Source organism: Arvicola amphibius, chromosome 15, assembly GCF_903992535.2.
Source record: "Arvicola amphibius chromosome 15, mArvAmp1.2, whole genome shotgun sequence".
NCBI lineage: Eukaryota > Metazoa > Chordata > Mammalia > Rodentia > Cricetidae > Arvicola > Arvicola amphibius.
Genome location: NC_052061.1, coordinates 24802208 through 24924103, shown reverse-complemented (window position 1 = coordinate 24924103; position 121896 = coordinate 24802208). Strand labels below are relative to the sequence as shown.

The 121896-nt window shown below is 46.9% G+C and overlaps 2 protein-coding genes across 2 annotated transcripts; both read left to right on the top strand.

Moving 5' to 3' along the window:
• The first annotated feature begins 11862 nt into the window (after window positions 1-11862).
• On the top strand, window positions 11863-19557 carry Hmox1 (heme oxygenase 1). Its single transcript, XM_038313333.1, has 5 exons — window positions 11863-12049; window positions 13921-14041; window positions 15131-15622; window positions 17068-17167; window positions 18761-19557. The coding sequence occupies exons 1-5, from the start codon at window positions 12027-12029 to the stop codon at window positions 18892-18894; spliced, it is 870 nt and encodes a 289-aa protein (XP_038169261.1). The 5' UTR covers window positions 11863-12026; the 3' UTR covers window positions 18895-19557.
• A 5247-nt stretch (window positions 19558-24804) lies between these two features.
• Window positions 24805-46830, top strand: Mcm5 (minichromosome maintenance complex component 5). The gene is made up of 16 exons (XM_038312853.2): window positions 24805-25074; window positions 25233-25359; window positions 25440-25568; window positions 29023-29195; window positions 30601-30756; window positions 32635-32801; window positions 34026-34197; window positions 37272-37383; window positions 38769-38912; window positions 39206-39271; window positions 39543-39719; window positions 41219-41331; window positions 42363-42491; window positions 43764-43906; window positions 45105-45232; window positions 46322-46830. The coding sequence occupies exons 1-16, from the start codon at window positions 24908-24910 to the stop codon at window positions 46421-46423; spliced, it is 2205 nt and encodes a 734-aa protein (XP_038168781.1). The 5' UTR covers window positions 24805-24907; the 3' UTR covers window positions 46424-46830.
• Window positions 46831-121896: the final 75066 nt, after the last annotated feature.

The window sequence follows — 121896 nt, the reverse complement described above, 5'->3', positions numbered from 1 at the left end:
AATTATATTTATTATTTGTGTGTGTGTGTGTGTGTGTGTGAGAGAGAGAGAGAGAGAGAGAGAGAGGAGAGATTGATAGGAGGGGGCACTCAGTGAAGGTCAGAGGATGATTTTATAAAGTCAGTTACCTCCTTCTAGCTTTTCAAGAGTTCCAGAAATTGAACTTGGGTGGTCAGGATTGCACTTATGCCCACTGAGCCATCTTCCCAGCCTTTTGGAAATTATTTTGTGGTAAAGGCTTAAAAAAAATTACTGACTCTTACTATATAGCCTTTGCTGGCCTGGAACTCAATTACCCCTGCCTCCTGAGCACTGGGATTAAAGATGTTCACCACTATTAGTAAATAAATGAAAAGCTTAGTTGAAAAAAGATCAAAGTGCCAGGAGGTGGTGGTGCAGGTCTTTAATTCCAGCACTTGGGAGGCAGAGGCAGGTGGATCTCTGTGAGTCTAAGGCCAGTGTGGTCTACAGAGGGAGTTCCAGGACAACCAGAAGGAAGGAAGGAAGGAAGGAAGGAAGGAAGGAAGGAAGGAAAGAAATAAAGAAAGAAAAGACTAATACAGGGCATGTTGACTCATACCTCTCTAATCCTAGTGATTGGCAGTATATGGCAGAAGACAAGTTAGCAAATTCAAGGGTAGCCTGAAAACTAGGCCAGGCAGGACTACAAAACAAGACCCCTTTTCTACAAACACACACACACACACACACACACACACACACACACACACACACAATCTCCCACAAAACAACAACAAAGACAGGAAATCCAGTCTCCGAGTAGAGGAAACCAACCAGCCACAGGCCAGGAGGAAAGCAGTGATCTCCTGGACGTCACTGGAAGTCAGGGAGCAGGGCCAAGCAGATTCTATTATCTGTCTTTTCTGGTACGTGGACACTTTCTTACTGGTTCTTCCTCACTCAGCTTGCCCCGTAGCCTCTCTGCCTTTTATGGATTCCCTTACTCCTTAGCATAAGTGCCTCACATAAAAGTGCCTGGCTCCAAATCCTCCTCCTTCTCCTTCTTCTTCATCTTTTTCTCAAGACAAGGTTTCTCTCTGTAGCTCTGGCTGCCCTATAACTCAATTTGTTGACCAGGCTGGCCTCAAGCACAGAGATCAGCCTGCCACTGCCTCCCCGAGTGCTGAGATTAAAGGTGTGCACTACCGCTGCCTGTCTCTGCTTCCTTGAGTGCTCCTGTATCACACACATTCATGTTACATACATGTGTGCACTTTCTCCCTGTTAATCTTTTCAGTTAACTCCCAGATCCGGACAAGACCTCTCTCTGTACCTAAAGCACTTTGTCTCTGCTTAACAATATAATGAACCCTATCAGTTGATTTGTCTGATATTTGCAATTGTTTAGCAGTGCAAAGAAACTGTCACCTAGGCATAACTTGGTGAAGAATTTAAGGTAAAGGAAAGTAGTCTGCAGTTTACTCTTTGGTGAGTGGCAAGGGCAGGTGGATCCGGACACAAATACATGTGGCAAAACTCTAAACTATAGTAAATTGTATAGGATCCCCAGGCAGTGGTGTTACACACCTTTAATCCCAGCACTCCGGAGGCAGAGGTATGTAGATCTTTGTGAGTTCAAGGCCAGCCTAGTCTACAGAGCTTTTTACTAATTGTTCTTGTTAACTGAAGTATGTCAATCCAGGATATTTTTTTGTGCTTAAAAGCTCCCCCTGAGAAAGGCTCAGGTTCTCAGGCCTACATAGGGATCCTGAGAACCTAGTGTCTTAACTGGCTGATTAATAAATCCATGTTCTGTTTGAGGAGTTTTCTCTGGTGGATACCTCAGAACAGGGAGGTACACAGTTGGAGGTCAGAGGACAACTTTGTGGAGTTGGTTCTCTCCTTCCATCTTTTTTTAAATGTTTATTTATTATGTATACAATATTCTGTCCACATGTATGCCTGCAGGCCAGAAGAGGGCACCAGACCTCATTATAGATGGTTGAGAGCCACCATGTGGTTGCCGGGATTTGGACTCAGGACCTTTGGAAGAGCAGGCAATGTTTTTAACCGCTGAGCCATCTCTCCAGTCCTTCTCTATCCTTCCATCTTTACATGGTTTGCAGGGATCAGATTTAGGTTGTTGGAGATGCTTGCCATGCTCTTCATTCACTGAGCCAAATAAACAAATGAAAAGAGACAGAAGGAAGCTGGTGCTCACAACTTGTGGTGGAGAACAAGGTTGGTCAGACACTAGTGATTTTCCCACCCGAGTGCAGAACCCTTTGGAAATTTCTAGAGAAAAGCTGGGTCTGAATGGTAAAAGGGGAACTGACTCTCCCTAACACTTCCTCTGTTTGTTCCCTGAAGCACGCCCAATTCTGAGCTTCTTCTTCTTCTTTTTTAAAATTTATTTGTATTTTGCCTGTATATATGTCTGTGGTGGATCCTGGATTTACAGACAGTTGTGAGCTGCCATATGGGTGCTGGGAATTGACTCAGGACCTCTAGAAGAGCAGCCAGTGCTGTTCTTAGCCTCTGAGCTGTCTCTCCAGCCTCCCCTGAGCTTCTTATAGATACTAACTGACCCTACCCTCCCCCACACTGAGTAGATGCAATTTTTAATTCCCATTTTGTCAAATGAGGAAATAGAGGCTTAGGGAATTCAAGTGCACACAGTTATCTGTCAGGATCTTGCTTTGAGCTGCAAACCTTTGCTTGAAGTCTATTTTATTAGCGTTTACACTGTCCTAGGCGTCCCTCCTTCATGCACAGTCAAGTGTAGCCAGGACTTGGAACTAGAGCCAGGTTGCACATGACAATATGGTCCTTGTGGTCTAGGTGTCCAAACAGAAGACCTCCAGCCTGTGTGAGGCTGAGGGTTGCTGGATGATGTTTTGAAAGAGTGTGGCTCTATCTACACCCTCGGTGTTTAGGCCTGGTGGGTTACTCTGAAGAGGAACATGCAGGATGCCAGGTACACCTGGCTCCACATTTTAGGTGAGTATGAGGCCTCCAGGTAGGAGTTGAGCCTCCAACATTAAGTAGGCAGACACTGCCTTTGTGATGCTACCAAGCTCTAGCTTAGGAAGGTGATGCCTGAGTCATCTGGCTTCCCAATACTGGGCTGCTTACAAGTAGGTGGAGTGGAGTGTCTTAGGGCACTGGATCTGGAGGGCAGGCCCTTTAAAGCATCTGGAAATAGGAAAAAGCAGGAAAGCCTTGGCTGAGTCTATAGCTTCATGGAGCTAAAACTGAACTGCAACAAACTTTACATGTGTACAAAGTATGGTGAGTTCAGGCCCCATAATCTATGAAATCATCCCCACTGCCAAGTTCTGAGCATGTTCATCACTCCTAAGGCTTTTCTCACCTTGGTGAGACCAGCCTTCCACCAGGTAACACGATACCTGATTAATTTGCTTGACATTTTCTAGATTTTTAAGTTAGTTTAATATATGATATATATATATATAATCTTCTGTTAGTTATATATTTTATACATGTTCTTATTGTAAATGGAATTACACAGCAAGTGTCTTTTTGCTTTTTGAATTCTTAACACAGAGTCCCTCTGTGTAGCCCTACCTGTCTTGAAACTTGCTGTGTAGACCATGCTGGTCTTGAACACACTGAGATCTGCCTGCCTTTTTGTTCCGAGTGCTAGGATTTACGGTATGCGCCAACACACCTTTTTGTCTTTAGTCAGTATAGCTATTTTGAAGACTTGTATGTTGAAGCATGAATCAATCCCTTCCTGTTTATTGTGTTCATGTTTATATGACAAATTGTTTATCTAGTCACCTGCTGGGGGGTTATCGCAGTTTGAAACTATGGCAAATAAAGTACCATGCATGTCCCTGAACAGCCTCTAAAATTTAAGTCCTTGCTTGGAGAGTAGGTGGACATTTAGAGCTTGAGGAAACTCTAACAGAGTAGCTTGGTCTAGGAACCTTTTCCTTTTACCTCCTAGGCTCTCTGACTGTAAGTAAAACAACAACAAAAAGACAAGCCAAACTGTGCCCAGTGAAGCCTGGCTTTAATCCCTCCCAACACTCAGGAGGCAAAGGATCTAGGTGCAGTCCCAGCACCCACATGGCAGTTTACAATCCCTTGTAACTCACTTCTAGGGCATCTACAATACCCTCTTCTGGCCTCCTTGGACACCAGGTATTCATGTGGTACACAGACATACCTGCAAGCAAAACACCCAAAAATCTAAAATAAAATAATTACTATAAAAGACACCTTAAGTGGCTTTCTCTGAGTTTGGAAAGATCCAATATTTTTATCCACTATCATGATGCTAAGCCTGCTTTGGGGCAGGTGATGGAGGGGAGAGCATCAAACTTTTGGGGGTCTTATTATGTTCAGTTCAAAATGATTGTGTGCTAACACAGCGTGTTATTAGGGTAAGATTCTAATCACTCACCATAAAAAAGTTTTCAGTAACAATAAGAACCACCCATTTTCTTAAGCCCTTTCAGTAAGTGTAGAACGCTCTCAAGGTGTTGAATTGGCATTTTGTTGTCCTTTCTCATACCTAGTGGATATTTTGGTGGTAACTTGGATATTTGTACACTGTGTGAAGATGTATCCCTGTGATTAGTGTAATAAAAAGCTGAACAGCCAATAGCTAGGCAGAAGAGTATAGGCGGGACTTCTGGGTAGAGAGAGAACTCCAGGAAGAAGAAAGGATGATTTGCCAGCCAGACACAGAGAGGAAACAGGAAATACAAGATGGAAGACAGGAAATGCCACATGGCAGAACACAGATTCATATAAGTGGGTTAATTTAAATTATAAGAGCTAGTGAAGCAAGTGTAAGCTAAGGTTGAGTTTCTATAATTAATAAGTCTTTGTGTTGTTATTTGTGAGCTGGAAGTCCCAACAAAAACACTTCTTACATACGGTGCCAATGTGGGGGCATGTATATCCACATAAGGCCTGAGAAAGCTAAAAGCCAAGAGTTCCGAACCTGGAAGACATGGCTTCCTGGAGACCGCAGTCTCTCTGGTAGGCTTGGTGGCATACAGAGACATGGCGCTTTTAAGAGGCTCTGCTGAGCAGCTAAGGATGTGAGCAGCTGGTACTGAGTACAAACACCTGCCCGAGGCAGACACAACAAATTCCAGGAAGTGGGGTGGGTAAATACGGCTCCAGGGCCAATATCCACCAGCATGAGGCTAGGCTCTCATGGAACCAAGGGGGACAGAACCAGACACCAAACAGCATGGTGGTAGCCTAGCAGGTTTACGTTTTTCCTCACATAAGCAGAGAACACTACAGAGGAGTAGAAAGCCAGGTATACACACACACACACACACACACACACACACACCTCTAAAAAGGTATAACTGCTTCAAAAGGAGCTTAGATGCTGAAGAAAGAAGAGAAAATGGATATAGACAGTCATAAAAATAGTTTAATAGAGTATAGTCTTTAAAGAGAGAGTAAAGTAATATAAAGACTAAGCCACGTACAGATGGGAAGTACACAGGGTGTCTGGACCTTGTATGGTGCTTTGTTGACTTTGAATTTTTTTAAAAAAATTTTTATTTATTATATATACAATATTCTGTCTGTGTGTATGCCTGCAGGCCAGAAGAGGGCACCAGACCCCATTACAGATGGTTGTGAGCCACCATGTGGTTGCTGGGAACTGAACTCAGGACCTTTGGAAGAGCAGGCAATGCTCTTAACCTCTGAGCCATCTCTCCAGCCCCGACTTTGAATTTTTTTGTTTTGTTTTGTTTTTCAAGACAGGGTTTCTCTACAGCTTAGGAGCCTGTCCTGGAACTTACTGTAGACCAGTCTGGCCTCAGACTCATAGAGATCCTCCTGTCTCTGCCTCCCAAGTGCTAGGATTAAAGGCATGCACTGCCATAACCACCCAGCCTGACTTTGAAACTTTTAAATGCAGATGAACAAAAAATGACTGCTGCTGAGAAATACTGGATTGTGAAAAAACTGCTAATTTAAAACAGCTATACATTTTAAAGAACGGAAGTCAGGAAAGATTATGCCTTTGTTTTCACAGGAAACAAAAAGCTTTGGATTTACTCAAAATTAGTAAAGATCAGATTTGACTGGGGAGACCTCATGAGGATCTTGACTGCATCTGTGATTGAAGAAGACAGGAAAGACTACAGGACAGGTGACACATGCCGATCTCTGTGCATGGGAGCAGCTCTGAGACTGGATGGATAAACCTTGTTGGCTACAGAGACCTCATGACTTATTACACGCCATCTGTTCATAAGGATGGAGGTCTATATTACATTTGTTTATGCAGTTCAAATGTGCTTATAAAGTGACAGATGCCTTTTACCAGCTAAAACATAAAACGAAACACCATCTTTTTTAGCTGACTTGTATATATTGCACATTCCATGCTTGTGTTAAGACAGATGCATATGTTTCCTTCAAAAGTTTGTGTGTTTTTGCCAAGTGGTGGTGATGCACACCTTTAATCCAGTACTTGGAAGACTAGATATACAGTTTTCCTTGTTACCACATTCAGAAAAAAAGAACTTACGCAAAAGTTATAAAGTTTATAAGGTTGAAAACATAAAAGCTAAGTTGTTTATCTAAAAAGATAGTTTTAGGATGGAAATACAAGTTATAAAATGGTAGCTATAAAACTTTGGACTCATCAAGGTAAGATAGATAATAGAGTGATTTTTTCCAAATTTACCAAATACAAATGAATTGGACATTGTAAATGGAATCCTTACTTGATAATTGTTCTTATTATATATAGTTTTCCTGTGTTAGAGTTAAAACCTTTCCTTTTAATTTAGACAAAAAGGTGGAAAGACTGTGGGATATTGTACACCATATGGAGATGTATTACTGTGACTGGTGTAATAAAAGTTGAACAGCCAAGGCAGGAGAAGATAGGCAGGACTTTTTGGCAGAGAGAGAACTCAGGGAAGAAGAAAGGTGGATTCTCTAGTAAGATATGGAGAGGAAACAGGAGGCATAAGATGGAAGAGAGGTAACACCTTATGAAAGAACATAAATTAATATAAATGGATTAATTTAAGTTATAAGTGTTAGGAATATTTCCTAACATGAGCTCCCTGCCTACACAAAATTCCCAATCAAGCTGAATCAAAACAAGCCAAATTAAGAAATATCCAGGTTTAATGGGAGTTCTACACTCTCGGGTGGCCCCAGGGGGAAACCAGGAAGCCTCAGAAACGCGACCCCCAGGAGGAAGAAAGGGAGACCATGTGTTCCTCTTTTGGGGGATCACTTAAATACCCTGAGGAGTGGTCCTGGACTTGGGGGCTGGGATAGATGTGAGGGGCAGGGGCCTACGCTCCCAACTTGACAATAAGAACCAACAGGACAAAGCGTAAAAGCTAAGGTAGAGCTTTCATAATTAGTAATAAGTCTTTGGGTTGTTATTTGTGAGCTGATGGTCTCAATAAAAAAAATCTTACATAAATAACTCTTACGTCTTTAGTGAATTGGTTGTTCTTCCCACTTCCACCTCCACAGTGCTAGGTGACAGGCATGTACCTCACTAGTCTCTTGGCAAAAGTGGTATTCTAGGGGAGGCTAGCAACCCTGAGGATAACAGTCTTGGTGATTCCAGACTGGAAGTGCTCCTCTGAGTCTGACATGCTTGGTGTGTGTGTGGGGGACTCTACTGCCAGAGAGGTGGGCTCAGCCAGATCTGCAAGGCCAGCTGTGCCCGGATAAAGGCCTTGCACTTTACCCCAGAGACAGCAGGGAGCCCTTGACAGGTGTTGACCACGGATGTGCAATGAGGTCATGGTGGAGGAGGAAAGGGTCCAGCGTCTGATCCAGCTGTCCACCTGCTGTCCATGTGAGGGTTTGTCATGGAGCTCTCTACCAGAGGTCAGTTGTCATTTGTCCTGTCTTTCTGCTTTGGGCAACTGTTTCATTAGGAATGTTCTTCTTCTGTCCTACATGTGTGGCAGCATGTATTTGTCTGCCTGTCAGAGGATTTCCTTTTTACTTATGATCCTCCTGTTGTCCATGTTGTGGATAAGGGAGTACACCGTGTATAGGTAGGCTGAAGATCCTTATTGGAGTCCTCTGCCCTCCGTCCCCTCCTGGACTGTCTCAGGCATGGTGTAGTCAATATGCCCTCTGAGAATTCTTGCTCGAAGATACCCACACAAATCCCCTTTCTGCCATCTAACTGGGGCAGAAGGCACAAGAGCTCCACCCCTGGCCCAGGACTCCAACTCTCCTTCCCACTCCCCCTCACCCCGCCCACCCCCGCCCTGTCCCGGAGCCTGGACCTTGTTTTCCACAGCAGCTGGAAACAGAACCCAAACCCAAATCTGACCCCCGCCCTCCTCCCATGCTGAGTAGTGGTTTCCTCTGCTTTGCAGCTGCTTTTATGCTGTGTCATGGTTGAGAGGGAGATTGCAGACAAAGGGAAGGCAGATTTTGCTGAGTCACCCTCTGTTTCTTCAGCTTCCCTCTGAATAAGTTAGTTGGTAAAAGGGTAGCTTTAGCCCCAGGCAGGAGGAAATGAAAGTTCCAGCAAGGTACAGAAGCCGCTTGTTTGGTTCTAAATTGTAAAGCCCTGTCTGAAACATTTCAAGCTGGTGTGAATGTGAGGTACACACACACAAAGTTTGGAAAGCTTTGGAGTTATGACTGACCGCTCTCTTACATTTGTTCTATCCTGAAATTCACTGCAGGAGCCTGTGAGATGGGCTGAGAAGCGGGTGGCATGGGTAACCCCTGTAGCAGGACTTCCCTGTGTTTCTAGCTTCCAGACGCTGCTTGTGCATGTCAGTCAGTTTGCTGCTGTGTCCCTCATCTTTGCAGGAGGCAGGACAGCATCTTCCTGTCTCCTATCCTGCTCCATCTTTCCTCACCCATCAACTGTCTCTGTGCCCATCATGTACCTGTAATGATTGTTAGTATCCAGGCAAGGGTTCCCAAGAAACAGGGCCAAGGTGTGCTGGATACTAACAATGACCCTGGATCTTGAGGGACGGTCTAGGGCAGTCTCACATCTGCCTTCAGAATTTTTCTCTGGTCTTGATGTCAAGGTATAGACATCTTTGAGGGGTGGGTATTCAGCTAGTCACTGCAGCAAGAGAAAGGGCATGGATTGGGGTCTTTTGGGTGCATGAGGCAAAGAAAGCAAGGAAGCTGAATTAGTGTGGGCATGGGAGTGGGGTGTGGGGTGGAGGGATGCTGGAAAGGGACCAGAACAGCCAGGTCTGGCTGCCTGAGTCAGTGTGGGCACAGTGTGCGTGGTGTGTGTGTGTGTGTGTGTGTGTTGGGGGGCGGAGATCTGGGAAGGAACCAGAACAGCCTGGTGTGCCTACCTAAGTTAATATGGGCAGTGTGTGTGTGTGTGTGTGTGTGTGTGTATGTGTGTGCACATTGGGGTGGGGAGTCTGGGAAGCGACAAGAACAGCCTGGTCTGGTTGCTTCTGTCTCCAAATTTTGTGTAGTCTATCTTCTATTTAAGTCTGGGGCTCCTAGAGAACAAGCCAGGGCCCAGAAGTCAGAAACACAGGGTAAGCAAATGTGTCTCTAGTGGGGCCACAGCCTGAGTCAGTGCTTCTCTCTCTGGGTGCCCCAGCTCCCCATGTTAAAATGGAGATTCATGTTGTGAGTTTTATTTTTTGCGGTCCTTAGAATAACAAGCTGTAGATCTACAGATTTCCCATTATTGCCCCCTAAACTCCTGGACCATCCATGACAGGACTTGGGGTAAGGTGGTCAGGAGGGAGGCCTAGCTTCCTGATACCAGGGCTAGAATTTTGATTCCGACATCTATATAGCTGAGTGACAAGAAAGTTCCTTGACTTCACTGCTCCTCATTAGACGCCAGTAGACAAAAGACAGATGCAGATGCACAGATCTCACGCTGCTGCCGGAATTAGCTGAGCTTCTGCACACAGCAAGAACAAAGGTTGGCTAGGATTGCACTTTGTGCCCTTCCCGGCAGCTTTGAGCCACGACAGCCAAACAACAGCATCACCTCATCCCCATTCCCATCAGGAGTCTTTGGGCAACCCCGTCCCTGCAGTTATTATTATTAACTGTCTGTCATGTGCCAGGCACAGGTCCAGCCCTGGGGATTTATGGCACCAAGTGGATAGAATCGGAGCCCACTTGCTTTCCATCCATCCTGGGGAAGATGGCTCTTTCCAGAACACCCAGAGAAGCACCTGCTGGTTGGCAGTGGTCATAGCCACTTGTCCTGTCTACACCATTCGCAGGCAGAAGATATGCCGCCTGCTTCCCAGGGAACGTGGAGTCCTCCTGTTACAGTGAATTCTCGTACTATCGGATGCCTCTGTCCTGTTCTCTAAAGCCAGCCCCTGGGCTTTTCTGGTGGAGTTCTTGAGAGATGAGTTGTCCACGTGCCGTGGGTCTTCAGTTACTGGAGCTGCTACTCTATTGTCACTGTGCTGAGTGGGACAGTGATGACCCAAGGGACTTGACCAAGTGCGACAGACTCTTGGGCACATGGGGGTGAGACTTAGCCATCCCGCTCTCCTTGATTGGGAATCCACCCTTGACAGGCAGTTGGCCATCCTGCTCCCCTCGAAGGGGGTCCACCCTTGATAGGCAGTTGGCAACCTCCATTTGTCTTTCTTCAGAGTTGAGGACTTGCAACCACCATTTCTAAACAATATCCTTAAAAATAAAAGAAGAAACAAACAAGCAAACAAATGAAAATGAAATCTTGTTGACATTAGAAGTCACTTTTAGGCTAGAGGGGTGGCTCAGAGGCTGACAGTACTTGCTGCTCTTCTGGAGAACCCGAGTTGGTTCCCAGTACCCACATGGGCAGCTCACAACCACCTGTAACTCTAGGTCCAGGGGATCCAATGCTTTCTTCTGGCCTCCTCAGACAACTGAATGCATGTGGCATGAATACATATATACATGTACTTGGGTCCACACACACACAAAATAAATATAAATTTTGTTTTGTTTCTTTTTTGTTTTCGTTCTTGTTCTTTTCTTTTAAATAGGGCTGCCCAGTGTAGTCTTGGAACTCACTCTCTAGACCAGGCAGACCTTGAACTCACAGAGATCTGCCTGCTACTGCCTTCTGAGTGATGGGACTAAGGGCTTGCACCGCCACCACCCAGCAATAAATTTTTTTTTAAAAAAGTCACTTTTAACCCAAAAAAGGACAACTAAGTACTATGGGTGCTTTGTGTAATCATCCAGTATGTTTGTGCATTTTCTCTCCGGTCCTGAGGGGTCCACATCACCAGGAATTTGGGTGATTGTCCAAGCCCTACCCTGATAAGTCTCAGTGGGTACCTGTGATGGTGGATGTGTCCTGTGTTAGGAAGCATTAGGAAGCCATGGTGTGGACCAAGTTCTAGGATCGTGGAGAAGGCAACCAGACACTCAGGTGCTGTTCTCCGTGACCCCCTGCTGGGCAGCACACTCATCCTCCTGCTCAGTTTCCCCACCTGTGAAGCCTGAGCCATCCACCCAGCACTATGTATAGGGACGAACTATGGAAAAGTTAGTCTCAGCGGGTGCTGGCAAACCAAGCAGGACTGAGTGTCTATAAAGGAGTTGAGAAAACCAGCTGTCCTCACAGAGTTCTGGGAAGGCAGATTCAGGTGAACCCAGGACCCCGGTGGGTCAGTCCCTGGGGTTGCCCCTCAGCAATGTCTCTTAGTTCTGGAATCTTCAAGATTCTTGAGGGGCTACTCCTGTCCTCCTGTCACTGTATAGAGAGGGTTCTGGAAAGAATCCAAATCCTGCCCACAGGCAACTCACTCAGATTTCCTTTTTTCACCCCCCCCCCTCCTGTAGCAGTGCTTGCCAGGGTCATATGACTTGCAGACCAGGCCAGCCCCGGGGCGTGGTGTTGCAACTGGAGCCAGAACTCAGCTCAGCTAGGCGGCCGCCACGTGACCTGCTTACTTAAAGGGCTGGCTTAGGCAGCTTTTCACAGTCGCCTGTCGCCTTCAGAGTTTCAGCAGACAACTACTGAGTGGAGCCTGCCCGAGCAGAATCATCTCCAGCATAGCCCGGAGCCTAAAGCAGACAGAACTACCCTGAGCCAGCCCAGCCCGGTGATGGAGCGCCCACAGCCCGACAGGCGAGTAGCTGCGTGGGGACGGGAAGTGTGGCGACCCGTGTTCCTTGTTCAGCCTGGGAATGCTGTGGGGCTGGCGGACGAGTTGCCGCCCAGGCTACCTGTAGCCATGGGCAGCTGGTGGGAGAAAATGTGATTCACTCCTCCGACACTCTGTGTCCTTATGAGAGTGTCCTATGGCATCCAGGTTTGAGGGCTGGTGAACGTACTGCTGAGTCCTGGATCCTGGACTCACCACCATTCTAGGGGGATGCTTTGGCTCTCCTGGTGGCGTGGAGTGGTCACTTGTCAGGCTGTACATAACCGTGGCTGTGCAGTTTTCAACCTCATGGGAGAATGCAAGGCTTAAGGAGGCAGCAACAGCAGAACTAGTGGATGTTTATAGCCTGGGATTTTGGGGGGGGGGTATTTGTTTTATTTTATTTATTTATTTATTTATTTTTTGAGACAGGGTCTCTCTATGTAGTCTTAGCTGTCTTGGAACTCAATATATAGACCAGGTTGTCTTTGAACCTTTGAACTCAGATCCTCTTCCCTTTGCCTTCGGTGTGCTGGAATAAAGATACAACATCACCATACTTAGCTTTTCCTCCTCCTCTTTTTTTTGTTTTGTTTTTGTTTTTGTTTTGTTTGTTTCTTTGAGACAGGGTTTCTCACTGTAACAGTCCAGGCTATCGTGGAACTTGCTTTGTAGACCAGGCTGGTCTTGAACTCACAGAGACCTGCCTGCCTCAGCCTCCCAAGTGCTGGGTTTAAAGATATGAACCACCACGGCCACTATGTTTTATTTACTGTGCATATAGAGTGGCTACATATGTACCACACTAAACATGTAGGGGTCAGAGGGCAACTTGAGGGTCGCTCTTCTCCTTCCACCGTGTGGATTCCAAGGAAAGTGAGGTTATGTGACATGGTGGCAAGAGCCTTTACCAACAGCCATCTCATATTGTCTACCCCTGATCCCTGTCCTTTCAGCATTAAGGACTGAACTTAGGACTTCAAACATTCCAGGAAAGCACTCTACCACTAATGTACAACAACCGCCCTTTTTTTTCTTTAGAGGCAGTGTCTTAAATGAGTCCTTCAGGCTGGCCTGGAACTCTCAAATCTTCCTGCTGCAGAACTCCTTTGAGTACAGTTGGGTTACAAGACTGTTTAATGCAGACACTTTGCGTGTAATGTGGGTGTGTGTGCAAGTTTCTTTCTGTCTTTTAATTTTTTTTAAACTGCCTTCCTACATAATCCCGAAATTCACCATGTAAAAAGACCAGGCTTCAAACTCTCAGAGATCCGCCTGCCTCTGCTCCTGAGTGCTGGGATTAAAGGCTGCACCACCACACCCAGCTAGCTGGTTGTGAAGTTCTTAATTGAAACTTTTTGAAAGAAATGCCTTCACATTGGGCAAAGCTTATCAAGTTATCTATCCTTAGCTAGGCAGTGGTGGCGAATGCCTTTAGTCCCAGCACTCAGGAGGCAGAAGGCAGATCTCTGAGTTTGAGGCCAGCCTGGTCTACAAAGTGAGTTTTAGGACAGGCAGAGCTACACACAGAAACCCTGTCTCAAAAACCAAATAAAATAAAATTAAAAAATCTATTCTTGAACATGGACCTTGGAGTGGTGTGACTCCTCTCTGTGGTCAGCCCATACCTTTCCACCCCTTCACTGGGAGTAACTGGAATAGGAATTCTCCCTGTGGTTTGGGGAACTACATCCCATAGTATTTAATGACTGATGATTATTTGCATGGCTAAGCCCATCTAGATTGGAGGCTGGACCTATCTGTAGGTCCAATCTGTGATGGTGAGGTCCTGTGTTTAGCTTGGGAAGAATCATTCACAGCCAACCCCTGCTGATTCTCCTCCCTTCCTCCACAGCATGCCCAAGGATCTGTCTGAGATCTTGAAGGAGGCCACCAAGGAGGTGCACACCCAGGCAGAGAACGCTGAGTTCATGAGGAACTTTCAGAAGGGCCAGGTGACCAGAGAAGGCTTTAAGGTATGTGGCTGTAGGTTAGCCAGAACATTTGGGGGAAGGGGTGTAGGAGGTACGCCCAGAGCTCTCAGGCCAATAATTGAATGGAGAGGTTAGAGTCAGGGAAGATGAGGGCTTTCTAAGGAACTCATCCTACTAATTTTGACACTAGCTCAGAGAAGAGAGGAGAGGGTCACACAGCAAGTTCTTGGCCTGCTATGTGATGCTGACAGGAGTCTGGACAGCAGGATGGCTAATTGAACACTTACTCTATGTTGGTCGCTTTACACTCCTGTCTCAGCCTTGAGGAGTCGATAAGGGGAAAGCCCTGAGAGGTTAAGAGGCCACACAGTGAGCATTATGTGGAAAAGACCGAAACCAAACAGAGATGGCCAAATTTCAGAGTATGCACTCTTGACCTGATTTACCCTGTGCCTTGCATGGGCTGGATAGCTTCTCAACCAACCGCTGACCTAGAATCCTAGTTCTTGGATTATTAGATAGGATCTCACTACATAGTTCAGGAACTCTCGATGCTCCTGAGTCAGTCTCCTGAGTATTTGGACCACAGGCTTGTACCACCATAACCAGATCTTAACCCAATTCCAATTTGCTTCTGAAGGCAAGGAAGGGAAGTTGCCTTAGTCCTGCAGTGTCCTGTCCTCACAGTGAGATTGTCTAGCTCATTCAGCCTCCCGAGTGCGTCTGAGAAATCTAGTTTCGACAGCAGGGCTTTCTTAAGTACCCAGCATACACAATAGACTCTGATTTTGTTATTTCCTGGCACAGTTGTGAAATTGATGTCAGTAAAAAACATTAGATACAGCTGGGCAGTGGTGGTGCACACCTTTAATCCCAGCACTCAGAAGGCAGAGGCAGGGAGATCTCTATTAGTTCAAGGCCATTCTGGTCTATAGACAAAGACTGTGTAGCCAGGGCTACATAGAGAAACCTGTCTCAAAAAGCCAAAAAGAGAAGAAAAAGAAAACACTAGATACACAGTAGAGAACACTGTGAGCTTGGTGGAGATGGAGCGACTGCGGAGTGGTGGGGACAGAAAGTCTCCCAGTAGGCAGCCATAGAGGGTTTCTGAGAAACTGGCTCTGGTTTCAGCTGGTGATGGCCTCCTTGTACCACATCTATGCGGCCCTGGAGGAGGAGATAGAACGCAACAAGCAGAACCCTGTCTATGCCCCACTCTACTTCCCTGAGGAGCTGCACCGAAAGGCTGCTCTGGAGCAGGACATGGCCTTCTGGTATGGGCCCCACTGGCAAGAGACCATCCCTTACACGCCAGCCACACAGCACTATGTGAAACGCCTCCACGAGGTGGGGCATTCTCATCCCGAGCTGCTGGTGGCCCATGCGTATACCCGTTACCTGGGTGACCTCTCGGGGGGCCAGGTCCTGAAGAAGATCGCACAGAAGTCCCTGGCCCTGCCTGGCTCTGGTGAGGGCTTGGCTTTTTTCACCTTCCCCAACATCGACAACGCCACCAAGTTCAAACAGCTCTATCGTGCTCGCATGAACACCCTGGAGATGACACCTGAAGTGAAGCACAGGGTGACAGAGGAGGCCAAGACCGCGTTCCTGCTCAACATCGAGGTGAGCCCCACTGCTCTTCCAAGTCACACTCCTGTTATTGGAGGGGGAGGGTCCTGGAATCACAGTTAAGTACAAGGACTTGGGACCAGGGGCCTGATTAGTAGCTGGGTGATCACGGACAAATCTCATCTCCCAGTTCGTCAGTTTCTCTATTTGCAAAATAGGGATAATGATAGTGTCCATTTTCAAGGTGTGAGGGGCAAGCAAGGTGATACAGTTCAGACCTTGTGGAAGGGCTGGTATAGGGTAAGCTCTGTGATGTCATTGCTCTCTGGTGTTATGGGACATGACCATCATGGAGATGGCATCCTACGACAGTGGTGTGACTGTCAGGGTACTTATGTACTTATGCATAGCCAGGTTGGCACTGTAAGGTTTTCAGAGGCTGGAATGCTTCTGGTGGCATTTGCTTTAGGAGATTTTCTACATAGTCACAGAGATGTCTCACTTTCTGCAATTGTGGGTCTTGTAATTTTTTTTTATGTGCTTTGTTGTTTTGCCTACATGTGTGTCTGTGTGAGGATGTCCTTGGAGCTAGAGTTCAGACAGTTGTGAACTGCCATGTAGGTGCTGGGAATTGAACTGGGTTCCCTGGAAGAACAGCTGGTCCTCTTTACCTCTGAACCATCTTCTCAGTCTCTAAGAAAGTGGATTTTGAGCAAGGGCTTGAAAGATAGAGCTGGAAGGGTATAGTGTCCTGTTGATGGGGTTGTTTAGGTGATCAGGGTTTCAATTCATAGCCTCCTGACTTCCTGCTTTCGGTCTGGGATCCCTTAAGGTTCATCAGGCAAGCACCTATTAGAAACTATCCTTTCAAATTTCTAAATCCAACCACATCTAGACCATTTGTGTCCTTCTGAGGATATGAAGCTGGGAGGTGGTGGCACACGCCTTTAATCCCAGTACTCTGGGAAGCAGAAACAGATGAATCTCTGAATTATCTCTGAGGTTAGCCCGGTCTACAGAATGAATTTCAGGACAGACAGCCAGGGCTTCACGGAGAAACCCTGTCTGGAAAAAAAAAAAAAAAAAAACAAAAAAACCTCAGCCCAGCTGAGAGCTAGATCTCCATCCTGACCCCCTAGTCAATCTCGAGCAAGCCCTACTCCAGGGGCTGTGTTTCCCTCACCTGTACAAGCAGCCCCTTAGCAAGGATGAGCCAAGCAGCGCACATTTCAGAAAAGACAGCAGTTTGAATGGTTGTGTGCTGCACAGGCACCGCACATCCATGTGTTATTTCAGAGGAGGCAAAGTGGCTCTCCTTGTGGGCATTCACATAAAATCTTGAATTCCAGATTCAGGACGGCTGTTACTGGTGGGGACCAGGTGGGGGCACAGACAGCATTGGGGAAGCATAGGCAGGGGAGGTGATAAACCTGTCATATCTGTCCTAGGGTAGGTGAGAGACACATGGGTGTTTGATGACGGTCTGTCTTGTCTTCTAGCTGTTTGAGGAGCTGCAGGGGCTGCTGACACAGGACCACGGGGATCAGATCCCGTCACAGACGGAGCGGCTTCGCCAGCGGTCTGTGGTAAAGATGCAAGGTAAAGATGCCTTCTTACCTCTGGCTCTTCTTGGCAGGAACATGGCTCAGCTGTCTGTCTCTGGGATTTCTTTATTCTCTTTTCTGAGTGTTTTAAATTAGAAATAGGGTACAGATAAAAGGACCCAGGGTCAGCCTGTAATTTGTGACTGGATGAGCTGTTTCCCCACATTGGGCATTGGCTAAGGTATACAGAAGAAATCCCTTAGAAGTTACTGGCACAGAAATCCTTTCATTTAGGAACATCCCTCCAAAGTGTTTTCGAGGCAGTTATACTGTGTTACCCAGGCTGGCCTCAAACCCCTGGTAACAAACAATCCTCCTGCCTCAGTCTTTCACTAATAGCTGTGATTGTAAGTGTTTTCTTTTTCAGACCCACTAAAGGCTCCTGGAAGGGCTGGAGAGATGGCTCAGAGGTTAAGAGCATTGCCTGCTCTTCCAAAGGTCCTGAGTTCAATTCCCAGCAACCACATGGTGGCTCACAGTCATCTGTAATGGGGTCTGGTGCCCTCTTCTGGCCTATAGGCATACACACAGACAGAATATTGTATACATAATAAATAAATAAATAAAATTTTTTTTAAAGAAAAAGGCTCCTAGAAGACCCCCATATAAGGCAGGGCTTTGGGAACCTATTTTAAGTGCTGACCTTTCAGGGGACACTAGGAAGACATGTGATTACTGGACCTTGGGTGCCAGCCCCTTTCTCCTGTACCTTGCTGCATGATAGCTGGACCTATATTAAGACTTCAAAAAAGACCGAAGTGACACAAAATGTTCCTTCCCTGAGCCTGCCACCCCTGGGACAGAGTGTGGCACAGTGAAGTTGTAGAGAGAGTTTCTGTCTTGCCTGGTCCTGCAGCCATTTAGTCCCAAAGAAACACACAGAGGCTTATATTAACTGTAAACTGTTTGGCCTGTTAGCTTAAGTTTATTATTAACTAGCTCTTACAACTTAAATTAACTCATAATTCTTTTCTATGTTTAGCCACGTGGCTTGGTATGTTTTCTCAGTAAGGCATTCTCATCTTGCCTCCTCTGTCTCCACCTTTCGTCTTCCCAGAATTCTCTGTCTGGTTGCCCCTCCTATACTTCCTGCCTGGCTACTGGTCAATCAGCATTTTATTAAACCAATACAAGTGACAAGTCTTTACCGTGTACAAGAGCACTATCCCACAGCAGGGAGTGGGTGACAAGAGGATGGGCAGGGCAGGTTATGTGAAACTGTTTTGCTCGATGCCATCCTAACCCACATTTTGTCTAAGGTTCTCCCATTCTCCCAACTGGGACAGGATCCCATGGCCCTGTTACTAAGAGTATTGCTTCTGGTGCCTGAAATGTGACCAGTCCTGATGGTACTAGCTACCTGATTGGGACTTTCCCTTGAGATAACATGGCTGAACATGGGAGAATGAACAGCTTGGGAGGGAGGGAGTTCCTAGCTTTGAAGGTATTCACGCAGTTGCTAGTGGACACTCTGTGCTGTAGCAGGAACTGTACCAGAGACAGACACTACATCTCCTTTACACTGTGTACTTTAATGTCATATACCCCAGGCTACATGTGTTTGACCTTTTCTATCTTTCTCTTTCAGACACTACCCCTGAAGAGATACCCAGAGGGAAGCCCCGAATCAGCACTAGCTCATCCCAGGCGCCACTCCTCCGATGGGTCCTTACTCTTAGCTTTCTGATGGCAACAGTGGCAGTGGGAATTTATGCCATGTAAATGCAAATGTGCTGGCCCCCAGGGCCTGTGAACTCTGTCCATGAAGGGCCTCTCTCTATAAGGGAGATCTTGCCTGGCTCTCTTCTTTTGGGCCTCTAAGACGCTTTGGGGGCTTCTAGCCCCCTCTCTGCAATGGAAAAAGATGATCGATGCATTTTTCCTTCACATCCAGCCAGTGGCCTTAAGTGGCAGCTGATCTGAGCCAAGGCTTTGGTTGGCATCTGTGTGAACTGGCCATGACCACTTTCCTAAGGTTTCATGGCCACTTTGATAACATTGTGCAGAGGTGTTCAGTCTTGTGTTTCTGTCTTTTTTGTTTGTTTGTTGTTTTGTTTTGTTTTTGGGGCAAGATTTCTTTTCTATAGCTTTTGGAGCCTGTCCTGGAACTCGCTCTGTAGACCAGGTTGGCCTCAAATTCAAAGAAATCCACCTGTCTCTGCCTCCCGAGTGCTGGGATTAAAGACACACCACCACCGTCCAGAGTGTTTATGTCTTTTTATTATTTCCCCAATTCCACCAGAATAATGGTATTTTGTTGTGTTGTTTTTTTTCCTAACAAAGTTGGGCTGTCTTTTGAGGGGTGGGTGGGAAAGAAGTATTTAATAATTGTAACCTTGGTCTTGAATTTCTTATGAAATAATAAATGACATTATCTGACAGTCACTGAAGTGTCTTCATCTCTCTACCCCTCTTGTCTCTTCAGTACCTGGCAGGAGGGCAGGTGATGTTGGTAGCTGCAATGTTGAACTGTGCTTGACATTTGAAGTGATCTTATTTTAACAGGATCTCACTATGTAATCCTGGTTGATTTGGAACTTGCTGTATAGACCAACTGGCCTTGAACTCACTAAGATCCTCTTACCTCTGACTCTCAAAAACTGGGATTAAGGCATGGGCCACCGTGCCTGGCCAGTCCAACCTGATTTGTAGATACAGTAACTCACTGGCCTCTAGCTCCCAGAAATATATAGCTCCAGGGACCCTCCTGTTGCTGCCTCTACAGTCCTAAGATTACAAGCACATGGTAATAAGCCTGACTGACATATCTCTTCAGTCTGAAGACTCACATTGCCTGAGGCTGAAATGGCCAGATTTTGGGGTAAAGTTGCTAATACTCTGAATGCTACTTAGGGTGAATATCTGGGTTCAAGTTTTTTCTTTCTAAGTTTTCACTTATTTTGTGTGTGTGTGTGTGTGTGTGTGTGTGTGTGTGTGTGTGATGCATGTTGGGATGCACAGCCCTGTAGTCAGTGTGAGGACACAGTTCTACTTTATGTGGGTTCCAGAAGTTGAGTTTAGGCTTGGGCAGCAAGTACTTTTCCTACTGAACCATCTACTTCTGCACTTGGGAGTTGGTCACTTAACCCCTTTGGGACTCAAATTCACCACCTGTGACATTAATACAATGATGTTGACCTCACCTGCTTGTCATGAGAAGCACATTCAATCCCAAGGCCTTCCATCACCCAGCTCTCTTATGCAATGTCTTCTGACTCTTGTACTGGAGGAGTCATCTGTCACACGTGTGGATATATATCCTTGTGGCAAATGTGCCAGTGTCAGGAAGGATTTCAGCCCATGTAGTGAGGAGCTGCTTTTCGTCCCGCCCGGCTCCCAGCTGCCTGGCTAGCTTATGCCCCGAAATAACAACACACAAACTATTCATTTAAACACTGCCTGGCCCATTAGTTTCAGCCTCTCACTCACATCTTGATTAACCCATATCTAATAATCTGTGTAGCACCACAAAGTGGTGCCTTACAGGGAAGATTCTAGCGTACGTCCATCTTGAGCCGGAGCTTCATCGCGTCTGGCTCAGAGAGGAGAGGTATGGCATCTGACTGAGCCATCTACCTCACTTCCTTCTTCCTGTTCTGTCTACTCCACCCACCTAAGGGCTGGCCAAGGCAGTTTCTTTATTAACGAATGAAATCAACACAAACAGAAGACTCTCCCACATCAAGCCCAAGTGATGAAAGCCATCCAAACACTGAACGGGAAGTTCCCACTGTATGGTTAGTGGAGGTAGAGCAGGGAACAAAGTAGCTACTTTGGACCAATGGTACCAGAGGTATGGGAATTGGCAGATTTTTGACCCTCATACTGGCTTTATTACCAAGTCTGGAACCATGAGCACATTGCTTCAGATCTCATTTGCTCACGGAAAAAATGAGCAATATATCTGCCTCTCACTGCTGATGAAGGAATACAGTAATGTCAAAATGATGTCAAAATACTATTCTGTGCACAGAAACTCCAGAACTCCATGGAGGTACTCAGTCACAGAGCTTAGAACTTTGCCAAGAGGTGGGATCCCAGAGTCACCATACAAGAAAGACATCTTGGATGGTTCAGATATACATACAACCAGGTCCGGAACTCAGTCTTTATGAAATTCAGGATAGAGGTATAGATATATGCAAAGCATAAACATCAGATAACAATGATTTCTCTTCTATTCTGGGCCCAGTTTCCCCACCTGTGAACATTTTCATTGTGATAAAGTAAGAAAGGTTGAGGGGGAGGTCCTGAAGAGATGGCTCAGTGCATAAAAGCACTGCCTTCTCTTACAAAGGACCCTAGTGCAATTCCCAGCACTCACATGGTGGCTCACAACAGTTTGTAACTAGTTTCAAGGGATCCAAAACACTCTCCCTGTCCTTCTTGGGTACTTGACACACATGTAATGCACGGACATACATGCACACAAAACATCCATACATATAAAATTAAACAAAAAGCCTGGGGATATAGCTCAGTAGTAAAGTGCTTACCTACATGTGGGATGCCTTGGGTTCAAACATAATACCTGAAGGGTGAGGAAGTAAAGGGAAGAAAAAGGGGACAAAGCAAAACTAGTTTTGAATTCCAAAAAGAATAGTTAAGTGCCAGCCTACCCTGGGTCTTTAGTGGTATGTTTGTGGACTAGAAGGAGGCTAAGGGTTGACCAGAGTTAAGGGAGCGAGAATTACAAAGGGTGAGTAAATGTAGATGTTTTGAGGCCAGCTGTGCCTGCCAGCAGACATTTATCAAAGTCGAAATTCTATCTTCTTACAGAGACTGGGCAACAGGCCCTATCCTCAGGGCTGGATGGAGCAACCAGAGTCTATGATTTTGTCACCTTCCATTTTCTCTGGCTAGAGATATGGCCTTGAACCATTCCAAATATTAATGGTTATTCAAGTTTTTTTAGATAGAGGTGAAGCAGGGATAGGCAGGAAAACAGCCCAGCCACCCTCACCTGTCTGGACCTGGCTCATGTCTCTTGCCTTGCCAACTGGTCAAGAGTTTCAGCATAGGGGTCAGTTTCCAGCACCACACGATGACTCACAAACCATCCATTTCAGGGCTCTCACACTTTCTGAGGCACAAACCATCATGCAGGTAAAACACTATCATATAGATAAAATAAAACAGATATCTTAAAATTAAAACAAATAGTTGAGCGGTGGTGGCACACTCCTTTAATCCCAGCACTTAGGAGGCAGAGACAGGTGGATCTCTGAGTTGGTGGTCAGTTTGGTCTACAGAGGGAGTTCCAAGATAGCCAAAGCTACACAGAGGAACTTTGTCTCAAAAACCAAAAAGAAGCAAAACAAACAAAAGAGAAAACCTTTTGATAATGAAATAGACCAACACACTCCTTACTCCTCCCACTTTAGTGACTGTAGGTTCACTCCTATAAGCAGTCGAATTCCAAAGCCCCCAAGCTGTCTGTTTAATGGATCTGAAGTACTTATGCCTTCATTTGGCTCTTTGTAGGTGCATCTGTCCATTTATTTTTTCTTTTCTTTTAAGATTTACTATTATTATTATTATTATTATCTGAGACAGTATTCCTCTGTGTAATGCTGGCTGTACTGGGACTCACTCTTTAGACCAGGCTGGCCTCAAACTCAGAGATCAGCCTGCCTCTGCCTCCTGAGTGCTGGGATTAAAGGCGTGTACTGCTATCATTTGGCAATTTATTTATTTTTAAGGTTATATTTATGTGTGTGAATGTTTTGGCTGCATCTACATATGTTCACTACATGTATGTCTGGTACCTGTAGAAGCCAGAAGAGAGCATCCGATGCTCTGGTACTCGAGTTACAGATGGTTGTGAGCCACTATATATGTGCTGGGAGCTGAACTGGGATTCTCTGCAAGAGCAGCCAGTGCTCTTAATTGCTGAGCCATCTCTCTAGTACTGCCTGTTTCTTGACCAGTGAGCTTGCTGACTCTGCCTCACTCTGACTCTTCCTAAAATTCTTTTCTGTACAGTAAGTCAAGTATCCCATCTGTACCCGAGGGAGGCTCCGGTCAACCATATGGAATTACATCTCTGCTGTTGGTGACAACTGTTGAGAACAGACTCAGAGCCTAGATTTTGGTCAAGAAGAGAATACAGCAACTTTAAATAGAATGTGCTAGATCTCTTGGCACACAGGGATGACCATGAAATGTTGAGAAAACCAAGTCTTAGATTCACTTGATACTTTTTAAAAACTTTATTCTCTGTAAGTACATGTTTGCGTGGCTGTGGCATAGAACAGGTTTCCACTTGTTCATGTGCATGGTAGGAACTCAACCAAGGAGAATTACACAACTAGAGTTGCTGTACCAAATCTGTCATTTTTTTTTCAAGATTTCAATTTGGAAATGTTTATGAATTTCGCCTGTCTTAAGCATTGCCAAAGAATTAAAAAAAATTCTACCATCGTCATCATCGCTCACCTGGATCTGGATGAAAGAAAACAGTTCCTTTTAGTTCCTTTTAGTTTTGGTACTATCTGGCTCTAGGGGTAGGTGAGCTGTCAGAAACCGGAAACCAACCTGTCACAAGAGCTAGCAGCCAGGGACAGCACTCTGGCGTCTCCTGCTGGGCTGGGGCGAAAGGACACCTCTCAGGCATACTACTTTCTCCCAGGAGTTCAGAGAGGGGTGATTTTTCTTACAGTATCTGCATATTCTTTAAAGATTTATTTCGTCTGTGTAAGGGTGTCGGATCCCTTGGAATTGTAAATACAGACCGTGTGAGCCGCCATGTCCCTGGGAATTGAACCAGGGTACCCTTAACTGCTGAGCCATCTCTCTAGTCCCCTCCCACTTTTAAGGCCGAGTTTCATTCATTTTCCTCAGGGCTAGAACAAATCACCGTACTCAGTGATACTCAGGGAGTCTACCCTTTATGCGTGTCTGTGTATACCCGTGGGAGATTTATGTGTACCCTAGTAGTAAGTGCTCGTGCCTGCAGAGGCCACAGAACATCTGATCCCCCGGAGCTGGAGTTACAAGCCTGTGAGATGCCCGATATGGGCGTGTGTGGGGGAACTGTCTTCTGCAAGAGCAATATGCTCTTTACACTGCTGAGCCATTGCTACAGTTCATTTTTTTTTAAGTTAAAAAATACATGCATCTCTATATCACGTATATGTGCCCATTGAGGCCAGAGAGGACGCTGGATCACCTGAAGCTGGAGTTACAAGCAGTTGTGAGCCCTGACTTGGGTGCTGGGAACCGAGGAGTAAGAACAGCAAACGCCGCTGTTCGTCATGGAGTCATCTCTCAGGTCCATCTTTTTACCGCAATCCTCCTGTAGCGGGACTGACAGACCTGCGCCACCAGGCTCGGCTTCCTCGCCAGACCTAAAAGACTTTAAGAAATGAGCACAAAGCTCCTGTGATGCTCCGCCATCTTTGCGTGGCTTGGGTCGCGCCACAGTCACAGCTTCCTCCTTTTTCCACAAGTTTCGCGCCAAAACGTCCCTCTCACAAAATGGAGACCGGAAGGAAGTGGTGCATGACCCCCCCCCACCAAGAATCACAGCCAATCATTTTGGGAAGCCGGCAAGGGGGCGGGACTCGACGGACCCAGAGCGGCCCAATAGCTGGCCGCGGGGCCGAGCGAACCAATGGGAGCGCAGACGCCGCGGCGGACGAACGCCAAGGCTGGTTTTCCCGCGAAAGTCGGCTTCTAGGGGACCGAGGTTCGTGTGGCGCGGCGCTGTGAGGTGAGGGACCGAGGTGCAGTCATGTCGGGCTTCGACGACCCCGGCATCTTCTACAGCGACAGCTTCGGTGGCGACCCGGGCGCCGACGAGGGCCAGGCCCGCAAGTCGCAGCTGCAGAGGCGCTTCAAGGAGTTTTTGCGACAGTACCGAGTGGGCACCGACCGCACGGGCTTCACCTTCAAGTACAGGTGGGACCGCTTGCGTGAGGCGGAAGGAGGTCTAGGGAGGACCCCCTGGGTAAAGGCTGGACCGCTCTCGGGTCAGGTGTCGAGGGAGGTGGGGGCAGGGGTGCTGCGTGGGCAGCGCGGCTGACGGCTCCTCCTCGCCCTCTTGTTGACCACCACAGAGATGAACTCAAGCGGCATTACAACCTGGGGGAATACTGGGTCGAGGTGGAGATGGAGGACCTGGCCAGCTTTGACGAGGAGCTGGCCGACTACTTGTACAAACAGCCAGCCGAACACCTGCAACTGGTGAGTAGCGCCCGTTTCAGAGTCTTGTATAGCCTGGCCCTGTCCCGTCACCAGGAGCTTATGCCTTTCCTCTTCTTCAGCTTGAGGAAGCTGCCAAGGAGGTAGCAGACGAGGTGACCCGACCCCGGCCTGCAGGTGATGAGCAGCTCCAGGACATACAGGTCATGCTCAAGTCAGATGCCAGTCCATCTAGCATTCGGATTCTGAAGGTGGGTCTATTGAGTGGGCCAGTCATGGTGGCGTGGTTGATGTATGGTGCACAAGGCTCTGATACCGGTAGCCTGTGGCACCAGATGTGTGACCCTGGGCAGGACACTTGACTTAAGTAAGCCTGTGTCCTTATGTGTAAAATTACTTCTTTAGATTGATGTCCTAAGGGAAGGCAGAGTCGAGTCTTGTAGAAACAGCAATGACTTCCTGTCTATTGGGGAGACTGAAAAACCAGTAAACACCATCCATAACTCAGAGGCAGAGGCAGGCAGATCTATGAGGCCAGCCTGGTCTACATAGTGAGACCCAGTCTCAGAAAAAAACAAAGAATAAAAAAATATAAAGACCAAAAGAAAAGGGGGACACTGTGACCATTGGCTGAGAGGGGTGGAGAGTTGACAGAGAATCCGTCTGACAAAGTAATGTTGGAGCTGAAACTGAAGGGTGTGTAGCCAGCCAGGTCAGAACCTGGAAGGGCTTTCCACCAGCTCAAGGAAGAGCAGCAGGTGCAGAGGCCCTGGGGCGATAGTGGTCGCCTGTTTGGAGGAGTGGAGAGAAAGCAGTGTAGCTGTAGTCCCCTGAGCCTGAATGTTGGATGTTTGCAAGTGTGGAGAGCAGAGGATGACATGTGGGAGTCCAAGTCTCTTCCACATGTGCAGTTCCTGGAGGCAAGCTGGTGTTTTTACGCACTGGCCCTGATTCCATTTTCTTTCTATGAGGCTGGCAAAGTACTCTTTAACTCCAGCCCAAGACCAATGCCGAGTTCAAAAGATTCCTCTAGCTGCTATGTAGAAGAGGATTTATAACGTAGGCAGAAAGGGAAGGAAGGAGGATGCGGCAGACACTGACTATTGTTCTGTCTTAGGGCTGTTGAGAATCAAAAGTATAGTACATGTGGCGGTACTCTGTAGTAGTGTTCAGGTGTCACCATTCACGTGGTGTCACTACACCGAAGGCTATTCTTCATTTTGCTTGAACTGTGTAGAGCTCTGCAGTTTTGGAGTCCCTGTCAAGTAGTTCTCGGTTAGCAGGACAGCCTCGTTTCCACAGACAGCTCTGAGTCCTTTGAGCAGTCTCTGTTGTTGGTTTCTTCTTGAGTCTCGTGGTCTAGAACTGAACTGCATCGTAGGTTCTGCCTCTGATGGTGTCATTGGATCTGTCTGGGTGGGGGCTGCTATTTCATTGGAAAGAGAAGCTTGTCCCTCTTCTGGCGGGGTGGGATGTACAAAGCCATGCCTCTTCCACTCTGGGAAACGTACTGCAAATGTACTGGTTGCAGTGAGTACTTAGCCCTATAGAGCAGTACTTCTTAACCTGTGGGTCGCATCCCTTTGGAGGTCACATGTCAGATATTCTGTATGCCAGATATTTCCATTACAATTCCTAACAGTAGCAAATTTACAGTTATGAAGTAGCAACAGAGATATTTTTAATGGTTGGAGGGGCCACCAAAACATGAGAACCGTATTAAAGGGTTGTAGCATTACAAAGATTGAGAACCAGTGTTCTAGAGGGATTCCCCTGCTAGGGATGGGATACCTGCACCCTTGTAGGTAATTTTCAGAAAAGTTGTTATATGGATTGTTCAAGGGTTCTAATGCCTGGGCAGGTCTTTGTGACACCATCTTTTCCCAGAGGTGGCCACTTTTTCCTGTGTTTCTCTTCGAACAATTTTGGAGCCCCTTTGTTCCAGAAAAACTTGGAATGGAAAGATGGAAAAAGGAACTTTGCTTGTTAATTGTTTTAGATTTATTTATTTTACGTATATGAGTGTTTTGCCTGTGTGTACTGTGTGTACAATGTATGTGTTGCCCATGGAGGTCAGAAGAGAACATTGGATCCCTGGAACTGGAATTATGGGTAGTGGGTGCTGGAAACCAAACTTGGGATTTATGGAGGGCAGCTATTGCTCTTTACTGCTGAGCTATCTCTCTAGCCCACTGTGAAAAACTTACTATCACATACAGAAGTGTAAAGTGTAATGAGCTCCATATGCTATTAACTGAGATTGAATGCTAATATTTTATCTAGTTTTCTGCTTTTCCTGTTTATTTCTGGAGAATTTTAAGCTGACTATTTTACATGCCTTTAATTACATCATTTGACAGGCTAAAGGCAGGATTACAATTATTTTTGCCATCCAGGGCTGTATAGTAAGATCATGTCTTGTAAAACAAAGAATCTAAAATAAACTTAAAAAATCAAAAATGCATTAAATTACGTTTCTTTTTTTTTTTTTTTAAATATTTATTTATTTATTTATCTATTTATTTATTATGTATACAATATTCTGTCTGTGTGTATGCCTGCAGGCCAGAAGGGGGCGCCAGACCTCTTTACAGATGGTTGTGAGCCACCATGTGGTTGCTGGGAATTGAACTCAGGACCTTTGGAAGAGCAGGCGGTGCTCTTAACCCCTGAGCCATCTCTCCAGCCCCCTAAATTACGTTTCAGTACATTTCAAAAGACTAGTATGTCACAGAATTTGTTGATAATCACAGGAAGATTAAGCAAAATGTTAGCAAAGAAAAGGTTATTTAAATATCCTCTGGAATATCCTAATATGGTTAAAAACTAAGCGACATACATTTTTTATTTTTATTTTCTGTGCATTGGTGTTTGGCCTGCATGGTATGTCTGTGGGAGAAGGCAGGAAATGGTGATACTTACCTTAATCCCAGCACTCAGTAGACAGAGGCAGATGAATCTTTTTTTTTTTTTTTCAAATATTTATTTATTATGTATACAACATTCCTTCCATATATGTTTGCATGCCAGAAGAGGACACCAGATCTCATAGATGGCTGTGAGCCACCATGTGGTTGCTGGGAATTGAACTCAGGACCTCTGGAAGAGCAGTCAGTGCTCTTAACCTCTGAGCCATCTCTCCAGCCCAGGCAGATGAATCTTTATGAGTTCGAGGCCAACCTGGTCTACAAAGTGATTTCCAGGCAGTCTCCAGAGACACCCTGTCCACCCTGTCTTGAACCCCGCCTCCCCCCCCCGCCCCGAAAGAAAATTAGTGTTAGTGTCCAGTAGTCATTAAGATGGGGAACCTAAGGCTGGCAGAAGGTCCATAGTGGCTGGAGATGGAACTTGAACTAGAGCCTGGGCTTCTGTCCCATGTCTGTTCTCTGTGGTACAACACAGGAAGTTACTGTTAGAGCTGGGGTTTGGGTCTTCTGGTTTTGTAATAAAATGTGTTTCATGTTTCTTTTGTCTCTCCAGTCCTTTCCCATTGTTCTGCAAGGCCCCTGAAAGTACTGGCCTGTGTCTGAGGCTTCTGAACCTGGTGTCCAGGTAGCCTGGCATTGGATGCTCTGGAAAGTCTGAGCTAAACTATGAGCCATGGCTTTGTCACCTCTTCCAGATCTTATCCATGTCTTTCCTCAGCACCTTCTCATGTCTCCTGGTTCTCCCAAACCATCAAGTCTCTTTGTGTCTCTGTTACAGTCAGACATGATGTCACACCTGGTGAAGATCCCCGGCATCATCATCTCAGCCTCTGCGGTTCGTGCCAAAGCTACTCGTATTTCCATTCAGTGTCGCAGCTGCCACAACACCCTCACCAATATTGCCATGCGTCCAGGACTAGAGGGCTATGCCCTCCCCAGGAAGTGCAATATGTGAGTGTATAGCTGGGAGGGACTCTGGGGAAGTGACCTGAATGAATCACTTCAGATCAAAAAAGCCAACAACCCTGGCAAGTACTGCCTGTAGCTACTTGTTCTAGGCCTGTGAAGGGCTGGGTAGCGCGATATCCTTGGGTCAGACCCGGCATGGTGTTCCTTCACATGGGTGCCCCACCTGAATGTCACACAACCTATGTGGGAGACCCAAGGTTGAAGAGGAAACAGTCCATAGAGATTGATTCTATATGGAATCTTAAGGGGGGAGGTTCTCTGTGTAGCTTTGGTTATTCTGCAGCTCACTCTGTACATCAGGCTAGACTTGAACTCTGAAATCGGCCTGCATGTGCTACCACTACCCTGCTTATATAGAATCTTCTAAAGCAAATTGACTTGCTGGGCTAGAACTAGAGCGCCACTGTACTGCCTGAGAACATGGCTAGCCTACTTGATATTTTGCATGTTGTTCTACTACAGTGGTAGAACAAATGGTCTTTCAGTTAGCAGTACTTAAAATATTTACTGTATGGTTCTTATTAGGAAATGTTTGTTGACGCTGACCTAATGAACCCTACTTGTATCCTGACTGCTTTTGGCTTTCTCTTCTGGTTTCTTCTCAGCTTCCACATTGCTTGAGGCATACTGGCATTGTCCTGGGCTGTTGCCTGCCCTCACCTGCAGCCACAGAGGAGTTCTTCCCTCTCCCCGCGTCCCAGCTTTACTGCTCCTCAGTCTATTCCCTATCTAGGAGCAGGGTGGCTTGGCACTTCCATAGGCTGATGTGGGTCTAGTTCTCTCTGCCTAAATGTTTTTCCCTCAGGCTGCCACATTTTTCCTGTCTCTTTAGGCTCCTTACCTGTCCTCTTACCTTATCCTCTTCCTTATCCTGTGCTTGCATTTGGTACATACATATCTGCTCACCCTCTCACCTGCCTGTTTTTACTGAATGTCATTATACTATACAGATAGTTTTCAATCCTAATGGGAACTTAGCTTCATAGACCAGGGACTTTTGGTTCACTGCCGTGTCTCCTCACCTATATTAGTTGAGTAGACTTATATAGGCCTTAGAGTTTGGATCCTTAGAATGCTCTAGAGGTGGTAAAATCTTACTGGAAAAGATCCTGGCTGTGGATGCGGTTTAGGAAGGAATTTGATATATAGCCTCTCTTTCTCATGTGGGGATTAGGAGTATGACTGCCACCTCAGTGTGCCAAGGCTCCTGAAGTTCTGACTTTGGATATAGCATCCTGCCATCATGGAAACTGTCCTTCCAGGCTTTTCCCCAAACTTATCCCAGCTTTTCCTTATATTGCTGCTGCATCTCAAGGCTGACCTTGAATGGATGAGCGCTGCCTTTGGGTTCTCAGGGTAACTGGTTACTGCTTTCTCCCCTGTCCAGGGATCAGGCAGGGCGCCCAAAGTGCCCATTGGACCCTTACTTCATCATGCCTGATAAGTGCAAGTGTGTAGACTTCCAGACCCTGAAACTTCAGGAGCTTCCTGATGCAGTGCCTCACGGTGAGATGCCCAGGCACATGCAGCTCTACTGTGACAGGTAAGCTGGCAGGGGCTGTGGGTTGTTGCACATGTCACTCAGGTATACCATAGAGATCATCTGGAGCAGAGTGCATGTGCAGGGTAGAGCTTTTGTGTCTGGTGCTTCTTATTGACTGTCATCTCTCATAGTCCACAAGGCCCTGTCTACCCATATTTTACATGGGGACTGTAGCTGGGGGAGGTCAGATGACTTAGACAGTGGTATCAAGGGCTATGCCCTTTCAGCACAGCAGGATCCTGTTCAGTCTGCTGTCCTAGTCAGGCTTCCTGTTAAGAATTTGCCTGTGGTTTTGTTGAGTAGTTATAAACTGACCTGAGGTGAAGGTTTACAGGTCCCTGAGTGCTTACCCTGGGCTCGTACACCTGAGGTCAAGTGCAGATGCAAAGCTTTCTGGGAAGTGATGGACCATGGTTGTCAGCTTTATCACTGGCAAGAATGTGCAGACTCACTCAGACCCTTGGGAAAGCTACACTCTAAGCCTCATTTTTTTTTCCCCATTAGTAAAATGGGGGTCTGGACTATCTGAGACTGCTTAACAATGAATGTCAAGGGTTTAACACAGTTCCTTAACTGAGTATAGGGTATTAGAGTATTCTCTAAGTATCCAGAGGGCTTGAGGATTAAGGTGTGAAATGTGTAGGAGGTTCATAAACAGTATGGGTGCCTGAAACAGTCCTGTGAAGCTGTGATCTGGTATTGTTAGTGTATAGAACAGAACACCTTTGTGGGGCTGGAGAGATGGACCAGCGGTTAAGAGGTCCTGAGTTCAGTTCCCAGCAACCATCTATAGTGAGGTCTGATACCCTTTTCTGGCTTGCAGGCATACATGTAGGCAGAACACTGTACACATAATATATAAATAAATCTCTTAAAAAAAAAGAACACGTGTGTGTGTGTGTGTGTGTGTGTTCTCTTTTGTTCTTCGAGAGAGGCTATCTCTATGTGTAGCCCTGGCTGTCCTGCTGTCCTGGAACCTGTCAGTAGACCAGGCTGGCCTCAAACCCTCAGAGATCTACCTGCCTCTGTCTCCTGAGTGCTTAGATTATAGGTGTGAGCTACCACTGCCCACATCTTTGTGTTTCTTACCTTTCTTGATTCCCAACAATTGAGACAAGTCAGATTAAGTATCATGTCTCTAGGCTCAGAGAGGCACAATGACTTCTTTGAGATCACACAGCTGCTCTGATCTTTTTTTTTTTTAAAGATTTATTTATTATGTACACAGTGTTCAGTCTCCATGTATGCCCTCATGCCAGAAGAGGGTGCCAGATCTCATTATAGATGGTTGTGAGCCACCATGTGGGTTGCTGGAAATTGAACTCAGGAAGAGCAGTCAGTGCTCTTAACCTCTGAGCCATCTCTCCAGCCCCCTGCTCTGGTCTTTTAAGGCACTCTGGTTCTGGGGAAACTTGGAGACTTTTAACCACATACAGTTCTTATTAAAAGAACTGACTGAAAACCTAGAGGCAGGCTGACTTGGTTGAGTTCAGGGAGTGTCAGAGGCAGAAATGGAGAGTGGTCCTTGCAAGGAGTCTGGAAGGGTATGAGGAGAAAGGTCCCCGAAGGAGGCAAAATGAGACACCCATTGAGCCTGGCCACAGATAAAATGGAGCTAGGGCATTTGAAGGCTGGGCTCCACCAGCACAACCTGTGATGTCCTGAGTTTAGTGAGAGCCAGCTCAGCATCATAAACACTGTCTTCGCCATCCAGACAGACATGGTGTGTAGCAGGAGTAGGGAAAGGTTCCTTCCTCTAGGCCTTGTGAGGATCCAGCCAGCCTGGTAGTGGTGCTAGGGGTAGACATGCTAAGCTGACCACACCGTCACCCCTGGATTTCACTTGTTTTTCTTTATTCTTTACTGCACTTTTCTCAGATACCTGTGCGACAAGGTTGTTCCTGGGAACAGAGTCACCATCATGGGCATCTATTCCATCAAGAAGTTTGGAATGAACTCCGGCAAGGGCCGGGACAGAGTGGGTGTGGGCATCCGGAGTTCCTATATCCGGGTCCTGGGCATCCAGGTGGATACAGATGGCTCTGGTGAGTTGCTCAAACCATCAGGACATGCTTTTCTTTTCTTTTTCATAGTAGGGCTCAAACCCAGAACCTTGTGCATACCAGGCAAATATTCTATCACTGAGTTATATTCCCAATCCCAGGCTGTTTATTTTTCAGAAAGCAAAAATTTGTTTTTCCAAAATGTTCACTTATTGTATAGTTGTGGCTCCTGCTCTGAGGTTGTTGCCTAAATGCATGCTTGAGTTGCATGACTCAGTGCAGTAGATAGATGCAATGTGGTGACTTGCCATCCTAGACTTAATGCGGCTACAGTTAAGCACTTTTATTTCCCACCTTCTGAAACTGGCTCCTCCTTAGCCTTCCCCCCATTCAGTTGCTCAGCAAATCCAGGTCCTCTTCAGTTCTTTTTTTTTTTTTTTTTTTTTTTTTGGTTTTTCAAGACAGGGTTTCCCTGTAGTTTCTAGAGCCTGTCCTGGAACTAGCTCTTGTAGACCAGGCTGGCCTCGAACTCAAGAGATCCGCCTGCCTCTGCCTCCCGAGTGCTGGGATTAAAGGCGTGCGCCACCACCGCCCGGCCCTCTTCAGTTCTTTTAAATCCTTCCACCTCATCTGCAAGCATGCTGTTTGGCTGTTCTACATTCACACTTAAGACTGTCCACTTCTTAGTGCCCTGGTCTGAGTCCCACTCTTTCTCCTAGATTGTTTTTGGAAGAACACTTGAAAGTCTACTTTCTCCATTCCTCAGCAGCTAAAGTGAGCCATGCTATTGCTACCAAACAATTGCATTGGTTCTCTGCTTTATCTGCCTTATAAGAGATTTGCCAATGGTCCCCAGGGGGCCATATGATCTGGCCTGTTTTGTTTGTTTGATTTTGGTCTTTTGAGACAGTTTCTCTGTATCCTTGGCTGTCCTGGAACTCACACTGTAGACTAGGCTAACCTCAAACTCAGAAACTTTCCTGTCTCTGCCTCCTGTCTCTTGAGCTGGGATTAAAGGCGGCATACCCCACTTAACCCTACCCATGATCTGTCCTTCTGATTCTTTGGAACCTTCTTTTCATCACTGGACCCTTGAGATTTGGAAGACTGGGATAGTCCTGTGCCCTAACTTTCTTGAATGAGATTGTGCTCTCCTGGTGCTGAAGGGGTGTGAGGGGGTGAGGAGGTTCCTGATTTAGGGCTAGGCCCAGCAGTAGGCTGGAGGAGATGCTTTTTGCTCACTTATGCACCTGTCTGTCCTCCTAGGCCGCAGCTTTGCTGGGTCTGTCAGCCCACAGGAAGAAGAGGAATTTCGTCGCCTGGCTGCCCTCCCCAACATCTATGAGCTCATCTCTAAGAGCATTTCCCCTTCCATCTTTGGGGGCATGGATATGAAAAAGGCTATAGCCTGCCTACTCTTTGGGGGTTCACGGAAGAGGTGAGGAGCCTGGGAGGAGGGTATTAATGACAAGGTTGCTGCAGGAGGACAGCTGTGTTGAGAACCTAGTTTTCTTCATATCTCTCAGGTCCCTCAGCCTGCTGACATGGGGAGCACAGTGGGAAAACATTGGGCTAGGACCAAGGATTTGATCTCTGCCCTAGACTGTATGGGAGTGAGAAATGCTGCCTTGAACAAAGTTTCTGTGCTTGAATGAGACATGTGAAACATCTAGCACTTAGAAAGTGTCTCATATACACACACACACACAAACACACACACACACACATATATGTTTGTGTATATATGTGTGTGTGTGTGTATATATATATATATATATATATATTCTTTGTTTTGGTTTTTCTGTTTTGAAACTCTTTGTTTTTTTCTCATTATATAGTCAGACTGCCCTTGCAACTTACGATTCTTCTGACTCAGTCTTCCAGATTCTAAGATTGCAGGTGTGGGTCACTTATGGCTTCCTATGTCCTTTTGAAACTAAAATACAGCTACAGACAGTAGCAGCAATGACATTGTACTAGTGGCTACTGTTCAATACATTTTTTATATGTTCAGAGCATTCTTGTGCTTAATGTGTCCTGAGCCAATTGTAGTAATACCAAAGAGTTCCACAATAGCTAGGAATGGAACGTAACAAAGATTTATTTATCTGGGGATACACTCACAGTAAGGGTAGGCATCACAGTCCTCTGTGCGCTGGGAACTGAAACCAAATCCAGCAGAAAAGGGGCTGCACAGGCTCTGCTTTTCATCTGTACTTATAGTCCATGAGACCACGCCCAATGTAGGCCGGTATCTTAAAGGCTATTGGCTGAAGGAATTCCCACAACACCTCCTCCTTTCTGTCTAAATAAGAGAGTTCTAAGCCTAATACAAAACTATATACAATAAGAACAAATATCAAGTATTGTCCAGGGAAAAGAGGCAAAAACATACATAAAAATTAGATTTACAGCCCACATGCACAACATCAAACAAGAAACACATGCTAAGTGTTTCAATAATTATTCTATCCTAAGGAGTCTAAGTCTTATATTGAAAATGGCTTGGCTAAGTCATGATAGGAAAGTAACTGATTGTTTTGTCTTCAACTTCATCAAAGACCTGAGAAGGAAATGTACCTATTATCTCATCCCATCCATCACCCCTTTTTTTGTTTTTCTTTTATTTTTTTTGGTAGATTTTTCGAGACAGGGTTTCTCTGTAGCTTTGGAGCCTATCCTGAAACTAACTCTTGTAGATCAGACTGGCCTCAAACTCACAGAGATCTGCCTGCTTCTGCCTTCTGAGTGCTGGGATTAAAGGTGTGCACCACCACCACTGCCTGGCTCCCCCCTTTTTTTCATGAGAGATCCCTTAGCCTACTTCATTTCCATCCCCAACCCTATATCACTTAAAACTAACCCCTAATAGATGGCCCTAACCCTGAGGACAAACTTTGTTGGGAGAGTGGACGTCGTTTTCTAGAATTACTTCCAGCTGTCATAGGCACAATGCTATTTCTATGGGATCCTGTATAAACTAAAATGTTGGTTAAATTTCAAGATTATTGTCTGGTACAATTGCAGATAGTCTCTGAGTATAGTTGGTAGGGTTTTTCTGAAATTCTTGTTTGAAGTTCTGGCTAGAACGTTGTAAGAAGGTGCACCATCTCAGCTAGCCAAGTTGAAATCATCTTGAGCAGTTTGTAACCAAACTGATCTTAAAGTGGTGCTATCAGCATAATGACATCGTATCAACCAGGTGGAATTGTTGTGGTGCTCTGTCTTCTTCCTGGAGACTACAAAGATTACTGCAGGAAAATTTATTGTTGATTGTGGAAAACTTTATCCATATCAAAACAGAAAGTTTGAATTTCTATGGACATACTTCAACGAAAGGGTACCATAGAGGCAAAAGTAGGTATGGGGAGAAGTAAAATTTTTGAAAGCAGAGTTTTGATATACTACAGTCCCTAGATTTTATCTTCCTTCTGTCCCATACCAGATGGCTCCTGATATGAGGCAGAAACTTTGAGTTTTTTTTTTTTAAACAATATGCTTGGATTTAGAGAAGAGCCAACATCAAATTCCAAAACCAGCTTTGATTTTTAATAAGTGGCAACTACCATTATATGTATGTATATAAGCCATTTTTAATATATGACTTAGACACCTTAGGATAGGATAACTAGTGAAACATTTGACATATTTTTCTTGTTTGACGTTGTTCATGCTGGTTGTAATTCTAATTTTTATGTATGTTTTTGCCTCTTTTCCCTGGACAATACTTGATATTTGTTCTTATTGTATATAGTTTTGTATTAGGCTTAGAACTCTCTTATTTAGACAGAAAGGAGGAGGTGTTGTGGGAATTCCTTCAGCCAATAGCCTTTAAGATACCGGCCTACATTGGGCGTGGTCTCATGGACTATAAGTACAGATGAAAAGCAGAGCCTGTGCAGCCCCTTTTCTGCTGGATTTGGTTTCAATTCCCAGCGCACAGAGGACTGTGATGCCTACCCTTACTGTGAGTGTATCCCCAGATAAATAAATCTTTGTTATATTCCATTCCTGGCTATTGTGGAACTCTTCGGTACTACTACAACCCAGCCCTGTCCTCTTAGCCTATAGGGATGTCACTGTAGTGTCCATTTCATAGATGAAACTGAGGCACAGAGAATGAAGGGGCTTATTCCAGGTACCAGGTTGGACTGGATCCTGCTCTGTGGCTATTCTACAGTGTGCATAGCTCTCAGGTGTGCCTACCCCACCCTAAGGGAGGAATGAATGCAGTATAAATAGCTCTCATTTCCTTTACATCTCTACCCGGGAAATAAGCCTTGCCCCCCAGTGTTAGGCTAGAAAGCACAGAACTGGGTGTGAACATGTTTCTGGGCCAAACTGTCATTTGCACTTGTTCTGAGACTCTGAAGGGAGGGTGACCAACCTACACAAAGCCAGGAGTGGTTATGCCTAACTATAATCCTAAAATTTGGAGGATTGAGGTAGGAAGATGGTGAGTTCAAGGACAGCCCACAGATTCACTGTCTTCTATCAACCTGTTGTGTCTAGGCTCCCTGATGGACTCACTCGCCGAGGTGACATCAACCTGCTGATGTTGGGGGACCCTGGCACAGCCAAGTCGCAGCTTTTGAAGTTTGTGGAGAAGTGCTCTCCCATTGGGGTGAGTGGCTGGGGACTACTTTTCTCCTGGCTTGGATGTCCCAGCAGGGAATAAAGCTACGATTCCTGGGCAACCGTGGGCTCTTGCTCATCCAGGACCTACTTTTTCCTCATTCTTCTTGTCTGTTGTCGGGATGGCAGAGAGGTGTGAGAAGGAAGGGACAACAGGTAGGTTAGGTGTGGGTGGTAAGAACGTTGGACTGAGTCAGGCCTGGTTTGCTTCTCAGACTGGCAGTTGTCACGTGGACTTTGAAAAGATAGCCTAGACTCCCTGAGCATCAACCTATCTAGTTGCAAAATAATGGCACTGCTAGTGATAATAGCTGGTATCAAGATGGGCCAGATGCTTCCTGATGTGCCTGTGAAGTTTTTACTCATTTAACTGTCTCCTCATGAGTATTACCATCTGTGTTATGCATTGGAGGTAGGAACAGAGCAATGAAGTGTCTTGCTCAAATCCCACTACTGGGGACTTTTGAACAAGCTTTGAGCCAGTGTGTCTAATGATCCAGGTCTCCTAGGTCTGGGAAGATCAGGGTAAGTGGACTGTGCAGTAGGAAGTGATGGTTTTAGATGAAGAGGGTGTGTGCTAAGTTTACCACATTAGCACATCCCGTGGCCTGAAACTGTGAGCTCTGTCGTGTTAAATCTTATAGTAGCCACATTTAGAAAGTAAGACTAGGTGAAAATAATTTTAACCTGTAGTTCAATATAAATAATTATTTTTTGGTCAGTATAGATGGAACCTAAAAATCTTAAAAATCTAGGAAAGCACTTTAACACACTAAGCACATCCCAGGCCTACTATAGACAAGTACTTGGCATTCCCAGTAGTGCAGTCTGATCTGAGTGTCTCATTTACAAGCATCTCAGGTAGGTATGTGTTTCAAGGCGTCTGGCAGCATGTAGCATGCAGGTCTTCACAGATGAAGAACTAAGGGTAGAGACAACCTAAGAACCAGGAGTTCCCAGCCCTGAGGCCAGCTTGAAATACATCCTTCCTTCTCTGGTCCTCATTGCTTATGTCATAGGGCTGTGCTGTAGCTCAGGTGAGACTTTTTTTTTGTTTTTGTTTTTTCGAGACAGGGTTTCTCTGTAACAACCCTAACTATCCTGGAACTAGGTCTGTAGACCAGGCTGGCCTTGAACTCACAAAGATCCACCTGCCTCTGCCTCCTGAGTGCTGGGATTAAAGGTGTGTGCCAACACTGCCCAGCTTCAAAGAAACTCTTAAACTAGGCTGCAGAAGAAAGAATTCTCAGTTGGGCCTTGAGTTCTGGACTGTACAGTCAGCTTTGCAGTGTGATGTAGAGTAGTCACAACCTTCTGGGTTTTTGGCATTTGGGGCTAGCATTTGGTGCTGACACCTCTCCTCACTTTCCCAAGGTGTACACATCTGGAAAAGGCAGCAGTGCTGCTGGCTTGACCGCCTCAGTGATGCGGGACCCCTCTTCCCGAAACTTTATTATGGAAGGTGGAGCCATGGTTCTGGCCGATGGTGGAGTTGTCTGTATTGATGAGTTTGACAAGGTAAGTCTTCTAGTTGCAGAACTGGGGTGTGTGGACTCAGGTGTGGTAGCACACAGCACTTCTGAGAGAGTTGTATGTAGTTCTTGTGCCTATCACTCTGGGGTAACTTGGATAAGTTGCTTGCTTTACCTCTTTGAGATGCTCTGGAAATTGGGGAGAGTGAAAGCTAAGCTCATGTGGTTATCTGCCATTGGCTGACCTGAAGTCTGTATTACGGTAGTAATTCCTAGTTATTCTCCTGCCACTTTCCCTTCCCGGGTGAGGATTCTGATAGATGTGTCTTTGCAACGTAGATGCGGGAAGATGACCGAGTGGCAATCCACGAAGCCATGGAACAGCAGACTATCTCCATTGCCAAGGTGAGTGGCTCTTTCATCCTTCATCATTTCAGCCTGGTGGTCTTCTTCAAGCTGCTCTGATGGATGTACCAAGTTATGTTTACCTAGGACTGTGCTGGCAGCAGCTGGCCTGGAACACACAGACATGCACACACGCACGCATCCTTACATGCGCGCACGTGCACACACACATAATGTATGTATATGGGTGTATTTGTATGAGTTCATATGCGAGGAAGGAGAGGCCTGTCCCAGGATTTTTTGACTGTCTCCTCCCCACTTTCAACCTCAGGCTGGGATCACTACCACCTTGAACTCTCGCTGCTCTGTTCTGGCTGCAGCCAACTCAGTGTTTGGCCGATGGGATGAGACAAAAGGGGAGGACAATATTGACTTCATGCCTACCATCTTGTCCCGATTTGACATGATCTTCATCGTCAAAGATGAGCACAATGAGGAGAGGGACATGGTATGTCTCAGTGGCTGGGCTGGTGGCTCCAGGTGGTTTCGTGGTCATGAGGGTGAACAAGAGATTTTGCCAGGGAAATGCTGGTGCTCAGATAAGCTGTGAGTGAGAAGCACATGAAATGACTGCATTAGTGACTTGCAGGGTGTTGGAGAGGGACCTGGAGTCCTGTGGCCTAGTCCTATTTATGCCTTGAGGGAGATGCTGGGTGATTTTAGCAAGAAGCTTCCACTGAGCTTCACTCCTTGCCCTGCTAGTAAATTTCTGAAAGAAAATAGTTACGGAATTTGGTAAGGCAATAAGTTTAGTGCACAGGTGGTTGTTAGCCCAACTGTCTCTCTGCTTCATTCTCAGGCAGTTGCTCCTGATGTCGGTTAGGGTTTCTGTTGCTGTGAAGAGACACTGTTACCACGGCAATTCTTATAAAGGAAAACATTTAGTTGTGGTGGCTTTACAGTTCAGAAGTTTAGTCCATTGTCATGACGGGAAGCAAGGCAGCATGCAGACAGACGTGCTAGAGAAGGAGCTGAGAGTTCTACATCTTTACTTATAGGCAACAGGAAGTGGTCTGAGACATGGTGTGGCTTGAGCATATATGAGAACTCAGAGCCTTCCTCCACAATGAGATACTTCCTCCAAAAGGCCATACCTGTTCCAATAAAGTTGTACCTCCTAATAGTGCCACTTCCTTTGGGGGACTATTTTCTTTCAAACCACCACAGATGGTAAAGATTGACCAGGTTGGGCTGGAGAGATGGCTCAGAGGTGTGTATGCCTGCTCTTCCAAAGGTCCCAAGTTCAATTCCCAGCAACCACATGGTGGCTCACAACCATCTGTAATAAGGTCTGGTGCTCTCTTCTGGCCTGCAGGCATACACATAGACAGAATATTGCATACATAACAAACAAACAAACAAATAAATAAATATTTTTAAGAGAAGATTGACCAGGTTTAGGGGATTAGATTAGGCCTGTACTTTCAGTGGAGGCTAAACCAGGAGAATTGCAACTTTAAGGTCAGCTTGGCAACTTAGACCCTTATCTCAAAATAAGTAAAAAAGGACTGGGGATTTTGTTCAGTGGCAGAGTACTTTCTTAGCATGTAAGAGATCCTGGCTCAATTCTGAGTATCAATAGAATCAATAATGTGTATTCAGTTTGATAGCTGGTGATTTAACTGTCCCTAAAGAAAAAAGGAAGAAGGCTTTTCCAGTAGTTCTAGTAGAGGTCCCAGGATGGACTCTCGTGGCTTGGGTAAGTCCAATATCCACCACCAAGACAGGTTTTTGTATGTAGCCCTGGCTGTCCTGGAACTCACTCTGGACAGGCTAGCATTGAACTCATAAAGATCCACCACTCAGCTCCATGTCCATCCTCAGGTAGAAACTTGCCAGCAGTAGATAGGCCACAGGAACCGGAGCAGAAGCACCTACCAACCACATCATGATTTCTTCCTGTCTGTTCAATCTTTGTGCTTACCCAGTTTTTCCTCTTTTGCCAAGATGCTGGCCAAACATGTGATCACTCTGCATGTGAGTGCACTGACACAGACACAGGCTGTGGAGGGTGAGATTGACCTGGCCAAGATGAAGAAGTTCATTGCCTACTGCCGAGCGTGAGTGTTGGGAGAAAACCCTGTTCGGTGACATGGGCTTCATGGGTGGGGACGTGCAGACCTGTTTTCCTTCCTTACCCAGGATTACCTGGTAACCATGTTTTGAACTGCGTTCTGCTCTCATCTAGCACTGTGACTCACTCCGTGGGTGTAAGGTTATTTCAAAGTTAACATTGTGGTGCCCACAATAATGGGCAGGTTGCTCAAGCTTTCAGAGCCTCAGTAGCCCAAGGTTGATGTTTTATAAGGACTGCTCAAGTTGGTTAAATTCTTGGCATCTCTCTGCACTGGGTCAGTACTCAGTGGATTGCAGCTTTACTTGTCATTGGAACCCTACACATGTTTCTTCTGTCCTAGGCATGGTTCTGTTTTTTTGTATATAAATGACCTGTAGCTCTGTTGTAGAAAGGTGAAGTGCAAAGTTAGATAACTTGTCTGAGGACATATGTGGGAAGTAGTGGGAACAGACGGGTACCTGCCCCAAAGGCTGTGCCCTTAATTAACCTCATTCAGATTCTCAGTGTTAGTTATCTTTGAAAGGGGTTGGTCCCAGAGATGGGGCACTGGTTGATCATAGCAGTTGAGTGGTCCCCCAGGTCATGCACCTGCCAGAGTGAGTGGACATCAGAGTCTGGTCTGATAGTTCCTATGTCTTTGAGCTTTGGGAAGCTTTGGAGGAGGTCCTCAGTTTTCTCAAATCAGCAAGGTGGAGAGTAGGAGACTGCTCAGAAACCTGCTGTGGAACCTCAGTGCTGGAAGAATGTACACCCGTTGGCCAGATAGCACCCTGCAGCCAGTAGCAGTCAGAGTAGTTTTCTTCACATCTGCTCAGATCTCAACCAGCTTTCTCAGAGAGATGCCATGTAGATCTCTGACTCCTGCTCATAGCCAGCCCAAGTCCCTCTTTCTTTCAAATGATTTGCCAGTAATGTGGGAACATACATGTCTGCAAGCCAAGTAGAGGCCTGGGGATGGGGTGGGCAACTGAGATTTCTTGCTGGCCTCATTCTAGTTCACTCTGCTATCTGCAGGAGGTGTGGCCCTCGGCTGTCGGCAGAGGCAGCAGAGAAGCTGAAGAATCGTTATATCATTATGCGGAGTGGGGCCCGTCAGCATGAGAGGGACAGTGATCGCCGTTCCAGCATCCCCATCACTGTGAGGTGAGCAAGTGGGTCTCATCTCACAGAGTAGGGCCAGTTGGCCATTGCCATCCTCATAATACATGCCCAGAGTGGGTTGGGAAAGGGAGCCTCTGGGACCATGTGCTCTGGCCTCCTAATGGTCTGTCTTTGTGTGTTTGTTTAAGTCTGGGGGTGGTTGGGTGGGCCTCACTTCTATAGTTTGCCTGGCTTCCCTCTCTGAGAGGCAGACTGAGGTAAGAGGGAACACTCTGTCCTGGGAGATTAGCAAGGCCTCTGTTCTAGCCTTTGGCCAACTATGTAACTATAACGAACTTGTCTTCACTGGATCTCAACTTTTATTTATACTTACAGCTGGGGCCTACTATCTAAGCTGAATCCTGCCTCTGGCATTGATTACAAGTTACAAGTAGATTTGATTGTGTATAATGAAACCTAAAGAGTAGCTTACATTGGAAGTTTATTTTCATTATGAAGCTGGGGAGTTTGTAGTTTATGGTGGTTTTTCAGAGCTGTCAGCCTGGATTCCATTATGTCTGTCATTGTCAGCCTTTCAGCCCCGTAAGGTTCTAGAAGTTCCAGCCATCACTTTGGTCATCAAGAGAGGCAGCCCGGGGACATGCTTTTTGTTGTTCATTTTACATACCAGTTCCCCTCCCTTCCCTCCTCCCATTCCACCTGTCTCCCTCCCCTCCCTCAACTCATTCCCCATCCACTCCTGAAAGGGTAAGGCCTCCCATGGGGAGTCAACAAAGCCTGGCACATTAAGTTGAGCTTGGACCAAGCCCCTCCCCTTCATCAAGGCTGAAGGATACTTCTGACATTTTCATATGATGCATGGATTTAGAGTTCATTGGTCACATCTTGTTTACACAGCCACCTTGACCAAAGAGGCAGGCAGTATCCTTTACCAGGCAGCATGTACTGGAATGAAAATTGGGTTCCAGTACTAAGAATATAGGGTAATAGATAATGGGGATAGCACTCTATCCAGCAATCTCCCCTATAGTTTTTTTTCCCCTATTTATTATGTATACAGTATTCTTGGTATTCTGTCTGTTTGCCTGCAGGCCAGAAGAGGGCACCAGATCTCATTACAGATGGTTGTGAGCCACCATGTGGTTGCTGGGAACTGAACTCAGGACCTTCGGAAGGGCAGGAGCTATCTCTCCAGTCCCCCCCCCCCCCCCCCATAGTTCTAACTACCTTGGCCCTGCTCCTACCTGAAGGATGGGGGTGGGGGTGGGGAGAGTAAGTGGGCTGAGGCCTTTGAGTACTCTATTGTTCCAACAGGCAGCTGGAGGCTATTGTGCGCATTGCTGAGGCCCTTAGTAAGATGAAACTCCAGCCCTTTGCCACTGAGGCTGATGTGGAGGAGGCACTGAGATTATTCCAGGTGTCCACACTGGATGCTGCATTATCTGGCAATCTGTCAGGTAAGTAAGTGCTAGGCTGTAGTCCTGACCTTAGACTTAGAGATTTAGTTAGCTGTTGGCCTGCAGGGTGCTGCCTGGATGTGCTTTTGATAATAACCTTGCCCCCCACTTCTCCATTGCCTGTTTTCACATTTTGGAAGCTTTCTCTAGGCTTCTTGAGCCAGCTCATTAAATTTAATTGTTGTGGCCTGTCGCTGGTGAAGAATGGCTGGCAGCCTTCTTTCCCCCCTGTGTTGAGCTCAGAATTATAGTTTCCCAGCCTGTGGCCTCATCTTTTTTGACAGCCACATCTGGGATGCCTGGTTGTCAGTCCTTCCTGTCTTGGAAATGAGACTGACACAGAGCTTCCGTGGTGTCTTGGTCACAAGTCTTAGTGGAACACGGGCCTGTTGATGCCTGAGCCCTAGTGTCTCTTACCTGCTTTCAGCCAGTGTTCTGAGACTGAGAATTAGGTTTACTCTGATCTGGCCAGGATTCTGGCTGAGAATTTGCCAGTCACTGTCTTGGTGTCAGAGCTGTAAGCAAGCAGTTCCCAACCTCCCTGTTCTACCTATCCCATAGACTTTCTTACTTTTCTTGGTGGGATACAGTGAGGAGGTAGGTATAGGTAGTGAAAGGAGTGGTGGGGAGTGGTGACAGCTGGGCCAGCTGTGTTGGAGAAGGAATGATGTTCTCCCATCTGGTGGAGATCGTAAGCTTCTCTTACCCAGGACTTCTCATGAGTGTCACCTCCCATATTTGGATCCTGTCAGGTCCTGCCTTCCCTCTCTTCTTGCTCTGTAACTCCAAACTTGTACTTCCACTGCACATGGTGGTGCAGAGGCTCTGAGTTTGAGATTTGAGGCCACCCAGGGCTATACAATGAAACATTTTCCCCAAAATAAATAAACCCCTTCTGTGGCTATTCCTGTTGCCTCAGTGTGTGTGACCCACATGGCCTCATGTTACCTGGCTCTGAGATACCATGATGGCTATGTCTCTACCACCTGGCGCTGGGCCTGTTGGATGGCCTCTGTTGCGCCCTATATTTCTTGGTTCTCACTTCCATGGTAAGATTTCCACTGTCACCTGACACTGTTCTGTCTTTAATTTTCTCTCTGGTTTAGGCCACTCTACTGAGAGGCTATCATTTCTCTGACCCTCCCAGTATAGATGAACTGGGTTTTCTAGTACCCAGTTCCTTATTGCACTTTCACAGGAGTGGAGGGCTTCACTACCCAGGAGGACCAAGAGATGCTGAGCCGCATCGAGAAGCAACTCAAGCGCCGCTTTGCCATTGGCTCCCAGGTGTCTGAACACAGTATTATTCAGGACTTTACCAAGCAGGTGAGCCTTCCTAAACACTGGGAACCTGCAAGCCATGCCCAGGATACAGAGGGTTTCCTGCTGGTTCCCTTACCCTGTGCTCTATGCTCAACAGTGGGTTGCTGGGGTGGGGAGTGTTTGAGCCACTATTTCTTCCCTAAGAACCGCTACATTTGGAGTTGGCTACTTATGTCTCCCTTGAAGTGGGAAAGGTACAAGCTGGGTAGTAGAAACCACCTTCTAATTTCCCCATCTCTTAATCTTTTCCCTTGTTGCTTGGCTCCTTAAAGGGTAGAGAGCCAAGAACCAGATGAGTGAGCTTTGTAGCCCATTGGGCAGAGGGTTACTAATCCCATGCACAAGAGATAGTGCTTTTGGGTGCTAGGAGGAACCTGTGCCCTTTAAAATGATGAAGATAGTCCTGGCTTCTGTTCTTGGCTTTCTTTTCTGTGTATACTCATTTTGCTCCTGGAAGTAATTTACACAGTAGCTCATACTGGTAAAAAGATTCAACATTTTGCTCTGTAGGTGAAAAGATTATCATTTACTGAGTCTGGGGCTAGAGAAAGTTTGGTTTCTAGGGTCACAAGGACCTAAGAGCTAGCTCATTTAATTGCTATATGATCTCAGACACCCTCTGAACCTGTTTCTTTCTTTTTATTTTTTAAATATTTATTTATTTATTTATTTATTTATTTATTTATTTATTATGTATACAATGTTCTATCTGTGTGTATGCCTGAAGGCCAGAAGAGGGCACCAGACCTTATTACAGATGGTTGTGAGCCACCATGTGGTTGCTGGGAATTGAACTCAGGACCTTTGGAAGAGCAGGCAATGTTCCTAACCACTGAGCCATCTCTCCAGCCCTTAGCCTGTTTCTTCTTCTGTAAAATGAGGTAATTCCTAATACTGGATGCTTAAAGTTGATATAGGACTATAGTTGCCTGGTACACAAGAAGCATTACAAAGTATAAGCCCTTCTGAAGTCAAGGTAGAATGAAGGTGGAAGCCTTTTGTCTGTTTGTTGTAAAGTTGTTTATGAGCAACCATGGGCTCCCTTGGGTCCTGTGATACACCCCTGTATCTATCTTCTGTTCCCTCCTACAGAAGTATCCAGAACATGCCATTCGAAAGGTGCTGCAGCTCATGCTGCGCAGGGGTGAGGTCCAACACCGCATGCAGCGCAAGGTGCTCTACCGCCTCAAGTGAGCTCACTGCCCATCAGTCCTCAAACCTGAATGCCAGCACCGCTCCACCTCTCCTCAAACCTGAATGCCAGCACCGTTCCACCTCCCAGTTGGTGTTTGCCATTCTAAGGAAGAGGTTCTGCCTCACCGCCTCTGACTGCTGTCTGCAGATGCACTGGTCCTGGAAGTGTGCTTTGGTCTCTTGGTCTCATCACTGTTCAGGTGTATGAGTTTCGCTCTAGGTGCCTATCTCCTGTCCTGCCTCCTCAGCAAGACAGGTCTGGAGCAAGAACAGGCTCTGTAGGTAGACAGGTCTGTACATTGGCTCCTGGGCTGCCTGACTGCCAAGCTTCTTCATGTGCTTAGAGGAAATAAAGTCAGTTCCTGGCTGCTAATAGTAGAGCCAGTGCGACAATGGTTTTGTATGAAGTGTGGGGTTGTCTTAGCTTTCTCCAGCAGCGCCTGGTGTGAGAACTGAATCCATCACTAAGCCCATCTGTGCCTCAGTTTCCTAGTCTGCAAATAAGTTTGACATTGCCTCACAGGGTTGTATTTGAGCTCAGTGAGTGAGAATGAAAACCCAAATAGGCTGCAGTGTAGAAAGCCTCCAGTGAACTTTGGGTTTTATTTACAGCATAGTGGGCTGGATGAGTTTCTGGGACCTTCATGTTGTGTATCCCTGGGAAAGAAACTAGACTTCAGGGTTTATCAATAACAGATAGGAGGACCTGACCTGAGTTCAGCATAGTAGAAAATACTAGGGGAAACATTGTTAAAGGAAGATGCCCCAGCATTTTTATTATCAAAATGCCACAGAGTTTTGTTGTGCTTTTAGAAATATAGAATCCACAAAATTAAGGAAAAGTGAATGAAATAAAGTATCTGTTATTTAAAGAATTTGTAAATGGGAAGCTTAAAATGAACTGAGCTTAACTGGCTGAAATGGTCTAGTCAGTCACTAACAGTAAAGCCACTGTAGTGAAGCTGCAGAGAACAGGACGTGCAAACAAACTTCCTAGTTGTGTCCTGTGCTGAAATTGCTGCTGCTTGAGGTTGTCTCTGTATGCCTCTTGGATATGCACTTACTCCTGACTCATGTTCTGAGCTATTTCTTTTTGATTGGTTTGCAAACTTGGAACAGAGTGTGCTTGTTGTTTGGAAGGCAAACTTGGTGAGAGCATTTCCTCGTGGGCACTTGACGCCTTGAGTAGGATGCATGGACAAGTTGGCCTGCAGAAGTGGTTGGTTGAGTGGAAAACACCAGCACCTGCCTCTTGGTAGACCATTGCTAACAGGCACAGTGCTAAGGGATATAAGATTGGCTTGCGGGGAATCGGGGAGTACAGCAGTATGAGGAAAAATGGCCAGGAAAATTCCTAGGAATTGGGGATTGGTCGGTTTTTGAATTCGAACTGGAATCTAACCCTTAATTCTCCAAGACATTGATCTGAACTTGTGTGGCCAAGCTACTGTAGCCCTGCAAGTATGGCCAAGATAGTTTGAACCTCCCTTCACTTTCCCCTCTTCTCTTTCCTCCCCTTCTCATGTTTCCATGATTGTGATAACAGTAGGGTTTGAAGCTGTGCTCTGAGAACCTTGCCAAGGAGAGCATCAGCCCTGCTCCCTGCTGTGCTAAAAAGGGGCTGCTGTCATTGATTCTGCCAGCAGCTTGATTTTTCACTTTTTTTTACCTTAGCATGCTTGGGTCTCCCGGTGATCCCTGGTCCTTACCCAAGATTCAGACATTTTGCATCCCTGGTTTGTCTTTCCGCTTAAATATTATTTGTCCTTTAGCCATATGTGGTGATTCTCCTGTAGATTTTACAGCAGGCAGGGAAAAACAATCCATGAAGAGACAAGTCTGATTTCTCTCTCTCTCTCTCTCTCTCTCTCTCTCTCTCTCTCTCTCTCTCTCTCTCTCTCTCTTTCTTTCTTAAATAACGGGTTGAACCAAGAATGAAACTCAGCTCACCTTGATTTTATTGTAGCCAGCACTGGACCAAGATTTCTAGAGTCTGGCCCAGATATTTTACTTTAGTCTTGTTTAAGCATAGCACAAGTTTGGAAAGAGAATTCAGAAAACAATTCAGTCCCAAGTGCACAACAATTTAAGACATGTTTACATTGAGATTCTTTACAAAATATCTATGACTTTCATAATAATGGATACTGTTGACTCAATATAGTGCCTAAGATTTAGGGTCTAGGGAGCTTAAACAATCCCTGTGGGTGTTAGGATAACAGAAGGCTTGCAGAGTACAAGTGACATCACTCAATGGACAATGGTGGCACACACCTTTAATCCCAGCACTCAGGCAGAGACAGGTGGATCTTTGAGGCCAGTCTAGTTGACAGAGCTAGTTCCAGGACAGACTCCAGAGCTACAGAGAAACCCTGTCTTGAAAAACAAAAAGAAAAGAATGGGTTTTGTGCTGAATAATGGCTCATGCCTTTGAACTCAGCACTTGGGAGACAGGGGCAGGTGGATCTGTGAGTCTGAGGCCAACTTGTCTACAAAGTGAGGACAGCCAGTACTAGTACTGTTAATGCAGAGAAACCCTGTCTTGAAAATTTTTTTTTTTTTAAATGGGTTTTATGGTCAAAAGCAATGCTCAGATTTAGGGGGAAAGATCTAGGATAAGTAAAATTCTGGGAGGTGTAGCAGAACCTGTCTCATCAGACAGCTAAGTATCACCAGATCATAAAACTACCTCATTTCTGGCATTTAGGAAGAGCAGTTGTGAATCTTACTCCATTGAAGAGGTAAACTTTAACCTTTCTGCCTTCTTCAGTGCCTGTCTGTGTGCACAAGGCCTTTTTACCCTTTACAATCATTCGTGTCATGCAGTGATAGGATGGTATGAACACAAAGGAGATCGCCTGTTGTACTCCTGGGCTGTACTGCATCTGCCATCACACACCTGTCTGACCCAAATTCATGTGTAATTACTGTAGTTTACACCTTGGGAGATGTGGATTTCTTGGCTGAATTCTGTTAAGGACAGAAGCTGTTGGGAATCACACTGGTCACTGTAGCCACTATAAAAGTCGTACCTGTGCCTAAAATGCTGTTACTGTGGTGATTATCAGGCTAGGCATGAAAACTAGCATCTCTGTAAGAGTGAGTTCAGGGTTGTCAGCTTCAAAGTGTTGACAGCTACAAGTTGGGGTACAGAAGATTATTTCTGTCTCAGAAATAACCTGCATAATATATTACCTTTTTTTCCCCCTTTGGTTTTTCAAGATAGGGGCTCTGTGTAGCAGCCCTAGTAGTCCTGGAACTAGCTCTGTAGACCAGGCTGGGCTGGAACTCAGAGATCTCCCTATCTCGGCCTCCCAAGTGCTGGAATTAAAGGCGTGCACCACCACTGCTTGGCTGTTCCATTGCTTAATCCATTTATCTAAGCCCTTAGCTCCATTCTACTTCCTGGTGATCTTTTTCTCAAAATTTACATTTTGTAATTTACCCTGCTTAGCTTGCTCCTTTTCATTATAAATTTTCATTAGAGTTACCACTAAACACCACATGGCACAGTCTATAAGAGGCTATTTTGAGATTTCCTCTGCCAATGGAATTAATCCAAAATTATTCACTTTAGCCCCAGGCAAACTTGGGACAAAAGGAGTAATTTTCTTCAGAATACTACAAGAATGATTGCTAGGCAACATACTAAAATTATTCTCTGCATAAAATTAACCTATTGCATGAGCCCTCAAACAGTTCAAAAACTTGTAGCCCGTCTTCCATGCTCCTACTAGTATGCCCCATTAATCAGTGCTTAAAGCATTCCATTGCTTTCATAACTCGAAGTACAAAAGTCCAAATTCCTTCAAACAAACATGGTCTAGCCTGTCACAGCAATACTACAGTTCCTGGTAGCAACTTCTGCTTTAGGATTCTGTTGTTCTGAAGAGACACCATGACCATGGCAACTTTTTTTTTTTTAAATATTTATTTATTTATGTATACAATATTCTATCAGTATGTATGTCTGCAGGCCAGAAGAGGGCACCAGATCTCATTACAGATGGTTGTGAGCCACCATGTGGTTGCTGGGAATTGAACTCAGGACCTTTGGAAGAGCAGGCAATGCTCTTAACCGCTGAGCCATCTCTCCAGCCCCATGGCAACTTTTTTTAATTTTAATTTTAATTTAAGGAATTGAACTCAGGACCTTTGGAAGAGCAGGCAGTGCTCTTAACCACTGAGCCATCTGTCCAGCCCAACCATGGCAACTCTTATAAGGAAAACGTTTAATTGGGGGTGGGTGGCTTGCTTATAGTTTAGTCCTTATGGTGGGAAGCTTGGGAGCATGCAGATAGACATAGTGCTGGAGCTGAGAGCCCTAGATCTTGCAGGCAACAGGAAGTTGACCAAAACATGGGGCAGTATCCTGAGCATAGGAAACCTCAAAGACTGCCCCCACAGTGACACACTTCCTCCCATAAGGCCATGCCCACGCCAACAGAGTTACACTTAATAGTGCCACTTTATGAGATTATGGGGGCCAGTTGCATTCTCCACAAGCACCTGCTGTGGACAAGGTAGAATAGACTAAGTCAGAAAGGGTGGACAGGTACGGTGCATTTAAGGTTTGCCAGATCAGATGTACATTCTCACAGAAGCTGGAAGTCCAAGACATTGTTGCCTGGGTTGGTGTCTGACATTTCTGACCTGCAGGGTCTGTCTTCATGTCATCAATTTCGTGTGTGTGTGTGTGTGTGCAGGGGCATGCATATGTACATGCTCACATGCATCCAAATAATGTAAGGATACCAATTAGGGTGGATTAGGGCCCACATTATTTATTTATGTTTTTGTTTTTGGAGACAGGGTTTCTCTATGTAACAGCCCTGAACAGTCCTGGTTGTCCTGAAACTATAGACCAGGCTGGCCTTGAACTCACTGAGATCTGCCTGCCTCTGCCTCCCAAGTTCTGGGATTAAACGCGTGTGTCACCCCCACCTGGTAACTTTTTTAAAGTAGGGTTTCACTGTGTATCCTGGCTGGTCTGGAACCTGCTATGTAGACTAGGCTGCCCTCAAACTCACAAATCTGCCTGCCTCTGCTGCAAGTAAGAGCCAAGTTCTACCACACCTGTCCCATAGCTACTTTCTGAAAGCCTAATATTCAGGTCTGAGGTGCTAGTTCCAGTTGCCAACAGTGTTTTTGGCCTCATGGAAGGCTCCTTTTATCTTTTGCCAAACACCATTAAGAGGAAAGGTCATTAGATGGGGAGCAAAGTAACTCAGGAGTCAGGAACCTTGGGCAACGTGAACCAAGTTCCTCACCCTGTGGTGTGAGGACATTAGATTTGGATTGAGGCTCTGGGCATGTATTTCATGAAGAGTCCAGGGCTTTCTGGTACTTCCTCTGCCAGCATGTTCTGGAATTCATGTGCAGGTGATGGGCTTTCTGTGAATGAGTGGTGTCAGTAGTTCTGCCGCTGGTATGTGCCAGGCACTACACTAGACACCTGCACACTCTACAGCATCCTCTGATCCACAACTCTGAGTTACATACAGCCCCCGAGTGGCAGGTGAGTCTCACCTGTGAATAAGTATGCCAGGGCAATAAGCTGATAGCAAGACACGAGTCTGTGCAGTCTGTAGTGTCTCAGGCTTCTGTGGTGGCTTCTGCCGAGATGGGTGCAGACTTTCCTTGGTGGTCAGCTGTGTCCTGGGACATGAATGGTTGGGACCCTCTAGGGAAGAGCAGCAGCTTACTTGATGCTTAACCACTGGTCTTCTCTGGAAGATCCAGAGCCTGTGTGAGGTTGTTTGTCACTGAAAGGTAGGTGTGTGTGTGTGTGTGACACAGACCTGGGGACAGCAGGAGTGGGAAACGGGCAGGCTCTACTGAGTGCCTCGTACTCCAAGTGGAAGATTAGTTCTCGTGGCACAGGGCTTGGAAGCTTTGTGTCCCAGGGAGACCCTTGGTCTGAAGACACATCCAGAGCTTCGGGTGGGTGCTCTGTAGCAGCCTGTGAAGTCTTTTATCTGTCTCTAGCCTTGCCCCCTTTGTTCTTTTTTAGCTTACTTTTTTTCCTTTTTTTTTTGAGGCAGTCTAACTAGACCTGGCTGTACTGGAACTCTCTATGTAGTCCCAACTCTACACAGACCTATCTGCCTCTGCCTTCTGAGTGCTGGGATTAAAGGTATGCACTATGCCTGATGGCCCCATTTTCGGACACCTCTAACAGGACATTTTCTTGAAAGTGGGTTCTCTTAACTCTGTCAGGGGTGTTAGGTGGATGGTGTCCACGAGGCGGCGACAGAGTACCAGGCACGGCCCAGTTTAGCCTGCCCCAGTGCTCTGCTGCAGCTTCCCTGGGGTCACATGTTTGGCCTCAAGACCTTGGTTCCCTCTCTTGATTCTCCTTCCTCCAGGAATCCCACATCTTAGAGAGGCCCAGCTGATTCTGCAAGATCCTCCTCTGTTTTGCCTCAAGAGAGGATAAGGAAGGATCCAGGGAGCTATGGGGATGCTGTAGGTAGACTTCCCCATGAGATTTCCCTGGGGAAGGAGGGTTTAGAACTGATGGGATCCCCTGGGAAGGCCCTAAGGTCTGGGTGTGGCTTCTGTCTGGGCAGCTCCTTCTGAGGCCATCATGTTGCCTTCTGTCAGGCCCCGGTTGCGGTTTGCCCTTATTGTTCCCATCTAAAAGGACTCTGCTAAGTATCCTGCACTACCTTTGGGCTCAGCACAGAACAAACCCTAAATGTCTAGCCATTCATCTTTCTCTAAAATCCACAGTCCCTTTATTTGGGCCCCCTGAAGACTGCATATCTAGTGATCCAGTGACTTAAGTCTGGCCAATAACAGGTGGCAGCCTATAAAAAAGGAATCATTCCTCTAGCTTCTTTTCCTGCTCAGCAACCAGAGACATTCCAGGTAGGTTCCTAGAAAAGACAACGTGAGCAGAACTCTGTCTTTACCCTTGCGATAAGCCTTAGTTTTACTTTGTTGAGATAGCAGATTCTTTGTTATTCAGCTTAATCTTATCTATCCTGACTGATACTGATCAGAAATGGGGATTTTGACAATATTTCTGGACTTTTGCCTCCCTAACCTGCTGCAGTAATCAAAAGCCATGTTTATATGCGATAGTTTACTCTTTGTTGTCTGTACTTGCACTCCCTGGTATTCTGTCCAAGGATGGGATTGTTCCAGGGAGAGAATGTGGTATCTGTCTGACCACCTGCATGACCATCCGTGTATGCATAATCTGTCTGCCCCTCAGTCTACTGCTCATACTGCTACCCTGGGAGTTTAGGGTTAAATGTGTCAATGCTGGGCCCAGGCATTTTCTCTGAGGTGTCTTCGTATTACTGATACTTTTATTTCATCCATCTTTATTTGCCTGAATGTTTATTTGCCTTTATTTGTGTATGTTCTGGATACTGATGATACAGAGAACAAAGCAGGGGAAAAAGATCTAGAGAGAATGTCAGCATTGCCACCAAGAGCCTTATGAACCCAAGGCAGTGAAACTCCATGAATGCTCTGGCTGTGGATTCTTGGTGGCCCTGTGCTTTGAGATGCAGCCAAGGGACTGGCAGAGAGTGGGGGTGGCAGGCTTCATTATATAAGTCTGCAGCCTGGGAGCCAGGGTACTGTTTTGACAGTTCCGTTCACAGCCCCCACATGGACATGCTCCCTAGCTGCAAAGCCGGCGGGGAAGGGAACATCATGGGAGTCTGGAAACATCTTCTCCCAGGCTCCAGTGCTAAACCTGGCAGCTCTATAGCCTGGGCCAAGGCCATCTGCTCAGTCCCTTGCTCAAGTCCAGCCTGTCTGGCCTCCTCTGGCTGAGTCAGGGAGGGTCTAGAGGAGAGCAGAGAAGGAGCTGGCAGGGCTTCCTGAGGAGAAAGATGGCAAGGTGGGAGTAGGCATAGGGAGTCATAAACAGGAAGGGAGAGGAGGACAGGACTGCTGGGGGCAGTGCCTCTAGGGATGGTTCTCATTCCAGCACCCTGATGTTCACCTCTATGAGGAAGGGCCCTCCCTATGAAGGTGCAGTTCTATGGGTACTGGGAGCATGCTCTTGGCATCATTAGAAAAGCTTGATCTTGGAGCTGAGCAGGCCAAGGAAGAATCAGATTGCTATCCTAGGTTGTAAAAAGAAATACTGGTAGCTTGAAATGGCAGATACTGCCCTTGGTTCCTGCGAGTTGGCATTGCACAGCCTAGCTGGGACCTCTGTTTTTACTATTATCAGGCTAGGGTCTCCCAGGAAAGCTGGATTGAAAGAGGACCATTTCTCATCTCCCTCACATGGCTTTTGATTCCTAGAGAGAACATGCCGTTTGGTCAGACATATAATCCTCAGGACCAGAAAAATAAATGAAAGCTTTTGGGCTTCTTGAGTGACACCACACTTCCTTTTGGGGTCCCCATTTTAATGTGGAGGCCCCTGCATCATTTATTCTACCTTCATCCTGACTTTCTGTGGGGTGGGCCTCCAAGGGATGGAGTGGTGGCCAAATGAGGCTTCCTGTGAGCTTTTTCCACCAGCAGTGGCAGACCTGGGCACATTTGGTGCAAAGGAGCTGAGGGTATTTTTTTCTTTGACCCACCTCATCCCTTTTGTCTGCCCCTTTCTCTGAGGCACTAGAAGAGCAACTGTAGCCTGTGGTGACTCCTTTTGTCACTGGTCTAGACCATGGCTAAGTTGGTCATAGAAGTTCCTCCTGGTAACTATACTTCCTTCTAAGTTGCTATTTAGTGACTAGAATCTGGCAGTGGAAGGACACCGAAGAGGGATTGGGGAAGAGATAAGACATTTTGAGAGTTGGCATCAGGCCTTTCTCCTTCTTTGATTTCACATTTTTTGGGGTGAGCATCCTCTGCCCACATGAGTTAGATTCAAGGCTTAGCAGCCATTTGAGGGAGATGGGAAATAGCACTCTTCCAATCCAGCTTTCCTAGGAGACTGACCTGATAACAGCAGAGACAGAGGTCCCAGCTAGGCTGGCCAAGCCAACTCCCAGGGACCAAGGGCAGTGAGTATCTGCCGTTTCAAGCTACTAGGACATTTGCCATGCAGCCACAGAGGTCCCTATATATCATCACTGCCTCCTAAGGGCCAGCTGTCCTCTCATTCCCCTTCTGCTTTCCATTGCTCTAAGGCCTGTTCACAACTCACAAACTCAAGTTCTAGGCGACTTATTGGCTGAGGAGCTGACCTTGGATGTGTCATCTTGCTGTCTCTAGGTTCATTTTTCTTTTGGGTAGAACAGTCTACTGAATCGTGAGCCCTCCCCAATGTCCAGCTTTTTAGAGTGTGCAAAGTCTTTCTCTCCTGCTGTTCTGCCTTGGTTTTCCTGACTACTCTGAGAGGCTCTGAGGACAGGTCTGTACATCTCAAATGGTAGATGAATAGTCTGAGGCTCCAAGATAAGAGATGGTGTGGAAGGGGACCTGTAGTGTGGTCCCCATGATAGCTATAGAGCAGCATGGGGGATTGAGACCACATTGAGGATAAGTAAGGTTAACCTCTATCCATATGCAGGCCATATAGCCACATCCTTCACTCCAGGTGCCTGCCTGGAAAACTTATTGACTACTTTCCCAGTGTTCCTGTGCAGCTAACATCCTGAATAGCATGTAGATCATGCAATCAGATGCTCTTACACAGGCAGGACTCTAAAACTACTGAGATTTGTGGAGGATCAGGGAATCAGAGCATTGTGTGGTCAGTGGTGAGGACAAGAATAACCCTGGAGGTAGCAAGGGATTCCCAGTGCCACAACTTTCCTGTGGAAGTTGGAGCCACTCAGCTTTGGCAGTCCAGGTCTGTTGTGGGTTTGGGGCCACTGATACCAAAAGCATAGCCACTTAACATCTTGTTCAAGTAGCCAGAAATGGGTTTGGTTGCCTCACTGAATGCTGATTGAAGTACCCTCTTGATAGGGTATGGGACAGAATCATTGGAAATTACAAGGAGCAACCAGAAGAGCCCCTTCCTTTCTCCCCAGTCAAGAAAAAGAGGCATTGTGTTCTGCATCACCAATCAATATCTGATTGGCTCTGCTTGGGTCACTCGTTTCTTTTCTGCTGGACTGGTCACAGCTTTAAGTAGAGAGATGAGCCACAACAATGGACTGGTCAAGTCTAGATCACTTATAATTACTGTGGGCCAATGGGGCAGGGCTTGTCCCCAGAAGTGTAATGAGAAATCTTGGGGTACGTGTAAGGAATTAACTGACATCCTCTTTGACATCATCACCCTACAGGAAGGAATGACTAATAGACACTACAGGGTTCATTTGCTATCTCTGAGCCTGAGGGCCAGGGATTGTTAAAGGAACTTCTCATCTCCACCTCAGTCATGCTTTGGGTGGTGAGGGACACAGGCTCAGAAGGAATGAGGAACCTGAGATGTAAGGAGAAAGACAGGAGCTTGGCCTAGCTCTCCCAGGGTTGTTGGGACCTGAATCCAGGCAGTACTGGACTATGTGACCCAGCCATGACCTCTGTCTCGAACCTCAGTGCATACACTTGCAGGCTGAGGATGATGAGGGTGACCTCTGAAAACCCCAATGGGGCCTCAGGACAGTGAGTGTAACGTGCCTACGCTTGTGCTTGGCCTAGGCAGGCTCTTCTTGGAGACAGCAGGTTAATTCTTAGGGAAGGGAAGAAGTCTGCAGGTGGTGAGTCTTTCAAATTATGCAAAACAACTTTACTGTTGCCATGGTGACCAAACACTGTGAGTAGCGCTTATTTTGGAGCTTGATCTACACAGCCATGACTTTGTCCCTGGCCTTGTCTCTGGCACCCCTCCTGCAGCTTTTATCCTGTGAGGCAGTCCCCTGATGGCTAGGCACAGCAGTATGAGCCCCGGCTGACAACAGTCCTCTTGACCCCTCCCACTAGCCTCCCAAACTTGGCAGCTCTCTTGGGCTAGAGGTGCGATGTGATGCCTGCAGTCTTTTCCTCTCCCTATCACAAGCCTGCTGGGCCACCTTTGGGGCTTTTCTTCTTGAGAGTAGGCAAAGGGTTTGGCTGCCCCCTGCCACCTATGCATCCATCAGAAAGCAGTATGTGAATAAGATGAAAAGGAGGGGTGTGCTGGCTAGTTTTATGCCAACTTGACACAAGCTAAGAGTTATTGGGAACAGAAGGAGCCTCAGTTGAGAAAATGCCTTCATAAGATCCTGCTGTAAGACATTTTCTTAATTATAGATGGCAGAGGACCCAGCCTGTTGTGGATGGGGTCATCTGTGGGCTGGTGGTTCTGAATTCTATAAGATAGTAGGTTGAACAAGCCATGAAGAGCAAGCCAGTAAGCAGCACCCCTCCATGGCCTCTGCACCAGCTACTGCCTCCAGGCTCCACTGCTTTTGATGATGAACTGTTATATGGACCTGTGAGTTGGTGATGGTGTTTCATCATAACAATAGTATTCCTAACTAAGACAGGAAAAGAAAGTTGTCTTGGGTACCTTTCTCGTGCTGTGACAAACTCTTGACAAAAGCAGCTTGATGAAGGAGGTCTCTGTTCTGGCTCACAGTTCCATGACAGCAGAAGCTTGAGGCAGCTGGTCATATTACACCTGCTGTCAGAAGTAGAGAGTTGAATGTCACTCAAGGTCTCCATGTTATTCGACTCTGGACTCCAGTCCATGCAATGGTACAATCTATATTATGTCTTTCTACCTCAACTGTCCCAATCTGGAAACTCCCTCACAAACCTGACCAGAGTTTTGTCTCTTGATTGGAATCTAGTGATGCCAGCCCTTGTTATGTGGACAATATTAACCCTACAAAAAGGGAGGCCCACCTGGAATTGCCATTGGCAGTTTTCCCCATCTATCTCCAGTCCTAATTCCCATAGTCAGCATTTCTGAAATGTTGATAATACAGTGTGGAATGGGGTCCTGGCATGGCCCTGACCACATGTTATGTCAGAAGGACTTAAATTGGTGGTAATAGTGTTTGCAGAAAATCTCAGGGTCACTTACTTACCTTGGAGACAGAGGCCTGAACCAGAACAGTGGCCTCAGGGACTGGGAGGCTTGTCAAGGCCTTTTGGGGAAGCATGTAGAAGGGAGCTGAATACCAGCAAGATGATCTCCCAGATTCTGGCTCCAACATGAGATGTGGGAGGCCAAGATACTTTTTCCCCACTGAGCTTCAGTGGCTGTGACCCAGGGCTGACTAGGATATTTCATACATGCTATGGCCACAGAGGCAGAGGAAGATGGAACTGTGTAACCATAGCACTGGACATGGCCAGACATGCTGTGTGACACAGAACCTTACAGTCTACTCAGGGCCATGTGGGAGTGGCCTACTTCAAGCACAAAGTACTCTTAGAGTATAGAATCCCATGCCTCTTTGGAGACAGCCACACTGGGCTCACCTTGTTTGTGGATATCTCTTCATTGTCTAGGTGTCCCCAGAGTCTGGCATTGAGCAAGAGCAAGACGCAGTGGCACAGGAGCCTGTGTCTAAAGGGCTCTGTCCAGGAAGGGAAGGGAAAGGGTTTGTGCTGAAGATGGCAGTGTCTGAAAAGGTGAGAAAAGAGATCAAACTGCTCAGCTTGCAGGTATGATAGCTCAGGCGACAAAGCCACTGCTTTGAAACATCCATGGGGCATCCTTTGGAAATTCTGTGGCTCAGGGGAAGGTTGGAACAAGTGACAGGAGCAGTCAGAGCTGGCTCAGGTCAGAAAGGCCAGTCCCCGACAGCAGACCATGATGCCTCCCTGGATGGCCACAGAATCTATGGCTCTGAGCTGAGGCTGTTGTGGAAGGAGGGAATCAGGTCACCTGCTTACCCTACTCTACCACCATGGAAGCTGCAACCTTGGCAAGTTACTAAGCCTCTTGGTGTCTCAAGAGCTGCATTTGTGAAATGGGGACAGTGTTGGTGCTCTGGTGCTTAAATGAGATGATGCTGTAGAAGAAACTCAGAGTGCCTGACAAGAAGTAGTGGGTACTATCCCATACGTGCTAGCATTAGTGCTGTGGGCTCAGAAGAGAGGGAAGGGAGGGATGGAGAGAAGGGGGAAGAGGCTAGGGAAGGCTGACAAATGGAAAGCTGACAGAGAAGGGGTATAAGGCCTTGGATCCAGGCTTACAGGCATGCCACTGGAAGGCATAGAGACAGGAGAGGACACAAGGTGCCATGTTTCATGTATCTGGGCTCAACTGATGAAGAGATAGGCCTGGGACCCCAAAGGACAAAACACTACTGGCTGTGGTCCAGAGCCTGCTGTTAGGGTGACATAGTTCTTGTCCAGTGAATGTTTGGGATAAGGCACGGCTCATCCCACTGAAGAGCTCCAGGCCCGTAGTTGAGGTGGACTGTGTGAGCTCCTCCTGAGGACATGAATGTTTGTAAGTGGGGAGGTGTGGGGAATTGCTAGGCTCGCATGGGGCAGATAGTGTGCTAGAGACAGGTAGGTAGCCTTCATAGTGATAGCTGTCACCACCAGTACAAAGTGTAAGAAGAGACAGAGCTGTCATTAGCCATTGCAATCTTTCCTGCTTCCTTTCAGATGGAACATGTCTTGGACAATTCAGGGAACTTATTCTCTCCCTGACTTCTTTACAGTGGGAGTGTCCATGTGATCACCTTCTGCCAATGAGATGGAGGCTCAGTAGGTAGACTGCTTTAATATGAGGGGCTGAACTGTCTGGGTGAAAACCTCAACCCAGGGTCACACTGGCCAGGCCTTGCCCTCCACTTTTTGGTACTGTGATCTTCCTGAGCCTCCGTTAGCTTATCGGTGAGGCAGGAATGCATGTGACCTCATGGTGGGCACATCTGATAGCAGCTGTTTCTGCTGTGGACCATGGTGTGTTCTATAGCCCTTTTGGGCTTTTGGGGGCATTAGGGAGGGTTGCAAGGCTGTGTCAGATGTGTATGGCTGTGCTTGGAAGATATGCTGTGCATTCCTGTATTAAGATGGGACACTCAGAAACCTGGAGTGACCACTCAGATTGCCACTTAACAACACTGCATCTCAACACCTGATATGAGTCTGTCACCAGCTCTGATCCTGAATTATTTCTCAACAAGGGTGTTTCTGTTTTTTGCCATGTTTCTACTGCCAGGCACCTTGCAAGCACCCACTTACACATTGACCTAGTGAGTGAATTCTGAGGATCCACTCAGCATACACCTCTTCATGCCTGGCTCTTCAAACCACAATAAAAACCCAATCAAGTGACTGAAGAAATGTCTCAGCAGTTAAGAGCCCTTGTTGTTCTTGCAGAGGACACAGGTTAGGTCCCCAGCACCCACATGATGGTTCATAACCATCCATAATTCCAGTTCCAGAAGAAAGTCTTCTGACATCTGTGGGTATCAGACATGCATTTAGTGCCTATACACACATGTAGGCAGAACACTCATACATATAAAATAAATATATCTGAAAAATTGAAAAGTAAAAACTAGGTAAAACCAAGGCCAGCAAGATGGCTTGCCAGAGAAGGGCATTTGCCCCCAAGCCTAATGACCTGAGAACCCACGTGGTAGAAGAAAAGAACTGACTCCTGCAAGCTGTCTTCTGATTTGGCTTGTGGACCACAGCAGGCATGTAATCCTACCCCCCCCCCATGCCATTAATAAAATTGTAACAACAACAAAGAGATTAAAAACAACAACACAATCTAGGCAGAATGACCAAAGGAGGCACCCCAAATTCTGCTTTGGGGGCTTATCTGAACAGAATAGGGAGTGATTCCTTGAGCAATGGGAAACAGCAGCCTGGTGGGAGAGGCAGGGTAATGGGGCAAGGAAAGAATACCTGCTGTCTTCCCACAGAAGGGTGTCTTTATGAGGACCTGGATAGAACAGTTTATCATCTACATTCGTCATCAACAAACCCAAGTGTCTTGATGTGGGACCAAAGGAAAGCCTCTACTTTGACTCTACAGCTCAGTCTTACACCAGCAGCATATAAGATCTTATTTATGGCCCAGTCAATGTGTGTTGAGAACTTAGGGTGCTCAGATCTGTGTATATGAATGACTGATGGGGAATAGATAACTCCACAGCCTGGAGAGCAGGACAGATACAGGACCATCCAAGCAGAATACCACCTGTGGGCACTACAGGGAATATCCAGGGTACCTGAGGAGAGAGACTTGCTCTGAGGAGCTTGAAGCTCCAGGAACTGGGAATTTGCCCGGACTCTGCCCCAGAACATTCTGGATTGTTTTGTTCTTAAGTCACTAGCCCACAACAATTCCTGTTCAGTTGAAACAGGAGACTGGAAGCAAGAGTGTATTGGAGAATTAACATGAGACCTCCAGGACGATTCCAGGCTGGGTAGCAGTCTGCTCCTTGTTGGCTGTTGACTTGTGTCAAGCTCCAGTCTTCTGCAAGGCCATACACACTATTTACCACAGAACCATCTTTCTAGATCTTTGACTGTTTTTGGAAACAGGGTTTTACTTGTAGTTCAGGTTGGCCTTGAATTCACTATGCAGTCCAGCCTGGTTTAGAAATTGTGGCTGTCTTTTTTCCTGAGTGTTCTTTGTGCTGGAATTACAGATATGTGCCATCAAGCCTGACACTAAAAATATTATGGGAGATTTCAAACACAAGGAAAGGTAGAAAGAAAGAGGAAGGAACTCTGTGGTGTAATCATTAAGTTTGATTATCTGTCTGTGTTCATCCTTCCTTTCTTCCCAGACTTCTAGGCTTCTCATGTACAATGAATGGCCTTGAGAGCTCTCTGAGCAGGCTCTGAGTGTGGAAAGAGATCTGGATAAAGATCTGGATATTGCTCAGGGCAATAGTGGATGGAAGGATCAGAAGCAGGGTTATGTGAGGGACAGAGGAGAGGAACATAGCAATCAGTGTGGCCTCTCTGCAGCCTGAGATGCAAACATCTGCTGAGAACAAAGATTGGGCTTAGGTCCCAGGTCATGTGAAGCTTTGGGTGAATAACTTAGTGGGGAGGACTATATGCTAATCATAGCTGCATGCTCCTGTAGCTGCATGCTTCCAGGACCCACGTGCTCTCAGGTAAGCTGTGTACTCCCAGGATCTGTGTTTTCCACAGCTGTGGACTGTCCACAGCTGCATGCTACCACGTGAGCTGCATGCTTCCTGTGGCTCATGCTCTCAGGAGCTGAGTGCTCCCAGGTGAGCTGTGCATTCCCTGTGGCTGCTGTGTGCTGCCTGTAGGTGTGTGTTCCCCCTATCTGTGTGCTCCCAGGTGAGCTGCATGTTCCCAGTAGCTTCATACTCCCAGGAGCTAAGCTCAGATTTGTTTCCCTCATCAGCAGGATAAGGATAATGCAGTCCGCCTCCTGGGACGCTGGTAGAATTAAATGAGGAAATTTAAAGAGAACCAGCCCACGGGTGAATTCCCATCAGCAGAGTACTTTTGGGTGACCTCATTCAACCTCTATGAACCCCAGTTTTCTAATCCATAAAACAGGAGAAACAACTTCTGGTGAAGCTGTTAGGGGAGTGAAAAGTATATCTGTATCCCCCTTTTTTCTTTTCAAAACAAGAACTTTTTTTTTTTTTTTTTTTTTGTTTTTCGAGACAGGGTTTCCCTGTAGTTTCTAGAGCCTGTCCTGGAACTAGCTCTTGTAGACCAGGCTGGCCTCGAACTCAGAGATCCGCCTGCCTCTGCCTCCCAAGTGCTGGGATTAAAGGCGTGCGCCACCACCGCCCGGCCTCAAAACAAGAACTTTGAATTCAATCTCCTTTGTTCAACTTTCCTCCTGGCCATAGTCAATAACAGCTTGTAACAAACTACACTAAACAATGACAAATATCCATAACCTACTGAATGATCAAAACCCACCCATCCCACCTCTTGAGAATATGGGTGTCGTATTCTTAAATTTACTTTCTGCTTTCTGGAGGCGACGGTATCTTTAGGGAATCCTGAAAAGAAAATTTGGGTTAATTGTCAAGCCCTGGGAGAGGAAGCTGTATCATTTGTTTTCCAGTCTCTGTATAATGGGAAAGTGCAAGGCTTGTCTCAAGTCCTGGCTATAGTAGTCTGTTAGGCTGGATCATCTCAGCTAGCCACCTCGAAATTGTTCTGAGCAGTTTGTAGTTCCAAAGCTGATCTTTAGGTTCTGTCTTTTAGCTTAGTAGTGCTATCATAGTCCTGGTAGAATCATCCTTGTGGGGCTCTCTCCTCCTTTTGGAGACTTCAGAGGTCACTGTTAGGCGTGCTCATGGTTCGCCGTTCTTCAGATCATGCCCTCTTCTTTGGCTGAGAAGGAAGCCTGTCTTCCTTTGGATTACAGGATCATCCTTGGACTGAAGCACTTTAGGGAAACATTTGTTCAGTGACAGATTATACCATATGGAATTCTTCCTCTGCCAGACTCTCTGTAATATAGGAAGTTATCACAAATCCACTGGTAAATCTCAAAGTTATTTTCTTTTTGGGTGAGCTATTAATTGCGAATGTGATGAGGCTGGCATAACTGTGCAGAGGCTTTCCATCTTTGTGCTGTGGACTTCTTCCTGGTCCAGCACTGTGTTTAGGTCAAGGAGTGCATTCTTCTTAGAAATTCCTGTTCCGTGTACATTTTGCATAGCATCACATTTTTTGATTGCTGCTCTCATGGTAAACCAGTCTCTGTATTAGGCTGCTCTCCAGTTCAGATGTCATCCTCAGGCTGCTGCGCAGGCCGAATGGCCCGGCCGAGCCTCCCCCAACCACCCTCACCCTCCAATTGCAGGCATTCGTGCATCCATTCCCTGCAAAAGGTTCCAACCCACTCCTCTCTTCTTGCTGCCTACCAGTCCGAATTTAGAACCCTCCGCTACCTCACCAGAACGATGTCTGCCTGTGTGTCAGCATGCTTCTCACCATGTCAATGAACTAAACCTCAGAACCTGTAAATAAACCCCAGTTAAATGCCTTCATTTATATGAGTTTCCATGATCACAGAAGTTGGTACCAGGGACTGGGGACTGCTGTGATGAGCCTGACCATGCTTTTGTCTGGAGGAATATGGACTTTGGGACTGTGGACTGGAAAAGTAGAAGAAAAGCATCAACAGCAGAAAGTTGGTGAAGATGTTTTTGAATGAGGGGGCCATGTTCCAGCCCAAAGATGCAGCAGAACTTGGCAGCTTCAGCTACGTGGCTCTGGCTTTAGATCAAAGATAGAAGAAAGGGGTTATTGGAATCTTCCTCTGAGACCAAGGAAAGCCACTGAGGCCAGCCATGTGTCAGGGGTGTGTCCCTGCATGGAGGCCTAGAGAGGCCATGTGTGAAGGCAAATCCTGGCTTGCTTTGGAGAATCCAAGATGTTAGAGATGCCAGAGCCATGGGATACCTACTGAGGAGAGCTTCTCTGTGTGGAACCAGCCCAGAAGAGAAAAGTGTGTTGCAGCCAACAAAGCTAAAAGGAGTTGGAGATCTGAATAGCACTTTGACATCAGACATGGAGATACGGAGTTTGGAGTTTGCTGGTTTTTTTTTTTTGTTTTTTTGTTTTTTTTTTTGTCTTGATTTATTTCCTCACTATGCCCCTTCCCCCCTTTTGTAATGGTAATGTATATCCTGTGCCATTCATTGTATGTTGGGAATATGTGGTCTGCTTTTTGATTTTTACTTTCACAGGGGGTTTCAGTTAGAGATTGCCACAAGTCTCAGAAGAGACTTTTAAACAGGGTTGAGACTGTTAGACTATAGGGATTTTTAAAGTTGGGCTGAATACATTTCTGAATTATGATTTGACTACCATCCTATGGGGTCAGAGGTGGAATTTGATGCTCTGAATGAAAATGGTCCCCATAGGCCCATAGTGAGTGGCACTTTTAGGAGGTGTGGCCTTGTTGGAGGAAGCATGTCACTGGGGGTGGCCTTTGAGGTTTCTAGTGCTCAGACCAGGCCCAGTGTCACTCTCTCTTTTTACTGCCTGCCAATCTGGATGTGGAACTCTCAGCTACCTCTCTAGCACCATGTCTGTCTGCATGCTACCGTGATTCCTGCCATGATGTCAAAGGACTAAACCTCTGAACCTGGAAGACAGCCCTAATTGAATGTTTTCTCTTCTAAGGGCTGCTGTGGTCATGGTGTCTCTTTACAGCAATAGAATACTAAGGTAGTATCCTGGCATGGAAGTGCCCCGGGACCCCTTGCTGAAGAGCTCTACTGCAGTCTCTTAGAGGCTGGAGTGACGATGAATGATCTCATTCCTCAGCTCTCTGAGTCCCAACACAAGCCTAGCTAGGCTGGATTGGCTGGGAAAGTGGCCTCTGTTCCACAAGTTATACCATATTGGGGGTCACAGAATGGAGAGTGGGCTCTGCTGCCCCTTGGTATCACTGTACCCCAGTCTTGCATTAGCAGACCGTGATACAGTGATTTCCTGAGGTTCAGATTTGTTGACAGTGACTGCTGAGAAGGTGAAAATAGAGCTGCCCTCCAGCAGGGAGAAGGGGCAGTGAGAGTGGGATCCAGGGTAAGGAGAAGTGGGCCAGCCCATCATGCAGGGAACTATCAAAGAGCCCCCACCAGGTGGGGCAGCACTCCCTTTCTGGGAGTCTGGTTCTGTACCACTGCTGCTGAAGCACAGGCTTTGATCCTTTCTCCTTTTATTCCTTACCCTTCCCTTTTACCTTGTGTGACAACTAGACACTAGAGAGCGGGACTGAAATTTATCATGACACCCACTGTCATTTGCAGGCAGACTTGCACTGCGTGTCCCGGCCCCACTCCAGCGTGCGCCTCTGACTGTAGCATGCCAGCAGCTGTCCTTTTGCTCTGGCAATGTCCTCGGCTCAGGTTTACTTCCTGGCCTTTGTACCAGCTAAACTGCAGACTGCCTTGCTGCTGGCCTTGGCTACCTACCCGTGTTCACCAGATTTATTGCTGGTGTCCCTCTCTGAGATGGTGTTGCTGTTGTGCTCTGATTGTCTGCCTGATACAGAGTAGGTACCAAGTGACACCACCTTGAGTGACTGCCTAAGGCTTGGCTGTGCTCAAGGTGCCTAGGTTAAATAAAACGTCTCAAGGGCATTTGAGGAAAGACTGTATCCCCATGGGGTGCAGGGCTAAGAGGAAGCCTCAGGATAGGACTTGCCTCTGAAGATATTCCAGCTTCCCTGAGCTTCCCGTACCTGTTAGGAACAGACCTCCGTCCCACCCAACCTGTCCCAGATGGCTAATTCTTGTGCAAACAGAAGAAAGGTGAAATAAGTTTGCCTCATGCAGGACTTGTTCCTGCTCAGCAAGTATTTATGTGCAGAGAGGGAGGGTGGGCTCACGTGGCTTGGCTGCTTTGCTCATGTGTCACCACCCTCTGCACCTTCCCTATCTCCGACAGGGAGTCACAGCTCTTATCCCTTTGCAGATGAGGAAAACTGAGGCAGAGAGACACTATGAGGGCTACTCCAAGTAAATTGAGGGTGGAGGTGAAGCTACTGTTGTCGGAGGCAGTTCTTTTGTTTCCCGGCTGCCCGGACTAGAAATAACCACATAGAAACTGTATTGATTACATCACTGCTTGGCCTATTAACTTACGCACATTTTTAGCTAGCTCTTATATCATAAATTAACCAATCTCCATTAATCTGTGTATCGCTGTGTGACTGTGACTTACTGGGTAAAGTTCCGTCAGATGTCTGGGGTCTGTCTCTGGTAGGGCTATATGGCTTCTCTTTGACTCTGCCTTCTTTCTCCCAGCATTCAGCTTAGTTTTCATGCATAGCTCTATTCTGCTAAGCCACTGGCTATAACAGCTTTATTTATTAACCAATAAAAGCAACACATATACAGAAGGACTTCCTCCACCAAGTTTCTGGTTGGATACAAGGTAGAAACATGCATGGTAGCTCCCTACACTTGGCAAGGGCTTTCCCTGCACTACTTCAGCCTCACAGCTCCCTGCCCAGTCTTTTCCTCCCTGGACCCTCTGCTTATTGTCCACATCCTGAGCAAATCCCAGCTGGGCAACCTCCCTGCAGATTTCAGATAGTCCAGTTATGGAGAATAGGGCCCATGGGCCCACCATCAGAGCTCTCTTCCCTTGCTGTTTCAGTGCTGTCCCTTCAGACAGAGCAGTGAAGATGCAGATGACAGACAGACAAAGGGCACCAGAGACAGAGGTAGAGCTGAACACGGAGAATTAGAACGAGAGATGGAAAAGGTGTGATTTAAAGATTAGACGAGAAAGAGGCACAGGGTGGGAGAGATATGGTGATGGAAGGGCGGACTCAGAGATGGATGCAGACAGACACAGAAAGCAAGGAAAGCTGGCTCCCACAATGGGCTGCCCCCACCTCTTCCTTATTGTCTGTCACCCATTACATCCCAGAACCAGAAACACCTGCCTGAGGCTGGGAGGCTGCACAGGGTTGGAAAGGAAGGGCCCTGAGCTCTTGATCGTGAGACATCCCTTGGGCTCAATGCCCTCTTCTCTAAAGTGGGACACTGTGGGCCTAAGTGCTTCAGGTTGTGGGGGGTAGACTCCAGAGAAGGCTTCTATGTTGTCTCTGTGCCTCCCACCCTGTCACACCCTCCAACTGTGGGACAATCTGAGTTCCTCTCAGTCCTCTGCTGTTGATGAGTAAATATTTACCCCACCAGGGTGTCCTGGGGAATGTTTCCCTCTCCATCAAACAAAAGATGTCACAGATGAGAAAGGGCCCTCAGTGCCTCCTGCGCTGTCTCTCCTCCACCGCCCTGGCCAGGGGCAGGACACAGGGAACAGTAGTGTGTAGTGTGTGAGGACGGCTCGGAGGAGTTCTCATCCAATGGGTGAGGCTGCTTGCATCAGCAAGAAGCTCCCTTAGACACTGAGCCTGGCTAGAACACATCATAATGTGGTGTGTGTATGTGTGGTGTTTGTGTGTTGTGTGTGCTTTTGTGTTCTCTGTATGGTGTGTGTACATGTCTGTATGTGTGTGTGGTGTGTGTACAGTTTGGAGGACCCTCCTGGCTCTGAGGGCACACAGTGGAGTCACAGTGGAGTCCCTCTTTAGAACAGTGTGAATTTGGACAAGTTCCTTGGCCTCTCTGAGACTAAGTTATTTTCTGCATTATGCCAAGTTGGGTGGTTTTCAGGTCGTGGATATAGTGTCTAAGACTGACTTCCAGTAACCACTGTGTTTTCAGCCTCTGCACCAGGAAATGTCAGTAGCATCCTCCAGTTGTGAAAGTCAAAAGTGACACTGGTTATTGGCAAATTAACACTAGCTGTGAAGTATATGACTGTAACTATCATCAATAACTAGATTTTGAAAAATTTGGGGTATATTACATGTTTATTTATGTGCACATCTGTGTGCATGTGTGTGGAGTCAGAGGTTAATGTCAGGTCTCCATCTTATATTTTGAGACAGGGTCTCTCACTGAGTTTGCAGCTCACTGATTTGGCAAGGTTAGATACTCTAGGTATCTAGGTATCTAGGTATTTCCCCTTCTCGGTGCTGGAATTACAGGCAGGTGCCACAATACCCAGCTATTTAAGTGAGTGCTGAGCATTTGAACTCAGGTCCTGTGTTTGCAAGGCAAGCACTTTAATGACTGAGCCATCTCCTCAGGTCTAAGGCCTCTGAGAAGACGGTCATAGTGTTGGGAAGCTGACCACCTATGTTCAAAGAGCATGTCCTTCCTACAAAATAGCTGGCAACACAGGATAGATAACACCAGGGACTTGGGTTGAAGACATCTGGAAGACACTGTGTGTTTGGATGGGTGAGCAAGCATTTCCAGGTTGGGCTTGAAGGCTCCCAGTTTCTACTCTCTACCCAGCAGTGGCCAGTGACACACATTTACTGCTTTACACTGTGATCAGAATCTCCCGCAAACTGGGCGGTGGCAGCCACACCTTTTATCCCAGCCCTTGGGGGAGTCAGAGGCAGGTGGATCTCTGTGAGTTTGAGCCCAGCCTAGTCTACAGGTCTACATAGAGGAACCCTGTCTTGAGAAATCAAAAAATAAAGAAAAGAAAAAGGAAAAAAAAAAAGAAATATCTCACAAATGGGTTGTGGTGGGCATCAGTTCCAGGTTTTCAGAGATGCTTCCGGGCCCTTCCAGTTGCCTGCACTCCTTGCCTGGTGGCCTCTTCTAATTTCAGAGTCACTAATGGCTGGCAGGAATCTCACACCATCTTTCTCAGACCTCTTCTTCCTCCCCGTATGCTGCAGAGCCTTGTGATGACACTGGGCCCTCTGGATATGCCAGGAAGTTCTTTTAATCTTGTGATGTGTGATAGGGATCGAATTCAGGGTTTCAAGACAGTAGGCAAGCACTCTGTCACCCAGCCACTCACTCAGTGCCAATTGCCCTGCTTTGTTGTTTGTTTTTGACAGTCTACCTGTTGCCCAGGCTGGCTTGTAACTTGCTATGTAGCTGAGGATTACCTTCTGCTCCTCATTCTTTTGCTCTGCTCCCGAGTACTGAGATTATCCAATCACATGGTGATGAACTGCAGAGGAGTGAATGTGTGTCCCCAGCCCGGGCACACTGATCTTCTCTTTTTGAGCCCCACTTTCCCTCTGAAAATTAAAGCAGTGAGAGCAAGGATCTTGCAGGATGTAGGCTTGCCATACTTGTTCCCTCTGGCAGGGCAATAGCTCCAGATTGCTCTTTGGTCTCCCAGGTGAGTGGCACCCCAAGGCACACATGGCATATAGCATGTCAGTCACGTTGACATTTCCTTTCTGCCCCCTCCGCCCAGCTTGTCACTGTATGTGAGTGGGCTGCTGGGTGGGTGCTGGGTACCAGCGGGGGCAGCTCCTAGGAGATGTGCATTAGTATGCACAGTTCCCCGAGATCACTGTCCTTCTTGGACCTAGAAGAGAGCAGACAGATCACCCCCACCCTCACCCCCGTCCCCGGGGCATGGCTGCCAGGCCCCAGCTTTCAGGAGCTGAAGAAGTGCAGGGTGGAATCTGGGCGCTCTGCATGCAATGAAAGCTGCAGCTTCCAAGGCCTCCTCAAGTTATCTCTGCACGGAACTGCCTGCAGTCAGCTGTCAACCTCCCAGGGTGCAGAGAGTGGGATTCAATTAGCAGCTTCCAGGGAACTTCAGGAATGTCCCTACAGAGATCCCCTGGAGTCCCCTGGAGTCCCCTGACCTATATAGCCAGATACTCTCCCTCTATGCTCAACAAGAACCTAGGAAGAGGCACAGAGCACTCAGTGATGTAGGCAACTGGTTTGGAGTCACACAGTGAGGAGAAGTAGGTCCATACTACACTGCAGGAACACAGCTCTGGTGGAGACCAGAGTCCCCGAAGGGTCAAACGTGTAGAGGGGAGGCACTGTAGACCCAAAGGAGGTTCCAGGATCACTGGCCACAGAAAGCAGGTCAACTCCTTTTCCTAGGCGTCCCTGAGCCTCATAGGATCGGTGAGTATCGTGTACCGCAGACCTCCTTGAAATTTGCCCTCTGAACCTTGTGGAGAAACTCCCTTCAAGGAGAAAGACCATATTAATGTCCTGGCTCCAATTTCTTAATGCTGTGGTGAAACCCCAGATCACAGAAAAAGCAAGGTTTGGAAGGAGGAAATGTCATGGGAATCTACATGGGATCTTGTGCACAGGGCTCCACATCTCTCTAGTAGCCCCATGGCTTAAGGAAGATGCCTAAGCTTGCACCGAGGTCGGTGGCAGACAGGGTGTTGTCTTTCACTGGCTCTGGAGGATGTGAGTTAGGTAAATCCAGCTAGCTAGCTCCACCTAGGGTCCTCTGCCTGTACTTCCTGAGTTTATGGTTACAGGTGGGGGGGGCTATGGCTGCTTGGCTTTTAGGTGGGTTCTGGTCTCCTTGCTTGTGTTGTGTGAACTTTACCCACTGAGCCATCTCACCAGCCCTCATAGTAGTATTTCATGGTGGTTGTTATTGGTGAGCAGAAACTTGACTTCAGACTTGGGGAACTCAGTGCACTCTTGGAGCCTTTGCTCCTCTGGTTACCATGGTGATGGTGAGAACCAGCCTTTGCCCCAGCATGATGCTAGACTGTTTTTGTTCTATGTGTATTCAGAGAACTGTAAGGTAAGGCCCTGGCCCTTGGGGAACTGGTGTTGGGACCCAGAGCCTTAGCATGCTCTGCGTGCACTGTAGCCTGAGACTCTGCGGGTGGGAGGGAGTAAGTCACTTGCCTCACATGGTTAAAGCTAAGATGAGGCTTCATGGGCTGGAAGCGTCAGCCTCCCGTTCAGCTTCTGCAGCTCTCACCTCTGCTAGCAGGTGACAGGTCAGGAGGAAGCTTGGATTTGGGATTCTGTGTTTTCAGGCTGAGGCTAAGAGGGGTGGAGTAGGGAGCCTGACAGGAGGAAGGCTTCGGTCAGTCCCTGGACACATACCCTAAGATGCTTGTGGGGCTTTAGCATCAGTGTGGTGAAACTCCCTCTCATGAGCAAGGGGCCTTGTATCCCTCATGGACTCACCAGCACCATCACAGCTCCTTAGGGCTTGGGGAGGAGTGGAGAGATGTAGTCAGGATGAAACCATGGGTTTGATGTACAGAGATGATGCTGTGGTCCACAAGGAGACCTTTAAATGTGGGGCAGGTTCTATGCAGCCCAGGCAGGGGAAGCGGCTGCATCCAGTTCAAACCCTGTTCCTCCTGCTGACTGTTGTGACAGTAAGTTAAGGAAGGGCCAGAAGAGGCATAGGAAAGGCATGGCAGAAATGCCTTCTTAGCAGGAGCTCATCTCTCTGGCTCCCTAGATCTCCCAAGTGGAGATAGAAGACTTCTGTGGTGAACTCTCAGTCCACTATGTTACAGTTCAGGTGGTCCTCAAGCTGCACTGTGCACCCGTGGATCTCTGGATTGATTTTAATGGCTTTTATTTTTGAGACACAGTCACTTTGCATCTCAGGCTGATCCTACACTCTGGATCCTCCTGACTGAATCTTCCATGTGCTGGGACTATAAGCAGTGTGCCACACCTAGTCACTGATTAAAACCATCAAAGTGGGGTTGGGAGACAGCTCAGACAGTGCATGAAAACCCATGTTTGATCTCTAGGTCTTGGTTAAAATCAGGGCATTGTGGCATGTGCCTATAAACCCAGTGCTGAGGAGGCAGAGCCAGGCGGTCCCCTGGGCTCACTGGCCAACCAGCCTCATTGAATCGTGAGTTCCAGGAAAAGTGAGAAACACTATCTCAAAAATACAAATAGCAAGCCAGGCTTGGTGGCATAGTAGTTCAGGGCCAGCCTGATCTACATCTTGAGTTCCAGGACAGCCAGAGCTACCCCGTGAGACCCTGTCTCAAAAACAAACAAACCAACAAACAAACAAACAAGCCGGGCGGTGGTGGCACACGCCTTTAATCCCAGCACTTGGGAGGCAGAGGCAGGCAGATGTCTGTGAGTTCGAGTCCAGTCTGGTGTATAGAGCTAATTTCAGGCTCCAAAGCTACAGAGAAACCCTGTCTTCAAAAAACCAAAACCAGAAAAAAAAAACCAAACAAACAAACCTATGAGATAGAGATTAAGGAAGACATCTGAGCTAGACTTCCATATAAACATGCACACACCATGCACACATCCACTCATACAAACACAAAACATCTTTGCACATGAACAAGAGCAAGTATGCATACACACACAGACCCACCCACACCAAATCTCCCTCCACACATACTCTGACATGCAGTGTGCTGTAGTGTGGAGCTGCGGGCCGCATTCCCGCCACCCGGCTCCCAGCCACCGGCTTCTAGCTTATGCCCCGAAATAACAACACACAAATTGTATTCTTTTAAACACTGCCTGGATCATTATTTTCAACCTCTTACTCACATCTTGACTAACCCATATCTAATAATCTGTGTAACACCATGAGTGGTGTCTTACCGGGAAAGATTCAGCATGTCTGTCCTGGTGGCTGGTTCCATCACATCTGGCATCTCTCTGAGGAAAGGCACGGCAGTCTGACTAATTTAGGAGAGGCGTGGCATCTGACTGAGCCATCTACCTCACTTCCTTCTTCCTGTTCTGTCTACTCCACCTACCTAAGGGCTGGCCAAGGCAGTTTCTTTATTAAAACAGAAGACCCTCCCACATCAGTGTGCTTACCTTCAGTGGGTGCTTTGTCACTTCTAATCTCAAAGTGGCTTCCAGGCATCAAGCTCTCAAACTATCATCCTCATAAGGAAGCATGGCTGGGGCCCGACAGCATCAGGTGCATGAGGAGTATGTAAGACCTTTGGGAAGAAGTTACAAGGCGGGCATGGGAAGTGGGGCAGAGGGTTGCTGCTGTTGGGCAGACTGGAAAAGGATCTGGGAAAGTAAAATAATGGTAAATGGTTTCAATTATTTCTAATCCATGTGCTGGGCACTGTGATATACTGTCATACATAGGAGTTCTGTCAGTGAGGGATCCCTCAAGCCTCAGTGGATCCATGACCTTCAGGTCTTCAATCTTGTTGTTTCTCCAAAGTTCTCAGGCCACAAGCTTAACCTCAAACAGGGCTTGGGCATCCTCTCTGAGGAAAAGCTGCTGTGGTGCTGGCAAGTGCTGAGTGGTCTTGAGTCAGAAGTCGCCACCTAGCAGCCTTGTTAACCCTCCTCTGGCCTCTGCAGGCACTGTATGCATGTGTGTAGACATACATGCAAGTCAAACAATCATACATGTAAAATAAGGATAAATCTTTTAAAATTGTTTTTATTTTATCTTTATGCATATGAATGGATGTTTTGCCTGCATGCATGTCTATGCACGATGTGTATACAGTCCCCATGTGTTGTGGGATTCCCTACAGTATGCTGTGAATATACTTTATTGCCATTGGTTAATAAAGAAACTGCTCTTGGCCAAAGGCTTAATGGAGTAAAGCCAGGCAGGAACTCTGAACAGAGATATAGAAAAAGTAGGCAGAGTCAGAGAGACATCATGTAGCTACCCAAGAAGCAAGAGGTAGCAAACCATGGTAAAATAAAATATAAAATAATAGAAATGGGTTAATTTAAGATGTAAGAGCTAGCTAGAACTACACTTAAGCTATTGGTAAACAGTATTACAATTAATATAGGTTCTGTATAATTATTTCAGGTCTGGGTGACGGGGAAATGAACAAGCAGCCTCTGCCTACAGAATGGCACCCAATGAATGAATGGGGCTGATGTCTGCCACTCACTTCAGGTCTGTATGCTTTTGTGCCCACTCAGGTTTAGGAGGAAAGTAGCTGAGACCATGCCCGTGTCTCAGTACCCCCCCACCCCCGCAATCCCAACCTGGGCAGGCAACAAGATTGGGTCTGCTAGGAGTACACAGGCAGGAGAGCATAGCGGATGCTTGCTGCCATTCACAGAGATATTTCCAGGCTGTGCTGTGTGCTGCATGGCAGATTTAGCCTTTACTCAGATATAAAGGGTTTATTTGCTGCACGGTGCTACCCAGAATTGAGATGGTGAGGACAGCTCTCACCTAGCAGTCTCAGAGGCACTGAACATGCCTCTGCCATGTTGGACTGGGTGGAGCCAACAAGCAGGGCAGCAGAGTTGGTCCTAGCCACACCCACTTAGCATTTGGAAAAAAAAGAGTGCTCCTGGTCAGAAAATAATTATATATACACATGTAATAAAGACAAATTCAGATGGATAAGACCTCTAAATGGGTCACAGTATTGGATATGTACATAGGCATGCAAGAGAGAAGAAAAAGAATATAGACAGTTATAAAAGGAAGTAAATGGTTTTAAAAATAAAACAAAGTCTTTAAAGAGGCAGCATACAGATAGTCATAGATTAAAGGAGTAAAGAAAAATAAGCTACATAAAGATGGAAAATACACAGAGGGTCTAGATTATGTATATTATGTTTTCTTTGAATTTTGTGATTGTGAAGAAGCTAAGTACAGAGAGACATTTCATTGTATAGGCTGCTAAACTAAGCCAATATATATACTTTAAAGGTATCTTGACTTCAAAATTTGGGTCTAAGGATATGTTGCTTTGGAAAAGAGGTTCTGCTTTTGTTTCCACAGAGGAGGAGAACCTATGGATTCCTTCCAAACTAATGTGGTTTGATGGACCAAGATCCCCCTGGAAGGTCTCTGTGAACCTCAAAATTACTTTGCCTAACAAAAAGCAGGAAGCAGTTTGGAGAAAACTACACCTAAATTCCGAAATATTGTTTATAAATGTTTGTTTACATTTAAAGGGAGATATGCTGTAGAGATGAATACTTTGCATTGGTATGGATCTTGATTTATTGATACAAATTTAAGGTCAATTTTGTTATTTATATTTCTGCTCTTGATTAAGGTATTGTGTTTGTGCAGCTCATTTAAAAATGTAATGTATAATTAAGAAATTCAGGTTAATAGTCATTTGTAATAGTCAAGCTTGTAGTCATGTTAGTTAGGTTTTCTAGATGTACAGAGAAATATTTCAGATATATAGGTATTCTTTCAAACTTTTCAAAGAGTAACAGAATATGGTATTTAAAATGTTTTAAGAACTTAGGACTTTTCATAACAAGGAGACACATCTGTTCCTGGCAGCAACAAACTACTTCAAGAGGATGATGGTCAAAGAAGCTCCTTATGGAGTTTGTTACATTGGGCAAGAAACTGCTCTTGTCTGGACTGCTTGATGGTATACCGAATAAACTGGACATACAGGACCCACAAAATCTCACTGCTGAACATTCCAAAAGACGGGATGGTCATTTAGGGTTCCTGCTTCACAGAAGAAACAGCCAGACATTCTACAGGACAAAAGAAAATGACTGACAAACCACCAGTATAGGCAGAACAGATCTTCAGATTTCCTGCTTCATGGGAAAGTATGCTGGATACTATGGGCCTGTAGGCTGAAGATGGATCCCCCAATGTTACAGTTGGGTGACTGTCCAGGCAGCGAGAGGTCTCTGTCAATTCTAGAGTTTTGGAAGTTGCTTACAGTGCATTTCCTGTTTACTTCAGTAATATTATATCCTTCTGGGGTTTTTGATGGTGTTGAAGAATAGATAGTTATAATTACAGTTTTCCTTAGTTATGATAAAAGATAAAGTAGATGTAAATATTGCAACTATAATTTTTGCTTGATACCTGTTTTGTTATATGTAATTTTACCATGTTTAAGTTAAAACCTACCTTTTTATTTAGACCGAAAAGGGGAGGTGATGTATGCTGTGAATGTGTTTTATTGCCATTGGGTAATAAAGAAGCTGCTTTCAGTCAATGGCTTAACAGAGTAAAGCTAGGAGGGAACTCTGAACAGAGATATATAGAGAAAGTAGGCGGTGGTGTAGGAGTTCCTTCTGTTGCTTTCATTGGATAATGAATAAAGAAACTGCCTTGGCCTAGTCTCCTGCGGGCTGAGATGATAGTTCACATTCCAGGCTATTTGGTGACTTTCCGGTGCTGGTGTTCATTATTAGACCAGTCTGTTCAGCAGTCTTCCCCAGAGTCAAAAGCCCCACTAAGACCTCTTCCTCAGAGATTTCCCTACCCTTTCCTATTCCCTAATGGATCTGGGAAAATGACCAGGGGTAAAGGCACTATACCAAGAGAATGAAGTGACTTACATCTAATCATCCCAGAGGAAGCCATAGTGGAGATATCTTTGGGGAAGAAAGCCACAAAGTTGGAAGTCTAAACAGCCCAGGCCTCTCTGGGGCTTATCATCATCACCCCATGCTAATCAATCCACACTGGTCCATCCATCCTGGAAAATCATATCTGTGGTCCAGGGTGGCTGTTCTGAAGCTCAGCTCATGTCATTTTCTAAATGTCTCCTTGCCCTTCTGGGAACTGCCGCCTGGAAATGCCAAACACGGGCTTCTCTGAGGCCACTGGGTGGTGTCCCTCACCTTATCCCCACTCCTGTGCTCCAGTCCAGCAGAGGCAGACCTGAAAAAAGCCCCATGTGTGGCCCCACTCCAAAGACAGGAGAGACTCATGCGTGGTAAAGATTCCACATGCTGGACTCTGGAAGGTAATGTTACTTCAGCCTTGGAAATAACCCCATGGGGTAACATCCACTTCTTCACTTTACAAATAAGGAAACTGAGGCCTAGAGAGGCCAAACCACCTTCCAAGGATGCCCAGCTGGTATGTGGCGAAGCTAGGACTCTAGTGACTCGGAACATCCTGGAGTGGTACTGGGAGGGAGGAGATGAACTGGTGGTGGCAACATGTGTCCTCAGGTGCACAAAGGCCAGGTGAGGAAGGGATACAGATGAGATCCTTTCGCAACTCAGAACTGGCATTCTTCCCTGTAATCCCATGTTGGGCCCTTTCTGGGCTCTGACAAAGTCAGAGGAAGGATGAGAGGAAGAGAATGGAGAATAGGATGAGAGAGGCAGAGAGAGACAGAGACAGAGACCTTCCTTCCCCGCTGTGCCTCCCAGGTCTAGGCTGGATCTCCTTTCTTCCTAGTTTGGAGACTTGGTGCATTATGTGTCAGGGGACCTGACGAAGAGCTTGGGCACAGCTAGAGTATGTCCCCTGGGTGTGGTAGTATGAACCTATACTCCCAGGACTTGGATCAGGAGTTCAAGGTTGTCATCAGCTACGTGAGTTCAAGACCATCTTGGTATACATGAGGTTATCTTAGAAGAAAGAAAAGAGAGGGTAAATCTGGAGGAAATTCCATGGACGTCCACCACTGGAGGGAGAGAGGCACTGTATGCATAGTGCTGAGGTGAGGAGCACCTGAAGCTGTGTACTGCCACATGTCTTAGAGAAGCATCCATCCTTCCACAGCACCACAGCTCTTGAACCTGTCACCTCAGCATTACCTGGCTGTGAGGGCCTGTTGGGCCCTCTGGCTCTGCCGTTGGTATTCACTCAGCCACAGCGCTTCTGGCTTTAGCTGGCTTATCATGTTGCATTTGAATGGAAAAAAAAATGGAGACATGACTGCTCCAAGGTGTGGATGAAGATTTAATTGATAATCTTTTATCATCAAAATAAAACTTTATGCCATCAATACAGTAAACTAACCCATAAAACAGCCCAAAGGAAGACTGGAAATATTTTTTATCTTTATTTTTTTTATAGTTTATTATTACAGAATATAAAGTTTCTTGTTAAGACTCTGTTTATTCAAGTAGCCAAAGCTTAATGAAGTTAATAGAGACCAAAAAGCTAGACATAAATTTTTAAGTCATTGCTGTTAACTTGGTAGACCTTGGAAATTTATAAATCATATTTATCAAATATATCTAGAAGCCTGGTATTGAACAGGTAGCAGAGACATAAGTAGTTAGACATAAGTCAGTTTCTGTTAACCTAAGTACACTTTTGTAACCCTGGGAATTTATCATCACATCAAAACTTATCCTAACCCAAAGTAGTTTGGAGACCTGCTGCTGTCTCCTTAGTCTAAAAGGGAGATCTAGTGATAAGCAGAGAACTCAGTAGGACAAAGAAGTTTTATGAGTGCTGCCTTAGTTGGTTTATACTGTGTGGTCATCTTAATCAAGATGGTGGTGAAGTCACATGGCTCATACCCTTTAACTTTAGTAAAGATGGCTTCCAGCCACATGTTTGTTTCCATCCTAATGAGACGATCAGCCAAGATGGAGGCAAGTCATTTGATTGCTATTTTAAATATCTTTCTAGTAGGTCTATTTTTTAAATGAGGGTTGAATCCATGTTACATATATAGTATATTCTAAACTAGAGTTGAACCACACATCTACTATGTTGCAGCAAATGAAGATTACCTATGTATAGATATTTAACTATAAGTCTTTTGTTACAGGTTTTAACTTAAATTTTGTTACAGATTTTTTTTAACCATACCCAATGAACTCACAAATCCTGAGATAGTTTACAGCATAGTCTTAAGAGATTTTTTTTTGAGAGTAGAAAGCATAGAGACTGTAGAGATAAAGGATTTTTTTTTTTTGAAGAGTGAAAAGAAGAACAGTCTTAGAGATAAGAGACTTGGAAGTCTGGGATCGTTTGTTGTGCAGTAGCAGAAGCTGTTACCCTGTGAGAGCATCTGAACTCGGGTGTGCTGTCTCCGGCCACTGAGCTGCACTGAGGCCATCTGCAGTGAGACAACTAGGCTTTAACAAAATTCCTGGGGCGAACTCCACTGGAGGGACTTCCTATAAACTCCAAGAGGGAACTGAGAGACCAAGAGAAGCCTGGGAGGGGCGGGGAGGGGGGGGCGGCACACAGACACTGCAGGACTTGCAGGAGGGAGCTATGTGACAGAAGGGTCAGGTTTGCAGAAGCAGAAGAGCTTAAGGAAGAAACAAAGCAGGCAGCTCTGAGCAGAGAGGAAACTCCAGGGAGGAGCTGAGAAAAGGGGAACAGAGGAGGGATAAGTATCATGGTGACTTGAATTTCAATCTGGGGCATCCTCAAGCAGACTAAGAGACTTGTCATAGTCCCCAAATCACAGAGGAGAGGCATCCCTTTTCAAGTGGCAGGGGGTCAGTATGGTTAGAGGAGCCTCTTGGCAGATCAGTATGGCTTTTGTTGTAATAGTAGACAAAGCAGGTAGCTCCAGGGTGATTCTTACCCAGTAGAGGAGAGGAGAGAGCAGGGGAAGGGGTGGATGGGAGAGGCTTTTGGGAAAAAGGAGGGGGTCGGTGTCTTTAGTAGACAGACGGCCATGTGTGGGCATAGCAGGCCAGAGATGTGTAAAAAAAAGTACCCAGGAGGCGCACCAGGTGGCAGGAGCCAGAGAGACTTACGGAGTAGATGAAGAGGATAAATGGTTAGAGAGCAGCTGAAGGGATGAACTCTAGAATGTAGGAGAGTCAGATCAGCAGCTTGGTTTGGAGACGCTGCTACTCCTGTGACCGCTCCTAGGTATGGTTGAGGAGAAGGATTGCAGATATGAGGGAGAATACAGCCAGAGGCATTTGGAAGGGTCCAGACTGAACAGGTCATCAGACTGAACCATTACGTTGAGAGCAGGGGTGGGGGAGGAGAGGAGTCAGGGACCAAGAGACCACGAGGACACGAGGACACGTAGCCAAGATGGCTGGGTTACACAGAGAAGAGAAGGGAAGGGAAACAAAGCTGGGGATGGAGAGGGCGCGAGCAGGTGGTGGGGCATGCCAGCCCGGATGAAGGTACTTGTGAGTAGGGGCTGAGGGACCCTGGCAGCCAGAGTCCACTGTGGTGTGTTAAATAGGAACCTCAGCCACTTGCCCTGAGTTTGAGACCTAGCAGCGTTGTTTTGTTCTTGAGGGGACTCCTCCCATGATCACTGCACATCCTGGGCCGGGAGAGAAACACACTCACGGGTAGTGCCCTGGTGCCCATCACTGACTCTCAGGACTAGTCACTATTACTCCCCGTGGCTAACACAGCCGTGGTGCTTCTTTCCTGTGGTCCTCTCATGCACTGGCAGATCTCTGGTGTAGGAACACCTGCCCTGAGCCTGCTTCTCCAGGGAACTTCCAGAAGGAGCTGCTCCGTCTGGAATAGGCAGGCTGAGGTCAAGGCTGTTATACTGAGATGGCGTTTCTCTGGCAACCTTAGGCACCACCAGTATGTCCCCTCACTGGACAGAGGACACTGAGGCCCGGGGAGAAGAGATGTTTTTACTGTAGCTCATGCATTAAGTCAGAGGGTCAAGGAAACCAGAGACCTGGCTGCCCCTGCCAGATATGCAAAGCATTTGTTGAGCACCTACTGCATACACTGCACTGTGGTGCCTGATTTCCAGTTTTGCAGGACTCTTAAAGACAGGAAGTTCTTGGTACAGCTGTTTGAAGGTAGCCAAGGGACACCTCCTCACTGATCTAGGCACTCCAGCCTCACAGCTGAGCACAGGGCTTCCCCAGCCTGGGCGACTTTCCTAACCTCTTCCCCTCTCTCTCCAGCTGGGCTTCCCTCTACTTCTCCTCTGCCTTTTCTCATAAATTCTTCCCCTAGTGTTCTTGCCAAGGGACTGAGTGAAAGGAAGGGACATCGGAATCAATTAGGAGACTCTGGAAAGTTCTTTTTTTAAAAAAATTTATTTATTATGTATACAATATTCTGTCTGTGTGTATGCCTGCTTGCCAGAAGAGGGCACCAGACCTCATTACAGATGGTTGTGAGCCACCATGTGGTTGCTGGGAATTGAACTGAGGACCTTTGGAAGAGCAGGCAATGCTCTTAACCTCTGAGCCATCTCTCCAGCTCCTCTGGAAGGTTCTTGAGTCTGGAGACCATCACTGACAAATGGCAGCCCTGCCCTGGGAGTCAGAGTTATACCTGCCAGGAAGAGAGGACTGTGGGGCGGGGCCAGCTGTGTTACTAGGAAGCTTCTCCTTCCCCGCGGAGTGGGGGTGAAGAGGCTGGGTTCTGTTGTGTGACTCCTTCACTGTCTCCTCTTGTCTATGAGTCTCAGTCTCCTATGCTATGGCAGAGGGACCAGGACTGGGTGGCTGGGGTGCCCAGGGGCCCTTCACCAAAGTCTCTGAGAGGTACTCTGACACCATGCTGACCTCTAGTGTTTTGGTCCCTCAGGTCTCAGGCTCAGGCTCAGGGTACCTGAAGTGGGAAGACCTGGAGGCTGGAAAGTGCAAAGGCCTGCATCTGAAGGGCTCTCAGTTCAAGCTGTTCTGACTCTCCAGGTGAGCTCTGGCAGAGACTCTCAGCCAAGTGATAGGCCACAAATAAGTGTGTGATGGAGGGAGAGAAGGGAGGACAGAAGGTTGGGTTGCACATGTACACGTGTGTGTATGTGTGTGTGCATATGTACACAGTGTATTGCATGCACATGCATGTATGTGTTTGTGTGCTTGTGTGCCTGCATTTGCCCCTGGGACTGTCGTTTACTTGGAATCATCATGTATACTGACCATCCTGTGGTTCTATTCTCGTGTGTTCTTGAGGAGATCTGGGAGTGCCTGGGTGTGGCCACGGGTACCAGCCCAGGAATGAGCAAGCAACCAGAGCCTCAGTGTGTGATGTAGGTCCCTGGTCTGGAGGTTTGAAGACCTACCCAAATTACTTGTCCATCACTGGGGAAACTGTAGCCCTCCTCAGGTTTACGTGAAGGAGAACAGCCACGCAGCAACCTTACCAGGTGTCTCTGTGTGGCATGTCCTAGGGCTGTGTTCTGTGAAGTCCTATTCAGTTTTGAGATGTGGACATCCATGTGGCCCACATCCCAGGTGGCACATTTGAGTCAGCTCTGAAAGACTTGCTGGATCTGGCTCCACAGTCATCCCTGGGAAAGTAACCTCTGACCGCAACGGGGACAGACAGCTATCAGGCCTGGTATGCTGCCTGCCTCTTGGAGGCTGACAAGCCTGAGTTCTGGGACAGCAAATGTCATAAGGGGAGAAATGTTGCCAGTTATAGAGGGAGGAACCAAGATGCTTGGGCCAAATGTCCCATCTCAGGGCCCCAGGTGTCCCAGAGCTGTCAGTCATCTTGTCCTTGCTAGCAGAAGCATGCCAGCAGCTCGGGACATGGGATTGCTCACCACACTCTGAGGCCCCTGGTCCCACCTTGTAGTGATACAGAGAGTCTCATGGTTTTTTCTGAGGTCGGAAACTCATTTTCTCTCTGTGCTCCCTTACCCTGTCCCTGGACCACCTGATTCCACCTGAAGGGTGGAGGACTTGGAGCAATGGGCAAAAAAGGGTAAGTCTGGCTTAGCGACATTAATGGGCTCAGGCACAGTTGTAAAGCTCTGAGCAAACCATACCTGCTGTAGGCCCTGAAGGCCCAGCCTGCTGCCCACTGCTGTGTGAAGTGGAGTGCAGCGGAGGGGCGGAGGGTCCATCTAGGCCTGGAGCCAGCTGGCAGCATTGCTCTAGAAGTGGCAACTAGGCTGAGCAGTGCTTTCCATCTTGCAAAAGACAGCAGCTTGCAGGTCAGGCTCCATTCTGAATGTACATTCTGTGGTGGCATGGCATCTTGTCAGGACAAGTGACATCTATCTCCACAAAGCAAACTGAGAGCTCCACACCAAACATAGATCTATACAAATGACTTCTTAGGAATCATGAACTTGTCAGAAGCGCCTGTCATGAACTAGGTCAGGAGCACCTGTGTGTTATTGTGAGAAATTTACTGTTGTCTTCTGAGAATTAATAGTAGTGATTAAGATTGACATAAGAGAACCTCTGATGACCAAAGGCCCTGTCGAGTTAAAATCTACAGTGCTCGGTGCTGAAGAAATGGCTGAGCTGTTAAGAGCATGTACTTCTCTTATGGAGAAACTTGGTCCCAGAATTCACAAGCGCTTGGAACTGGCAGCTCTTGGAAGATCCAACACCTCTGTCCTCTAAGGGCATCTGTGTTTTGTGCACATATTCATACTACCCCATACACAAATCAATAAAATAAATTTCTCTACCCCTTTTTTGGAGACAGGGTTTCTCTTTGTAGCCCTGGCTGTCCTGGAATCTGTTCTACAGACTGACATTGGACTCAAGAGATCTGAGTCCAACCTTTACCTCTTGAGCACTGGTATTAAAGGAGTGCACCACTACGTCCAGCTAAGAATAAAATAAATCTTTAAAAACTAGCACTTGGTGAGTGAAAGTCAACAAGGATGAGGTAGCATATAAATTTATTATTCGGTAAATTCTGACACTATGGGAAAATGTAAAAGTGCTCAGGACACTGGCATAGCACCAAGAGGACTTGGTGCTCACTGTGCAAGGAGCCAAGGCTGGGTGCTGAGGTAGGAGAGGAGATAGGCTCAGTCCCATCCCCAGGGAGTCTAGGGTCTAGAGCATGCAATCATGCATGGGTAAGAATGGGGGTGAGAGGGAGGCAGCTAGGGAGGCTGCAGGACTTGGGGTGCCCATCACTGCAGGGGATGGCCTTCTTAAAGAGGAAATCAGATGTTTTGCTGTCCAATCTCCCCACCCTGACCTTCAGGTGGCTCTGTTTTCTCTCCTCATCTTCTCCCTCAATATCCTTCATCCTTTTCCTTCTCCCCACTCCTCCCCTTCCTCACTGTTCTCTGCTTCTTTCTCCTCTCCTTGCTCTTCCTCCTGCTTCTCTCACTTCTCCTCCTCTCCACTTCCAGCTCTGAGTCCTTCCATTTCTTCCCTCTCCCGGCTCCTCCCATCTCTCCTCTGTTCTCTCTGGCTACTCTACCTTCTTTTAGTTCCTCAAGCACAAGACCTTTGCCCTGACAAGCCGACCTCCTACTATACATTTTGCAGTCCTGCCGGCTGAGGATGAAATGCACCTCCTCAGGGAGGCCATCCAGGACTGCCGCACCCCAAAGTGCTCTGTCCTGATCTTGGTGCCCATTCTGCAGTGTGCAGAGCTCATCTGTTTATCACTGGGCTTCAGGTGTCCCTGTGACTTTTGTTGCTCTCTTCCATTAGCACGGAGCTTGTCACTCAGCAGGAGCCATATGATACCAATAAATATTTTTTGACTGTCAGCAAACACTTATTGAGTGACTATGTTAAGGTGATGATGGCTGACTTGGCCTTGGAGAGTTGAGTTAAAATGTTTGACTACAGCAATGAAAGCTAGCCACCAGTAGCTTGTGGATCTGCTGTTTACTTACGATGTTTCTGGATATACACTGTACATTATGCAGTTTAGCAATGTACTTAGTGTCTTGCAAACCTTCAGCATGTTGTCATTTGTCTTCAAGCTTGACACTTCATGGTCACAAGATGATTCCTACAGCTTCAGCTAACATAGTGTCTAAGATAGGAAGGGAGGTAAGGAAGCAAAAGGAACCTCTTTTGAAGCCCTTTGAGTACACTGGATTCCAGAAAAGCCTTGACTATGAAGTGTACCTCCCAGTGAGATCCCTTTTTGTATTACTGTATGTTGCCACCCACCAACGAAGTTTGTTTTATATTATTGTAAATCTAAACTAGAAATATGTTCACTGAAGATCAATGAAAGGCCAAGGACAGAGGCAGCCATGATTACCTTGGACCAATTGACAGTCATCTTTTGGGTTGGAGGCAATTCTACTCTAGAAGAATTTGATAGTTAAGAAGAGGCAAGGTAGGAGGGCAGGACCACCTGTTCCAATCTCTAGGGCTGTCTTCCTCCTAGTCATTCACACAGCAGGGAAGCTAAGCGATGCTTAAGGTCACATAGGAAATACTTCCTCAGTTCAGAAACTGGGGTTCCCCTGGGGTTCCCTATGTGACTTTAGCCCCTCTCATCCTTCATGCGTTGTGGCATTCTTCCCACAGGGCGTTCTACTCTCCGAGGAGAGGGACCAGTTGCTTACCCACCAGTCTCTTTAAAGCACCCAGGGTAGAGCCTGGTACTATAGAGTGAATGAGAATAGGCCTCAAAGTGTGCAACAGACACAGCCTTGCCATGGTCTAGCTATCTGTTCCTATGGAGCTGAAGTCCTGGGGAACCTCTCTTGGTTAAGGTCAACAGTAATGAGGGTCAACTGTATATGGGTATAACTACAAACTAAGGAGCAGACAGAAAGGGGGTATGACAGCCCCAGGGCAGAGACCTTGTGAAGACACCCCATCTCTCATTCAGAGCTGTCTGGAAGTGAACTGGCTGCTTTGGGAACGGCAAGTTGCTCCCACTGCTGGGACAGAAGTGGAGCATGCTCAGATGTGAGCATCACAAACTACCAGTCCCTGGAATCAATGACCCTGGCAGATTCTGCTTCTAATAAACTGTCGTAAAAGCACTAACTAACAGCACCCACAGGGTTTCTGGTTCTCATAACTGGAAAAATGGAGTCACAGAGAAAGGAAGCAGTTTGCCCATGGGTCACACAGTGAGTTGATGGTTAAGGTTGGCTTTCAGCACAGACATGAGGACCGGAGGCTTTTCTCTCTACCCTGAGATCACATTGGCTTTTCAAGTTCCTTGGAGGTGGAAGACTCTGTGACTTGGGATTTTGATTTTTGATTCTAGTTTTGCCAAGGTCTTTTCTCTCAAGTTCCAAACCAGACCTGGTTCAAGGATGCCATGATGCTCATGCTGTAACTCCCAAAGCATTTGATGTCACCTTTATTGGTGACAAGCCAGCCTGGCCCTTGTAATCTGTGTTAAACTTGGCTTAATGAAATCTCTTGTTTTAGATCAGGCCTGTTTCTCCACTGTAGACTGGTCACTCATCCTAGCACCACTGTCAGCGAGTTACATCTGGGGAAACACTTGCCTTCTGAAGGTTCTGCCCAGTTCCCTCTGAGATGCCCCCTGGGGAGCAGGGAGCTCCCCGTGGGCTCTCCACTCTTAGTGGCCAATGTAGGTAGAGGCCAGCTGCTCTGCCGATGAGTGGGGTGTGGGAGGAGAGAGTCTAGAATAAGCAGGGAGGGAAGGATGGTGGGAGGTGCACATGGTGTCCTCAGCCCCGTTATTCTGTTCTCAGATCAATGCTGGCCTGGAGGTGTTGTCACCACTTCAGGCTTCTGGTGAGAGGCTGCTCTGGGCTCCCAAAAAGCAAATAGGAGCGTGGAGCTTCAGGAACCTTCTGTGGCCACCATGGTGATGGCTGATTTATGGATGAGGTGTTGACACCCATCATCCTGTCTCCAGGAGGTCACATTTTCCTACCATCTCTAAAGCAGCTGGGCTCACTCTGTGTGTGTGGTTGTTGCCCCGACTTGCCGTCCCAAGACATCAGCACAGTCCTACCTTGAATATAGTTCAAGAATGGAGTCATGTGAGGAAATGTCTGAGTGCTTGTGAGAAAACTTCAAGAAACCAAATGCAAGAGTCTTATGACCTCAGTTTCTTCGAAAGCACAGAGTTGCTCTTGGACTGTGCTTCAATGCTTCTCCCTGGGTATCGTATAGGAGTAAATTTACTAGCTACTGCTATTTGTTTTTATAACTCTATAGAAAAACATGCTTTTGCTGCCTGTGACTTGTCCACCAGGTGAGGCTTGCTCACCACGTGGGCTTGCCCTTGTGGTTGTACACTTTATTCATGCATTGCCTTTTTTTCCCTAAAGATTTGTTTATTTTGTATACCACTGCTCTCTCTGCATGCATGCCACTTTTATGCCTGAAGAGGGCATCAGATCCCACTATACATGATTGTGAGCCACCATGTGGTTGCTGGTAATTGAACTCAGGTCCTCTGGAAGAGCAGCCAGTGCTTTTAACCTCGGAGTCATCTCTCCAGTCTCATGTGAGTCCTCTTAACCCTCAGAGTATAAATTGTCCGATGCTCTGAATAAAGCTGGCTATTGCAAGAGACTTTAGTCTGCCTCATTTATTGACTCCATTCTCCCAGACCCCACCATCTTAAGTGGTAAACATTGCCTCCTTCTCTCTCTCTCTCTCTCTCTCTCTCTCTCTTCCTCTCTCTCTCTCTCTCTCTCTCTCTCTCTCTCTCTCTCTCTCTCTCTCTCTCTCTCTCTCTCTCTCTCTCCTGGTTTCAAAAGGATACAAAGGGACTCTGGTCACCCCAATGGGAGAGAGACCGAAAGACTGAGAAGCAGGCCTATCAGTACAGAGTAAATGCCTATGTCCTCCTGCTCTTGTGGAGCTGGCCCCATCAGTGCCCTGCCTCTTAGTGATGTGCTTCAAGCTGCATGGCCCATCTTTGCCCTCTTCCATCTGTGACTGGGCCTGTGTTACCCTGGGTGACACTAAAAACCAAGTTTTAAGTGACACTGCAGCCCCTCCTTATCCCATCCTTCCCCACCCTGCCTTGGTGACCTCCTTCCTGCCTTTCCCTGCCAATGCTCGGGAGCCAGTGTGTCCCATGTTTCCTGCACTGACCCAGTCCTCTTGGTCCCATATGGCCCCTTGAGTCTGGCAGGCGCAGATGTAGATCCTGCTGTTCTTTGAATCCACATAAGTCTATAGCCCTGGTAATGGGAAGCCTGTCACCCCCAAGGAGGCTCTTTTGCAAATATGCTATTGGGAGAAATCAAGATGATAGAGTCGGGCAGTTAACAGCTCAGCAGTTACAAGTGCTTGCTGCTCTTGCAGGGGACTCCAAGTTTGTTTCCCAGCATCCATGCTGGGTCACTCACAACTGCCTATAACTCCAGCTCTAGGGGATCGATACCCTCTTCTGGCCTCATTGGGATCCGATCCTGCACTCAGATGCTCATAGCCACATATACATAAATGAAAATAGTAACATCAATCTTCTTAAAAAGAAAAAAACACATGAAATTAAGAGTATTCCAGAACTGCTGGAATCCTGACTCCAGTTCTCATTGGGGAAATTCAGTGAAGCCAGTACTAGTGAAATCAGGATTATACAGGGTTTAAAGTCCCTTAAAATTGTAAAGTTCTGAAGCCAAAACAACTGGAAACATTTCATTACACCGCTCATTCATTCCCTTATTTACAGTGCTGTTTCCAGTTTCCTGCCAGGTACCAGGATGGGAGTGAGGAATAAAATTGCATGAATCCTGGCCAGTGCTTGCCCACTGGGGCTGACCTCTGATACAGGAGACAGGACAGGTGGATGTCTGTGGCTCTCACTAAAGATCACATGCTATTCTGAGAGCTTCCCTGTAGAGTGTGTTGAACAATGTGGGTACTTTCCTGAACATGCTCCACAGGTCAGGTACCTGGAGCACAGAGATACAATATTCCTGGCCCAGGCCACAGAACTGGCAGAGGAAGCTGTTGTGAGTTGGGCAGTGCAGTTAGAGTTTATGCTTTTGACCTCAGCTCTTAGAATGCAAGCAGGGTGATGATCAAGTGTTTTAGAGCTGGCAGGATGGCTTAGCATGTAGATGTTTGCCTCCAAACCTCATGATCTACATTAGATCACTGAGATCCAATGGTGGAGAGTATAGTCTCTTGCAAGTCCTCTACCCTCCACACATGCCCTGTGGAGATTTCTACAGGGTCTACAGAGGAGCCCACAATGGGAAAAGAAATGTCATAAAAATGTAAAAGGCATTGAGTGTGCAATTATAGATCGGGATGGCATGGAAGAGGTTGTAGGGGTTGTAGGGGCAGAGAGGAGCCAGAGGGAGGCATCTTTGAGGAGTGATGTCTCATGGAGACTCAGGGTGAGAAGATGTGAACCAGGTAGAATCAGAGAAGGGGTACTGCCCAGGAAAGAGTCTGAGTAAAGGCCATGGGGAAGAAATTCAAACTATTGTAGCAAAGGCGAGGATGTGCGGGGTTGGAAGTGAGGACTCTGAAGTCAATGAGATTCAGAGGTGATGAAGCTGGAACCACAGGCACCAGGGTCTAGATTGTCCCCATCCTATGGGAACAGTTGGATTTACGTCTGGAGGACAAGGTAACCATTAGCAGGACAGATGTGGTTTTCCTGGAGCTAGCAGGCCTGAACTTCTCCTCACACCGAAGCTCCACCATGGCTGACCTGAACCATGCTCCTGGGGAAGGTCAGACACCTCTGGGAAGTGGGATTCCTGGAGCCTTTGCTAGCTCTGTATCCCAAGCGAGCCCTGCTCTGGCCAGGCAGTTGCCAGACTCCATAGCAACAGGCAGAGAGACTTAAACTGGATCTTGGTTCTTAAGTCATCAGGGTGGTAGCACTGGTGGAATTTACCTTCAAGAGCATGAGATGGGGGTCCAGAGATGCCCAGAGTCCTCAGGTAGCTTGTGGAGGCTCCCTCTTGCTGTTGTAATCAGGTTCATCCATCACACTCCCTGGGGACAGCTGACTGCTGGCAGCAAGGCCACTGCAGACTCACAACATCATCTATATTTTATCAGCCAAGAGAGGAGAGCCAGAAGAGCCGGCTACCATCCTTGCCAGACGGTTGCCAGTCTGGTGTCCTTGGAGGCTCTGGAGCAAGGGCCTGGCGGTGGGCTCAGAAGATGACAGTGATAGTGGAAATGTCTCTGCCTGGTTCCTGACACTGTGTGCTAAGATACAGCTTAACCGTCTCAGTGGCCCAGCAGGGTCTGTCTCTTCCCCACTGCATAGAATAGGAAATAGAGACACAGAGTGGCACAGGAAGGGTGTGGCTGAGATGACAATCATCTCTCAGACCCATTGTCCTCAATCAGTCTTGGGTATGGATCCAAGATCCTTCACTTGTTAGCTGAGCAACCTGAGGCTATGCTGTCTCAGTTTTCCTCTCTGTACAGTAACTAGCTGTTCTACAGCACTGCCAGGAGCCGGGGCAGGCTCAGATATCACCCCAGTCTTCAAGCCCTATTTAAAATTGCAGTCACCACATCCCCTATCCTGCTTCATGTCACATGGCCTCTTCAGCTCCCTGTAGGGTCACCTCTGCCTCTGCCTCTGCCTGCACACAGGATAGTGGCAAGCACGATTCCTGCTTATTTGCTTTAAGTGTTCCCAGTCTAGAGCACACTTATCATGTCTTCTTGGGGGATGGGTCCTTGATGGAGTCTTTGTTCCCCTTGCAGGGACTTCTTGGAGGCAGAGGGACCAGGGCTGAGGGTCAGCTGTCAGGGCTGGCCCAGCAAAGCAATCTAGGAGGTAGGAAGTGTAGCTAAGCCCTAGAAACAGAGGTTCTCAACCTGGGGGTCTCGACCCCTTTGGGGGAAGCATATCAGTTATACTGCATATCAGATATTTACATTATGATTCATAGCAGCAAAACTACAGTTATGAAGTAACAATGGAAATGATTTTATGGTTAGTGGTCACCATAACATGAAGAACTGTATTAAAGGATCTGTATTAAACTGTATTAAAGCAATGGGGAGCTTGAACACCACTGAGCGAAGGCTTTTGTGCATGTTGGAAAGGGTGCTGTCTTGCAGTCTATCAGCCTGGGACAACCACATCTGGAGTCTTCCCAGCCAGCTGTTCCCCTCTTCCAAAGGGGCTGTGGCCTCAGGATGCCCAGGCTGCCTAAGCTGTCTAAGCCATCCTGCACCAGCGGCTTCCTACCAAGCTGTGAACTCAGGAGTGGAGGTCAGTTCTTCCCTGGCCCTGAACTTCTGGGCACTTTAGCTCTAGCAGGTTTCCATTCTCTGACAAGGGAAGCAGCTTAGAAGGAAAAGGCTCCAGCTTAAGTCAGGGGCTGCTCTTCTGTCCCTAGTCCAAGGATTCAGAGTGTCTGCACCCCTCCCATCCCTGCATTCTCCCACCTCCAGACCCCAGACTATAGCTCAGCATCCTTGCCAGATAGAGGTTGTACTCTCTCCCCTCAATGCTATCTAAGGTGTGATCCTTGCCCAGATATGACCCCTGCTTCGGGTGTGATCCCTGATCCATGTGTGACTCCTGTCCAAGGTGTGATTCTTTCCCAGATGTGATCCCTGCTCAGGTGTGGTTTCTGACCAGGTGTGATTCCTGTCCCAGGGGTGATCCATGACCAGGTATGATTCTTGTCCAGGTGGAGTTTCTGTTCAGGTGTGATTCCTGCCTGGGTATGAACTCTGTCTAAGGTTTGGTACCTGCCCTGAGTGTGGTCTTTCTGAAAGATCAGATCATTGTTCTGTGTGACCTCTGCCCCAGGTGTGTTGTCTGCTCCAGGTGACCTCTGCCCCAGGTGTGACCTCTCCTCCAGGTGCATCTCTTGCCCCAGGTGTGTTGTCTGCTCCAGGTAATATCTGTTCTAATCACTACTCAGCATTGTATGGCTGCTGAGCCTTTGTACATGGGACCCTTCTACCTCCACAGTGATTCAGTTCCCATGAATCCTTGTAGTTCCTTCCTGCAGATGGGGCTTGTATTTACTCACAGGTGCTGGCACTGTGGGCTGGGGTCTTCTCAGTTAAGGAACATGGAGGCTTTTGTGGAAGAAAGTGATAGGCAGGCCTCCACTTTCTCCCCCAAAGCCCATGGCTAAACTCTCCTGAGCCCTAGTTTTGTCCTCATACAGGACATGATATGAAGCTGTGGATGGACCCTTAACCGGCTCATGGAGAGGACAGAGGACTATGGTCACTGCGGAGGGTCGACCTATTTACAAGGAGTCTGGAGGAAAGACTTGTCCCCCTGGCTTTCTGACCAGCCCTTTAGCTGACACCGGATTCTTCCTCACACTTTATCAATGGATTGTCCCTGGAGGTTCCTTGCTTCCCTCACACTGGTGCCACACACGCTCTCAAGCCTCTTCCAGCTCAGAAACTGCTGGCTAAAGAGTAGGCTACCCCAGTATTCCCTTCCGTCCCACTTTCTGTTCCCCGGCTCATCCCTGCTTCCCAGGGAGTCCTTCCCTTACACCCGAACAACGGAGAAGACCCATTCTAGGAACTGAAGGAGCACAGTAGTCCTATGACAATGCCTGGCGGAGGTCAGGCTCTCACTTGGGACACCATCGGGTGGAGCGGAGGCTGTGCAGCCGGAGAGACCCTGCAGAATGAAGAGGAAGCTGGAGGGAGGTCAAGGCCTGGAAGTGAGTGACCACAGGAGTTGCCAAAAGCTTTTCAGTAGAGGACAGATGTGAGCACAGAGAATTGGGAGGAGATGAGGATGATGGGAGAGGAGATGGCATGCTGAGTGAGGGATCCCAGGTGTTACAGGGTCAGAACCAAGGTGGTAGCTCACAGACTAGGGGTCAGGACTGGGCCCATCTATGGGCCAGGTGTGAGATGGAGTTCACCTCTTTAGAGAGGATGTCCCTTCTTCCTCCAGGGACTGTGTTCTGGCTCTGTTACCCTTGCTGCTCAGCATGGAAGGTTAGGTGGAGGGATTTTAACTGATTCTCAAGAGGGGGCCTGGGTGAATGTAAGAAACACCAGCCTTGACGTGTGATGGAGATACTTGCACGTCAATGTCTACTGCAGCCCTATTCACAGTAGCTAAGTTAAGGAACATGGTGTTAGCTAGGTGTTCAGTGGTGGAGGAGTGGAGAAGGAACATGTGTGCAAGCACAGTGGGATCTTCTCAGCAGCAAGAATGAAGTTAAAGTTATAGTATTTGTAGGAAAATGGGTGGAGCTGGGGATGAGTGCCCTAAACGGAGTCGATCTTACAAAGACAGGACAACATGCTTTCCTGTACTTATGGGATCCGGACATCTTAGGTAAAGTCACATCCTACCACTCAGGAGGCAGAGGAAGGCAGATCTCTGAATTTGAGGCCAATCTGGTTTACAGAGTGAGTTCCAGGACAGCCAAAGCCACACAGAGGAGCCCTATCTTAGAAAGAAAGAATAAGAAAAATTCTTTTTGTTTTGTTTTGTCCTGAAGATGGCTCTGCAGATCAAGCTGGCCTCAAACTCAGAGATCTGCCTGCCTCTACCTTTCTAGTGCTGGGATTAAAGGCATGTGCCACCACTGCCAGACAATTAAAACAATTTTAAACATTAAAAAAAGAAAAGAAAAATTTACACATTGGCCCCAGGAAGGGACTGATGGGGGTCAGGAGGCAAGTGGGGGTCAGTGAAGGCTAGCAGGAGGATGATGGCTGTTGAGTCACATGGGAGTCAGGCCTTCTCTGAGCATCTTTCTGAACTGCCTCACCCCTTACCAGGCCAAGCCCCTAAGTAGCATTCACCTACTTTCCAGCCACTCATAGCAGCTTACAGATTTGTATTCACAAGCACGACTCCTCAGTCACTACCCAGCATCAGGCTCGGGCACAACATAGTGATTATTGGGCCTTCACAGACTCCTCAGCATCTGGTACCCTGGAATCTCATTGGTGTTCAATGTGTTCAATAAATATTCATCTGGTATGCTTGTACCTCATAGGTGCTCTACACTATAGCAACTTTTGGGTGCCCATAAATGTTCATCTGGCACCTCATAGTGCTCAATAAATGTTGAACACATTTTGGATATGTGAACACATGCTTCTGGCTGGGATATGGCCAGCCCTTGGATTGAATAATATAAGACTAGAGAGGAAGTGCTTATATGTAGAATTTAGAAGCTAAATTTAAGAATTTAGATCAACCCTCCAACACCATGACGTGTACTTCCAGAAGAACAGAAGATAAGCAATCTTAAACTGCTAATGGGCTGAAAAAGACCCTTGCACAGTAGCCAGAGCTCCAAGACCACCCAACGTCTGAGTTACTCACTGCCAGCTGGCAGCCCTCTGTTGACAAAGGGAACAAAGACAAAGCCCTGGCTGCTTGGTGCATGGCCTCCATCAAGAGCTAGAATGGAACAGAACATTCATTTCCAGTATCAAGCACATCTCAGGGGTGATAATCGTATGTTTTTAAGTTTAGCAATGTTTTTGCTCAACTACAAAGTGAACAAGCTTTTCTCCTTCCCCTACTCTTGAGACTAGAAGCCTGCCATGGGGCTGGTGGGTTGGCGTGGGCCACCATCCTGTCATACCTTGGTCACTTTGCTCTGTAAGCCTCAGTTTCCCCATGTTCAATGAAACAGGGGACCTATGCTCATTTCCTCAGGCGCCTCTCAAGGTGATGGTAGGCTGTGAGGTGTGAGAACACTTTGCATATAGAAGGATCTTGGATGCTTTGAAGTCACAGTTCCAATAGTGAACAAGGTGGTATTCCAAAGTTAGAGGCGTGCTCATCACTCTGCAACCTCCCTGGGGTTGTGTGTGCAAATGACATTCTTTATTACACACTCCCCTATTCCAGGAGAGGAATTAGCTTATCTTTTCAGCAAGCAGGCTGAAAAAGACCCTCGTATGGTAGTCAGAGCTCCAAGACCGCCCAGTTTCTGAGTTACTTACCTTCTGTTGTAAGAGGGTAGTAAGCCCTCTGTTGGCCAAGAGAACCAAGACAGAGAGCACTGACTGCTTGGTGCATGGCCTCCTCCTCACCAGTTAGCTGGGAGGAGGGTTCAGGTGACTTTCACGCAGCCAGGTTTTGGAAAGGTCCTGAGTAGGCAGTATTATAATGCCCATTTTATAGATGAGGGAACTGAGGTATGGAGATGATATAAGTGCAGAGTCTTGATTCAAGCCCTGGCTTTGAGTTCTGTGGACTCCATTTATCTTTCTCTCCAAGGCTCAGTCTCGGCCTGGAGCACGATAGTGCTCTGTCAGCTTGCCGAGTGAGAGCTGGAGAATAATCACACATATTTGATGGGCTCATTATGAAAGTTAAATAAGTGACTATGAGCAAAGGCATCTGGCATAGAACCTGGGGGTGAGCAGAGGTAAGTACTCACTGGCTAATTCATTCATCAATTCATCACTCACCCCCACCCCTTCCTGCTTTGGGGACTGGAAACTGCCTGTCTGGACATGCTCACTACAGGTAACCCAGACTGCTCCCTCCCTCCCTCCCTCCCTCCCTCCCTCCCTCCCTCCCTCCCTCCCTCCCTCCCTCCCTCCCTTCCTCTCTTCTCCCTCCTCTGTGAAGCATCTGTAAGCTCTATCCATCAAGGTTGATCTAAGCTTCTCTGAGTCTTCTTTAGACTGGCCCCTTTCTGCTGGGATTTCAGGGCTCCCCTCTCATGTACAGCCTCCACTGGCCCTGTTCCTATGGGCCTTCCTGCTCAGCCTGGAGGTCAGGTCTGGAGAAAGGAAGCCGCCTTTCTACTCACTGCCCACGCTTTATGCTTTCCCCACCTCCTAAAGCGTGTTGTTCTGGAAGCACGGGAACGTTGGTCTGACCAGGTCTAGGCAGACCCACAGGTGCTGTGTGTCTCATGCAAGTGGCTTCATCTCTCCGAACCACATTTCCTGGATTATATTAGAATCTTTACTTGACAGGTGTGGTACAGATGTAATGAAATGACTTGACTGGCTGGTTAAGATCTGTTTCTCTAGCCTGATATGGACATCAGGATGTCAGAGCTGAAACAGTCTCACTCTGTATTCCAGGCTGGACTGGAACTCACAATGCTCCTGCCTCTACTTCCCCTGGTACTGGGATTACAGGCCTAAATTACTACACTACGCTCCTGAAAGGGAATCTAAGGAGCCAGGACCTTCTACACTGTATTGAGCTGTTCCCAAATAGTTGACAGGGTGAGGAGGGGTGCCTCGGCTTTGGGGACTCAGAGCTGCAGAGAAGAAAGGAGTGAACCCCACTGGGGGATGGGTTGAAAGGCAATGAGCAGCAGCCAGGAAGTGTGGTCACAGACTCTGACAGCCTTCCTGTCTGAGATCACCAAGCGAAGAGGCTGGAGTGCTGGGTGTCGCAGTCTAGTTTGTTGTGGTGTCATTTACACACAGCTAATTTCATGTTTGTGGGCATACAAATCAATGCTTTGTATGTGTGTATATGTGTCAGTGCACACATGCACATACACATGTGAACATGTTTGTGGAGGTTTGAGGTCAGATGTCTTCCTCTTTTATTCCTCGCCTGGTTTTCTGAGCTGGGGTCTCTCACTGAATCTGGAGCTGAGTGGTTTAGCTAGGCAGCCATCAAGCCTCAATGACCCTTGTCTCTAACCTCCTCAGTGCTGGGGTTACTGGGTGTGGTGGTTTGAAAGAAAATGGCTCCCATAAGGAGTGGCACTATTTGGAGGCATGGCCTTACTGAAATAGGTGTGGCCTTGCTGGAGGAAGTGTGTCATTGTGAGGCAGGCTTTGAGGTTTTGTTTGCTCAAGGTTCCTTCAGTGTGACACAGACTATTTCCTGTTGCCAACGTATCAACGTGTAGCAGCTCCTGCATCATATCTGCCTACATTCCGCTATACAACTTGCCATGATGATAATGAACTAAAACTCTGAAACTGTAAGCCACCTCCTCAACTAAATGTTTCCTTATAAGAATTGTCATGGTCATGGTGTCTCTTCACAGCAACAGAAACCTTAAGTAAGACACTGGGGGAACAGATGTGTGTTGTGTCTGTGTCTTATATCCGTGCTGGGGAATATAAGACACTCTCACGCTTGTTTGGCAGGAATTTTACGCACTGAGTAACCTCCCAGCTCCCGAATTCATGGATTTTCAGGATTTCACATAGTCATGTAGCCACCACGGTGGAGAAGGCCCCTCTGTCCTTCTGTACTGAGATGCTCATCATCTGACCAATGCTGATTTTGGGAGGCTGTGCATAGGGCTCATGTATTGATTATGCTCTGCCCTTGGACTGAATAGACCATGTTAGCCATGTCTCTACTGCTATAATAGACACCGAGGATGATGAGCTTGCAAAGAGAAAAGGTTTGTGTCAACTCACAGTGTTGTAGGTTTCAGTCTGAAGCAGGTCAACCTTCTTGCTTTGGGCTGATGGTGGCACATCATGACAGAAGCTCATGGAGGTTTGTTGGTGGTCAGATGACTGGGAAACAGGAAATGGAAGAGTCTACCATCTCAGTCTCCTCATATCCCCATGACTTCACATCTTCCCACCAGGCCCCGCCTCTTAAAAGTCCCACCACCTCCCCTAAGCACAGGGCAGGGGATCAGGCCTTGAACAGTACACCTCTGGGATGCTCCAGAGCCAAGCTGTGGCATGAACTACAGCTTCTCCCAGGCAGCCTCAGCTTGGATGCTCAAATTTTGATTAGAAGCTTCAGGTCCAAGCTTCAGGTCAGAGCCTTCAGCTTTGTTTTTGTGGGGATGGTCCCCATCGCCAGCCGGTAGGGAGTGCTTTCCTCAGGCCAGGTGAGGTGGATTGTCAGGTGGTATTTGCCTGCAGCCTCAGGGAGATGGGTCCACTGAGGCGTCAAATAGCCAGAACCCTGCAAAGCGGTAGGCATTGGGGGAAAGCCACACAAAAAAGGTGGTTGCCAGACTGTCCTCACTGATGGTAGTTTTGGCCCTGGGTCTCTGTCTCACTGTCATCATGCATTTGGGAGGACAACTCTCCAGGGGATATCTCATCTCAACCCCTCTATCAGACAGGTGCTCAGAGAGCTCAGCTTTCCACCCTGGCTGCCTTCCACTCCCTCACCTCTCCAATCCCCCACCACTCGTGGTCCAGGCTCCTCTCTCCTGGGGATGACTCACGCCCTGCTGATTCCACTCAGCCAATCAGCTGCTCTCCACTGCAGCTTGAGGAGCTGCTGTCTCGCTTATTTATTGAAACTGACAAATACAGGGTTTTGAATTTAATAGGTACAAGAGGGCGACCAGAGGAAAATCCCCTTCCTACGTTCTTCCCCAGCTTCCCTCTAGGAGGGGTATTGTATTCATATGAAAATATGCAGATATATGGATGCTCTCCTTTCCAGGTGTTCTAGAATATTCCAGAAGTTAGTGCTTAGCTGTAACCAATTTCTGACAGGATTTATAAGGGGGAAAGGCTGAGCTGGGGAGGCCAAGGCAGGAAGAGGGAGAGCTCCAGACCAGGGCTGGGCTACATTGTCTCTAAAACAATGTAAAAAACAAGAATAAAGATAAACACACAAAAAAGGAGAGACCAGTGGGTGATTTTGGGGGCTGATGATTTTAAGTCAATAACCTTGTGGCTTAGAGTTTGTGGTGTGGCGGCCCATAATGGTGGGAGAGTGTGGTGGAGTTGAGCCTGATGCATTCATGGCTAGAAATAAGAGTGAGAAGAGATCAGGATCCTATTATTCCTTTGGTTATGTATTTTTAATGACCCAAGGCTTCCTCTAGGCCCCGCCTCTTCAAGGTCCATGGCTTCCTCACAACATCACAAGTTGGGGATCGGGCCTTCAACCCATGACGTTTGAGAGGACATTCCCAGCGTAAACTTGAGCAGTGGCCAATAAGAACTCCATTTGCAGTTGAGAAGATGACGGGCGAGGACGAACATATACAGAGCATGGATGGCCTGAGTTTGCATCCCCGGCACCCAGACACATACACCTCTAACTTCAGTGCAGGGGCAGTGGACACAGAAGATGGCTGGGGGTTGCTGGCCAGGCTAGCTGAAACGATGAACTCAGATTCAGTCGTAGACACACACACACACACACACACACACACAAAGACACACACACACACACAGAGGAGACAGACACATATAGACAGACACACACACAGAGGAGACAGACACACATAGACACACACATGGAGAGACAGACACATTCATGCACACACACACATACACACACACACACACACACAGAGGAGACAGACACATATAGACAGACACACACACACAGGAGACAGACACACATAGACACACATGTGGAGAGACAGACTCAGACAGACACATTCATGCACACACACACACACACACACACACACACAGTTTTGCAATAGTTAACATGTCTTAAAGCCTGTTCTGTTTCAAAGCAGAAGTTCCCATCCACAAACAGGAATGCCAAGGCCTCTCTGAAGAGGAGCCCCTTGCCCAGACCATTGTTGGGGGAGGAGCATAGCAGTGTCTCACGGCATGACTAAAATTCCCTGTTAGGGAGCCTGGGCCTCCCAAACAGCCTTTACTTGGGAGGAAGCCCTTGAAATGAGCAGCACATCTCCTTGGTTGTTCTTCCAATCTCTAGGATTCCTCTCATCTTCCCTACAACTTTTCTAAAACCTGGCCCCCTGGGCACCTCTCCATGGCCCCCGCCAGAAGCTTACTCCATTCATAGCCCCTGACTTCTGGTCCCAGGCTCCCCAGCTGGTAGGTTCCCCAGCCAGCCCCCAATGAGTCAAGCCATGTCTCCCTTCCCCCCTTTCCACTTCTACTGGTCTCTCTTCAACACAGGGCCTCTGTGTGCTGCTGGGAGCTCCTCTCTGATTCCCTGAAATCAGGATATCTATGACGGCTGTGGGAGCACAAGTGTCTCTCATCACTGCCCAGTGTCTCTTCTGCATGAGGCAGTTCTCCAAGGATAGTAGACGCTCCTCTACAGACGCTCCCTCTCTGCGTCACTCACGCCCCTGCGTCACTCACGCCCCTGCCTCACACGGGCACAGTTACAGTCATGCCCCTGCCTCACTCACACCCCCTGCTTTACACGGGCACGTTTACACTCATGCACCTGCCTCACATGGATACAGTTACAGTCATGCCCCTGCCTTACATGGGCACAGCTACACTCATGCTACTGCCTCACTCATGACCCTGCCTCACACAGGTACAGTTATAGTCATGCCCCTGCCTCACACTGGCACAGCTACACTCACGCCCCTGTGTTACTCACGCTCTTGCCTCACACGAGCACAGTTACAGTCATGCCCCTGCCTCACTCACACCCCCTGCTTTACACGGGCACGTTTACAGTCATGCCCCTGCCTCACTCACGCCCCTGCCTCACACTGGTACAGTTAGTTTGCTCAGTTTATGACCATGTGTGGGATTTATTGTCCCTGTGCTACAGGAGAGGTATTGGAGCAGCCTTAGTGTCCAGCCTATCTGAGGGGGAACCTTGCTTATCTATGAAATACCATTTCTGGGGCTGGAGAGATGGCTCAGTGGTTAAGAGCTTTGCCTGCTCTTCCAGAGGTCCTGAGTTCAATTCCCAGCAACCACATGGTGGCTCACAACCATATGCAGTGAGATTTGGTGCCCTCTTCTGGCCTGCAGGGATACACGCAGGCAAAATACGTATACATAATAAATAAATAATTAAAAAAGAAATATCATTTCTGGTGACGTAATTGCCCTATGTCAGTGATTGATAGAGGAGTGAGTATGTGACCTGGCTCTGGACATTGAGATAGAAACAAAACATTTCCTTCTTCATTGAAGAGAAGGATACTCTTGAAGAATGTAGCCTTTATGTGGAAGATGTATGAGGACTTGAAATCCAGATCTGTGACAGCCACTTTGTGATGTGAGGCAAAGACCTTGAGAGGTCAAAAGACAGAATGGCAGGGTGGAGAGAGCTGGGTCCTTTGCTTTCCAGAAACCTCAGATGTTCTTACAGTTGATGAGTCAAGATGGTCAGATAGATAGCATACTGCAGACAGATGTGGAGGCCATTTCCCTTCTACTGCAGACAGATGTGGATGCCGTGTCCCTTCTACTGCAGACAGATGTGGATGCCGTGTCCCTTCTACTGCATACAGATGTGGATGCCGTGTCCCTTCTTCTGCAGACAGATGTGGATGCCGTGTCCCTTCTACTGCAGACATATGTGGATGCCGTGTCCCTTCTACTGCAGACAGATGTGGATGCCGTGTCTCTACTACTGCAGACAGATGTGAATGCCATGTCCCTTCTACTTCAGACCAGATGTGGATGCCGTGTCCCTTCTTCTGCAGACAGATGTGGATGCCGTGTCCCTTCTACTGCAGACAGATGTGGATGCCATGTCCCTTCTACTTCAGACCAGATGTGGATGCCGTGTCCCTTCTTCTGCAGACAGATGTGGATGCCGTGTCTCTTCTACTGCAGACCAGAGGTCGATGCTGTGCCCCTTCATACTGACCAGGGGACAGTCAGATCAAAGTCACTTCCATTGTTGCCTATCTATTTCCTCCCTACTCATGAGAGTTGTGGGACATCAGGGACATTACAACGGTGACTCACAAGCCCCTAAAGCCCTGGAGACTTTTTGAACTTTGATTGGTGACAGGAACCGGTGGAGAGGTCCACGCTGAACTTGAGCTGAGTGCAGATGACTCAGCCCTGATGAGATGCTCCCAGTGCCTTTGTTAGCTCCTCTTCCCCGTTTGTCAGCCATCCTTCATCGTGCCCCAGTTTCAGGGTATATTTTTAGAGGAAATAAACTCTCACAGCCCAGAATTACACAATTCCTCCAGGAGCTTGGCATCACCTGCTAAGGGAGTGAGCTGCCAAACAGGCACGTGGAGAGCATTCCCCTAGCCAGCCCCCTGGCAGTTAGTAAGCCTACTGACCCAGAAGGGTAGGCAGATGGACCCACTAGGGAAACAGTTCACCTTTCTAGAAAGCCTGATTTCACCAGCTACACTCTCAAGAGAGAGCACTGTGGTCTAAGATCCGGAGCACGTGAGCCTTCTCTGCAGACATAGCATTCAGTCCACGTCTCCCTATAACCACACACCAGCAACACTCCTGCCCCATGGTACAGCTAGCAGCTAAAAGGTTGTCCTTGGCTGGAGAGGGCACAGAGGGCCCTGTATCTGGGGCTCATGCTCTGAAGTGACATGGGGTGGATGATCAGCACCTCCGTGGCTCTGTTCTTTTCCCTAGAGGTAAATGCCTCATTCTACCTCACTCAGGCCTGCCTGTCATCACCCACACAAGCAAGGAGGCAGGAAATGTTTGTTTTACTTGCCCAAGGGCTAATTTGCACTGGTTGTTTGTCAGGTTTTACACTATTTGGTTTTCAACATTCTCCACAAATTCTTAAAATATTCAGAGCAACTGTTGAGAGGAGCCAGAGAGCCCTCCCTGCTCAGAGCAACTGCACACACTGTTGAGAGGAGCCAGCAAGCCCTCCCTGCTCAGAGCAACTGCACACACTCTGTCAGGGCCTTGTGATGTCTTATAGGAAACAACTTCTCATTAGCACTGGGGGTGGGGCTTTCTCCAGAAAGGAGACCTTCAGCCACTGATTTAGGGGATGGATGGGGCTCGTGGTGTCAAGTGCCCACTTGGCTCTTGGCTGGAGCATGGAGGCTTTGCGGTGGCAGATGCTTTAGGCTCTGCATCTTTTCATCTTTAAAGCGGATGCTGCTAGCCTAAGACAACTTTGCCTTCTTTACAATCATACAACACTTATTTATTTATCTATTTATGCTTTGTAAGATTTATTTTATTTTAGAGTCTGTATATACCTGGGGGTCTGTGCTCCTAGGTGCAGTATCTGTGGCCAGAAGAGGACATCAGGTGACCTGGAGCTGGAGTTACAGGCAGTTTTGAGCTACCTGATGTAGGTCATAGACCCAAACTTCTGCCCTCTGAAAGAGCAGCAGGTGCTCTTCACCACTGAACCATGTCTCCAGCGTGTGCCTTATTTTAATTTTTTTCCCATTAATCATTAAAAAGTCACACATCTTCCTGGGTATACATCTATTTGAGGAATTGTGGAGCATTTGCTGTGTGCTCAAGTCAATTATTTCAGCCTTGAGGTCTGTGCATGGCTGATGTCATAGCACTCGATGATCCCGGATTGACAATGCAATAGAGGGCTGGGAATGTAGCTTTGTGGGTAGAGTGCTTGCCCAGAAGGCACAGCAACCCCCCAGCACTGAATAAACAGGGTGTGGTGGCATACACCTGCTACCCCAGCATGCTGGAAGTAGTGGCATAAGTATCTGAAGCTCAAAGTCCTTATAGTCAACATAGAGAGTTCAAGGTCAGCCTGGTCTACAGAAAACCCTGTCTCAAAACAAAACAAAACAAAACAAAACAAAACAAAACAAAACAAAACAGACAGGAAAGGGACAGGAAGTACAAGGAGGAAATTAAAACATGGGGAGGCAGAGAAAAGGGGGTGATGCTACTTCAGAGAGAGTGGCTGTTGGAAAGGACATAGTGAGGATGTGAGTAGAACCAGCTTCTAGAAGGGTACTCCAGGTGTAAAGGGCGACCAGGAGCAGGTCTGAGCATGAGGGACATGTGATGGACCAGGGCACAGCAGGCAGGATTGAGGGAAACAAAGAGTGCAGGAGGGAGGTCAGGCATGTGTGGGTCTGTCAGGGCGCTTGGAGGAGCACTTGGGGGATGACCCCTCCTGGTTTCTATTTTCAAAGGGGCATACCAACTCCTGTCTAAGAGATTTTGGAGTCTATTTCACCAGTTAAGATTGCCCAAAAGGGCAACTCCTTGTTGCCCTTTCCACCTGGAGTACGCTTCTAGAAATTGTCACACGACTGGGAAACAAAGTGGCCAAGTGGTGACAGATGGACAGGCTTCACAGGATTTGCTGGTGACTTGAATAGATAGAGCAAGGATGAGATCAGAGTCGAGGTCAATTCTGGATTCCCAGCCTGTGTCTTGGGGTCAGTCACTCACAGTGCTGGGTTGGCTGGGAAGGTGACAAGGCCAAGCTCCGCGTCTCCAGAACATAATGGCTGAAAATAATCAACAAATACTGGTGGGGTGAAATGAGACGGCAAGATAGCTCCCTGAGCGGGGGAACCCTAACTCTGTCAGCTGATCCCCTTAGGGAGATCCCATGGGACTGCCCTTGGCAGCAGGTGTCTGGCATGCAGGATTCGGGTGCTTGGGGCATCCCCGCAGGTCAGAGATGGGTGTCTTACAAACCACCCCAGCTAGAAAGAGCCAAAAGAATTATTTGAGGGACTCAAAACAGCATTAGTGATGGGCATTAAACACAGGAAGGGTGGATTACAATCCACCTGTCAGGTGCCATACATGGCTGTCATTTTTTCCCACAGACCTGCAAGGCCCTCCTACCTGAAGCAGCAGCCACAGAGGTTCAGTCTGCATTTTTTTTGAAAAGACCTACACTCAAAGTAATGACTATATCCACTACTAGTAGTATATATTAGTTACACAAGTAATGGGTTTCATTATAACACGTTCATACATGTGCATAATGCATATAACATGTTCATACATGTATAATGTATTTCATCATATTCATTCCTATTACTCTCTTGTTCCTCCACTCCACAGGTCTCTTTTCTCTTTGAAGCTAAATTACTTGTGCACGTGTGTGCATGCGTGTGCACATGAGTGTGTGTGTGTGTGTGTGACACAATGGGTTGCATGAGTGATAGGTTATTTACAGTAGCCTGGGTAACTTATCAGATAATATATCAATGAAGGAAATGTCTCTTCCTTCAAGTTTCAGTCTTGAGTGACTGACTGGCTCATAAGGTATAGGTAGGTGTCTTTGATTTTCTTGGTATCTTTTATAATGGCCAATAAACAGTCAGCGATTCCTATTTCCAATAAGCAGCAAACTCCCTGCCCACGAGAGCTTCAAAAGTTCTTGTGCACAGCCCACTCTCCAGCCCTGAAGCACACATGGGCATTCCTCAATGTTTAGGAGGTAGAGTGGGACTCCTGCTATCAGTATAGCCAGAGATGCCTCTGGCGGCTTCCCTAGCATTGGCCTTTTTTTATACCAATACAGTGGATGCCAACCAACCACATATCCTTCATACCATTAACAAGGGCTCATGTGGTCTGTACATGTGGTAGAATTGTACTCTAGCAATGTGGTAGGAAAAGTAACTAAAACTATTTCATTTTCACCTCGTATCCCTCACATCCAACCAAAGAGAGCCTCCACCCACTACCTGTCACTGGGATAGGTCCCCAAACTGCTTGCTAGTTCTTGTTCACAGTCCCACTGACTCCGATGCACCTTGATGTGGCATAGAAAGGAAAGGTTATGGGGACACAGAACAGAGGGGGGCACCTAAGCCTCTTGCTAGCAGAGAAGCACAGTTATCAACTGTTCGAGGCTTTTCTCCTTACACACCTGTAAACCTGTAGCTTTAAGACTGTCACCAGAAGCCCCATTTATAAAGAAGGGTCATATGCTAACTTCTTGTGTAATCCTGGAGTCTCCTGGCTTTATCTGATAAACTATAATTCTATCCAAGGCATCTCCAGAGCCATCCTATAATCCCACTTATCAAAAGAAGGGCCGACAGAATGGTCCAGTGGGTAAAGATGCTTGCCATCAAGCCTGATGCCTAGAGCTAGAATTCCAGGATTCCACATCATGGAAGGTAAGAATCAAACCCTGCAAGTTGTCTTTTGACTTCCACACATAGGCACCCCCAAATAAATAAATGACTGAATGAATGAATGATAGGGGAAGGGGAAAAAGGTTTTCTCAGTAACCTTTTGAGATATAACTTGAGAGCCATGAAAATAGTATATATAGTGTACTGGCTAGTTTTGTTTCTTTTTTATTTTTATTGCTTTATAAATAATACCATTCAAAATTTCCACTTCCTCCCCTCCTCCCAGTTCCCTCCTGCTCCTCCACTCACCTTCCCCCTTCCCCCTCCAGTTCTAAGAGAGGGCAGGGTACCCTGCCCTGTGGGAAGTCCAAGGCCCTCCCCATTCCATCCAGGCCTAGGAAGGTGTGCATCCAAACAGACTAGGATCCCAAAAAGTGTACTGACTAGTTTTATGTCACCTTGACACAAGCTAGAGTCACTGGAGAAGGAGCCTCAGTTGAGAAAATACCTCCATTAGATTGAGTTGTAGGCAAGCCTATAGGGCATTTTCTTAATTAGTGACTGATAGGGGAGGTCCAGCCCATTGTGGGTAGGGCCACTCCTGGACTGGTGATAAGAAAATAGACTGAACAAGCCATGACGAGCAAGTCAGTAAGCAGCACCCCTCCATTGTCTCTGTATCAGTTCCTGCCCTGACTTCTTCATTGATGAGCTATGTTGTGAAGTGTAAGTCAAATAAACCCTTTCCTCCACAGCTTCATAATGTTCATCACAGCAATAGTAACCCTGACTAGGACACAGAGCTGACAGCTAAGATACTTCAATTGAGGCTCCTCCTTGAAGAACCTGCATCCATGCTTGAGTGTCCCTCTCCTAACTCTCATGCTTAAGCCTATGGTAAATAGCTTCAATAAAATCTCCATTTCAGCCTCTCACTGCCTAGTCCTGAAATTCTTCTTCTTGTCAAAGGCACAAATCTTCATTTGCCTGGGTGGAGGCCTCTATAGGGTTAGGAGAACTTCTCAGGTTGCTGAGGATGACATTGTGGAACTGCATTGATACCCCTTACTTGTCAAACTTCTAAGTCTGGTCCCTGCCCTTCAGCCCTTTAAGCCACTTTTTATTTTAAACTTTCTTTCTTTCTCTCTCTCTCTCTCTCTCTCTCTCTCATCTCTCTCTCTCTCTCTCTCTCTCTCTCTCTCTCTTCTTTCTCTCTCCTCCCTCCCCCTCCCTCCCTCCCTCCCTCTCTCCCTCCCCCTCTCTTTTTTTCTATCTTTCTTCTCTCTCTCTCCCTCTCCCTCCTTCCCTCCCTCCCTCCCTCCCTCCCTCCCTCTTTCCCTCTCTCTCTCTCTCTCTCTCTCTCTCTCTCTCTCTCTCTCTCTCTCTCTCTCTCTCTCATCTCTCATGTGGAGCTCAGGCTGTCCTTGAACTTGCTGTGTTGCCTAGGATAAGTCCTCCTGATCCTCTTGCCTGCATCTCCTAAATGCTGGAATCACAAGAGTGTATGACCACTCTTGGGCACACGACTTTTCCCAGGGCTGGGGATTCAACCTGGGGTTTCAGACAAACACGCCACCAAATAAATTATATCTTAGACTATTTTTAAAAACAGTATTTTTAAAGTGATGTGTGTATATGTGTGAGTGTGTATGCCTGTGTGTGGGTATGCATGCATGAGTGTGCATGCCAGTGATATCCAGAAACATTGCATCCCCTGCAACTAGAGTTACAGGCGGTTGTTAGCTGTGCGACCTAGGTGCTGGGAATCCATTCAGGTCCTTGGGAAGAACAATATGTACTTTTAACCAATGAACCATCTCTTCAACCCCATAGGCCACTTTCATTTTAAATTTTTTAATTACAAAAGGCCACAAAGGGCCTATACCAAGCTTGACCTGCCTTTGTGTGCATGTCGAGAGCAGCCAATCTTATTAAGTTGTCACACCTGGTCCCTCCATCAGCCTGCTCACTGATGGTCCTTTTCTTTATCTACTTGTGGTCTTCCCTTCTGTTTTTTTTCATTTATTTATTTTTTTATTAAAAATTGCCATCTCCTCCCCTCCTCCTTCCCCTTCCCTCCCCTCCCCTCCACCCATACCCCCACTCCCTCCCTCTCCAGGCCAAAGAGCCATCAGGGTTCTCTACACTATGTTGAGTCCAAGGTCCTCCCAACTCCCTCCAGGTCCAGGAAGGTGAACAACCAAACTGACAAGGCTCACACAGAGCCCGTCCTTGTCGTAGAGACCAAGCCCATCACCATTGTCCTTGGCTTCTCGGTCAGCCTCCACAATCAGCCACTTTCAGAGAGTCCGATTTGGTCGGATGTTCCATCAGTCCCATTCCAACTGGACTTGGTGATCTTCCGTTAGTTCTGTCCTGCCGTCTCAGTGGGTGAACACATCCCTCATGGTTCTGACTTTCTTTCTCATGATCTCTCTCCTTCTGCTCCTCTTCAGGACCTTGGGAGCTCAGTCCGGTGCTCCAATGTGGGGCTCTGTCTCTATCTCCATCCATCGCCCGGTGAAGGTTCTATGGTGATATGCAAGGTATTCATGAGTATGGTTATAGGATCTGTCCTTTTTTGGCTCCCTCTCCGCAGCTGCCCAAGGAACTAGCTGAGGGCATCTCCCTGAACACCTGGGAACCACTCTAGAGTCAAGTCTCTTGACAACCCTCAGATGGCTCACTTAATTAAGATATATGCTTCCCTGCTCCCATGTCCACCCTTCCTATATCCCAAGCATTCCATTCCCCCAAGCTCTCCCCATCCTCCCCTTCACGCTTTTCTCTCCCCATCTCCCCTTGCCCCCATCCCATCCCACCCCCAAGTTCCCAATTTATGCCCGGCAATCTTATCTACTTCCAACATCCAGGAGGATAACTGTATGTTTTTATTTGGGTTCATCTTATTGTCTTCTCAAGGATCACGAATTATAGGCTCGAAGTCTTTTAATTATGGCTAGAAACCGATTATGAGTGAGTACATCCCATGTTCATCTTTTTGGGTCTGGGTTACCTCACTTAGAATAGTGTTTTCTATTTCCATCCATTTGCATGCAAAATTCAAGATGTCCTTGTTTTTTACCGCTGAGTAGTATTCTAATATGTATATATTCCACACTTTCTTCATCCATTCTTCCACTGAAGGGCATCTAGGTTGTTTCCAGGTTCTGGCTATTACAAATAATGCTGCTATGAACATAGTTGAACAAATGTTTTTGTAGTATGATTGGGCATCTCTTGGGTATATTCCCAATAGTGGAATTGCTGGGTCCTGGGGTAGCTTGATCCCGAATTTCCTGAGAAACCGCCACACTGTTTTCCAAAGTGGTTGCACAAGTGTGCATTCCCACCAGCAATGGACGAGTGTACCCCTTACCCCACAGCCTCTCCAGCAAAGGCTATCATTGGTGTTTCTGATTTTAGCCAATCTGACAGGTGTAAGATGGTATCTCAAAGTTGTTTTGATTTGCATTTCCCTGATCGCTAAGGAGGTTGAGCATGACCTTAAGTGTCTTTTGGACATTTGAACTTCTTCTGTTGAGAATTCTCTGTTCAGTTCAGAGCCCCATTTTTTAAAAGGGTTAATTAGCATTTTAAAATCTAGTCTCTTGAGTTCCTTATATATTTTAGAGATCAGACCTTTGTCAGTTGCAGGGTTGGTGAAGATCTTTTCCCAGTCAGTAGGCTGCCTTTGTGTCTTAGTGATAGTGTCCTTTGCTTTACAGAAGCTGCTCAGCTTCAGGAGGTCCCATTTATTCAATGTTGCCCTTAATGTCTGTGCTGCTGGGGTTATACGTAGGAAACGGTCTCCTGTACCCATATGTTGTAGAGTACTTCCCACTTTCTCACCTATCAGGTTCAGTGTGTTTCTTTTAATATTGAGGTCTTTAATCCATTTGGACTTGAGTTTTGTGCATGGTGATAGATATGGATCTACTTTCATTCTTCTACAGGTTGACATCCAGTTATACCAGCACCATTTGTTGAAGATGCCCTCTTTCTTCCATTGTGCACTTTTGGCTCCTTTATCAAAAATCAGGTGTTCATAGATTTGTGGGTTAAGATCCAGGTCTTCTATTCGATTCCATTGGTCGACTTTTCTGTTTTTATGCCAATACCAAGCTGTTTTCAATACTGTAGCTCTGTAATAGAGTTTGAAGTCAGGGATGGTAATGCCCCCAGAAGTTCCTTTATTGTATAAGATTGTTTTGGCTATCCTGGGTTTCTTGTTTTTCCATATAAAGTTGATTATTGTCCTCTCAAGATCTGTGAAGAATTTTGGTGGGACCTTGATGGGGATTGCATTGAATCTATAGATTGTTTTTGGTAGAATTGCCATTTTTACTATGTTGATCCTCCCAATCCAAGAGCAAGGGAGATCCTTCCATTTTCTGGTATCTTCTTCAATTTCTTTCTTCAAAGACTTAAAGTTCTTGTCAAATAAATCCTTGACTTCCTTGGTTAGAGTTACCCAAGATATTTTATGCTATTTGTGGCTATTGTGAAAGGTGATACTTCTCTGATTTCCCTCTCTGCTTCCTTATCCTTTGTGTATAGGAGGGCATCTGATTTTTTGGAGTTGATCTTGTATCCTGCCACGTTACTGAAGGAGATTATCAGCTGTTAGAGTTCGTTGGTAGAGTTTTTGGGGTCGCTTATGTACACTATCATATCATCTGCAAATAACGAAAGTTTGACTTCTTCCTTTCCAATTCGAATCCCCTTGATCCCTTTATGTTGTCTTATTGCTATTGCTAGGACTTCAAGCACTATATTGAAGAGATAAGGAGAGAGTGGACAGCCTTTTCGTGTTCCTGAATTTAGTGGGATGGCCTTGAGTTTCTCTCTGTTTAGTTTGATGTTAGCTGTCGACTTGCTGTAAATAGCCTTTATTATATTTAGGAATGACCCTTGTATCCCTAATCTCTCCAAGACCTTTATCATAAAGGGGTGTTGAATTTTGTCAAATGCTTTTTCAGCATCTAATGAGATGATCATATGTTTTTTCCTTCAGTTTATTTATATAATGGATTACATTGATAGATTTTCGTATGTTGAACCAGCCCTGCATCTCTGGGATGAAGCCTACTTGATCGTAGTGGATAATTTTTCTAATGTGTTCTTGGATTCGGTTTGCCAGTATTTTATTGAGAATTTTTGCATCGATGTTCATGAGTGAGATTGGCCTGTAATTCTCTTTCTTGGTTGGGTCTTTGTGTGGTTTAGGTATCAGGGTAACTGTAGCTTCATAAAAGGATTTTGGCAATGACTCTTGTGTTTTTATATTATGAAATACCTTAAGGAGTATAGGTATTAGGTCTTCTTGGAAGTTCTGGTAGAATTCTGCATTGAAACCATCTGGTCCCGGGCTCTTTTTGGTAGGGAGGTTTTTGATCACAGTTTCTAATTCTTCGTGACTAACAGGACTATTTAGAATGTTCACCTGGTCCTGGATTAACTTTGGTATATGGTACTTATCTAAAAAAGTGTCCATTTCTTTTACATTTTCCAATTTTGTGGCATACAGGCTTTTGTAGTAAGATCTAATGATTCTCTGAATTTCCTCTGTGTCTGTGGTTATTTCCCCCTTATGATTTCTGATCTTATTAATTTGCGTGTTCTCTCTCTGCCATTTGATTAGATTGGCTAGGGGTTTGTCAATCTTGTTGATTTTCTCCAAGAACCAGCTTTTTGTTTCAGTGATTCTTTGGATTGTTTTTTGTGTTTCCATTTTATTGATTTCTGCCCTCAGTTTGATTATTTCTAGTCTTCTACTCCTCCTAGGTGAATCTGCTTCTTTTTTTTCAAGAGCTTTCAGGTGTGCTGTTAAGTCTCCAATGTGTGCTTTCTCTGTTTTCTTTAAGTGGGCACTTAGTGCTATTAACTTTCCTCTTAGCACTGCTTTCATAGTGTCCCATAAGTTTGAGTATGTTGTGTCTTTATTTTCATTAAATTCAAGAAAGACTTTAAATTCTTTCTTTATTTTTTCCTTGACCCAGGTGTGGGTCAGTAGTTGACTGTTCAGTTTCCATGAGTTTGTGTGCTTTCTGTGGGTAGCATTGTTGTTAAATTCTAATTTTAATCCATGGTGATCTGACAGGACACAGGTGGTTACTAATATTTTTTTGTAACTGTGGAAGTTTGCTTTGTTACCAAGTATGTGGTCAATTTTCGAAAAGGTTCCATGAGCCGCAGAGAAGAAGGTATATTCTTTTTTATTTGGGTAGAATGTTCTATAGATGTCTGTTAAGTCCATTTGGTTCATTACCTCCATTAAGTCTTTTAATTCTCTGTTAGGTTTCTGTCTGATTGACCTGTCCATTGGTGAGAGAGGAGTGTTGAAGTCTCCTACTATTAGTGTGTGTGGTTTGATGGCTGCCTTGAGTTTTAGAAGTGTTTCTTTTACAAAAGTGGGTGCTTTTATATTAGGGGCATAGTTATTCAGGATTGAGACTTCATTCTGAAGGATTTTTTCTGTTGTGAGTATAAAGTGTCCCTTTCCATCTCTTCTGATTGATTTTAGTTTGAAGTCAACTTTGTTAGAAATTAGTATGGCCACACCGGCTTGTTTCTTAGGTCCATTTGCTTGATAAACCTTTTCCCACCCCTTTACTCTGAGTAGATGTCTATCTTTGTGGTTGAGGTGTGTTTCTTGTAAACAGCAGAATGTTGGATCCTGTTTTCGTATCCAATCTCTTAGCCTGTGACTTTTTATAGGTGAATTGAGTCCATTGATATTAAGTGATATTAATGACCAGTGGTTGTTAACTCTGGACATTTTTTTGTAGTAGAATTTGTGTGTTTCCCTTCTTCTAGTTGTGCTGGTGAAGGGTCGCTAGATGTCTGAGTTATTGTGGGCCTTGTTGGACTCCTTGGTTTGTGATTTTCCTTCTATTACTTTCTGCAAGGCTGGATTTATGGCTACGTATTGTTTAAATCTGTTTTTGTCCTGGAATATCTTGTTTTCTCCATCGATGGTGAATGCAAGCTTTGCTGGGTATAGTAGTCTGGGCTTGCATCCATGTTCCCTAGTGTCTGTAGCACATCTCTCCAAGACCTTCTGGCATTCATGGTTTCCAGTGAGAAGTCAGGTGTAATTCTGATAGGTTTCCCTTTATATGTTACTTGACCTTTTTCCTTTTCAGCTCTTAATATCTGTTCTTTATTCTGTATGTTTTGTGTTTTGATTATTATATGGCGCGAGGATGCTTTCTTTTGATCCATTCTATTTGGTGTTGTAGGCTTCTTGTACCTTCATAGGAATATCCTTCTTTAGGTTGCAGAAATTTTCTTCTGTAATTTTGTTGAATATATTTTCTGGGCCTTTGAGTTGTAATTCTTCTCCTTCTTTTACCCCAGTTTATTCTTAGGTTTGGTCTTTTCATGGTGTCCCAGATTTCCTGAACGTTTCGTGTTAAGAATTTGTTGGATTTGATTTGTTCTTTAATCTGTGAATTTATTTCCTCTATAGTATCTTCAGAGTCCAAGATTCTTTCTTCCATCTCTTGTATTCTGTTGGTAATACTTGTCTCTGTAGTTTATGTTCATTTACTCAGGATTTCTATTTCCAGTCTTCCCTCAGATTGTGTTTTCTTCATTACCTCCATTTCATTTTTCAGGTCTTGTACTGTTTCCCTTACCTGTTTGATTGCTTTTTCTTGTTTTTCTTGGGTATCTTTGTGTGATTTCTTTATTTCGTCTACCTTTTTGTTTGTCATCTCCATTTCTTTATGGCAGTTTTTTACCTCCTGTTTAAGGTCCTCTATTATTTTCATGAAGTACTGTTTAAGGTCAATTTCTTCTATTTCCTCTGGAGTAGGCTGTACAATTCTTGTTGTTTTGGGAAGCCTGGATTCTGGTGATGTCATGTTGCCTTTCGGGTTGTTGGGGTAGTTCTTGCATTGGTGCCTGCCCATCTCTTTCTTCAAATGGAGCTAGGATAGACTTGGTGTCTTGGTCCAATCTTTGCTGTGACTGAATCTGGGTGGCTCTCCTCAGAGCCAGAGCAGGAGCTTTTCCTTGCAGCACAATCTGAAGGAGCCAGCACTCCCTTGCCGGAATCCTCAGACCTGCCTAGAGGGCAGCCTCTCTCACCTCTGTGTGGATGGCCTTGGTACAGGACCAGGACACTTGAATACACTAGGGTAGGCTTGGGAGAGATAGGGACCTGTTTACCAAAGACACCCCTGCACTAGGCGCTGGGGGAGGGGGTTGTGCTCTCTTCTAGGACAGGTCACCCCAGGATAGCACATACTCACCAGTCCCGATGGAACTCTACAGCACTAAATCAGGGATTCCTGATAGCCTAGGGACACTGCAGGGGCCACAGGGCAAAGGTGGGGGCAGGGTGGGATGGAGTATCCCACAGAGAACCTGGCAGCACAATCCTCCACTGGCTCTTCAGTTTCAGGCTAATGGCTCCTTGCTGGGCAGGTATCTCAGACAAAGGCCCAGCTTGCCAGTGGCAAGCTGAGTGAGATAAAGGAACTCCCCCCTAGCCACTGACTCCCGGCCCAGGCAGGGCGGTTTTGTAGCCCCTAAGGAGTGGAGCGGTGCTTTAGGGACGCTGGGATGGGATACAAGAGAAGGACAGAAGGTGCGGGGAGAGACCCCTGCAGAATGACCAGAAAGATTCGGGGGTCAAGGAATGTCTGCAGAAACACACTCACCCTCAGCTGGGTCTTCTGTTTCAGGGTAATGACTCCTTGCTGGGCAGGTATCTCAGACAATGGCCCAGCTTGCCAGTGGCAAGCTGAGTGAGATAAAGGAACTCCCCCCTCACCAATGACTCCCAGCCCTGGTAAGGACCAAGCAGGGCGGTTTTTTTGGCGCCCTCCACTGGGTCTTCAGCTTCAGGCTAATGGCTCCTTGCTCTTCCCTTCTGTTTTTATACCCAGACCCCATGAAGTGGCATGTGCTCAGGAGGAGAAGGGAGCAGAGAGGAGGCCGTTCTCATCACAGAAACACAAGTAGCTTGATGATGGTGATGACAGTGATGATAGTCATACTGGTTTGTGGTGGTGATGATGGTGATGATTGTGATCATGGTTGGGATGATGATGGTGATGATACAGCGCTGCTGCTGATCATGATGCTGATGCTGTTGCTGATGATAATGATTGATGGTGATGACGCTGATGGTGCTGATAAGACAGTGCTGCTGCTGCTGACATGATGATGATGGTGATGCTGATGCTGATGCTGATGATAGTGAGTAGCAGCATCTCTGGCCCTCCACCACACTCTCCTAGGTGGAGCCTCTCTTTTCTCACATTTCCCAGATAAAGTAACAGAGGCTCTGAGAGTGGAAACCACATACCAGGGGTTGGGCTGATACTCTGCCCTTAAACTTAGTGACAACCAGTATCTCCAAGTGCCTAACGTCACTGAGCATCTACAAGGAATTAGTATTTGTTTATTATTATTATTATTATTATTATTATTATTATTATTATTATTATTATTATTATTAGACAAGGTCTTTCTGTAGCATCCTGATGTCCTGGAACTCATTATGTAGACTAGCCTGGCCTTTAACTCAAAGAGACTCATCTGCCTTTGTCTTCTGAGTACTGAGATTAAAGGAATGTGCTACCACGCCTGGACTGATCGTTGGTCTTTATGGATGGCCTTTTTTGGGGTTGGAGAAGGTATTGTGACAATGCTGCCCACTTCCTCTCTTACATGTCCTTCCACTCCCCTTTTTCCTCTCCTCTCCTGTATGAAGACAGGGACACCACAGACTGCTTGAGAGAGCCCTCGGTATACCTTCTGACAGAGTCCATTATAGCTGCCTGGTTGGGGTGAGGGTCCCTAGCACCTTCTGCAGTGTCCTTGTTTGGGCTAAAGTAAAGTGGAGCTGGTGGGGGCTGAAGGAACCATGTCTAATGAGAGGGGCTGCACCTCTCCAATTGGGCTTCATGATTTATGTGTGCCGAATGTAAAACTCAGTGTTGCTATGGAAACTGCCATCCCCTGCTCTGTCTGCCATTCTCTGAGAAGTTCCTGTGTGAGCATGGGGCTGGGGCCTCTCCTGCCTACTGGATGTTGGTATGCAGAGGGCATTGCTATAAGGCTCTGATCCTGGGAGAGGATGTAGAATTTGCAGCCAAGGGAAGGTGGGGCCAGATGCAGCCCTGGCTTGAGCTGTATCTCTGTAAGAATCTGGGTGATCACACATCAAAAAAGGCAAATGTGGTCTGACGGGCTGCTAGGGAAAGCTTGGGTCTTAAATTGGCTGAGGCCCCAGGATTGAACCAGATTGGTGCATCTGCCCTAGGCTTGCACCAGATCGGGGCACCTGCCCCAGCCTTTGTTGCTTCCAGTTGGGCATGTGAGCATGTCCAGTGACAGTAACTTCTCAGGTGCCTGAAACCATGACTTTTACATTTCTGGCTTTGCCTGGTGTCTCTATAGCAACCAATTAAGGGGTTCTTTCTCCTTCCTCCTCATCCCCTGACCCCACGCAGGTAGGCAGCTGAGTGCACTCCATGGATGAAGGGCAAAGGATGGGAAGGAAGAAGGGGCTCAAAGCCTGCTGGCTGGGATTGGCCCTCAGTCCTGCTCAGGGCCCCTTCCTCTTATCATTGTTTCAAGTGAGGCCCTTGATCCTTAAGCAACGTGACCACAGGTCTTGCTGCCTTCTGGCCACGTGCTGAGCCAAAATGCCACTCCACACTCATTAGTGGCCAGCCTTGTGGTAAGAGATAACTCTTGCTGTGTTTAGCATTAAATCAGCACGAAGTGCTTCACTTCCTCTGGGGAAGAGATGAGGGCAGGGAGAAGAGCAGCCCTTAGCCCCATGGGTGACACTCCAGCACCCAGCACCCAGCACCCAGCCTTCCCAGGTGACTTGAGAGCTCTTTCTGGGGCAGAAGGAGGAAGACTAATTTTAACTTTCCAGGGATATTTTTTTAGCTTGTATGTTTTCCTGGCCAGGGGGAGGGTGTCGGGTATTTCTTGGTCCACTCTGTCAGGGCAGAGTGTGGCTGGGAGTGGTGCTGCCTCCACCAGGCTGCTCTTGAATATCCCAGATGGCTCAGGATGCTAAGAAGGATGCAGTGGTCTGTCTTCTCCCAGGAAAACTCTGTGTCTTCCCCCTCCGATCTAGAGAAGGATCCTCTTGAGGGTGGGAGACTGGGCTAGCAGCATAAGCAGATGAAATCTGAGGAGGTATGTCTGATTTCCAGACCAGCTCAAGGATTTGCTGCGTGCTCTTAAGTAAGTCATGTCGGTCTCTGGGCTTCTGCTGCTACAGCTGTTCCGGGTGACAACCAGAGCCTCGCCTACTTTCATAGAGACTTAAAACATGCCAGAGGACTCTCTGGATGTAGCAAAGCAGGAAAGGGTCCACTAAGAGTGGTTAAAGGGGCTCTCATCTTGCCTACCTGATACCTTGAAGCCTAGTATGGTGGCACATACTTTTGTTCCTTGCATCTGGTTGGTGAAGACCAGAGGCTCAGGAGTTCAAGGCCAGTCTCAGCCACATAGTGAATTTGAGGCTCTATATCTGTTTTGGGCACTGGCAGTGCCTGCTCTGTGGGGGGCTGTTCATGCTCATTTATGAATGGCCCATCAGCACAGCTCCCACTGGGAGTCTGGGAAAAATTAGCCTAGGAGGAACATGGGAAATCAGCTAATTGATCTCTAGGCAGCAGAGTGGCTCTGGAAAGTCTCTGGGGTTGGTGATTAGAGGCAGTTCCTGGGGATAAATGAGTAGACATGAAGAAGATGAAGACAGATTTCCGTTTTCTCTGAGGGTCTAAATGGAAATACTGAAATGTCTGTTTGCCCTTTGCTGAGATGATAAAGACAGCATGAGGACCGAGGGCAGCCTTGGATCTCAGTTCCACTCCTAGCAGCTGTGTGATCCTGGGATGGTTCCTTGTCGTCTCTGGTCTCAGCTGTTCTGTGAATGTCCTTGGCCCAGAATTCCCCTGTGTCCATGAGTGCTGCAAACAGCCCTAGCCCAGAGCCTGGGCTTACAGTAAGCATTTCCTGGGTAAATCCTGACAGTTCACACTTGTTAGGGGAGTGTAACCTCTTGGCCCTGAGCTGCTTGGAGTCTCTTCATCTTCACACAAGCCTAGAAGAGGTGCTGTTGTCTTTCTCATCATCAGAATTGGAAACTGAGGCTCATTCAAATCCACATTGTGCCTAGAGTGTCAGCAATCAGAGCGGAATCTGGTTCTGCTGCCTTCCAGGCCAGCATCTGCTGTCGCTGAGAGACACTCACATCACCCTCCACCAAGCCTCTAATACACAGCTGGAGAGGATAAAGTCTTACTCAACGGCACAGAGCCGTGAGATAAGTCGGGCTGACTCCAAACCCCTAGGTTTGCTTTCCACTGCTCTACCCTGACCTGACCATGGTTGACACCCAGGGCAGGTAGGCTGCCTGGCGTAGAGCTGAGACTAGGCCTTCCTACTTGTTTGCAGCCCTGAGGGCTCAGGATACACGGGAATTGTGCTCAGCCTTTGAGATGTAAAAATTCAAGGGGCCTGTGTGTGGGATTGCTGGGGCTGTCCTTGATATCCACAGCTGGAGCTGGAAGCCTATGGTTCTGTTTACAAGGGGCAGGGAGCACGTACACACACACACACACACACACACACGCACACATGCACGCATGCACGCATGCACACACACACAGAGCACATTGTCTCCTCTCCATGACTGCCATCTGACCCAACTCTCACCCCCCCACCTCTGCTGAGTAAATTTGGCTTCTCCAATCCTAGTTCAACTATGAAGAGTAACTAATTTTCCAGCCCTGTTCTTTTCTAGCCTTCTCAGGTTTTGTTACTTTTGGCCCAGGAACATTGAAAGCGTTGACATCCAGGGTAGGTTCCACTCAGACGGATTCCTTCACTCGGAAGTGTGTTGCATTCTAAAGGTCACCTCATAAAAGAAACCGTTGGACCAATGTACTGCCACGTCCGCTTGATTGCTGACTCGACACACAGAACTGGCAGGACTTTGCTAGGTGACTGATCACGTGTCTTTTGTGGGTTTAGTGAAGACTGCACTCACGGCAGTCTATCTAAGCAAGAACCATGTGGGAAGATGGGCTGGCTTGAGGGTTACTTGGAGATAATTAGAGGGGTTTGTAGGTCATTAGTGTTTGCTTTTTGATTGCTTTTTGAGGCAGGGTTTCATATAGTCCAAGCTGGCCTCAAGTTTGATATATAGCCATAGTTACCCTTGATCTTCAGATCTTCCTGCTTCCACTTCCCAAGTTCTGGAATTACTGGTGTGTGCCTCCATATCCAATTTATGTGGTGCTGGGGATGGCACTCAGCATTCTGGGCAGACATTCTACCCACTGAGCCACACTCCCAAACGTCATCCATTCTTTCTTTCATTTGGGCCTGGGGTTCATATTCTTATAGGTCTGGTAGTTCAAGAACTATAGAGAAAGATCTTGGTTAGTGTGGGAGTTAGCACTGTCTTACTGAGGCGGCATGGCAGTTAGTGTGCAGGGACCAACAGGCTGGGCTTCACGTAAAGCTGCAGAAGCTGGGCTCCAACTTGGGAAATGTAAGCCCAACCAATTGGAAGACTTGCCCGTGCTTGCCATCTGCTGAAGGAGGGTCACAGACACACCACCTGGCTTCCGTGTGTGTGTGTGTGTGTGTGTGTGTGTGTGTGTGTGTGTGTGTGTGTGTGTAAGCATCTGGGATACAGGCTAACTCCTCTGGGAGATGCTTGGCTGGACTTAGTCATAATTTATTCAATAGCCTTAGACACCTGTACCCTGGAGCCGGTGCTGGCCTTGGCCGTTAGCCAGAACTCAGTTGTGGATGCACATACCTGTCTGTTTATCTGATCGTGGGAAGTGGGACAAGGGCCAGTCAGAGAGAGAACCTTACCCTAACTTGAGCTGCTTGGGCGAAGGTTGGAAGGGGGAGTCTGGCTTGAGCCCGAGGCATACCGGCATAGCCCAGCATGCACTGCCTGCTGCAGAGGGGACAGTAGCGACCTAGTGGCCTCGGATCCACCACCTGAACTGCCACAGGAAATCTTCTCTGCAAGCCTTCCAGTGATCTCAGGACTGACTCATGCCATAGACCTTTGATGTACCCGTTCATGCTGAATCTGCACACCTGCATCTGCAGAACGTGCTGGGGTTGGGAGACCACTGCAATCTAAATGACGATCGGATCCACTGAGTAATATGTCTGAAGAACACAACTGGGATCTGAGGACATCATAAACCACCCCTTCAGCTGCTCAGCATTGTCACTCTGGTTATTAGGTGGCCCAGAGGAGGTTTTCCAGCTTTGGGGACTAAGTGAGAGAAGCCACTCCATGCCTCTATGGTAGTTAGGAGAGCACAGGTTTCTTTGGACACGAGAGCAAAAGGTCCGAGTGCACACTCAGGCTGCCCTGGGCAGCATTTGACACAGTAGAACCTGATGCGTGTCCCTTATCACATTCGGCTCCCTTTGCTTGTGTGGCCTCTCCTTCCTTGTTCAGCTGCTCTGGTCTTCCTAATGATAACAAACTCGAGCACGTGCACACACGCGCACACACACACACACACACACACACACACACACACACGTGTGCATGGACATATAAAGGCCATCATCAGGTGTCTTCATCAATTACTCTCCATCTTATTTTTTGAGGCAGAGTCTCTCTCAAAGCTGGGGTTCACTGATTCCACTACCCTAGTATGATCACACCAGTTTCTCTACATGGTTTCAATAAATCAAAATACAGGTCCTTATGCTTGGGAGACAAACGCTTTACCAACAGAGCCACGTGTATACTTTTTTTTTTTTTTGTGGGGAAGGGCAAGTCCTGAGCCAAGCCTGTTTTTGGGCAGGATCTCAACAAATAGTGACAACAAACTATGAGATCAATATTATTTTCATTTAGCAGGTAAGGAAGCAGTGCAGAGAGGCTCAGTGTATGTGTGTGTATATATACTTAGTGTAGTATCAGCAGGAAGTGTTGATCCACTTCCCTAGCACCTGGGAGAGCAGCCCTCAGTTCTGCCATTCCGGTTCCTGTTCCACTGTCAGGACCATTAATGGGAGGGCAGGTGAGCTGCACATGTGGGCAGCCCACACCAAGTTGGTGAACTCTTCTTCATCTGCGTTAGGCTTCCTGCGGCTGTGCTGACTGTAGCTCCATTATTATTCTGAATTATGAAGTAACAGCAGTTTCTGCGCAGAAGGAGGAAGGTGGCATTGCCAGCATCCAGATGGCCTCTGGCAGGTGTGGGCTTCATCTGGTCTTTATGTAAGTGTTGCCCCCCTTCAAGCAGACGTGTGAACACTTGTTTTGTGTTTAGGACACAAGGGGAAATTAAGGGCTCCTAATGGAAAGGAGGAAGTGCAAGAAAAGCCAGGGGGCACCTCCAGGGCTTAGGGCTGGCTCCATGGGAGAAGAACAGGCCCTGGACTGCTTTCAAGATAAAGAGGACCAGGTGGCTTCCCAGGGCTTTAGATATTGATACAGGATTCCACAACAGTGGGGACTAGGGGAATCCTCTCTGTGAGGCCAGGGAGAAGGTAGGGCCTAGGACCAGCGTGCAGGCTCAGGCCCCACGAGCCTCTGCCCCAGAGCCCTGTTGTATACATAGGGAAGCGGAGGTCTATGGAGGTGCAGCAACTTAGCCAGTGCCAGCTCTTCACATACATAGACCTGACCATCCTAACTGGGCTCTCCACATCTGACCCAACTCCTGAGACATCCTCCATGAGTCAGCTTCTGGAGAGACACAACGATCTAAACATTCTCCACCCCTAGCTGCAGCTTCTGAACTTGGTGTCTTATTGAGTCCAACATTTGGTTGTTCTAGAACTTCCCCCAGGTTCCTGGAACCTGCGTTGGAAGAGGCCTCAACCAGATCTTAGGCTCATGACCGAGGCTAGTGGATAACAAGTTCAAAACTTGCCTGTGACACATAGGGAGTACTAGGTAGGCTCAGAAATCTTAGGGATATCATAAAAGGAAATAAAGAAAGAAAAAGAAATAAGGAAAGACAGAGTTCTAGTCTCATCTCTACCCTGTTTGTGATGTGACCATGGGTAAGCAGGGCCTTGCCAGGACTTAGTTTTCTCATCTGAGAAGATCTGTTTTGTGACTGTGTAAATTTTCTGGTCTTCCTGCCTCACTCACTCTCCCAAGCACTGGGGACTCAGGCATATGAGCCCACACCTAGCAGAAGCCTGGGTCTCTGCTCCTGGGAATACCAGGCCCTCCGCCTTCACTCATTACTCTGCCCTAGTCATTCTAGTGCCATTTGGGTTTCCGTGACTGTGTTGGATGACTGTATGGAAAGAGGCTGGCTCTGTTCCTTGAACCATGTCCAGGTTGAGGTGAACAGGCCATGTGGGCTGTAGCTACTAGTTCCCACAAATCCATTCATGCTCTCATTCATCTACTGTCTTCTCATTTCTCACCAGGTTCATTCACCCAGTTGCTCACCCATCAAGCTGGTGGCTGGGTAGATGCTATGGGGCTGGGGAGGAG

Excerpts from the sequence above, each read along its gene's own strand:
- Mcm5 (XM_038312853.2), top strand. The coding sequence starts at position 24,908 with ATGTCGGGCTTCGACGACCCCGGCATCTTCTACAGCGACAGCTTCGGT. Across the intron at positions 34,198-37,271 it reads TTTGGGGGTTCACGGAAGAG|GCTCCCTGATGGACTCACTC; the intron begins GTGAGGAGCCTG and ends TGTTGTGTCTAG. Across the intron at positions 39,272-39,542 it reads AGACTATCTCCATTGCCAAG|GCTGGGATCACTACCACCTT; the intron begins GTGAGTGGCTCT and ends TTTCAACCTCAG.
- Hmox1 (XM_038313333.1), top strand. The coding sequence starts at position 12,027 with ATGGAGCGCCCACAGCCCGACAG. Across the intron at positions 12,050-13,920 it reads GAGCGCCCACAGCCCGACAG|CATGCCCAAGGATCTGTCTG; the intron begins GCGAGTAGCTGC and ends CTTCCTCCACAG. Across the intron at positions 17,168-18,760 it reads GTCTGTGGTAAAGATGCAAG|ACACTACCCCTGAAGAGATA; the intron begins GTAAAGATGCCT and ends TTTCTCTTTCAG.